General features: G+C 44.1%; 4 protein-coding genes across 5 annotated transcripts; 2 read left to right on the forward strand and 2 right to left on the reverse strand.

Annotated features, from left to right (window-relative positions):
• Positions 1-10,323: 10,323 nt before the first annotated feature.
• On the reverse strand, positions 10,324-30,329 carry toporsa (topoisomerase I binding, arginine/serine-rich a). 2 transcript variants are annotated; one of them, XM_068030624.1, is made up of 2 exons: positions 26,700-29,972; positions 10,324-17,908 (listed from the first exon to the last, which is right to left on the reverse strand). In XM_068030624.1, the coding sequence occupies exons 1-2, from the start codon at positions 26,700-26,702 to the stop codon at positions 14,783-14,785; spliced, it is 3,129 nt and encodes a 1,042-aa protein (XP_067886725.1). In that variant the 5' UTR covers positions 26,703-29,972; the 3' UTR covers positions 10,324-14,782. The 2 variants fall into 2 exon arrangements, with proteins under 2 accessions (XP_067886725.1, XP_067886726.1); XM_068030625.1 differs by lacking the exon at positions 26,700-29,972 and adding an exon at positions 29,989-30,329 and having other exon boundaries at positions 10,325-17,908.
• On the forward strand, positions 30,327-33,365 carry LOC137369427 (small integral membrane protein 27-like). Its single transcript, XM_068030628.1, has 2 exons — positions 30,327-30,621; positions 32,615-33,365. Exons 1-2 carry the CDS (start codon positions 30,577-30,579, stop codon positions 32,732-32,734), a joined length of 165 nt encoding a protein of 54 aa, XP_067886729.1. The 5' UTR covers positions 30,327-30,576; the 3' UTR covers positions 32,735-33,365.
• Positions 33,366-35,860: 2,495 nt separating this feature from the next.
• Positions 35,861-46,402, reverse strand: ndufb6 (NADH:ubiquinone oxidoreductase subunit B). Its single transcript, XM_068030629.1, has 4 exons — positions 46,058-46,402; positions 43,329-43,421; positions 38,225-38,269; positions 35,861-36,056 (listed from the first exon to the last, which is right to left on the reverse strand). Exons 1-4 carry the CDS (start codon positions 46,238-46,240, stop codon positions 35,985-35,987), a joined length of 393 nt encoding a protein of 130 aa, XP_067886730.1. The 5' UTR covers positions 46,241-46,402; the 3' UTR covers positions 35,861-35,984.
• Positions 46,403-135,328: 88,926 nt separating this feature from the next.
• Positions 135,329-135,952, forward strand: LOC137368754 (transmembrane protein 215-like). Its single transcript, XM_068028945.1, has one exon. It carries the CDS (start codon positions 135,329-135,331, stop codon positions 135,950-135,952), a length of 624 nt encoding a protein of 207 aa, XP_067885046.1.
• Positions 135,953-143,418: the final 7,466 nt, after the last annotated feature.

Below are 143,418 nucleotides of genomic sequence, written 5' to 3' on the forward strand. Positions count from 1 at the left end.
ACTGGTTACAAGACTTAATGCAACCATGAACAACCTTCAAAAAGAAAACCCAGCCTACCAGATGTCAGCTGGAGACCCTTGTGAAAAGACTAGACACGGACAATGTCAGAAAATACTATATGCCAAATGAGGAATATTAATTAATCGGTTAGAAACTTACATTAGACTTTTAATAGAGAAAATCCTAGAGTTAACTTTAAAATAAAACTGGCAGCCAAGATGGCCACCGCACTTTGTATCTGAAACACTTTTGCACATTCCAAAGCTCAGAGGTCTGAGAAGCCCTGGACCCAGAACAATGGCTTGCTCACAGTAAGTGAATTACTGAGGATTTCTTCATTAGCACAACAGTCAAGGCAATCCTGACACATTGACTTTGAAAGAGCAAACCCCTCAGAGTGTAAATACTGCTCATTGACCACTGCAAGATAAAGAATTCTAATTCGTCAGATGATAAGTAGTGCCTCGATGGATCTTGCCTGCCTTGAGATTGGAATTCAAATGATACTGGATGATTCAGGCAGCGCATGTGAAATGCCAGAAATGTATTATTTAAACCGCTCACACTATGCGATTTCCTATAGAAGTGCAGAGATCAAATACTTTTCTAAGTTTAACTCAAATCATGTCTGGATGGGTGGTAACGGGTGTGACAAACCCATTCACGATAACATTGGTCAGGTATGATGGCACAAGGGAAAACACTGAGAAAGGAACTTCCTTTTTATCGCAAAGTTATCTTCCAACGCTAGATATACCTTTTATAAAGATAATTGAGTTCCCAATGACACTGCGATCCAGGACACACCTGAATTTTCTGGTATCACTTTATTCACTTTACCCCTGGTGTAAGGACGTGGCTGGGATACAATCAAAAATAAACTACAAACAATATTAGTTTATGCCAACAGAACCTTACCAGTTCAGAATCGAGCAGAAACGATCAAATCTTACCTCTCTCCTGACTCTCATCTGGGGAAAGGTTTGATAACACTTCCTCTCAATATACCAATCTGATGTTTATAGAGCAGTTGTACTTTTGAATCAATCTTTTGTGGATTTTATCAAATCAAGTGACTCTTCCCAACGTCACAAAAAACATTCTCCATTGATGCACAGGTGCTCAGTCCAACAGCGTTCTCTGCTGCTAGCAGAATCTGTCCTCATGTTGGATCAATGGAACAGAGATCAAGATCACAGCCTTAAGATGATTGGGATTTTATGATGTTTCAGAAATTGCTTATAATTAGTGGTCTTTGAACTATCCACAAAGAACTCCTCTCCATGGATGAGAGCATTGGAATAAACAGCCTTATGACAGTATTCATACGTCCCTTTTAAGACTCCAGTCTAATCAAGTTCTTGGTCATGGTATAGAGATTCTTTCCTCAATGATCTCTGACTTTATAGAATTAGAGAAAAAGCCCTTGCTAAACTCACATCTCATGCCATGCTTCACAATATTAGTTCCTTTCCCACCGAGAGAACCCATACTCGGTGATCCTGTTTTGTTAGCTGAAATGGAGACTGAATATCCTTTTACAGTCCCATTGATAAAACGGCGCAGTGGTTAGCACCGCAGCCTCACAGCTCCAGGGACCCGGGTTCGATTCTGGGTACTGCCTGTGAGGAGTTTGCAAGTTCTCCCTGTGTCTGCGTGGGTTTTCTCCGGGTGCTCTGGTTTCCTTCCACAAGCCAAAAGACTTGCAGGTTGCTAGGTAAATTGGCCATTATAAATTGTCACTAGTATAGGTAGGTGGTAGGGAAATATAGGGACAGGTGGGGATGTTTGGTAGGAATATGGGATTAGTGTAGGATTAGTATAAATGGGTGGTTGATGTTCGGCACAGACTCGGTGGGCCGAAGGGCCTGTTTCAGTGCTGTATCTCTAATCTAAATGGAAATCTAGTACAACGAGTGGAAGACAGTGGCGTAGTGGTAAAGTCCCTGAGCTAGTAATCCAGAAGGCCAGGCTAATGTCCTGGGGACATGGGTTCAAATCCCACCATGGTAGATGGCGGAAATTAAATTCAATTAAGTAATAAAAATTTGGAATTGAAAGCTAGTCTCAGTAATGGTGCCATGAAGCAATCATCAATTGGCATAAAAACCCATCTGGTTCACTCATGTCCTTTAGGGAAGGAAATCTGGCACCCTTACCTGATCTGGCCTACATGTGACTCCAATTCACAGCAATGTGGTTGACTTGTAACTGCCCACTAAAAATGGCCTAGCAAACCATCCAGTTGTCAAGGGCAATAGGGATTGGCAACAAATGCCAGCGGGGCCCACATCCAATGAAAGAATAAAAACAAGATTCTTAATTTAAGCCTCATTAAAGACCTCAAGGTCATTTAGGGCCCTGGTAACAGTTTGACATCCAAATGGCCAACCCACACTTACAGCCTAATTCCATTTTCAATTGTACCTCCATGATATATGATTCCCCTCATGTGGAGGAATGAAATGACTAGGGGTTCCTTATCCGTCATAAATGGGAGAAATTTAAGCAATGTAGCCAAGGTTCGGATAAGACAAACTGCACTGTCACCAATTAGATCGGATTACTGGTGACATTTCTCTTTGGGGAATGGTTCCTATGCAGTCATTACGGCCTCTCGGTGTTCCAACTGTGGTCTGGACATAGGCACCTGGTTGATAACACCCTCTAGAGATATCATCTGTTATGGCACTCTCCAATATATTAAATCTTCTAGATCTAGAAATTCCTACACCCCTCGTACTATTTATACACCAATAAACTTAGCAAACTTAGTACAGTTCTTAGCCAGTTACAGGGCAAGGAACTGATTCTTACCTTTACCAATTACTCAGTTGGCAATACTGTTAGAAGGGCCAAAACACTTGCTGTTGCAAATTAAATTCAATAATATTTGGCAAGTTCCAGATTGGTTTCAGACTATAGGTCAAGGTATTAGAGGCAATACAAGGCTTAGATTCTGTTACTAAATCTATTGAATGGATCATTGATACTGTCTCAGGAGCATCTGGAGGTACACTTGGTATTGTCTTATACCATCCAGGACAAAGCAGCCCGCTTGATTGGCACCCCATCCACAAACATTCACTCCCTCCACCACCAATGCACAGTGGCAGCAGTGTGTACCATCTACAAGATGCACCGCAGCAACGCACCAAGACTCCTTAGACAGCACCTTCCAAACCCACGACCTCTACCAACGAGAAGGACAAGGGCAGCAAATGCATGGGAACACCACCACCTGCAAGTTCCCCTCCAAGTCACGCACCGTCCTGACTTGGAACTATATCGCCGTTCCTTCACTGTCGCTGGATCAAAATCCTGGAACTCCCTTCCTAACAGCACTGTGGGTGTACCTACCTCAAATGGATTGCAGCGGTTCAAGAAGGCAGCTCCACCACCACCTTCTCAAGGGCAATTAGGGTTGGGAAATAAATGCTGGCTTAGCCAGCGATGCCCACATCCCATGAATGAATAAAAATCATTCCAGTACTCACTGTGATTGGCATCGTGATCACCATTTTGGTTATTAAATAATAATTTCTGTGCAACAGTGAAATGCAGTGTGATTATCTTTTGCAGATTTTTCTTTTGATGAAATAGATTTCTTCAGATTTAAGAATGCCATTTAATCAGAGTACCGAACAACCTGGTTGTAAGCCTAACAACGAACGTTCAAAACTCATCTTCTGCCACCACAGTTCACCCGAATCCTCCACCACATTGACAAGATTCAACTGTCGATTGCTGATCTTCATGGATTTTCATCAATGACTTGTCAGCATACAACCACTTAACACACACAATCAAGATGCAAGTTAAATTGGAGAAGTAAATTCTTTGCTGGGATTGGAGAGAATGCATTAGGGAATACATCCAAATGAGAAGCGAAGGAAACAGAACACATATTGCTCCGTGGAGAGTCGCATGGACTCGATGGGCCGAATGGCCTCCTTCTCTGCCGTAAAACACAATCTTGGCTCAGTGTGTCAAGCTTCAGTCAGCTCAGACACTGAGACTTCACAATGGCTCACCTACCTCAAACTACGAAATTTATTCCTACCTATCATTGTTTAGAAATCTGCCTGCTTTGCAATGAGGATAAAGATTGGCCTTGGGATGATTTAGATGAGCAGTACAGTAGCGCATGCTTAGACTATTGTAAATCTCGTGGTATTGAAATTATTCATTGAACTGTTGAGACCTCACCTGATAAATATTGGCACTCTGTTGAATGTCATGCTGGTGGACATCACTTAATTAAGATCACCTATCCTTGCTGCGTGCTCTCACGTTGGTCAAGAGGGAGGTGTGAAGGAATCAGTCCATAAGATGTTATTAGGGTTAAAAGTTATTTTCCAATGAATTAGGGATTAAAAAATTAAAAAGCAGAGCTTCATCTGCTTGGAAGGGTAGAAGGGGCTCATAAACATACCAGGACATGTTCAAGGACACCAACATTCTATGGCATGTTAACTTTACCCCTAATACAAAGGCAGTTTCTTAAAAAAAAAACTTGCTCCTGGAAAACAGAAACATATTCACTTCAGCAAAGCACAGATCATACAAATCTTATAAATAATCATTGTAACTTACCACAACCTAATAAAGGATGACTATTTTCTACGGATGTATCTAAATCACCTGCCAATAGAATTATATTAAAACACTTGCGTAGCTAGGAAGTTACCACAGTTGTAATTTCTGCATCCTGCTAGCCTTAAGGATACTGACCACCATCTGTGCGCGCAGCTTCCTGCTCGCTTAGCTTTTTTCTTAGAAATTAAATAATGCGGATTTCAACTAGAAATTTACAGTTATACATTCTTATTTGGGAAATAGAAGGGGACGAACCTACTTGCAAGAAAGGTAACACCCCCATACATAAAAAAACTAGTTATGCAGCTTAGGGACAGCATAAATATTGGAACCACATAGTGCATCTTTAGAATTGTTGCATTCATTTCAGCTTTTCTCATGGTAAAACTACAGCTGCCGTGGTGAGGCGATGATAGTTCTCCCTTTAAATGGGACAGAGGTATCTTACTAAACTCTCTAGCTTTCTACTCAGGGATTTAAGGTAAATGTTACTTTAAATATTAATGGATATCTTAAGTATTTTACTGCAACAATTAAAACTTGGATTCTCTACCAGAAATAAGATTATGCTTTTCTTTTTTTAGAACTATTAACTTTGTGATTGTTTTCCCTTTCAGGTGTGAACTGCATATCCGGTTCTTTAATAAACTTTTATGTAATTTATAAAATATATTATCTCATATGGTCTTCTGTATTTCAAACTCAAGAACCCATCTCTGTACCCTCCTCAGTGGGGAGGTACATTATTGAGGAGATATGCTCAGACCCTTATTGTATCCAGGTTGTTATAATCCAGCTAACACTTGTTAAAAAGGGTATCTGGAAGAGGACAATATCCTCAGCTGGTTCCTTTCCTTCAGGGAGAGTTAGATCAGTTCTTCAGAACCATTCAAGTGCCTGTGACCTAAAGTGAGAGTGATTATCTGGCGAGTATGCCTGATCCAGGATGGACCCAAAAAGGGGCTATGATTACAATCCGCTTCACTGTTATTTGCCCTAAAAGCCATAGCACTCATTTTCAGCTTATGGATCAACAATTTTCCAATTCTGCCCCATCTATTATACTTCCCGCAGCAAGCATACCTCATAGACCCCAATCTAAATTTTATCCTGGGGGTGGAAGGGTGGGGGGAGGTGATGGGGAGTGGCTCCCATTTTAATTTTATTTCTCTCAAAATGAGGAAATTTAGTAAAGCAGAATGCAGAAACCTGGCAATGACCATCTCAAACAAGAGAAAATCTAACCATCTCCCCATGATGTTCAATGGCATTATCATCACTGAATGCCCCACAATCAACATCCTGGGGGTTACCATTGACCAGAAACAGAACTGGACTAGGCACATAAATACTGTGGCTACAAGAGCAGGTCAAAGGCTGGGAATTCTGTGGCGAGTAACTCATCTCCTGCCTCCCCAAATGCCTGTCCACCATCTACAAGGCACAAGATGGAATACTCTCCACTTGCCTGGATGAGTGCAGCTCCAACAATACTCACGAAGCTCGACACCATCCAGGACAAAGCAACCCACTTGATTGTTACCCCATCCACCACCTTCAACATTCACTCCCTTCACCACCGACGCACACTGGCAGCAGTGTGTACCATCTACAAGATGCACTGCAGCAACTCATCAAAGATCCATCGACGGCACCTTCCAACCCGCGACCTCTACCACCTAGAAGGGCAGCAGATGCACGAAAACACCACCACCTGCAAGTTCCCCTCCTCCTCGAACCAAAAAAAAAGGACTATGGTGTGTTGATAAGGTAAGCTTTTTATTTTATTTCTTCTGTATCGTGTGATTGGTAAAAATTTACTTTCTTCTTTTACTTTTTTGACTTCTCTATTAATTGGTTATTTGAAAAAGACCACAGCAGAGAAGAATCAAAGTATTTAGCTCATACATTTATATAAATTAATAAAGTAATTAACTAAGTAGAGATGGCTGGGCAGGTGATGTGCTGTAGCTGTATGATGTGGGAGCTGGCTGATCCCATTGTGAACGGCAGGGACCACATCTGCGGGAAGTGCACCCAACTCCAGCTCCTCGAGAATCGCGTTAGGGAACTGGAGCTGGATGAACTCTGGATCATTCGGGAGGCGGAGGGGATTATTGAGAGGAGTTATAGGGAGGTAGTCACACCTCAGGTAAAAGAAGTAGGTAGATGGGTTACCATCAGGGGAAGGAGAGGGAACCAGCAGGCAGTGCAGGGATCCCCTGTGGCCGTTTCCCTCAACAACAGGTATACTGTTTTGGATACTGTTGGGGGGGGGGGGGGGGGGGACGACTTACCAGGGGTAAGCAATGGGGTACAGGTCTCTGGCACAGAGTCTGTCCCTGTTGCTCAGAAGGGAAGGGGGAAGAGGAGCAGAGCATTAGTCATTGGGGACTCCATAGTTAGGGGAACAGATAGGAGGTTCTGTGGGAACGAGAGAGACTCACGGCTGGTGTGTTGCCTCCCAGGTGCCAGGGTACGTGATGTCTCGAATCGTGTTTTTGGGATCCTTAAGGGGGAGGGGGAGCAGCCCCAAGTCGTGGTCCACATAGGCACCAATGACATAGGTAGGAAGAGAGATGGGGATTTAAGGCAGAACTTCAGGGAGCTAGGGTGGAAGCTGAGAGCGAGAACAAACAGAGTTGTTATCTCTGGGTTGTTGCCCGTGCCACGTGCTAGCGAAGCGAGGAATAGGGAGAGAGAGGATGGCTGCAGGGATGGTGTAGGAGGGAGCGTTTTGGTTTCCTGGATAATTGGGGCTCTTTCTGGGGTAGGTGGGACCTCTACAAACAAGAACAGAGAAGAGGGTAAAAGAGGTGGGGGGGGGGGGTGTGGTGTGGCATTGTCAATCAAGGAGAGCATTACGGCGGCAGAAAGGACGTTTGAGGACTCGTCTATTGAGGTAGTATGGGCCGAGGTTAGAAACAGGAGAGGAGAGGTCACCCTGTTGGGAGTTTTCTATAGACCTCCGAATAGTTCCAGAGATGTAGAGGAAAGGATAGCGAAGATGATTCTCGACAGGAGCGAGAGTAACAGGGTAGTTGTTATGGGGGACTTTAACTTTCCAAATATTGACTGGAAATACTATAGTTCAAGTACTTTAGATGGGTCAGTTTTTGTCCAGTGTGTGCAGGAGGGTTTTCTGACACAGTATGTAGACAGGCCAACCAGGGGCGATGCCACATTGGATTTGGTACTGGGTAATGAACCCGGCCAGGTGTTAGATTTAGATGTAGGTGAGCACTTTGGTGATAGTGATCACAATTCGGTTAGGTTTACCTTAGCGATGGGCAGGGACAGGTATATACCGCAGGGCAAGAATTATAGCTGGGGGAAAGGAAATTATGATGCGATTAGGCAAGATTTAGGATGCATAGGATGGGGAAGGAAACTGCAGGGGATGGGCACAATCGAAATGTGGAGCTTATTCAGGGAGCAGCTACTGCGTGTCCTTGATAAGTATGTACCTGTCAGGCAGGGAGGAAGTTGTCGAGCGAGGGAGCCATGGTTTACTAAAGAAGTTGAAGCGCTTGTCAAGAGGAAGAGGGCGGCTTATGTTAGGATGAGACGTGAAGGCTCAGTTAGGGCGCTTGAGAGTTACAAGCTAGCCAGGAAGGATCTAAAGGGAGAGCTAAGAAGAGCAAGGAGAGGACACGAGAAGTCATTGGCGGATAGGATCAAGGAAAACCCTAAGGCTTTCTATAGGTATATCAGGAATAAAAGAATGACTAGAGTTAGATTAGGGCCAATCAAGGATAGTAGTGGGAAGTTGTGTGTGGAATCAAAGGAGATGGGGGAAGCGTTAAATGAATATTTTTCGTCAGTATTTACAGTAGAGAATGAAAATGTTGTCGAGGAGAATACTGAGATACAGACGACTAGGCTAGATGGGATTGAGGTTCACAAGGAGGAGGTGTTAGCAATTTTGGAAAGTGTGAAAATAGATAAGTCCCCTGGGCCAGATGGGATTTATCCTAGGATTCTCTGGGAAGCCAGGGAGGAGATTGCAGAGCCTTTGACCTTGATCTTTATGTCGTCATTGTCAACAGGAATAGTGCCGGAAGACTGGAGGATAGCAAATGTTGTCCCCTTGTTCAAGAAGGGGAGTAGAGACAGCCCTGGTAATTATAGACCTGTGAGCCTTACTTCGGTTGTGGGTAAAATGTTGGAAAAGGTTATAAGAGATAGGATTTATAACCATCTTGAAAAGAATAAGTTCATTAGAGATAGTCAGCACGGTTTTGTGAAGGGTAGGTCGTGTCTCACAAACCTTATTGAGTTTTTTGAAAAGGTGACCAAACAGGTGGATGAGGGCAAAGCCGTGGATGTGGTGTATATGGATTTCAGTAAGGCGTTTGATAAGGTTCCCCACGGTAGGCTATTGCAGAAAATACGGAAGTATGGGATTGAAGGTGATTTAGTGCTTTGGATCAGAAATTGGCTGGCTGAAAGAAGACAGAGGGTGGTGGTTGATGGCAAATGTTCATCCTGGAGTTTAGTTACTAGTGGTGTACCGCAAGGATCTGTTTTGGGGCCAGTGCTGTTTGTCATTTTTATAAATGATCTGGATGAGGGTGTAGAAGGGTGGGTTAGTAAATTTGCGGATGACACAAAGGTCGATGGAGTTGTGGATAGTGTCGAAGGGTGTTGTAGGGTACAGAGGGACATAGATAGGCTGCAGAGCTGGGCTGAGAGATGGCAAATGGAGTTTAATGCGGAAAAGTGTGAGGTGATTCACTTTGGAAGGAGTAACAGGAATGCAGAGTACTGGGCTAATGGGAAGATTCTTGGTAGTGTAGATGAGCAGAGAGATCTTGGTGTCCAGGTACATAAATCCCTGAAAGTTGCCACCCAGGTTAATAGGGCTGTTAAGAAGGCATATGGTGTGTTAGCTTTTATTAGTAGGGGGATCGAGTTTCGGAGCCACGAGGTCATGCTGCAGCTGTACAAAACTCTGGTGCGGCCGCACCTGGAGTATTGCGTGCAGTTCTGGTCACCGCATTATAGGAAGGATGTGGAAGCTTTGGAAAGGGTGCAGAGATTTGCTAGGATGTTGCCTGGTATGGAGGGAAGGTCTTACGAGGAAAGGCTGAGGGACTTGAGGTTGTTTTCGTTGGAGAGGAGGAGAGGTGACTTAATAGAGACATATAAGATAATCAGAGGGTTAGATAGGGTGGATAGTGAGAGTCTTTTTCCTCGGATGGTGATGGCAAACACGAGGGGACATAGCTTTAAGTTGAGGGGTGATAGATATAGGACAGATGTCAGAGGTAGTTTCTTTACTCAGAGAGTAGTAGGGGCGTGGAACGCCCTGCCTGCAACAGTAGTAGACTCGCCAACTTTAAGGGCATTTAAGTGGTCATTGGATAGACATATGGATGAAAATGGAATAGTGTAGGTCAGATGGTTTCACAGGTCGGCGCAACATCGAGGGCCGAAGGGCCTGTACTGCGCTGCAATGTTCTATGTTCTATAAGCCATACATCATCCTGACTTGTAATTATATCGTTCTTCCTTCACTGTCGCGGGGTCAAAGTCCTGGAACTGCCTTCCTTACAGCACTCTGGGTGTACCTGCACACCAAGGACTGCAGCAGTTCAAAAAGGCAGCTCACCACCACCTTCTCAAGGGCAATTAGGGGTGGGCAATAAATGCTCACCCTTGCCAGCGATGCCCCACATCCCACGAACGAATAAAAAAAAAAGGAATATCTGGGCAAACTTACATGGGAAAGTCAAAAGACCTGCATTTCAATAGCACCTGTTACTAAAGTGCCTGTGTGTTTTGTTAAATATATTTTTTGAGGATTTATTTTTGAAAGATTGAAGAAATATTAAACTTTGGGGTTTTAAAAGGGGGTCATGTAAAGGCCACTTTACTTTGAAAAACAGTCTCTGGAAATGTTTTTTGAAAGGGGCACTGAGTGGTCTTGTTAGGAAAAACAAGCCTTTCTGGGAAACCACCTGACTTCCAGCTCAATAAACAACAGAGAACTTTGGATACGTGGAGAAGTTGTTTACAAAGAAATGTCAGGCAAACCCCCCACCTGCCAAGACTGAGGCACACATTATTTCGCCACATGAACAAAAACTTAACATTGCAAGTCCTGACTGGACAGACATTTGCATAGTACCAGACAATGTTGAAACAATGGGGACCCCAGCAGTTGCTTCCCCAATACACAATAGTGTCAAACCAGTTCTAGTCACATGACTAGCTGGCTGGAGTTTTGAATTTGAACTTCCTTGGCATTTATTGCAAAAGGAATAGAGCATGAAAGTAGGAAAGTGTTGCTCCAACTTTACAAGGTATTAGTGAGACCACACCTGGTGTATTGCGTACAGTTTTGGTCCCCTTACTTAAGAGATGTAGTTGCACTGGAAGCAGTTCAGAGGAGGTTCACTAGATTGATTCCAGAGATGAGGGGTTTGTGTTATGAAGACAGATTGAGCAATTTAGGCCTTTACTCTCCAGAGTTTAGGAGGAGAGGAGATCTAATTGAGGTATATAAGATGATTAAGGGGATTGACAAAGTAGACATAGAGAGGATGTTTCCTCTTGTGCAATCTAGAACAAGAGGTCATAGTTTTAGGATAAGGGGTAGCAGATTTAAAACAGAAATAAGGAGAAATTACTTCTCTCAAAGGGTCGTGAGTCTGTGGAATTCACTACCCCAGAGTGCAGTGGATGCTGGGGCAATTGAGTAAATTTGAAGAGATAGACAGATTTTTAATTAGTAATGGGTTGAAGGGTTATGGAGAACGGACAGGAAAGTAGAGTTCCGGCAGAGATGAGATCAGCCATGATCATATTGAATGGCGGAGCAGGCTCGAGGGGCTGAATTGCCTACTCCTGCTCCTACTAGTTCTTTTGTTATGTTCTTATTTGAACTCAGAAAGCCGTGTGCTCATGGACTGAGAACAGCTCTTCTCCTGTCTGCCCTCATCTCGCTCTCACCAGCTTTGGAAACCACTGAAGACACGTAATCTCAAAGAGAGAAAAGGTCGCCTACGTGAACAAGGTTTAAAAAGGAACACTGGGCCCAAATGAAACGCAAGACCATATCTTCAATCAAGGACTACAGTGAGCTCGAAGCACAGTAACAAGAGATTGCCTCAAACTGTTGTACTTATCTTTTCTGTCCCTATTTGCATGTGTGTATTGCGTGTGCATGCTAGCGTGGGCGTATCGTATTTCTGTAGGCATTAACCATATTAGAGTTTAAAGTTTAATAAATTTCATCTTTCTTCTTTAAACCATAGAAAGCCTGTTTGTGCTCATTTCCTTGCCTTATAATTGGAAAGTTGTGAACAAAGATTCACAAAGGGGAGCTTAAAACAGCATGTTTAAAATTAAACCCTGTTACAATAAGATCAGGTGAAGATATTAACACACCTCAGACACCTTTCTCATCTGGTTGTAGCGGAAGTGACAGATTAAGGTCAAAATGTTGACTTGCTGTTGTTAATTTCGCTTTTGAATTGTTCTGAGTTGTGGTTCAACTGTATAAAAAGGGAGAACACCTCCAAGAGAGAACTTCCAAGGAATTTCCAAGGAAGGAGAGATGACCACAATCCAGCTCAGCTTTCCAGCACCTCCTTAAAGGACCCTGAGAAATCCACTGTGTCAACTCATCTCGTCTCCTGTCTTTGAAGAAAAGCCTGCCAAATTAATTCTCAACGCTGCCTGAAGAGAACTGTTCTCAAAGATCCCAGTGACATGTCTACGTGTACTCGGAGGCCAGATTGTCTGCCACTTTTGGAACACATTTCTCACCTGCTGTTTCTTCCAGAATGAGCAGTAATAGAGCTCTAAAAACAAAAATCCCTTTATTTTTCCAGTTAACTGGTGTATGTGTAGGTGAGTGTGAAGGGCCAAAGTAAAAAGGGAACTTTAATATTTCAATCTGTGTGTTTATGCTTTACTTCATTACTGGTTAAGACTTGTTTTATTAATAAAATGATAATTTTGTTGTTTATTAAAGAAACCTGGTTGTTGTGTATTGTTCTAGGATAAAAACAGAGGCTATGAATGACCGCATTGGTAAGTGGGAAAAGATTTAAATATATGTTGTGATTGTGGAGAAGTGGAACTAGAATAAACAGTGCACTCCTCCCGCCTCAGTTGTAACACACCCTACATGACCTCAGATGTCCCAAAGCACTTCACAGCCAAAGTATAGCCATTGTTGTAATGTAGGGGGGCATGCAGGTAATCACTTACAAGTAGGATGAATCTTTCGATAAAATTCCAGCCTGTCCACCTTTAACTAAATTGCTGGTGGGTTAATCTAACAGCCCATTTATAACATTTCACAACACCCTCTCACAAATCTCTCAAAAGCAACAATACATTTCCAACTAATGACAGGACATCATGTACACACTATATTATGTCATGCAGGCCCCCACCCGCCAAGAATGAGGCACATTAATTTAGCCACATGGACATTAAACTTCAAATTGCTGCTGGGAAAAGAGGGCCTATTACAAGGAATTGCCAGGCCCCTAGCCAGAAACACATTTTTTGCATACTAGCAGACAGTGTTGGAACAAAGGAACTGGTCCCTGCTCCCAATACACAGAATGGATGTGGTCAGACCAGTTTAGTCAAATGACTAACTGGCTGTTGGAGAGTTTTGAACTGAGAGTTTTAAATTGGAGAAAACAGCGTTTGAAGACAGAAGGCAGTTTTGCTCCTGGGAGAACATCACTCTCCTGTCTGCTCCCATCTCTTTCTCACCAGCTTCGGAATCCACTGAAGACACATGAACCCCAAGAGAGGAAAGTCTCCTACAGTGAACAAGGTTTAAGAAGAATACTGGGTCCTAAAGAAAAGCAAGATCTACCCACAATCAAGGATTCTACAGTGAGCTCGAAGAACCGTTACAACCTCTTCAGATATTGCCTCAAATCTCTCCACTTTATTTTTCTTCTGCTCTTTTCTGTCTCTATTTGCATGTGTGTATCGCATATGCATGCTAGCGTGGGCGTGTCGTGTACCCATAGGCATCAACTGAATTAGAGTTTGTTTAATTTTTAATAAATTTCACTTTTCTTCTTTAAACCTAAGAAAGCCTGTTTGTGCTCATTTCTTTGCCTCATAATTGGAAAGCGGTGAACAAGGATTCACCAAGGGGGAGCTCAAAACACGGTGTGTTTAAAATTAAACCCTGCTACAGTAAGACCAAGTGAAGGCTGAAAGGGACCCCTAGACACCTTTCTCACCTGGTCATAACAATTAGGTTTTTAAAAACTGCCCTTTACCTGCAAGAGATTGAATCAACAGATATATTGACCTGGAAATAGAAAAGGTTAAAATTCCCTGAAGCCCTCCTCTTAACATTACAGGAAACCTTTCTAGTTTGCTGGAAGTGTTAATCAGGGTGACAGAAAGCAAGTGGAAATCATTACTCTGCAAAATCTGCAGAAACCAACTCCTGAGGGTAAGGAACAAAACTGCTACCCACGTTGATTTGTCATCGCTGCTGAAGCCTAAATGTTTTCATCCAATACTGCCAACAAGGGAGCCTGAAAAGTATTTCATTTCACAAGGAAACAGCTCTCAATGTGACTAGAACAAGTTTATCCAGAAAAATTGAATGGGTCATCAAAATCTATTCTTGTAAAATTATTTAAAAAAACATTTTATTGCCAATCCAACGGCCAGTTTTGATTGTTCTATATATTTGGCAATTATTTTAGAACATTCAAGTATGACTATTTACAGACGTTTAAGTGGCTTTAATCTCTCCAAGTCGTCCCGTCTGCATATTGTGAATGTTGACAGCAGTTAAAATGCAAGTTTTTGTGGTGTACTTTTGGCAATGATAAAATCAGATGAAAAGAAACCTGTAACATCTTTAAATAGATAAACCCACACAACTTCTCGTCTGACCTTAATACGCCATATTTATAAAATTTCCAATGGACAGATTAGGCATAGGAATCTATACCTTCTTGTTATTGTTAAGCAGCATCTGCACGCAAAATTTATCTGTACAGTGTTACCAGTCTTGTCACATGAATGTTCTTTTAAAACAAATCTGTACATATGATGCCAGCTGCTGACCACACTTAGTAATCTTCTCGGTGCTACTGTACGAATCTAATAAAAATTCCCTAGGCGAGTGGGGAGGTGGTGGTGGGGCGGCAGGTGAACAGAAGCAATTTCCAATTGTTTTCATGCATTTTCGGTTGGATGATGAAATATGTTGGCCCCGTTAATTAACCTCATTGGGATTTTCAATATCAAAGGCGGCCTGTCTGAAGAGTTTTTCGGAAGGGCTGTACTTGGCGAAGAGCAGTGTTGTCCGTGGTCTTGCTCTTCCCCCTTGAAATTCTGATGACCGTCAGCATCAGTCACTGGATTTACATCATCTTTGTCAAAGCGAGTCTGTTCGTTTGGATTTGGAGGACTAGGATCAAAATCTGCAGACAGTTCGCACACGTCCAAGGACTCTGAGCTTGTGTGCCTGAAGAAAATATTCGGTGCTGCATTGGGAAGATCCCGAGCTGCCCTGTTCTCAAGAACACATTTCTCAAGTTCCAAATTGTTATCTTTAAGGTTAGTGGTTGTTCCTACAGTGCTGTTGTCATCTTCCATGGTTGTAACAATCACATCACTATCACTTTCAATGGTTATGACAAGGGGTGAATGACATTCAGTATCGGCCTGTTCGCTGCTCTTTTCCCTTTTCCGTTTCTTTTTATGTTTCTTCTTTCTCTTGTGGTGCCTACTTGCCTCTGTTACCTTTCCCTCGTACACTATTTCCACACTTGAACTTCTTTTCTTCTCCTTGTGCTTTTTCAACTTTGGTTCACTATCTAACGTACTCTCAAGTAATACAGAGTCACTTTTCGAGTTACTGCTACACTGTGAAAGAGGGCCAGGAGAACTACCCTCCTGTCTGGACAACATGTGAATTTCTGATGACAAATTAGTTAGCTGCAAACATGCACTTTTGCTCTCTTTGCTGGATGAACTTTCCAAATAATGAGTTTTATATTTTCGTTTGCCCCCAGGTTTCTCTTGCCTGACTTTGTCAGTCCTACCAGTAGTTCTAGACCTGGTACTGGATGGGCTTCTTGATTGATAACTTCTGTATTGGTAATAGACATCATCCCTATGGCTACTTGGGCTTCTGAAACTTGTACTTTCAGAACTAGATCGAATTCTATAATCTGAACACGGTGACCCTCTCCTGTGGTGAGTTCTGGTTCTAGGTGCAGCATCATGGCCATCGCTCGGTCTACTGTGGTAACTATATCTTTCCCATTGATACGAGAAACCCCTGTTTCTTTCCTGGTATTCTCTCATGTATCTGTATGTCCTCTCCCTACTTCTAGACCTCCTTCTGTCTCTCACAGTAGCATAGCCTCTGCTCCAAGAACGCGACCTCGCTCTATGTCTGTAAACAACACTGTCACTGTTCTGTGACCTCGTCCGACTTCTGGTGAATGACGCTCTCTCTCTGTTCCTTGATCTCCTTCTGTCTCGGGTTTGATGGGCACGGGTCTCTCTGCTGCCTGATCTGGCCTTCTCTCTTGAAGAAGATTTGTCTCTACCGGTTCTTCCACTCCGGTCTTTAGTTCGATGTTCACCTCTGCTGTAAGTCACCATGCTTCTATCCCTGCTGCTTGATTGCTCATGTCTCCTAAGATCACGCTTGTCTCTACTTTGTGATCGAATTCTGGATCTACCTTTTGAATAGCCTTGAACTCTGCTTGATGTCCTTTCCCTGTGCCTGCTTGGATGTAACGTGCTGCTCCCAGAATGAGAACTTTTTTTATGACCGTGGTGCTTCTCTCTTTTTGATTTATTACTCTTTTTCTGTTTCTTTCTTTTCAAACAGTCCCTAGACACAGACGATCTAGTTGACGATGACCGAGTTGACGAAGACAAACTGCTGGTGCTGTGGAATTGTATTCGCACAGGCTGTTCAACAACCTCGGTGCTTGTGGCCTGCACAGAAACATCAGAGTCTGAACTCAGCTCAATAAGCTCAGGAGTTCTTTCAGCTAAAGGCTTCACATAACCGACTATTAAGCAATCATCGCCTGGACGGGTTGAGCCCTCTTCCTTCGTGCCAGGATCGGTCTTTATTGACGCCGCAAGTATCGAGGATCCAGTCTGTGGTGGTGTCTCTTCAGAAACAACTGAGATTTCACCAGGTGAGGAATTAATCGGTTCCACGGTCTCTGTGACTGAGTAAGAAGGGCCAGGCGTTTCATCGTCCCATCTTGCCTGACTTAGGCCAACAGCTGACTCTGAAGGATTGGGAGTCGGTCTGTCTTCTTCCTGAATGTTAGCGGCGTCAGGCGAGATTGTGATTACAGATAAATCAGAGTCACTTTCTTCCTCGTAGGATGGAGCTGGACAGTCATAGTTGGCCCTCTGGTCATACGATTCCATGTTAAATGGCGCCCGCGCAAAGCTTATAAACTCGTGTAAGAAATGGTCTGTGCGGCTGAGCAGAAAGGGCCGGAGTTCTTCCTGAAAAGCCTCACCTTCCATGTCATATCGAACAATATTAGACATGATGATGTGCTGCACAATATTGACGACAGAACCATGGGAGCCAAACAAGACGCAGAGTTCACGTTTCAACCACGGTATTAACCGGTGAAGACAGGCTGCATTGCGGCGGAAGAATTCAGCAGAAACATCGCGGTACCGACCCCCATCCTGGACGTTCCTGACCCGCAAGCCCGACCGGTACAACTCCCGTCTAAAATTAATCATCTCTTGCTCTTGGACCTGGCGCGTAGATCTGCCCTCGGACTGTGCTCTCCTCCGGGCGCCCAGTCGCAGCATCATCCGACGCAAGTTGTGTCCCTGATGTATCCGGGGCTGCCGCCCAAGCCCTTCAAACACCACTCCGTTGTCAGGCAATTCAGGAATAACTGTGGACCTCCGTGGCTGATGGGTCATCCGACGTTCCCGGGTCAGTGTCGTCCGGTACCTAAACCTCTGCCCGCCCGGACTAGCAAACGAGCCGTTCTCTGTCGCCTTTAGTACATATTCCTGAAAATCATTTTCCGTCCGCACGCTGTGGAAGATGGAGCTAAAAGGCTGTTTGCACAGGGGGCATTCAGCTTTGTTTCGAGACCATTCCTGAATGCAGCGAAAGCAAAATTTATGAAAACAGCGATCAATGTAAGACATGTTGTTAAATCTGTCTAAACAGATGGGGCATTTTGCATCTGGCGATGCTTCAGCCCGGACTCCATGTGGAATTTTGCTGGTTTCAGGCTCTGGTGAAAATTGTTTCTCTGCGTTCAAATCTTCTGTAGCAGACGCCATAATCTGAAAACAAAACATAAAAATCCCAATGAAGTACTTCTTGATCCCACACAAAAACAAAAAGCTGAGAAAAGATGCTTATTTTTGCCTGTAAAATCCAGTGAAGTATAGTACAGTCAGGCTGGAAGTCAGGTCCCAGGCCTCTGCCACTCTATAGCCAGGAGGCTCATGAGTGGCCTGGAGTGACTTACTTCCCAGTTTAGCCTCCCCTAGGGAGTATTTGAAACCAAAGTACATTTGAGATAACAAGCTTAGTTTGTTAGGAACTACAGGTGCAGGCACAAGCACAACCAGTTCGTGCCACCTCGTATCTTTTAAAAAAAAACAGAACAAGGATCTGGCTTAAATTATATTGCCAGAATACAACATATTACTGTACTTTATAGGTGGTATTTTGATGATGCATCCTGCCTCTGCTTTGTACAGCGACTGCATGGCACCACCTGGATAAGCATTTCTCAAATGTACCATTGCAAAATACCTCTATCTGCAGCACAGGATAGTTAAGGAGTAAATCCATGTAATAAAAAGGATCTAGAGGCACTGGAGAAGGTGCAAAAAAGATTTATAAAGATGATACCAGAACTGTGAAGTTATACACATCAGTCAGGGTCTCTTTTCTCTAGAAGGGAGTTCAAAACCAGGGACCATAAATATAAGATAGTCACTAATAAATCCAATAGGGAATTCAGGAGAAACTTCTTTCCAAGAGAGTGGTGACGATGTGAAACTTGCCACTGGGATTGGTTGAGGAGACTAGCATAGATACATTTAAGGGAAAAACAGAGATAAACATGAGGGAGAAAGAAATATTAGAATATGCAGATAAGATGAAATAAAGGTGAAAGGAGGCTTGTGTGGAGCATAAAAACCAGCATTGACCAGGTGGGCCAAATGGCCTGTTTCTGCACTGCAAAGTCTATATAATTCTGTGCAAGATATGAGATTTGAAATAATCTAGGGTTAGAAAGTTTGATCCAAAAACAGACCTTTAGAAATAGGAAAAGATCAGTTTTATTATAGAAGTTTGTGTTACTTTATTGCCCATATTTTTATATTGTGTATCTGATGGCATGTGTCTGTCCTGTACATTCTATGTAACCCATATGCTCTGTACATTACAGACCAAATAATTACCCAGTCAAACCTAAAAATTTTCACAGACAGATCAGCTTCATAGCTGGCTCTCCATCCCATAGTACAAAGTTCTCAACAACTATATAACTTATAGCTGAAGCTGAGAACAGGATTCGAAGTTTTATGCGTGTTGTTTGATAGGATTCACAGCTTTGGGAGGTACTAAGGGCAGCAGGTGCATGGGAACACCACCTGTGAGCTCCCCTCCAAATCACTCGCCTTTCCAACTTGGGAAATATGTCGCTGTTCTTTCAGCATTGCTGGCTCAGAATTCTGAACTCCCTACCTAACAGCACTGTGGGTCGACCTTCGCTACACAGACTGCTGCAGTTCAAGAAGGTGGCTCACCACCACCTCCTCAAGAGCAATGAAGGATGGGAAATAAATGCTGACCTTGCCAGCGACACTTACATCCCGAGAAATCAGTTAAAAGACCAAGTACGGACAGCAATGCTTTGACATCTGGGTTGCCATTATGGATTGAAATGATGGTGATTTTAATTTCACACAGGAAGTAAAACTGCAGTGCCAATTTCAATCCATTCCAGGCCATTTGGAATATGCAACCAATATCATAAATGTAAAAATTTACACAAACCATTATTGACACACAGGACAACATACAAATCGGAAAATGTTCTAAATTCATTTTCTTTAAATAAACAAATCTAATTAACGTAAAAACTCAGAAAGACCGTATGTTCCAGTTTGGCTGCAACAGCCAGCAGCAAACTAAACCAGTAGCATTTTCAGTCTCCCCCTCACCAAAAGATTCACATTTTTCAAAGCAATTGAGCTCACCTCGTTCTCACATCCAAGTTTTCTCAAACTTAATGAACTGCGGAAGAGCTGTCCCATTACCTTGCCAGGGTCAGCAATGTTAATGTGGATTGGTAAAGGAAACTGCAGATAGACTCAGGTATAGTGGTTATGTGTGTAGGTAGAACTAAACCTCCTCCCAGTTGGGAAGGCGAGTGGGATGTGTGTGGTGCCTCTGGTTTGTTCTCTTCCAGCTCCCCCTCTCCACAGGCTCGTGATTTGGATTGGTAGAGGAAACTGCAACTACGCAGCACCATTCAATCCAAGTCTAAATTTCAATATCACAGGTAGCATGTATGTAGTAAAGGCCAAAAAATGAACTTGCAGAGAGGGGGACTGGAAGAGAAAAAACCAGAGTCAACAGACACATCCCACTCGCCTTCCTAACCAGGAGGAGGTTTAGTCCTACCTCCACACATATAACCACTATATGTTAGGCTAATTGCCAAGAAGCAAGATAAAGAATGTGAATGAGTTGCCTGGATTCTCTCTCCCCACGCCCTTTCCCATCAGCTTTCTATACCACAAGAATGTCCAACAATGAATGATAAACTCAGTGCCTGGATACTATTTTGTGCCAAGGTCTGTCCACTGGATTTAAAATTTGGGTCTTCTGAGAGTCCAACTTTTATGATGTTACAAGGATTGTAATTGCATTTATATAGCACCCAGAACATCTAAATGTGTTTTCACTCCCAAGGTTTGCTTTTGGTGTAGAAATCATAATTTGCTATTGCCTTGGGCATCCTCCAACTTTCTAATACTTTATAAACTTCAATAATTTATAAAAGTCTCAACAGAAAACTATTGTTTTTATCCATTTACCTGGAGAGTGTTGAGAATATGGAACTCACTACCAAAGGGACTGGTTAATGCCATAGATGCATTTAAGGGAAGCTGGATAAACACAAAACAGAAAGGAATAGAAGGATATGGTGACAGGATGAGATGAAGTAGAGTTGGAGGCTCGTGTGGGGCAAAAACAACAGCTTTCAGCAGTTGGGCCAAATCTCCTGTTTCTGTGCTCAATCCTCTTATCCACCCCATCATGTGGGATATTGTAGCTGAGGCCAAAACCAGCTGGTTGCCATGTTTTTATTCTTTTCTAATCACTATTATGAGTGAGTTTCAATAACCACTGTCCTTACAACAGCACAGGAGAGGATCAGCTAAGATGGAAGCATTGTAGGATGGCCAAGGAACAGTGATTAACAGAAACAATGCAGGGATGTGTAACAAACGCAAAACGATTTACTGAAATTGAAATCCAGAAACGTATCTAAAAATCCTTCTAACATAAAGCACCTAGCGTGCATCCAGTTTTCAATGCATTACCATTACCATGCTGGGACTTTCCTCTCGAACAACTGTTGACTGTATACAGACTCATCTGGAATACAAACATGCTATACCATGGGTTTGTTCAGAAGTTTTGAACTAGTAAGCTAGAGCAAAACAGTACAGCAACTGGAAGTGTAAGAACTCAACTACAGAAATATTTTACAGTGGACAGATCAAACCTTCCAAGCCTAGCAGACCTTCTGATGAGAGTTTCATTTCAACCTGAGACGCCATCCAATCTGTTGATTAATAAATTGAGTATTTTCCCAGCTTCATGCATTTTTACCTAATGCAGTTTAAAAGAAGTTTAAAGTTTGTGATCGATAACTTAATCGGTGAAAGAATCGCAGAGGCCTTTTTCTGACATGGACTATTTCTTCATGGCAACCATTCTTTTCTGGATACAATGCCTGAATAAAAAGTCAAGAGGTTTGGGGTTTGGTTCTCCTCTTTCTCAGAACTGTTACGCGATTATAAAGTGCCACATAAGAGGCTTGTCAGCAAAGTTAAAGCCTATGGAATAAAAGGGACAATGGCAGCATGGATGCAAAGTTTGCTCAGTGACAGGAAATGGAGTAGTGGTGAATGGTGGTTTTTCGGACTGGAGAAAGGTATATAGTGGGGTTCCCCAGAGATCGGTATTAAGACCACAGCATTTCTTGATACATATTAATGACCCAGACTTGGTTCTGCAGGGCACAATTTCAAAATTTGCAGATAACAAAACTTGGAAGTATTGTGAACTGTGATGAGGATAGCGATATACTTCTGGAGATCATAGACAGGCTGGTGGAATGGGCAGACACATGACAAATGAAATTTAATGCAGAGAACTGTGAAGTGATACATTTTGGTAGGAAGAAAAAGAAAAGGCAATATAAAATAAAGGATACATTTCTAAAGGGGGTGCAGTAGAGGTACCCTGGGGTATATGTGCATAAATCATTGACAGTGGTAGAACAGGTTGAGAAAGGCATTAATAAGGCATGCAGGATCCTGTGCTTTATAAATAGAGGCATACAGTACAAAAGCAACAAAGTTATGGTGAACACTGGTTCAGCCTCAACTGGAGAATTGTGTTCAATTCTGGGCACCGGACTTCCAGAAGGATGTGAAGGTTTTAGACAGGGTGCAGAAAAGATTTAGAAGAACAAAGTGATTACTGACAACGCAGCCAGCAGCTTACATCATCCGACTGCGGCAATCTGCACACATTGGTTCCTACCCTCTGTGCATGCGCTGCATTCCGCAGTGCCAGGACTGGTTGGCGCATGTACAGATGACATCATCGCGTAATGCGGGCAGATGGGGTTGGCGCATGTGCAGATGAGGTCATCGCAACGCAGGCAGATGGTGGGGGGATCCGGGCCGGAGAGAACAGGGGTGGGGGGAGTGGGGGTCTGGGGAACGGGGAGAGAGCAAGAGTGGGGGGAAGAGGGGGTCTGGTGAGCGGGTAGAGAGCAGGTGCGGGGACAGCACGGCCGAAGAACTTGCTGGTGGCGAATGCGCTCTCCTCCTTCCCCCCGCCACCCGCCCCGCCCACTTGCTCACCCCCCGCCCGCTGGCTCACCGCCCGCTTGCCACAACCCCAACCGCTGGCTCACCCGCCTGCCAGCCCACTCCCCCACCCCCAGGCCCGCTCGCCTCCCCCAACCCCCTCCCTGGCCCGCTCGCTCCCCCCCTCTCCCCGGCCTGCTCGCTCCTTCCCCTCCGGCCATTGTGTGCTGCCATGTGTTTAGGTTGCCATCGTGTGATTATTTGAGCAGCACCATCTTTAATCCTGGCAGCTGCCTGAAATCGCAGACTGTGACGTTTTAGTGGCACAGGCTGCATTTGCGCATGTGCCATTGCAACGCTACCTAGTGGTGGTGGTGGTGTCAGCAAACGCAGCCTTATAAGAATGGCTCCAGGGTCGAGGGACTTCAGTTACGTGGATAGACTGGAGAAGCTGGGGCTGTTCTTAGAGAAGAGAAGGCTCAGAGAGGATTTGATAGAGGTGTAAAAAACCAAAGGCAACATAAGGAAAAACTTTTTTTTACACGAGTAGTTAGGATCTGGGATGCACTACCTGAGTGCATGGTGGAGACAAGTTCAACCATGACTTTCAAAAGGGAATTGGCTAATTATTAGAAAATAAAAAAATTGCAGGGCTACTGGAAAAAGATTTGCTCTTGTAGAGTGCCGGCACGGACACGGCGGGCCAAATGGCCTCCTTCTGTGCAGTAACTGTTCCACGATTATATGAATAACTGCCAAGACACACTGTTCCTTGAAATTGAACACTCGACACACAAGAGTATCTTCCCCGCAAACAACCCTAGATTGTCTTGCTCTATGTGGGAAAGAACTGGCCGATAAGGAACTGAACCCCACTGATGCATAGTGTAGCATTCACGCGATCAAAATATCTTAAAAAGGAAATCCCTTGTGACTTATTCATTGCGACAGACCTGCCATCTGTATTCACTCCATTAGTACGTGGAAGATTGAAGCTGTTTCTGTTACAGACATGTGGGTACTGATGTCTATTAATACTTTTTCACCTTCTGAAAGCTCCCAAGTCAGGCACAATACTATTAGATGCAGAATACAGTTCTCTCTACTCTGCCTAAAATTGGACCTCACATTATGTGTGGCACTGCCTTTTATCTGCACCAGCCATCCTTGCAGCCTCTCTCAGCGAGATTGCCCATCTGGAGGAAGCAGGTTCACTAGACATTTGGCTTGAAACTTGCCCAAACACATTTCCACAAGACTTTTATAGGTAGCAGAGAGGTCACTGTCATCTCACCAGTATGGACTGAAAGGACAGTTTGTTCACACACTGCACTAGGCCATTATTAATACTTCACTGTGAACATCGAGGCCCATTATCTTCACAAATCCCTAAAAAGTGGTTTTTCAGCTAAAAGAGAGAGCAGAAGAGCTGGTGTGTATTTTAACACTCATGGATTTGCCAATGGAAATTTTTTCATGTAGCTGCAATTCTGTCATAATAGTTTACCGACATGTATTGAAGGCAGTGAGATTTTTATTTTCTCATGAATAAAATCTTGGCTTCCCTTCAAAAACCTGTGTGTGAGGTAGAATACACCACCAACCTTCCTTTCGTACAAGGGCTTTCTGTCACTCTAAGAACACAATGCTGCCCAAACACAAATACCCAATCATCTTTGCTCATGGGTATAAAACCGTAATTTGCAGGGTTGACAAAAATTGCTTTAACATTAGAAAGATCTGTTGGAGCAGAAGATGAAGATGAATCTACAGAATAGATGCAAAATATAAATATTCTAAGGGAATCCAAACATATTACAGAAGGATTGTGGCCTGTCCCAAACCACTATACAGTATTAGCACAAAACCTTGAAAACAAGCAAATCACACTGACTGGTCCAACATTATTTGACATATATGCAAATATACATTTAAAAAAATCACTTTATATATTGTTTAAAAGTATTCTAAGCAGCACTTCCCTGCAAAAGAACACTTTTATTAACTTAGATAGCACATCAAAGAATAGGGAGGTCACTTATTTGGAAGGTGCAAGTCTAGGTGGGATAGAGGAACAAAGGGATCTTGGAGTACAAATACACCAATCACTAAAAGTCACACCACAGTTTAGCAAGGCCATAAAAAAACCAAACCAAGCACTACAGTTTATTTCCAGAGGGATAGAATTGAAAAGTAGGGAAGTTATGCTAAACCTTGGTTAGATCACAGAGTACTATATGCAGTTCTGGTCACCATATTATAAAAAGGATATAGAAGTGCTGGAGAGGGTGCAGTGAAGATTTTAAAGGATGATACCACAAATGCAAGGATGCCCATATCAGGAAAGAATGAACAGGGTGGGTCTATATTCTCCTGAAAAAGGCTACAAGGAACAACCTAACAGGTCTTTAAAATTATGAAAGGTTTTGATAAGAGTGGATACAGAGAGAATGTACTTGTAGGGAAGAGCAGAACTGGAGGCCATCACTATAGTCACCAAGAAATTCAATAGGAAATTCAGAAGAAACTTCTCTACCCAAAGAGGGTGAGAATGTGGAACTCACTACTACAGTGGGTGGTTGAAGCGAATAGTATAGATGCATTTAAGGGGAGGCTAGACAAGCATATGTGAGAGAAGAGAATAGAGGCTAACAGATTTAGATGAGGAAAGATGGGAGAGGGTTTGAGGAGGTTAGGCCCCAACTAGAGTATTGCATCCAGTTCTGGTCACCACACTTTAGGAACGATGTGAGGGTCCTTGAGAAGCTGCAGAGATTTACCAGAATGATTCCAAGGATGGGGGATTTTAGTTACAAGCTTAGGTTGGAAAAACTGGGGTTGTTCTCCTTAGAACAAAGGAGATCGAGGGAAGATTTAATAGAAGTGTACAAGATTATGACAGACTTAGATAAGTTAGACAAGGAAAAGCTGTTCCCATTAAATAATGGTACAAGGATTAGGGGACATAGATTGAAGGTTTTGGGCAAAAGACGCAGGGGGAATGAGGAAGAAATGTTTTACACAACAGGTGGTAATGACCTGGAACTCACTGCCCACAAGGGTGGTGGAAGCGGAGACAATTAATGACTTCAAAAGGAAATTGATGGCCACATGAAGGAAATAGACTTGCAGGGCTACGAGGATCAAGCGAAGGTGTGGGACAGACTGAATAGCTCCATGGAGAGCTGGCGTGGCCTCGATGGGCCGAATGGTCTCCTTCTGTGCCATAAATGACTCTTATAAACGTCGGCATGGACTGGTTGGGCCAACTGGTCTGTTTCTTTGCCGAATATCCTATGCAATCAGAATTAATCATACCATATCCAATAACTTCAGGCCTCAGCTGGATTACAAGGACTTGGCGTTTACCATAAAGATAAAAGCGAACAATTTAGATTGCTAACAATTTGAACACTGGCTTTAGACAGATGAACCATCAAAAAAAATTCTATTTGGAAATCTAGGTCATTGGAGCATCTGAAACCAAATCTTTTTAGACATTCGGATGAGGTGTTAAACTGAGAACATCTGCCCTCTTAGGTGGACATAACAGATCCCATGGCCACTATTTCAAAGATGAGGGGATTTCTCTCTGGTGTCCCGGGGCAATATTTATCCCTCAACTGACATTGCTGTTTGTAGAATCTTGCAATGTACAAATTGCCTGCCGCATTTCCTACATTACAACAGTGACTACGCTTCAAAAATACTTCATTGGCTGCGAAGAGTGTTGGGACATGCTGAGGTTGTGAAAGGCGCTATATAAATGCTATCCTTTCTTTAGCCATCTATTTGTAAAAAATCCCCAAATCATTTAATACAACAGCCAAAACTATGACTTAACAGCAATGAAGAACTTTGCTGCATACTGCCTCGTGAAACTATCAAAGTAATTAAGACTTTCATGCCTTAGCTGGTCCAGACAGTGACATTAAGAGATCAGAAGAGCAACAGTCAAGATTAAAGTTCAAATACAGTTCCGTCTATTCTAAGACCTCACCATGAAACTCTGAGAAGCTGTAGATATGAGCTGCAGGTGTCTGGGGTAGATATTATCACAGTGCTGAGCAGTATTTCTCCTCTGGTAATAGCTTGGGGTCAAGTTTTGTAATGTCTCTCCATTCCTGATGGAAGCTGCTGTAATTGTTCAGACACTGAGCTCCCAAACTATGTATTCATTAAACCTGTTAACATCTCACATGGAAGAATCAGGAAATTGGTGCCACTTGCTTTGCTGAAAGCCATTAACTGCGAATCAACAGCAGTAAAGGACTTCCTCTGAAGTTTTGTTTTAGCTTGTCTCTGAACTCTCATCCCACTAAACTACATATAACCAATACTTTTTAATTGAACTTATTAAAGCGAAACAATGCTAATTCAGTGTTCAAGCTAAATAGTTGTTTTTATATGGTACCTTATCATGTCATTAAAATATCTCAAGCCCTTATATACAATTAATTACTTTTGGAGTAGACCAACTTACATAGGCAAACATGAGAGCTATTCTGTTTTTGGGTGGTATTTATATTGGGAAGAGTGTTGTCATGACACCTAGCTCTTCAGGACACTCACTAATCCAGCATCTTGAACACTGAGCTACTCGGTTACGTTAATGGTAGTTCTTAAAGACAGCTGGCAGAGCCTGGGAAACCCACTACTTCCTGGGTTGATTACTGAACACCACAGTGTGTTGCTGTAATAAAGCTACTCAAGCACTAGTAATAGCTTTATTACTACATTAACACAAGAAAAGGTTTCACATAAAAGATGCAAACGCTTTTCCTTTATTTCTGTGTTATCACCTCTTCGCTATTTTTTTCTTTTATATATTAACTTCAATTTCATCTATTCCAATCCTTTGTTTCCCCCAAATTAAAGTATCTTATTTGTCTCTTTACTTCCCTGGTTAGGTTAAAAAATGCTGGCTGAAAACAGCTTTAAAAATCCGCTAAGAGTATAATTTTCTGTAGAAAAAGGGAAAGAGTTTTAAACAGAAATGCTCCCCTAAACTTTCCACTCCCATAAGCATCATCTTATTATCGACCACATAAAATAGCCTAATAAAATTGTTATCGATGGAGGCTGAACATTGGAAAAACCAGGAATTCAAATGGGTTCTTGTGTATGTAGGATAATTCGAGATAGCCTATCACTATTCATCCAATCAACACCCCTTGTAATTTCAACCTCTCTTAAATCTCCTGTTTTTTTTCTTCAGTGTAAATAGTTCCAGTATCTCATGTAGATTCCCATCTCTGTCATCATCCTAGTGCATTGTTAGTGCACTAGCCACATGTGGCAAATGAGTCCAGATTGCATTTATCAATAATGCATGTGATCTCAATACTTAAATTCACGTGGTGTATGCCTATGCACTTTAACCTTTTTGAGTGTTTGTTGGTAAAATACTAACAGGTAGAGTGTACGAATGTATTTTGGTTGCGTGAGTGCTTTACTTCCTTGGTTACTAGATGCTGGCAGATCCATGTTAAGTAAATACAGCCATGAAGTAAAAGTAGTTGTTTTCTATGTATCTAAGGAGTTTTCTAATAAAATTGATGGATGTGGCTAAAATGGTTTCACTGTAGCAATACCCAGTAAGTAATTTCTGTTGGACAACACAGCCATAATGAATTTTTGCAACACATTAATGATGGTTTTAATATTCTTTCAATATGGGGACAAGGGCGAAACGGCACACAGCACACAAATTGTGGCCTAACCACTGCCATATACAAATTTATCAGTCTTGTAATCTATGGCTCTATTTATAAAATCCAAAATGCTGTTAACTGTTTGCATAGCTTTATTTACTTACACTGGAACTTTCAGGGAATTACATATTTGAAGTCCTGGGTCTTGTTCATCCACACCCTATATTTGTGTCATTAGTTAATTTCTAAATGGTATTTAAATCATCTATATTTAATCAAGAACAAAAGTGAACACAGCATTGACATATGGGTACACCCCCCACCATTGCTCCTCTCATCTTGTGATTCATATTAGCCTAACTCGTTGCTGCTTACCAATCACCCTTCTAACCTTGCTTCCACACCTCTTATATATGAATAAACTGACAAGTGATATATACGCATTGAATCAAAGCACAGAAAGCCATTTGGCCCACCCTGCCTGTCCCAGTTCTTTGAAACAGATGTCCAGTTAGTTGCACTTCTCTGCTCTTTCTTCAGAGCTCCAAAATTTTTCTCTCTTCAAATATTTATCCAATTCCCCTTTAAAAGTTACGACTGCATCTGTCTCTACCACACTTTCAGGTAGTGCATTCCAGATCACAACTAATTGCTGCATAAAAAAATATCATCTCATTTTACCAGTTACCTTAATTCTACGTCCTCTGGTTACTGACCCTGCCATTCTCCCTATTTACTCAATCAAACCCCCATAGAATTTGGAAAATTTCTATTAAATCTTCCCTTAAGCTTCTCTGCTCTGAGAACAATGGCAAATTCACTTCACATAACTGAAGTCCCTCATTCCAGGTACAATTCCAGCAAATCTCCAGTGCAATCTCTTCAAGGCTTCTGACATTTTTCCTATGGTTTGGTGTTCAGAATTGAACACAATACCCCAGCTGAGGTTTAACCAGCATTAAAGGTTGAGCATAACTTCCTTGTTTTTGCTCTCTATAACTATTTAAAAAGTTCGGGATCCCCTATGCATTTCTTTTTAAAAAGCCACATCAACTTGCCTTGCCACCTTCAAAATGTTCTAAATGTGCACACATAGATCAACTCATTGTCATTACAATCATTGCAACCAGACCCCGGTTGATAACATATGAACAGGAAGATCTATTCAGCTTCTCAAGCCTGTTCCACCATTAAGTGAGAACAAGGCTGTATCTTGACTCCATCCACTTGCCTTGGCTCCATATCCCTTTATACCCTTATCTAACAAAAACCTATTAATCTCAGATTTAAAAGAATGAATTGAGCTGGCACCTATGCTTTTTGTGGGAGAGTGTTTCATACTCCTACTACCCTTTGTTTGAACTGCTTCCTAACTTCTCTCCTGAATGGCCTGGCTGATTTTAAGGTTGAGTTGGACTCTCCCAACCAGCAGGAGGGAAACATCTAAAACCCCGAATACCAATGACATGTTTTAGTTTGAAAATCCTAGCCCCTTTGTTGCTGCATTGTCGCCTCGTAACTACACAAATTGTTCCAGCCGGCAATCATTCTTACTGACTCCTGCCAGGCCGGGACATGTAGGCCTTTGTCAGCTTCCAACTGCACAAAATCCTCTTCCCCTGGCCCGTCTCTTACCTGCAACAGCCACTCACTACCCGATCTTCCACTTCACTCGAATTACAATTATTTTAATTGTGTTTTTTTTTCTTTAACTACTATAGCATCCCACCCTCTCCTCCTCGATCCGGTCGCGAACATTTGCTCCCGTTATTCCCGCTCAGGCCCCAGCCGGGACAGGCCTCTCCCTATGAGGGGGTTACACCATCACACAAACGCGATGAGTGACGGCGTCGCACTGGCCACCGGGACGCTGGAGGACCAGGGCGCCCCGCGCGCTGGCGGCCGGGATTTCGGAGGACCAATGGCTCCTCACTCCCTCCTCGGCTGGCCCTCAGAGGACCAACCATTGCAGGACTAACGCTCCACGCACTGGCCGCCGGGACATTGGAGGACCAACGACCTCCCTCACGACGCTCGGAGGACCAACGCTCTCTGCGCTGGCTGCCGGGACGCTTGAGGACTCCGAGAGGATGCACAAAGTGCCGGTCAGGACCAACCGCTGGGATTAGACGAGGGCATTTTAGATCTCCTCGATCTTTTTATTTGGAAGTGTAGTTTCCCACTGGTGGCTGGTTGTCCTGGTGAAGAGAGCCCAGGGCCGTCATGATGCCTGTTAGTAAGCGAGCGCTGGATTGGATTTATTCCATTGTGAGTATTCGGAGTGAACAGTAGGGGGAGCATTGTTGCCAACTCTGGTTGGACATAGTCCTGGAGATGAGTCTTTAATTCTTGGAGACTCCAGGGACTAGAAAGTTGGTAGCTTTACCAGGAATTGTGGTGTTGACTGGAATATGTTGTTCATTTTGCATCTCTCTGCTTTATTCTGCACAACCTGTATTAAATTTCACTATGCCATTGCTCTGTTCACTTTGTCTAGCTCAGTATAATTTCGGAGCTGTATTCCCTAAAGCTTAGTTTAACCGGCTGAACATTTTGCTGGCTTTGTATTGGGTTTGAGTCCAGGTACACTTAGGAAGAGCAGTGAGTTCAACACAAATCATTTGGGCCACCCACCCATATGTGACTCCTCTAACAAGTATTCCTCATTTTCTACCCTTCCACCAGTTGCTTAATCATGCCCAAAATGTACCTAGCAGCCACATAGCTTTGAACAAAGCTTATACATCATTTAAAAATGCAGTATAGCTCTATTAAAATCCATGGGCCTGCATTGGGGAATAATGCCAAAAGAATAACTTGTGGTCTCTTAGCACCATCCACTAGACTTCATGTAATAAAAACAGAAAATGCTGGAAATACCATGCAGGTCAGGCAGCATCTGTGTAGAGAGAAACAGAGTTAACATAGGAAATAGGAACAGGAGTAAATCATATGGCCTGTCGAGCCTGCTCCACCATTCAATATGATTATGGCTGATCTTGGGCTTCAACATCACTTTCCTGCCCGCTCCCCATATCCATTGATTCTTTGAGAGACCAGAAATCTGTCTATGCCAGCCTTAAATATACTGAACAATGGAGCATCCACTACCCTCTGGGGTAGAGAATTCCAAAGATTCACAACCCTTTGAGTGAATAAATTTCTCATCTCAATCCTAAATGATCGTCCCTTTATCCTGAGAATGTGCCCGTGTTTTAGATTCGCCAGCGAGGCAAAACAACCTCTCTGTCTACCCTATCAAGCCCCTTCAGAATCTGTTTCAATGACATCACCTCTCATTCTTCTAAACTCCAGAGAATATAGACTCAATTTACTCAGCCTCTCATCATAGGACAACCCAATCCTAGGAACCAATCTAGTAAACGTTCACTGTACTGCCTCCAATGCAAGTATATCTTTCCTTAAATATGGAAACCAAAACTGCACACAGTATTCCAAGTGTGGTCTGACCAAAGCCCTGTACAATTATAGCAAGACTTCTTGTATTCCAATCCCCTTGCAATAAAGGCCAACATACCATTTGCCTTCCTAATTGCTTGCTGTACCTGCATGCTAACTTTGTGTTCCTTGTACTAGTGTACCCAAGTATCTCTGAACATCAACATTTAAAGTTTCACGCCTTTTAAAAATATTCTGCTTTTCTATTTTTACGACCAGTGAATAACCTCACACGTCCCCACATTCTCCTCCATCTGCTACCTTGTTGCCCACTCACTTAACCTGTCAATAACTCTTTGCAGCCTCTCTCTGCCCTCCTTATAGCATGCATTTCCACCCACTTTTGTACCATCAGCAAATTTAGATAACTTACTCTGTCTCTCCATCTAAGTCATTAATATAGATTGTAAATAGCTGAGGCCCAGCACTGATCCTTGCGGCACTCCACTAGTCACAGCCTGCCAACTTAAAAATGTCCCATTTATGGCTACTTTTTTCTTCCTGTCCATTAACCAATCTATCCATGCTAACATATTACTCCCAACTCCATGAGCCCTTGTCTTGCGTATTAACCTTTTATGTGGCACCTTATTAAATACCTTTTGGAAATCCTACATCTACTTGTTTCCCATTATCTACCCTACTGATGTTTCAGGTTGATTACCTTTCATTTGAACTGCGCAGACTTTAACGTTAACGCTTTCCCTCACCACAGATGCTGTCTGACATGCTGAGTGCTTTCCAGCATCCACAGTATTTTGCTTTTTCATTTAGTGTAATGTGTATCTCTCATCTTGTACAGATACTCCTGATCATCGTCTTACTCTCTTGGGGATTTGTTATTTATGCTGCCAGGATTACAGGTATTCAGCAGCTGCAGAAGAAATTTCCAAACTCATTTGCAAAGTTACAAATTCATTAAGATTCTGCCAATGCGAGGGCACCAGTGATCGTAACAGACGAAGCAACACACAGCTGAGGAAATTGTATCATTCTAAGCTGCACACAAGTATAGATCTGTTGTAAGCAGTGCAAACATAACTAGATTCATGTGCAAAGAAATGACTGTGCAAGATTGCAAATGGGTGTTTATTATATTTCCCTTTTTAATTACTTCTAATCATAAAATGTCACCTAAATTTTGATGTATATTTTGATAATGAAGCTTTATTACCAAAGAATTGTACGTCCTGATATTTGTATATTTTTCCATATGTAAACATCATTGAAGTTTAAAATATTTTGTTTTGTTGCATGGATTTGAATGAAACAATTAAGTTAAAATAGAGTGATAAAGATTTGAAGCTTCGAACGGATCGGTTGAGGTGAATAGAATAGATGCATTTAAGGGAAAGCTAGATAAGCATATGGGGGGGGGGGAAGGAATAGAGGGATATGCTGATAGAGATGAAAAAGTATGGAAAAAGGCATGAGTGGAGCATAAACACTGACGTGGACTGATTGGCCCGTTTCTCTGCTATTGTAATATTATAATATGTCATTCTATGTAAAATATCTTGCACAGAAAATTAAAAAGAACACTTGGCTACTCATATTGGCTTCTTGGATGGATCATGCTGTATTTTTACAATCTGGAGTCGACTTTTCAATAGTCATCAAGTTTACAATTTCGTGAATGGTACTCAGACAATATACAGACGCAATTTCCCTATTTGGGGGAGTCCAAAACTAGGGGCCATAAATATAGTTTAGTTTAGAGATACAGCACTGAAACAGGCCCTTCGGCCCACCGAGTCTGTACCGACCATCAACCACCCATTTATACTAATCCTACACTAATCCCATATTCCTACCACATCCCCACCTGTCCCTATATTTCCCTACCACCTACCTATACTAGGGGCAATTTACAATGGCCAATTAACCTATCAACCTGCAAGTCTTTGGCATGTGGGAGGAAACCCACGCAGACACGGAGAACTTGCAAACTCCACACAGGCACTACCCAGAATTGAACCCGGGTCGCCGGAACCGTGAGGCTGCGGTGCTAACCATTGCGCCGCCCTAGAATAATCACTAGTAAATCCAATTCAGGAGAAATGTCTGTACCCGGAGAGTAGTGAGAATGTGGAACTGGTTACAAGGAATGGTTGAGACAAATAGCATAGATATACTTAAAGGGGAGGGTAGACAAACACAAGGGTTATGATGATCGTGTTCAGTGAAGAGCAGGAGGATGCTCATGTCAAGCATAATCACAAGTAGAGCAGTTGTGCTGAATGGTCTGTTTCTGTGCTGTAGACTCAATGTAAGGAATCTGCAGTTACGGGAGCATAATTCCATCAAAGCAGTCGCAGTAAGCTAACTGCTACCCTGACACTTCCATGTTGTCTCTTTATGTGTGGCGTTCCTTCATTCATTACCCTTATGGCGCCAGAGGCTAAAGTGGAATTTGAATGTTGGAGGTGGAGGCTCTGCAAAAGTCAGTCCCCAACTCCTGATCCTACATTCTCAGAATCTCTGAAGAAACTTTCTTGCACTTGTCTGCTGGGCTCCATTATGGTTTAGGATGTGGCTACGTCATGGGCCCTCCTCCTGTTGGTTATCTTGCTGTTCACCACCCACTCGATTGGATGCAGCAGGAATACACAGCATTGACCTGAAATATCGGTTGAGGTTTGGTTGGCATGTCCACTGTCTGCTGCTGTTGGTGTTCAGTGTGCAGGTAGCCTTCCAAGTTATAGCTGGAGATCCTCCCAGCATGCTGTTTTATAGTTCGCATTGAACCATCAGTAGCCTGCAATGGCTTCTCTTCCTGTTACTGCACCATTAACTCTGGTGTCCACCGAAGATCTTATTTCTCATCTGCATGTGCCCTTGGCAACATCATCCGAAAACACTACCAGTTTTCACATACGCTGACCTCACCACCAACTGTCTTGACTCCTCCACTGTGGCTAAATTATCAGACTGCTTATCTGGCATCCAGTACCGGATGAGCAGAAATTTCCTCCAGTTAAAAATGGGAAGGCTGGAGCCATTGTTTTCAGTCCCTGCAACAAAATACGCTCCCTAGCTACTGATTTCATCCCTCTTCCTGGCAACAGTCTGAGGCTGAACCAGACTGTTCACAATCTTGCTGTCCATATTTGACTCCTAGATGAACCTTTCACCACATATCCACACCATCATCAAGACTGTCTATTTCCACCTCTGTAACATTGCCTAACTCCGCCTCTGCCTCAGGTCATCTGCTGCTGAAACCCTCATGCATGTCTTTGTTATGTCTAAACTTGATCATTCCAACACATTCCTGGCTGGCCTCCCACATTCTACCTTCTGTAAACTTTACGTCATTCCAAAAACTGCAGCCTGTTTCCTTATTTGCGCCAATTCCCGTTTTCCAATCATCCCTGTGCTCGCTGACCTACAGTGGCTCTCAGTTAAGCAATGCCTCGATTTTAAAATTCCCATCCTTGTTTGTAAGTGCCTCCATGGCTTCGTCCCTCCCTCTCTCTGTAATCTCCTGCAGCCCTAGAACTATCTGAAATATCTGCATTCATCTAATTCTGGCCTTCTGAATGTTGGTGAAGCAATTAAAGTAGTGAAATGTCCCAAGGTGCTTCACAGGAGTATTATCAAACAAAATTTGACACTGAGCCACATAAGGAGATATTAGGACAGGTGACCAAAAGCTTGGTCAAAGAGGTAGGTTTTAAGGAGCATCTTAAAGGAGGAAAGAGAGGTAGACAGGCAAAGAGGTTTAGGGAGGGAATTCCAGAGCGTAGGCCCCAGGCAGGTCCACCAATTGTGGAACAATGAAAATTGGGGATGCTCAAGAGACCAGAACTGAAGGAGCAGGTATCTCAGAGGGTCGTAGGGCTGAAGGAAGTTAGGGAGGGGAAAGGTCATGGAGGAAATTTAAAACACTGATAAACTTAAAAATCGAGGCATTGTTGGAGCCAATGTGGGTCAGGTGAGCACAGGGTTGTTGGGTGAACAGGACTTGATACCAGTTAGGACACAGCGGGGTGGTGGGGTGACAGAGTTTAATAAATTGTGTATAAATAATAAGCAGCCTTCTGCATCCTGGTAAATCAGAATTTAATGATAAACAGTCTTTCAAAAGAAGCAACTATGTCTGTGCCTTCCCTCTGAAGTTATTGTACAGCCATTGGTGCTAGACATCCACAATTGCTTTTGTCCTCTGATCAGTGGTGTCCATGATGTTCATCCTCCTGCAATGGTGGAATAACGTCTCCCGTCTCCAAAAGTGCGTCACCCTGAAGGAACAAACCAAATACATCAGATGTGTGATAAGCTCAATAGATTCTTGTGCAATTTGGAAGCCCAGAGCATGGTATTCTTTATTATAAAATTCCTTGTTTCTGTCTTAACTATTGAACCAATTTTCTTCCTCAGTAATTGTTTCAAGTCTTGAGTTTTTGTGCCAAATGATTATTTTCCATTTCCAATTCTCAGCAACCATATCATGCAAAAACCTTTCTCCCTCGTTTCAAACTCTCAAATCTCATTTTACCACAAAAAACTACATTGTTAACATTCCAGCAAAAAAGATTTTCCAACACAGTTTCTCATCCATGCTACTATATACTCTTCTGAAATGTACTGGATTCAAAAAAGCATCAAAATGTAGAGATTACTGCCAGTATTTTGTCATGGTGTTTCTCCCAATTTCCTGCGATTCCTTCGGTTTAGGCCCCAGAGTCAAAGCATTGACAGCTGTTTCCAGTGTTCTCACCAACTTTGCAATATAGGAGTCTGTGAAGAAATGCAGCAAGACCTGGACAATATCCAGTCTTGGGCTGATAAGTGGCAAGTAACATTAATGCCACACAAATGCCAGGCAATGACTAGCTCAAACAAGAGAGAATCTAACCAACTCCCCTTGACATTCAATGGCATTACCATCGCTGAATCCCCCACTATCAACATCATGGGGGGGGGGGGGGTCACCATTGACCAGAAACTGAACTGGAGTAGCCATATAAATACCATGGCTACAAGAGCAGGTCAGAGGCTTGGAATCCTGTGGCGAGTAACTCACCTCCTGACTCCCCAAAGCCTGTCCACCATCTACAAGGCACAAGTTAGGAGTGTGATGGAATACTCTCCACTTGCCTGGATGGGTGCAGCTCCAACAACACTCAAGAAGCTCAACACAATCCAGGACAAAGCAGCCCGCTTGATTGGCACCCCATCCACAAACATTCACTCCCTCCACCACCGACACACAGTGGCAGCAGTGTGTACCATCTATAAGATGCACTGTAGTAGCACACCAAGGCTCCTTCGACGGCACCTTCTAAACCCACAACTTCTAGAAGGACAAGAGCAGCAAATGCATGGGAACACCAGCACCTGCAAGTTCCCCTCCAAGCCACACACCATCCTGACTTAGAACTATATCACCGTTCCTTTACTGTTGTTGGGTCAAAATCCTGGAACTCCCTTCCTAACAGCACTGTTGGAGTACCTACACCCCAAGGACTGGAGCAGTCAAGAAGGCAGCTCACCATCACTTTCTCAAGAGCAATTAGGGATGGGAAATAAATGTTAGCCTAGCCAGTGACACCCATATCCCATGAATGAATAAAAAAAGGCAGGTGGTTGAGGAACCCCTGAGGAAATTCTACCCCACCCTTCCTTTCACAAACGACACAATGCACCCCACTGAATATACTGGGCATGGAAACACACCCTCCCCTAAATACTTAATGATTTCTGCTTATCCACTGATTCCCTAGAGGCACCCTCTAGGCCAGTGCACATACACTGCACCCCCTCCATAAGACAGTTCCTGGGGCCCACTGAGCAGCAGGAGGCTCCCAATGCACTTGCAAAGAAACAGGCTTCTTTCTTTGTATGCAAACACCAGTGCAACCATCAGTCAAGACTTTCCTAGCCACTTCTTGGAACACCCCATTATCTTTGTGTTTGTTTTGAAATGTACGTTTTAGAAGGATAGTTGAAGACATGGCATCAAGGTACAGCATGTACACCACTGCAAGAGGGACTGTTCAGCTCAGGCACTGCATGTTTTTCGCAATTCTTTGTGCAGTGACAAAATGCCACCTGTCTCTGCTATAGTTAAACCTTGACTGGAGAGGAATTTTCAAGAATACTTTTCCTTATTAGCTCTGGAGTTTTTTGTCTCCCCCAGGAGATTATATGGCTGTGCAGTTGAAGGGAGGGAAATCACAAGTTTGGGTTTTCATTTGATAAATAAAAATCCATTATGGAATTGTATGTTGAGGTTTGATTCCACAATGCCAGCATTTCCTGTTTTCTTTTCAGATTTCCATCATGCTCAGTTTTTCTGTTTGATAAAACTCCCCTCGCCATTGTATTACATTGAAGATACATATTTCAGATTAATGCATACGGCGCATCTAAAATTTAATTAATGTGATCCCAGAATGTAACTTACCGGGAAAACCTTTGGTTTCACAGTGACAATGCCATATGGTTTAGTCTGTGGAACAGAAACCAAAGATTAAAGAATTGAAAAGCTCTTGCTAGATTTTTTGTTTATCTATGAGGCCCCTATGTGCAAATATTGAATACAATCAACAACAACTTGCATTTATATAGCTCCTTTAATGTAGTAAAATGTCCCAAGGCACTTAACAGGAGTGATTATCAAACATAATTTCACACCGAGCCATACAAGGAGATAATAGGACAGCAACCAAAAGCATGCTCAAAGAGATAGGTTTTAAGAAGTACCTTAACAGAGAGAGAGGGGAAGAGGTTTAGTGAGGAAATTCAAGAGCTTAGGGTCAAGACAGCTGAAGGCACAGCCGCCAATGGTGCCTCAATTAAAATCAGGGATCCACAAGAGGGGAGAATTGGAGGAATGCAGAAGGATGGAGGAATTAACAGATATAGAGAGGGGCAAAGCCATGGAGGGTTTTGAAAACACTACAGACTTTGATCCTGAAACACATCCCATCTGTCCTCAAGTCATGGGGCTTCAAATTTACTTGTCCTATACCTTTCCTTCCCATTGCGAATTTACTTGTATTAATCCAACCCCCAAAGTAGATAGTTACCGCAATGTAACGACCACCACCCTATTGCCTCCATCCCCTAATCCTAAGTCAGCACTTATACTGTGAAGGAATATAGGTATAATAGGCTTGATTAAGTAGAATTTGTAAACAGTTAGTGTATTATGCCGTTAGAGTTAAAGATTGAATAAATGGTTAGTTTTCAGAGCTCACTGAAGTTCCACTTTAAGATGGTAGAGTTCAACATTTCAAAATTTCTGTTAGAATAGAATCTCTGTTCCATGGGCTTGGGAGATAAACACAAACATTGAAATATCCTGTGTGACCTCAGTAAGTGGCAGCAATAAAACTTAATTGGTTTATGGGGTTGTCGTTCAGACAGGTCGGCTCCGGAGGTTGCTTTGGGTACCATGGAAAGGATAATTAACAATAAATGGAATGTACTCACAGGAACGAGAGAGTCAGGTAAACACAATTCTGAACATTTTGACCAGATAAAAGCTCACAAACTGCAAATTCCAGTAAAACATTAAATTACAAATATAGATTTCAAAAGGGAACACAGAAAGTCATGACACCTTAGAAATAGTATAAAAATACAAGGTTCTGCAGTAGATACTTAGGAGTGTTGGATATCAAACAACACTTCTCATCCCATGCCTTATTCGGGGTTTTAAGGTACATGTTTACTTTAAATTTTGATGGATATTCTAAGATAATTTTGCTGTAACATTAGCAAGGTTAAACTTTTGGATTCTATGTTAGAAATAAGAATATGTGTTACATCTCTCAATAATGTTTGATATTGTGATATACTTATCCACTTAAGAAGTTTATTGCATGTTAAGTTCTTTAATAAATATATAAAAGTTAATAAATTGTCTCATGTAGTATTCAGTATACAACTACAAGAACCCGCTCTCTGCGTCTCTTTAAGTGGAGAGATATGTATTGAAGAGAGTTTCCCAGACCCTTATAATATTTGGGATATTGATGACTTATCCATAAAAATATTAAAAGTTGGCTATCCGAAAGATGGTAAAATTCTCTGCTGGTTTCCTTTCTTTGAGGGAAAGCTAGTGCAATGCTTTGGACTCAAATAAGAGTCTGATAATTTGTCTGGTTTGAACTTAATTAAAGGAAATTCATGGGGATGTGCTCCTGATTTGGTTTAGTCCCTACAAGGGGTTAAAGTCATAAATCTCTTCAATCACTTCAGAATAGTTACAGCAGAAGAGGAGGCCATTTGGCCTGTCACGTCTGTGCTGAATCTCTACAAGAGCCAACATACCAGTCCCATGCACCTGCCATTTACCCGAGGATATTTCCAAAGTCAGTATAGATTTGGCACTGTGTAATTTTAAATGAGTCCCATTGCATGCTCTACCTAAGATGTGCTTGTGACTATCTTCTAGTTTCCTCTCAATTGGCTGTATCTGTGCTACCACAGCCGACCTGATGGAATTCCCTCTTTCACCAACTCAGAAGTTGGACATGAATCATAGGAAGTTAACATGCAGGTACAGCAAGCAATTAGGAAGGCAAATGGTATGTTTTTGTCACAAAGGGATTGGAGTATAAAAGTAAAGAAGTCTTGCTATAATTATACAGGCCTGGAGTACTGTGTGCATTTTTGGTCTCCTTACCTAAGGAAGGACCTACTTGCCTGAGAGGGAGTGCAATGAAGGTTCAATAGACTGGTTCATGGAGTTCAGAAGAACGAGAGGTGATTTAATTGAATAAAATCCTTAAGTAGCTTGACAGGGTAGATGCTGAGAAAGTGTTTCCCCTGACTGGGTAATCGAAAACACAGGATCACAGTTTCAGAATACGGGGGCTGTCATTTACGACTGAGAGGAGGAGAAATTTCTTCACTTAATCGGTTGTGAATCTTTGGAATTCTCTACCCCAGAGAGCTGTGGATGCTCAGTCGTTGAGCATATTCAAGACAGAGGTTGATAGATTTTTGGGTACTAAGGGAATAAGGGATATGGGGATAGTGTGGGAAGGTGGAGTTGAGTTAAGATCAGCCATGATCTTGTAGAATGGTGGAACAGGCTCAAAGGGCCAAATGGCCTACTCCAGCTCCTATTTCTTATGTTATTACGTCCTTTCCAAGGCTCTGTTCATCTCTCACTCCGTTCTTTCATATCAAATGATCTTCCTTTGATCGAATTTATCCACTCCTTTGCTGAAGATTACGATTCTACATTTCACACCCTCACTGTACACCATGTTCAATCCACCGAAATATTGCAGCAATTAAAACATTGATTCTTCAAAGATACTCTCCAGGACCGGCTTTGATCGCCGGAGGAGAGGGTCAGGGAGGAACTTTACAGAGTATTTTTTCCTCTGCTTTTTTTTGCCTCTCACAGGAGATTATGTGGCTGTGTGGGATTGGGAGGGAGGTGGGGAGAACAGTTTAGTCATGATGCTTCGGCCATCATAATGTATGGGGCAGGCTTGATGGGCCAGCTAGGCTTTTCCTGCCCAGCAATTCTGTGTGCTCGTATACACATTTCTTACTTTTAATAGCTCCACCTTTAATCCTTTACCTATCGAAATTCCTAACCTCACAGTGTCCTCTGATCTCAAATTCTCCAGCGTTTGAGACACCAATCCAGGCTGACACTCCAGTGTAAACACTGAGGGAATTCAGCATTGCCTGTTTCAGTAGTTCAGGGGAAAGTTAAAGATCCCATGGCTATATTCAAAAAGCAAGGAAGTGTGGTGACTTTAAATGAACATTGCATTGCCTCATAATTTCCAAAGACCTAAAACTGTGGAATTTCTTACTCTCCTTAGCACTTTTTTCCTCCTACAGCAACTAAACTAATCACCATGGCTTAATTTTCCTCATCTTTCTAATCTTGGTTTCATCGTGGCTCAGTTGGTAGCACTTTCACCTGAGTGTGAAGGCTATGGGTTCAAGTCTCATTCTAGGAACTTAGCACAAAATCTAGGCTGACGCGCCAACAGCAACTTGTATTTATATCGCGCCTTTAAAGTAGTAAAACATTCCAAAGCTCTTTACAGGAGTGTTATCAAACAAAATTTGACACCCAGCCACATGAGAAGATATTAGCGCAGATGACCAAATGCTTGGTCAAGGAGGTAGGTTTTAAGGAGCATCTTAAAGAACAATAGATAGGCAGCGAGGTTTAGGGAGTGAATCCCAGAACTTAAGTCCTTGGCAGCTGAAGGCATGGCCACTAATGGTGCAGCAATTAAAATCGGGGATGTGCAAGAGGCCAGAATTGGAGCAGCACAGGGATCTCGAAGACTTGTGGGGCTGGAGGAGGTTACAGAGTTGGGGAGCACTGAGGCCATGGAGCAATTGGAAAGCAAGGATGAGAATTTTAAAATCGTGGTATTGCATGGAACTTGATGCAAGGATAGAGGCAGTGAGGTTTTGGATGAGCTCAAGTTTATGGAGGGTGGAAGATGGGAGGACAACCAGGTGTTGGTATAGTAAAGTCTAGAGGTAACAAAGACATGGATGAGTGTTTCAGCAGTAGATCAGCTGAGGCAGAGGTGGGCGATGTCATGGAGGTGGAAAATAGGAAGTCTAGGTGATGGCATGCATATGTGGTCGGAAGCTCATCTCTGTGTTAATTATGACACCAAGATTGCGAACAGTCGAGTTCAGCCTTAGACAGTTGCCAGGGAGAAGGATGGAGCCGGTGGCTAGGGCACAGAATTTGTGTGTGGGACTGAAGACATTGACTCTGGTCTTCCCAATGTTTAATTGAGGAAAATATCTGCTCACCTAGTACTGGATGTCGAACAGGCAGTGTAGCAAATCAGGGACAGTGGAGGGGGTTGAGAAAGGTGATGGTGAGATAGAGCTGGGTGTCATCAATGGAAACTGACTTCGTGTTTTTGGATAATGTTACCAAGGGGCAGAACGTAGGTGATAAACAGGAGGGGGCCCAGGATAAACTCTTGGGCCACCAGAGGTGATGGTGCGAGAGTAGGAAAAGATGCCATTGCTGGCGATTCTGTGGCTATGACTGGCTAGATAAGAATGGAACGAGACAAGTACAGTCCCACCAAGCCAGACGACGGAGCAGACGTTGGAGGAGGATGGTGTGGTCAGCCATATCAAAGGCTGCAGGACAAGTCGAGAAGAACGAAGAGGGATAGTTTATCAGTACTGAGGGAGTGCTATTGGAGGTGCCATCTTTCGAATGAGACGTTAAACCGAAATCCCCCCCCACCATCTGCCCTCTAAGATGGAAATATAAGACCCATGGTACTATTTTGATGATAAGCAGGGCAGTTTTGCTCAGTGACCTGGCCAATATTTACCCCTCAACCAACACCTATATCAGAGCATCTGTTCATTATCACACTTGTGGAAATTGGCTGCTGTGTTTTTTACATTACAACAGTGACTACACTTAAAAGGTACTTAGTTGACTGTAAAGCGCTTTGGGATATGCTAAAAGACGCTATAAAAATGCCATTTCTTTCTTTAGTCCTTCATCTAGATTGCCAATAATTGCCAGTACTCACTGCAACATGGTACTTCACGTAGTAATGGACAATCCAGGCAGGAATCAGCAACCGAGTAAAAGTCCACCAACCTGCATTGCATGTCTTGTAGGTCTGGAATATATCAAAAAATGAAAATATCTACATCAAAGACTTGACAGGAATTGAAACATTTAGAAAGATATCAATCAAAACGGTTTAGGAAGACGTCATGCAGTGAACCTAGATTAGAACACTCGAAATAACCGTCTGATCAATTTCACAATCAAATCTATTGTATACTTTTCTTCCTTAAGCTCACAATGCGAAATTGTTGTGGGTGAATTATCCTGATGGGTTACGCAGAAAGAATGGTTTATATTTACTCTGGCAAATGCTTAACGGAAATTTAAACAGAAGACGTTTGAAATACTCAGCAGGTCAGACAGCATCTGCTGAATATTTGCAGAATTATCTGCTTATATTTCAGATTGTCAGCATCAGCAGGATTTTGGCTTTTGTCTAAAGTCAATACATGTGTTTTATCCTGGTAATTCAGCCATTTATGGAGCCCCAGAACTGCGTAACCAGCAAGTCTTCTAGCTCATCCAGTGGAAGCAGGCTCAACAGTAACATCCAAAAGGGATCTGGCTATAAACGTGAAAGGTAAAAATGTGCAGGACTATGGGGAAAGAGCAGGGAGAGGAGTGGGACTAATTGGATAGCTTGCACAGGCACAATGGGCTGAATATCTCTTTCTCTGTTATATGATTCTATGTTTCCACCACTTCTCTGACTTCTATTGACATCTGTTACCTTTCAATTTCTACTGACTGCAAGCTCTGACGCTTCCACTAGTTCCTCTCAATTAGCAGAAACAAACAGCAGTCTGAGGCCATAAGGCTGCACTCTTTTAAAACATTTAACTCTCTTACTCCACGTCTTAGATGTGAACAGCAAGTGCAAATGCAGATCATTGCTCAGATTCTGGTAATGCCACACTTAGTAGTGTAGTTATTACATTTTCAACTTTTTAAAAAAATCATACCGAAGTGACAAGTGACCAAAGCATCTCTGGATGAGAAAAGGGAGAAAAAGAGTCCTACCAGGAAATTAGCAGCTGTGGACATTGGTGGAAACTGCATTGAGCTAAGCTGTTATACCCTCTATGGCAGGACTGCCTGTCGATACTCACTATACACTCTTAAATAAAGAACAGAAGAACTAGGAGCAAGAGTAGGCAATTCAGCCCCTCTAGCCTGCTCCGCCATTCAATACGATCATGGCTAATCTCATCTCGGCCTCAACTCCTGCCAGTTCTGCGTAACCTTCAACCCTTTACTAATTAAAAATCTGTCTATCTCCTCCTTAAATAAAGACCACTGCAAGGACTGTATCCCAGTGAGGGAATCAATATCTTCAAGAAAGCATGAGAGGGAAAAAGTTTGGTGGGGGAGAAAAATAAGAGAGCAGTCAGTAGCTGGTGAGCAGGCAACAAAATACATGCTCATACTGAGCAGGAAATAGCCCTGATTTGGGAATGTTAAACAACAGTACATAAACCCATTAAAATATATAAAACTAGACTTGCCTGAAAACATTATTCTTGCTGACCACAGATAATGTTTAAGTGAATGTTTCCACTAATTTGGATATATTTCAAATTGCTAATTCTCACAGATCTTGTTTGGATTTATGAGGCCACAGGACAAACTGCAGAGTAGAAAACTTACATGCAAGTAGATCTGAATTGCTCGGCTTCTTAACATAAAGCACAATTACATTTAAAATAGGCAAGTTCTGTTCTACATCTTTCTGTGCAAAGAGGTCAAAAACCAGGGAGCATGGATTTAAAATAATTGGCAGAAGGATTAGAGGGGAGATAAGGAAACAGAGAGTGGTAGGGACCTGGAACTCACTGCTTGAAAGGGTGGTAGAATCAGAAACTCTCACATTTAGAAAGTACTTAGATGTCTTCTTGAAGAGCTGTGGCCTGCCGGATTATAGAGCAAGTGCAGGAAGGTGGGATTGGGCTGGATAGCTCATGGTTGACCAGCATGGATAGACATGATGGGCCAAATGGCCTCCCTCTGTCATAAATTTTCTATGAATCTATAAGTGTTTAAATTTGCAGAGAATGTTAGGAGCGACATTCAATGATCGAGAGAGATGGGGTGCAGACCCACTTTGAATACTTGGCCATCCATCTGGGCCAAGAACAAGATTAAACATATAGGACTCAGTTCTGATGAAGGGTCACTGACCTGAAACGTTAACTCTGTTTCTCTCCCCACAAATGCTGCAAGACCTGCTGAGTATTTCCAGCATTTCTTGTTTTTATTTCAGATTTCCAGCATCTGCAGTATTTTGCTTTTATATTAGGACTCAGTGAGCTTTACCCCAACTACACATGGAGCAGCGACACAATCAATAGGAAGCAACAGTGTAATCCGTAAAAGGTCACAATCGATGGGATTAGACTGGGTGGCTCATGTTTTGGCCGGTGCAGGCACAATGGGCCAAGTGGCCTCTTTCTGTGCCATAAACTTTCTATGATTCAATGATTTTCTGATTCCGTATGGTCACCATCTACAAGGTCATCATTCATGTGAGGTCACAATCAAGTCACAAGGTGCATGAGGTCAGCATCTGAGGTCACAGTTCACGTGGCATTGCAAAGTTGGATGCCTGTCAATCACTGCTGATTGACAGCTCAATGTCTCTCAGGGAGATTCCCCCTCCCCCAGCAGTGTTTTCAACCGGACACTCACATAAACCCGCCAGAGGCTCCGCGGCTGCAGGAACCCCTCCCAGAATCGAGCCACGGGCCCTTTGCCGTCAGAAGGGAGGACGGGTTCGCGCGGGCTCAGCTCCTGGTCCTTCAGCCATCGGCGGCGCAAATTCACCAGCTGCTGGAACCGTGCCTTCTCCTCTGGCGTGTAACCCAGGGGCATCTCGGCAACCTGGCTCAGCGAGAGCGGAACAGTAACCAGGCCCCGGTCACTCGTACATCGGCACCAGCGCGACACTGCCCGTCCGGGTTACCGCACGACGCACAGTGATGGCGTCAAAGCGTTTCCCAGCACCTCACATGCCGCCCCTTGCCGGCCGGGAGGAGGAAATCCGCACCGCTCCCCCTGCCGGCCGGGAGGAGGAAATCCGCACCGCTCCCCCTGCCGGCCGGGAGGAGGAACAATGCACCGTTCCCCTGCCGGCGGGGATAAGGAACAATGCACCGCACCCCCTGCGGGCAGGGAGGAGGAACAATGCACCGCACCCCCTGCCGGCCGGGAGGAGGAAATCCGCACCGCACCCCCTGCCGGCCGGGAGGAGGAAATCCGCACCGCACCCCCTGCGGGCAGGGAGGAGGAAATCCGCACCGCACCGCTCCCCCTGCCGGCCGGGAGGAGGAAATCCGCACCGCACCCCCTGCCGGCAGGGAGGAGGAACAATGCACCGCACCCCCTGCTGGCCGGGAGGAAGACATTGCACTGCGCCCCCTGCCGGCCGGGAAAAGGGACATCGCACAGCTTCCCAGCTACTCCCCCTAACTTACGTGTGCCATAAAACCCCCTTGGGAAATTCAGTTGCCTTCTGTTATGAGCTCACAGTTCTGGTGTCTATTGAGTCTTTATTGAAACTGACTGTAATGGCTGCCCCCAGTCAGAGTACCTCATGGTAGAGGTCACATGACTACAGCAAGCCAGGAGGCACATTGGTACAGTATTACATTTCTATCCCAAACATCCTGTTACTACAAAATTTTTTTTGCATGCATTATAATTGAAACTGTGAGTTACCCAAGTTACCCATGATGCATATAACTGTTCTCATGCATTAGCAGTTGGTTATTCTTGTCAGTCTTTGCACATGCATTGCACACATAGTCTTTACATTGTGCCACTCTCAATGGTGCATGTGTGCATTGTCATTGGTTGCTCATCTGGTTGATTTTCCTTCTCTGGTAAGTGTCGATCCCATGTCACTTGTTACCACGGTAACTGCTGTTGTTCCATTTCCGTTGTTGGGTTGCTGTGGACCTCTGGGGCTGATGGTTGTTCTGTGCTCTCTGCAGTTGATGAATTCTCATCTTCCTGATTGGTCCTGATTGGTCATGAAGGAACAGCTTCTCCAGTTGTGCATATGTGCCTGCGGTTGTGATGGTATCTCTGGTCCTTCATTTCCACCACATACGATCGAGTTGACAACTGCTCTATGCAGGTCGCAAGTTGTCACTTGGGCTGACTCTTGTTGAGTATGATGAAGGTTTGTACCCTGACTGGCTCTACAATGCTCAATTTTGGCAATGGTTCAGCAGTTTTGTCAAAATAAAATTTGGCTTTCTGCCATTTCACCTTGATTTTTGTCTGCCCGCTCTGCGGAATCCGAGCACTTCTTCCCCACAGCCTCTACCTTGGGCACCTGAGCAGACGACTGCCATATCTTCCTGGGCACCTGAGCAGGCGACTGCCAGATCTTCCTCTTCATCGCCGCCTGTATGACTTGCGTCACCTTGCAACTGACAAATGCATTCTCGTTCCAGTGCTGGTGCCCGCTCCTGTAGGTCATCTCCTGGGTTTTCTCTTTTTTCACGTTGAGGGTTACCAGTCCAAGCTTTAGACTTGCTTCTGTTGAGATGAGTGGCTTTTGTCTGCGTCTATGATTTGGAACTCCAGATCTTCATTCTTGTCATTGCAATGGGCTCTCAGAGTAACTTGTCCTCTTGGCACTAGTCTGGTGCCATCATATAGCCTCAACCTTACTTTTGAGGGCTTCATTTTTGGATCGCCATGTTGAGCCACTTTGCACAGGTCTGTGAAGGTCATGATATTGCATGACGCACCGGTGTCTATCTGGCACTTTACATTGACTTGATATTCTCCTTCTGCAGTCATCATTCCAACTGTGTTATGACAATTGCTCAAGTCAAAGCCCCAAGCAAAATATACGATTCTGATTGTAGTGGGAGAAATGCACCGGTGATTCAGTCCTGTCCCTCCACAGATCGCCTAACATATCATTTTAAACTTTCCAAATTAAAGAAAGACCCAGCTAAATTGTACCATCTATTAACCTCATAAATGAAGCTAACCAAACCAGGTGTCTTTAGATCAACAAAGTAACTGTTTAATTAGAAAAACTAAATTCTTAAACACTACTAAGATATAAACAACATTTAAAATAGAAAAAATAGTATCCTTGCAGATTTACGCTCCTGCCAAAGTGAAATCTTCCAATATGGAATAGTTCAAGGTTGCTTGAAGTCCTCACAGCGTCCAATGGAGAGAAAAAAAGGTTCTTTAACAGTAGAACAGTCCGCAGTCTAGTTCAGCCGTTGAATTAATGCTCTTCTTTTCCAGCGATGAATTTCAACAATTACAGTTCAGTAGTTAAAGGAATTGGTTATTTTCTTTTAAGAAATTAATCTGGCTTGACATCAGAATTCTGAGAGTATAATAAATTGGGTTTAAATAGACCAAGAGAGAACTCTCGTTTCCTTCAGTATATGCTGGTCCAGCTGTCTGTCTGTGTATCTGTCAAAAGCCAGTTTTTTTAGTTAGTTTCAAATGTCAATTGGTAACAATGTATCTCGTGTCCTTGGTCCTGAGTGGCTGTATCCTGGGGCAACCAAAATGCACTCTTTGAATCACAGTCTCTGAGTAGCTGTATCCTGGGGCAACGAGAATGCATTCTTTGACTCAGTCTCTGGAGTTTGTTGCCTTAAAGCAGTAGTGCCCCTTTTCCAGCCGTAAAGGCACACCGCATTCTTCCTAGAAAAAAAACTACAGGATCATAACAACTGTCACAAACCATTTATCACCTATCGACCTGACTGAACCAACCTGTTGTATGGTGTATAGTGATTCATCAGAATCTTCAGCTGACATCTCTCCAGTCGCCATCTGTACCTGCTTGTTGTGCTTTCTTCTAACCAAACACTTGTGTACAGAATGATTCAGCTTCTTGCAATGAGAACACTGCTCTCCCCACGCTAGACATGCCTTCCTTTCCTGTGCGTGATGTCCTCCACAGTATTTGCATCCTGCCCTTTGTCTGTGATCCTTCTGCACTTTCAGCCTGGAATGTCTATTAGCATAATGCAAGGCCTGGTCTGTTCTGCCATGAATATGCTCTAGCTGCTGATTTACAACCTCAACGCTTCTGCACACGTCGATCGCTTTCCTGAGAGTCAGTTTCTCCTCTCTCACTGCAGGATCTCTTACGCCTGATACAATCCTGTCTTTAATTAGATCATCTTTTAGTTGCACAAATTCACAGGATTCTGCGAACATATTGATCAATGGACTGTTTTTCACCTGGGGCCCTAATATTGAACACATACCGTTCATAGGTTACATTCATTTGGGGTTCAAAGTGTGCCTTCAAGGCTTTCAAAATTACTGCTGTCCATTTTGTTGTTCTTCTGAGAGATTTAGGGTGGAATAAACATTGTAACAGTCTCTCCCCAACAGTGATAAAAGTGTGCTTACTCGCAGCTGCTCTGATTTGTTAATGAAATCAGTCACAATTTTGTAATTTTGCCATTGTGAGTGGAAAACCTGCCAGTTCTGTTTCATATCACCTTTCATTTCTATCAGCGCAGGCAGAGGAAAGCTTTCAGCCATTGTCTTACCCTGTGCTTTCAGCTGTTTCTTTGTTCCTTTTCTGTGGCTTTTAGCAGCTTTTAGCACCTCTGACCATTCCTGTGGACTTTGTTCTGTAGCTGTGCTTCTAACCAGCTCTTCAACACTCACCTCAGCTCCACTTCTGACACCATGTTAGGAGCTCACAGGACACCAGTCTGGTGCATATTGAGTCTTTATTGAAACTGACTAATGGCTGCCCCCAGTCAGAATACCTCATGGTAGAGGTCACATGACTACGGCAAGCCAGGAGGCACATTGGTACAGTATTGCATTTCTATCCCAAACACCCTCCATGTGTTCTTTGCACCAGTATATTTATTTACAGGGAGTTGCCTAGAAAAAATTAATTACAAAATGCAAGCCAGACACCAAAAAGTTCTTATCCCCCTCTCCCAGTGTGCAGAATTACAACGTGTGTCGTCTGGCATCATCTAGCTTTCATGGTTTTAGAGTCTTATTTGTTCTTTTTCCCTTTGCATCTAAAAACATTTTTAGCAATGCTGTAATAAAATTTGTCTAATAACAAATTATTGCCTATACTTCTGGATGGAGTTGCTGTGATGTTCTTGGGACTGGAGCGAGGTTTAACCGAGTTCAGTAAGAAATATGACGCAAAGACTGAGACAGCATGTTGCTGAAACAATGGAGTCTTCTTTATTCTGTTTTAGTTTCACTTTTTGAGCTCCCTCCGCTGGCTCATGTGTGCATGGTAGCCTCAAGTGAACATTATGTAAAATGTAATTCTCAAAACACTATAGTTGCCAAGTTTAGATGAACATATTCCTAGAGGTTTCATCACATGACCTCTCACCTCCAACCACCCCGCCCAGACATGCTCCTGCCATTGGTCATGACATTCGCAGCGAACCCCCTTCCTAGCCAATTGGAAAGCAAAGAGACCCAAGAGAACTGGCATTGCTACTTCTGGAAACTTTAACGTGACCTGTTCCTACAAGTCTTTTTGATACTCCATGAATTCCATCCCTATTATTCCTTGATTTGTCAGATGATGAAGAGTTGGGTTAGAAACACTGATAGCTGCCCCCTGAGGAAGGATTCTCTATTGTCCTGACAGTCTTATCTAAGTAACTCTTCAGTACAATTTTAAAAGGGGTGCAGGGATGGAGAGAGCTGGGGTTTACATACACAACTCTTTAAAGTTGGCAGATAAAGTTGACGAAGCTGTTAAAAAAAACATACAGGATCCTTGGCTTATATAATGGAGGCATATAGTAGCACAAAGGTAAAAAAGTTATGCTAAACTTTAATAAATCACTGGTTAGGGCTTAGCTGGAGTATTGTGTCTGATTCTGGGCACCACACTATAGGAAGGATGTTAAAGCCTTGAAGAAGGTAGCGAGGAGACTTAATAATATATTACCAGGGATGAAGGACTTCAGTTATGTGGAAAGTTTGGAGAAGCTGGGATTGTTCACCCCAAGAACAGCGAAGATGAAGGGGAGATTTGATAGAGGTGTTCAAAAGCATGAAGGCTTTTGATAGAGTAAATAAGGAGAAACTCTTTTTACTGGCAGGAGTGTGGGTAACAAGAGAACACAGATTTAAGGTAATTGCTGAAAGACCCAGAAGAGAAAGGGGAGCATTTTGTTTTAGACAGTGAGTTGTTATAACTAGAGAGAGAGAGAAAGTGGGAGACAGGACAAAATGGAAGATAAACACAATGTCCATGAGTCTCCGCTCAATTGCGCTAAATTTATTTGGCATAATTCTCCCGATATCAGTGTAACCGACGTAAACCCAAGGGCAAATTGCATACAGCACAACTTGAGTTTCCGTGATCTTTTGCACTAGCTTTAAAAACATTGTGCGAGAAGCAGGCCCCGCCCACAAGACTGACAAGCCCCCAAGGTGAATTAATAAAAAGAAAGACTTCCATTTATATAGCACCTTTCACAACCACCAGACATCTCAAAGCACTTTACAGCCAATGAAGTACTTTTTGAAGTCTAGTCACTGTTGTAATGCAGGAAATGCAGCAGCCAGTATCGGTACAGCAAACTCCCACAAACAGCAATGTAACAATGAACAGATAATCTGTTTTTGTGATGTTGGTTGAGGGATAAATATTGGCCCAGGATACCAGGGAAACTCCCCTTCTCTTCTTTGAAATAGTGCCATGGGATCTTTTACATCCACCCCAGTAAGCAGATGCGGCCTCAGTTCAACATCTTATCCAAAAGGCAGCACCTCCAACAGTGCAGCACTCCCTCAGTACTGCACTGGAATGTCAGCCTTGATTTTTGTGCTGAATTCCTAGAGTGGGACTTAAACCCAGAACCATGGGGGACCCAGAGCAAGAATGTTACCTACTGAGCCACAGCTGTCACTACTAATCACCATTTGGAGCTTCAACAATAACAATAACTTATATTTATACAGCGACTTTAACATCATAAAACGCCCCAAACACTTAGGATAATTATAAAAGAAAAGTATGACACCAAGTCACAAAAGAAGATATTAGATCAGATGACCAAAAGCTTGGTCAAAGAGGTAGGTTTTAAGGAGTGTCTTATAGGAGGAGAGTGAGGTGGAGAGGTGGAGAGATTTAGGGGGTGTATTCCTGAGCTTGGGGCCTATTCAACTGAAGGTACAGCCAACAATGTGGAGTGATTAAAATCGGGGATGCACAAGAGGCCAGGATTAGAGCAGCATGGGTTGTGGGGCTGGAGGGGATTACAGAAATAGGGATGGGTGAGGACATGAAGGGATTTGACAACAAGAATGAGAATTTTAAAATCAAGGCATTGCTTGACTGGGAGCCAATGTAGGTCAGAGAGGACAGGGGTGATAGGGGAACGGGACTTGGGCAGCAGAGGTTTGGATGACCTCAGGTTTATGGAGCGTAGAATGTGGGAGGCCAGCCAGAGGTGCATTGGAATAGTCAAGTCTAGAGGTAACGAAAGCATGAATGAGGTTTCAGCAGCAGATGAGCTGAGATGGGGCGAAGTAGGACAATTGTACAGAGGTGGAAATAGGTGGTCTTAGTGATGGCACAAATATGAGGTTGGAAGCTCATCTTGGGGTCAAATATGACACCAAGGTTGCGAACGGTCTGGTTCAGCCTCATATAGTTCACAGGGAGAGGGATGGAGTCGGTAGCTAGGGATAAGTCTTTGGAGCAGGGACTGTAAACAATGGCTTCAGTCTTCTCAATATTTAATTGGAGGAAATTTTCTGCTCATACAGTATTGGATGTTGTCACATCTCAGAATGAAGAATCACAATTGAAGTCACAAATTTACCTTTAACAAAGATTTAACAAATTTTATTAAAGACTTCTGTTCACTGCAGCAGGATACGCCTATCAGACCTTACAACAACCCCATGTCAGATGTTTTCCCCAAAACACAGTTACTTTCAGTTTCTCTTCCAAGTACTGTATTGTCTCTAATACTCAAGCCCACACATACAATCATGACATTCCTCCCTTATCAGACTAAAACGTGTCCATCATTTTCCTGCTTGGTGTATGTAGCTTTAATTCCATCTCTTACCAAACATACTGTAATAAATTTTGTAACCAAACTTAACAAATCATTATTTTCCTAACTCACTGAGTAAATGAATTTCTTCAATTACATTTGCTTTCAGGGGCAGTGTTTGGCGTACACTCTTTTTGTTTTAAACATAATCACAGCACAAAATCTTCATATCGCTTTGGTGGTCTCCTCTTGCACCATGGTCTTCCTGTTGTCTCAGGAACTCTGGTCACTGCGTCAGGATTAGGAAATGTTGTTGGCCCCTCTGGAACCGATGTTTTTCCCTCTGGATAACAAGCTGTCTGCCTGCCAGCAGCATCACTGGCTTGGACATCTGAATTACTGAATGTCAGCTTCGGCTCAGCTCCTACATCTGGTTCATCTGCTGTTGTGTCTTTGTCACCATTACACTTTTTGTCGCATGAAGAATTTCTGCCATACAATACTGGCGACTGCACAGTCACACTGTTTCCCTTCTTGGCAACAACAGTGTACGGCTTGGATAATATGATGTATCCATCTTACTCAGACTCTCCCGTCTCAGCAATACTTCATCAGCTGGCATCACATCAGACTGTCTAACTCTCCTTCTGTGATCTGCATAAAACTTTGCAGCACCCTTTTTCTCAACATCATGATCTGGAACCTCCTGAACAACTCGAATGTTGCTCAGCTCTCATATCTTGGTGCGTATTTTGCGACCAAATAACAACTTAGCAGGGCTCTTTCCCATCGTAGTGTGTGTAGTTGCTCTATACATATGACAACAACACCACCTTCCAGGTTTACCTTCTGCCTGAACAATTCTCATCCGTTTCTCTAAGGATTGATTTTGCCTTTCCATTTCTCCATTTGCCTGTGGCCATTTAGGGGTTACTCTGTGATAGTGAATGCCTGTGACTTGCAGGTAATTTGCAAAGGTCTGTGAAGTGAATTGTGGCCTATTGTCTGAATACAAAGTGACTGAAAGTTACTGGTAGACCATGCCTTGCAAATATTTCAGTCAATGCAAACAATGTTTTGTCTGCTGTTGTAGACTTCATTACCACATACTCATAATAACGGCTGTAATAGTCAATCACCACTAGTATGGACTCTCCTGATGGACATAGGCCTAAGGAGTTGACTGCTACATCCTCTCATGCCCAGCTGCTAACAGTGTACTGCATTCTCCTTCTGGTGGATTGGCTCTACCGACAAGTTGACATCCATGACATGTTTTGACAAACTTCTCCACATTTTTCTCCATTCCTGGCCACCATACTTTGGTTCGTAAGTTTTGCTTAGTACCAACCACGCCCAAGTGACCCTCATGAGCTAGCATCACCAGTCTCGGCCTAAGCTTTTGTGGCACTATAAGTCTGTTGCCTCTGAGAACACACTTCCCAACTGTGCACAGTTCATCTTGAATAACAATGTATGCTCTGAATGGGCAATTCTCCCAATTTCCAGCTTGGATTCTCTGTCTGATGTAATTCAATTCTAGATCTTTGTCTGATTCTCTTTCAATCTCACTAGTTGTCATTGCTCTGGGTGTAACATGAACGGCCACAAACTGCACGAATGATTCAGTTTCCTTCTCTAGTGAAGATCTGTGTGTTTGTCCTTCAACTGGTTCTATGATGTCTTGGTCAACCAGTTCCTTGATCTTTGCCTCAACTTTCCCTCTCAGACCAAAAGATGTTCTGCATACAGGCTGAGCTACAGGCTTCACGCTCTCGTCAATTGTTAATCTCTCTTGGTGGTTGTGCAACTTCCCAATTCCTTGAAACTCTGGTCCAAACTCCTCTCGAAGCTCTGCACAGAATTCCACAGAATTCACTTTCAATCCAATGTGTAGCACCCCCAAAGCTTGACCAATTTCTCTACACAGAAGAGGCTCACCATCCTCCTCAATCACTACGAATTCTGCCTTCACACTCGGATCCCCAGCTCTCACACTCGTAGTGGAGCATCCAACAGTTTCTAGTGGGATTTTAGGTGTGTAAGGATAAAGCTTTTTGACACATTTTTGAGATGTGCAGTTGATTCTCTTTGTCCTTAGTTCCTCCCACAGTGCTCTGCTGATGACATTACTTGCCTGAATCTACAGTAATACTCACTTCAACACCCCCCAACAATCACTGGAACTTTCTCATGGTTGCTCCCGTTGACAGAAAACATGTATCCACAATTGCTATTTTGTCCTCACTCACTGCATCTTCTTCAACTCATCCCACAGTTGTACTTCTTCCATCTCTCTTTCCTTCACATGGTTTGCCAGGCTTGCCACTCTGTTCAGTTGTGCTTCTGTACTTTTTGACAAAATGGTCTCTGCCCCGACATTTTCTGCATGGCCTTCCATAGTGCCTCAAGTTACCACATCTGAAACACTCTCTCTCAGATTTGCTGTTTACATTTACGTGTACCTGGATTCTGTTGTGCCACTTGACTAACCTAAGATTATGTCATGTTGATGGCTGAAATGGGACCATGTTTCATACTGTGAACTTGTCCATCCATTGCTTCCAATGCAGCCGCTATTTTCAAAGTGTCATCCAACGTTAAGTCACTTCCTCTTTCCAGCAGCCTGTGCCTCAACCTATCCAACTTGCAATATTAGATCACCTGATCCATTATCTGTTTATTCAGATCCATTGCAACAAAATTGCATCCATCCGACACCTGCCTCAAATGAGTAACAAACTGGGCTACTGGTTCCCCTTCTTTCTGTATCATTTGATGGAAAACATGTGTTTGGAATGTGGCATCTGGCGTCACCGCATAATGGTCCTTCAAAACTTGCACTGCTCGTTCATAATCCACCTTTTCTCCCACGTCAGGCAAAGTCTTGAAAATCTCCCTCAATGACGCACCCGCATTGAACAGCAATAAGGCCCGTCGCTGTGCTTTCGGCACCTCCGTCGTCCCATCCAAAAACAAACCATGACTGTCAGCATATGCTTCAAACTCCTCCAGTCTCACTTTCCATTTTACACTGACGGGCCTGGCAACACCTGTCGGATCAAACGGCTCAATTCCCCGGACTGCAGACATATCAGCTCCAGCAAATACCATGACGCAATCCGAAGTATCTCTGAATTTACCTCTATTATTTGTCGATATAACCTCGTTGCCAATGTCACATCTTGGGCTGATGAATCACAACTGATGTCACAGATTTAACTTTAACAAAGATTTAACAAGCTTTATTAAAGACTACCGTTCACTACAGCAGCATATACATATCTGACCTTACAACAACCCCCAGATCAGGTGTTTCCCCAAAACACTGAGTTACTTTCAATTTCACTTCCAAGCACCACATAGTCTCTAATACTCAAGCCCACACATACAATCATGACAGATGTCGGATAAGCAGTTTGATAATTTAGCAACAGTGGAGGAATTGAGAGAAGTGGTAGTGAGGTAGAGCTGGGTGTCTTTAGTGTACATGTGAAAACTAACGCCTGTGCTTTCAGATGATGTTGCTGATGGGCAGCATGTAGATGAGAAAAAGGAGGGGGCCTAAGATAGATCCTTGGGGACACCAGAGGTAACTGTGAGGGAGCAGGCAGAGAAGCCACTGCAAGTGATACTCTGGCTAAGATTAGATAGATAAGAATAGAACCAGGTGAGAGCAGTCCCACCCAGCTGGATGACAGTGGAGAGGACGTTGGAGGAGGATGGCGTAGTCAATTGTGTCAAAGGCTGCAGACAGATCGAGAAGGTTGAGGAGGCAAAGTTTATCTTTGTCACAGTCACATTGGATGTCATTTGTGACTTTGATAAGAGTTGTTTCAGTACTGTGGGAGGGGCGGAAATCTGATTGGAGGGATTCAAACATGGAGTTCCTGCTTGTGCTAATTGTGCTTGTTTGCAAGACTTCGACGAGACTTTAAAAATTAAGCTAGAACATATGGGTGCAAGGACACGAACAGGTTTCTTTTGAAAGGTTTTGAATGACTTTTTAAGAATATTTAGTTCAGAACCCACTACTATATGGGTTACTCACAATGGACTGGATTTTAAGAGCCATGAGATTGGTGGAGGGGGTGGGAGGGGAGATGCTGACGGCCCCAGCTATTTAAATGAGTCGCCGCGCTTGAGATCATGGCGAGCTCAAAAGATGGCGGCCCGCCAGTGCGGGCAGAAGAAGAACCGCGGTGACCTCAAGCGCATCGGCTCATTTAAACAGCCGGGACAGCCCGTCCCCCCAAACTCGTGGAGGAGGCGGGCTGTCCATCCCCGGCAATGGCGTCAGCTGCCTGTGCACAGGCGCTGGTGCCATTTTTAAAGGTCAGCCAGCCCTGCTGCCTAATTTAAAGTTTTAAAGACATACCCCCCACAAATAAATAAATACATTTCATGGCTGATCATCCAACTCATTAACCTGTTCCGGCTTTCGCCCCATACCCTTTGATCCCTTTAGACCCAAGAGCGATATCTAACTCCTTTTTGAAAACATTCAATGCTTTCTGTGGTAGTGAATTCCACAGGCTCACCACTCTCTGGGTGAAGAAATTTCTCCTCATCTCAGTCCTGAAAGGTTTACCCCGTATCCTTAGACTATGACCCGTGGTTCTGGACTCCCCCACCATCGGGAACATCCTTCCTGCATCTACCCTGTCAAGTCCTGTTAGAATCTTATAGGTTTCGATGAGATCCCCCCTCATTCTTCTGAACTCCAGCAAACATAATCCTAACTGACTCAATCTCTCCTCATACGTCAGTCCCGCCATCCCAGGAATCAGTCTGGTAAACCTTCGCTGCACTCCCTCTATAGCAAGAACATCCTTCCTCAGATAAGGAGACCAAAACTGCACACAATATTCCAGGTGTGGCCTCACCAAGGCTCTGTATAATTGCAGCAAGACATCCCTGCTACTGTACTCGAATCCTCTCACTATGAAGGCCAACATACCATTTGCCTTTTTTACCGCCTGTTGCACCTGCATGCTTACTTTCAGCGACTGGTGTATGAGAACACCCAGGTCTCGCTGCATATTCCCCTCTCTCAGTTTATAGCCGTTCAGATAATAATCTGCCTTCCTGTTTTTGCTACCAAAGTGGATAACCTCACATTTATCCACATTATACTGCATCTGCATTAGCCCACTCACTCAACTTGTCCAAATCACCCTGAAGGCTCTCTGCATCCTCTTCACAACTCACCCTCCCACCCAGTTTTGTGTTATCTGAAAATTTGGAGATATTACATTTAGTTTCCTCATCTAAATCATTAATATATATTGTGAATAGCTGGGGTCCAAGCACCAATCCCTGCGTTACCCCACTAGTCAACACCTGCCATTCAGAAAAAGACCCATTTATTCCTACTCTTTGTTTCCTGTCCGCCAAGCAATTTTCTGTCCATCGCAATACACTACTCCCAATCCCATGCGCTTTAATTTTACATGCTAATCTCTTATGTGGAACTTTGTCGACAGCCTTCTGAAAGTCCAAATAAACCACATCCACTGGCTCCCCCTCATCAACCCTACTAGTTACATCCTCAAAGAAATCTAGTAGATATGTCAAGCATGATTTCCCTTTCGTAAATCCATGCTGACTCTGTCCGAATCTACTACTGTTCTCCAAGTGTTCTGCTATAAAATCTTTGATAATGGACTCTAGAATTTTCCCCACTACCAACATCAGACTGACTGGTCTATAATTCCCTGCTTTCTCTCTACCTCCCTTTTCAAATAGTGGGGTTACCCTCCAATCTGTAGGAACTGTTCCAGAGTCTATAGAATCTTGGAAGATGACCACCAATGCATCCACTATTTCTCGGACCACTTCCTTAAGTACTCTGGGATGCATATCATCAGGCCCTGGGGATTTATCAGCCTTCAATCTCATCAATTTCCCCAACACCATTTTTCTACTAATACTGATTTCTTTCAGTTCCTCTCTCTCACTAAGCCCTATGTTCCCCAACATTTCTGGTATGATATTTGTGTCCTTCTTTGTGAAGACAGAATCAAAGTATGCATTTCGTTGGTCAGCCATTTCTTTATTGCCCATAATAAATTCCCCTGTTTCTGACTGTAAGGGACCTACATTTGTCTTCACCAATCTTTTTCTCTTCACATACCTATAGAAACTTTTACAGTCAGTTTTTATGTTCCCTGTAAGCTTGCTCTCGTACTCTATTTTCCCCTTCTTAATCAATCCCTTGGTCCTCCTTTGCTGAATTCTAAACTGCTCCCAATCCTCAGGTCTGTTGTTTTTCCTGGCAAATTTATCTGCCTCTTCCTTGGATCTAATGCTATCTCTAATTTCCCTTGTACGCCATGGTTTGGCTACTTTTCCCATTTTACTTGTGCTGCCAGCCCTCATTCAAGGAATGCAAGACAAAGAAAAAAAGAAGAAACAAAACAATGCTCCAAACCTAACTTCACAGAGTAATTGTAAAGGAGAAAATGTACTTTTCTTGTCGTCAACAGAAGATATTGAACAGTGGCCACAAGATGATGCTATAGAGCCATCCCTACAACAATCACTAAAAATGACGAGAAGATTATATGAAATAACATTGAATTTTACAGCACAGAAACAGACTATTCAGCCCGATTGGTCTGTGCTGATGTTTATGCACCACATGAACCTCCACCCACCCTACTTCATCTCACCCTATTAGCATATCTTTCTATTCCTTTCTCCTTCATGTATTTATCCAGCTTCTTTATATAGAGAGGAATTATCCAGAAGCTGTACCTTTTTGAATAACTATCCTCCTGCAGGGTAATGTGATTGAAAGATTAAGAATTACAATGCTTGTTACCTAGAAACATAGAAAATAGGAGCAGGAGTAGGGCATTTGGCCCCTTGAGCCTGCTCCACCATTCATTATGATCATGGCTGATCCTCCAACTCAGTAACCTGTTCCCGCTTTCTCCCCATATCCTTTGATCCCTTTAAACCCAAGAGCAATAACTAACTCCTTCTTGAAAACATACAATGTTTTGGCCTCAACTGCTTTATGTGGTAGCAAATTCCACGGGTTCACCACTCTCTGGGTGAAGAAATTTCTCCTCATCTCAGTCCTGAAAGGTTTACCCCGTATCCTTAGACTATGACCACAGGTTCTGGACTCCCCCACCATCGGGAACATCCTTCCTGCATCTACCCTGTCAAGTCCTGTTAGAATTTTATAGGTTTCTATGAGATCCCCCCTCACTCTTCTGAACTCCAACGAGTATAATCCTAACTGACTCAATCTCTCCTCATACGTCAGTCCCGCCATCCCAGGAATCAGTCTGGTAAACCTTCGCTGCACTCCCTCTATAGCAAGAACATCCTTCCTCAGATAAGGAGACCAAAACTGCACACAATATTCCAGGTGTGGCCTCACCAAGGCCCTGTATAATTGCAGCAAGACATCCCTGCTCCTGTACTCGAATCCTCTCACTATGAAGGCCAACATACCATTTGCCTTTTTTACCACCTGTTGGACCTGCATGCTTACCTTCAGTGACTGGTGTATGAGAACACCCAGATCTCATTGCATATTCCCCTCTCTCAGTTTATAGCTGTTCAGATAATAATCTGCCTTCCTGTTTTTGCTACCAAAGTGGATAACCTCACATTTATCCACATTATACTGCATCTGCCATGCATTAGCCCACTCACTCAACTTATCCAAATCACACTGAAGCCTCTCTGCATCCTCCTCACAACTCACCCTCCCACCCAGTTTTGTTTCATCCACAAATTTGGAGATATTGCATTTAGTTCCCTCATCTAAATCATGAATATATACTGTGAATAGCTGGGATCCTAGCACTGATCCTTTCGGTACCCCACTAGTCACTGCCTGCCATTTGGACAAAGACCCATTTATCCCTACACTTTGTTTCCTGTCTGCCAACCAATTTTCTATCCATTGCAATACACTACCCCCAATCCCATGTGCTTTAATTTTACATGCTAATCTCTTATGTGGGACTTTGTCGACAGCCTTCTGAAAGTCCAAATAAACCACATCCACTGGCTCCCCCTCATCAACTCTACTAGTTACATCCTCAAAGAATTCTAGTAGATTTGTCAAGCATGATTTCCCTTTCGTAAATCCATGCTGACTCTGGCCGATTCTACCACTGTTCTCTAAGTGTTCTGCTATAAAATCTTGGATAATGGACTCTAGAATTTTCCCCACTACCAACGTCGGGCTGACTGGTCTATAATTCCCTGCTTTTCTCTCTCCCTCCCTTTTTTCTTTACCTCCCTGCAACCTATTACTGAATTAAATATATTTTTCACACTACACTAAAGAAAGATGGGTTTAAGGGAGACAAATAAAGAGACAGAACAAGTTAAAAAAATTAATCTTTATTTCAATTCTCCAACAATAATTAAATTCTGAAGGAATGAGACACCACACTTATAAAATTAAATTTTCAGGGCTAGTAAATTAAGACTTTCATGCTGTTAAAGTTTCACTTGCTCCTGAATGCACCAGGCCTATTTTTCTCTGGTGTGTTTAGTGAGTAACTACTGGGTAAATACAGCAACTTCACAGCCTTCAAAACCAAGTTTATTGGCAAGATTCTGTTATAGCAGTCTAGAGGAACAGGGCAACTCATACCACAACCTCCGGACTTCCATGTTTAACTGTGCATGTGCGGACTCTGGAAGTTGCTGTCTGATTTACCCCATAATAGTAGTGAGCGCCGATAGCCTCACCATTTTTCTTTTCGCAAAATCTAGGCCGTTATGTTGGTTGAGGGATAAATATTGGCCACAGCACTGGGTGAACATCCCTGCTGTTAGTGGCCGCGGGACCTTTTACAGCCACCTGAAATGGCAGAAGATGCCTCGGTTTAATGTCCCCTCTGAAAGATGGCACCTCTGATATTGCAGCATTCCCTCTCTACTGCATTGGAGTGTCAGCCTAGATTTTGTACTCAAGTCCCTGGAGTGAGACTACCGAGTCACGACTAACCCCTAACCCCTAACATAGTCAGGGTTGTGTAAGCAGGCAGAAGTAGCCCAGTGAAAGATTGTATCCAATGTGTGTTACAACAACAACACCAAACACCTGCATTTATCTAGCTCCTTTAACATAGTAAAACATCCCAAAGCTCTTTGCAGGAGTGAGTATCAAAGAAAATTTGACACTGAGCCACGTAAGGTGATATTAGGACGGGTGACCAAAGCTTCGTCAAAGAGGTAGGTTTTAAGGAGCGTTTTAAAGGAGGAAGAAGAGGTAGCAAAATGGAAAGATTTAGGGATGGAATTCCAGAGCTTTGGGCCCGGCAACTGAAGGCATGGCTGCCAATGGTGGGAGAGATTAATATCGGGGATGCACAAGAGGCCAGAATTAGCTGAGTCCAGAGATCTCAGAGGGGCGTGGGGCTGGAGGTGTTTGCAGAGATAGGGAGGGATGAGGCCTCTGGTTATTGATCCATTCAATAGAGGGAATAATTTTTCTCCATCAATGCTATCAAAACCTCTCATCATATTGAAAACCTGTTATTCTTATTTCTATTGTCACAAAAATGTGCTTTATGACGACTGATGATTTTTAATCCACTGGCTAGAAACCTGAATTGAATTTTTTTTAAGAAAACAGATAAAAGGTGACTCAATGCTGGCAGCTAAAGATGGCTACCCCAATTTGCATCACTGTACTTTCCACATTCCAATGCACTGAGTTGGAGACAGCATGTCTGCACAGAGCCATCAAGGACAATGATCTGGAGAATCTGAGTGAACCACCTATCCTGTTCCCATTAGCAAGGCGTCGAGGCTATTACCTGAATAATCAACTGGTAGAGATGAACCACTCAAATCTAATCAATTGAACAATGGGACCCAAACTATGAAAAGGGCATTAAGTTGCAAGAGGGAATACAGACGAGTAACCACCATGCTTGAATCACTGTTTGACAGTCATGTGACAGGCCCACCCTTTGTGTGTTTAAGCTGCTGTTTTCTCTGCAGTAGAGAGACAAGCAGCTAGACACAGATGAGAGAAGACCCGAGTGGGGGTCCCTTCTCCCTTTCTCTAGTCAGAATTTTTCCTTTGGAGGACGGGAGCCGTCCGCCGACCAAAAAGTCAGTGGTGCTCCCGCCCCCGCCGAGCTTGGTGATCCAGTCTGGATTTTATGGTCCCCAGGCCCTTAATTGGGCTTAGGAGGGACTTACACCTCATTGAGGCAGGAAGTCCTGCCTAATGGAGCTGCTGGTCAATCAGCGGGCCGGCAGCTCTTAGTAACAGCAGTGCCACTGGGAGTGGTGACCACTGCTGGGACTGCAACCCAGCTTCAGCAGGAAGAGGAAGGATGAATAGAAAGTGCGTTTTTGGTACCTCGTGAGGGGTGATCGGTTGGGCCCCGGTGAGGCAAGGGGAAGGGTAGATTGTGGGGGCAAGGGGCATGCTGGGTATTGGGGGTGGTTGGGGCATCGGGGACGGCCCTCTGTCGGGCACAGTGTGCCCGATCAGGAGGGTCCCCCCAAGCCCATCAGAAAGCTGCCTGCTTTTGTCAGGCAGCTTTTCTCAGGCCTGGGCCACCCAACTGACCAAGGGTAAAATCCTTGTGGCGGCGGGTGGAGGCCCTTAAGTGGCCGTTAATTGGCCACTTAAGGGCCTTGATTGGTCGAGGGTGGGTGGGCCATTTCCCACCGCAACCACCCCGCATAGAATGGTGGCAGAGGCGGGTCAGGAGGGCTCCCCGAGTCTCCTACTGGATTTTACACCGCCCCACCCCTCCCACCACCAGCCAGCTCTTTGGGGGGGCTGCAAAATTCCAGCCCCTCTCTCCAATCCACCTTGCAAGTTTCTACCCCTGTTTGCTGACTGTGGCTATACATGGATGCCCCTGCTGCAGACAGAGACTCCTTGAAAAAAATCAGCCACATTGTTGTCTCCAGGAGAACCACTGAATCAGTTGTCCACATCTTCAAATCAGAAGCCTCAGGACCACCAAAGGAAAGTCACACAACCACTGAATTCAGTCTGAAGCCAGCTGAGTCACCAACCTCCACTGACTGTATACCCCTTTAATTTCTCTGGACTCTAATTTGACCAATCTATCCTTCCCCACTCAGTAATCTATTTGTGTGTTTGTATGTGTGTGAACTTCGAGTGTGTGTGTGTGTGTGAAAGTCAGCACGTGTTTTATTATTTTACTTAGATCGGTTTAAGTACAATAAAGCTAACCTCTTTCTCTGTTAAACTCAAGAAAGCCTGTCTGATTGGTTTTTATGGCTTGTAAACAGTTAAACACTCAGTGAATTGGCAAGTATATCCACTTCAAAAAGAAATAAACCTGTTGTGGTCAAATAAGGAGGGAAAAGAGGGGAGCCCTTTAACTCCTCCTCACCTGATCGTAACACTATATTGCTTTCAACTCCCTTTTTCACTAGATTCCTTTGTCTGCTATTGCTGAAATAAATAAAGATGTTCATGCCTGCGGGTTATTAGTTATGCTAATCATATGGGTGTCCGTGGGAGAACAACAATACTGAGTTTTGCTTGGGCATATCATTTGCATTTAAAAATTTTCTGGTAGATAAACAGAGCAAAAATTTGCATATCAGGTATCATTCATTCAGGCCCCTCCTGTTTCACCTCCCTTTTTATCTGCAATACTCTGAGCAACAACTGATAGTATTTCCAAAGCATTTAATCAGTTACTGAAACAACACAGGCAGGTTTCTTAAACTCATAAATGTGGGGGCCAAACGAACAAGAGGAGGCCATTCAGCCCCTCGAGCCAGTTCTGTCATTCAATTAAATCATGGTTGACCAAGTCTTAACTCCAACTACCTGCCTTGATTCTATACACTTGCCTAACAGGATTAACTTCACACCCTGTGCAATTCTAGTAGGTTATGAAATTACAAGTATTTCCCAAATGCATGCAGCTGTACTTTCTAACCTGGGGACCGTTCCCACACAGAGACATTTGAACCCCTATAGGAGTGGTTATCAAACAAAATTTGACACTGAGCCATATATGGAGATATTCGGACAAGTGACCAAAAGCTTGGTCAAGGAGGTAGATTTTAAGGAATGTCTTAAAGGAGGAAAGAGAGGAATACAGGCAGAGAGGTTTAGAGAGGGATTTTTAGAGTTTAGGACTAAAAACAAAAATGCTGGAAATACTCAGCAGGTCCGGCAGCATCTGTGTAGAGAGAAGCAGAGTTAACGTTTCAGGTCAGTGACCGCTCATCAAAACTAGCAAAGGTTAGACATGTAATAGGTTTTAAGCAAATAAAGCAGGAGTGGGGCAAAAGATAACAAAAGTGAAGGTGTTTTTTTTTTAAGAGATACAGCACTGAAACAGGCCCTTTGGCCCACCGAGTCTGTGCCGACCAAGAACCACCCATTTATACTAATCCTACATTAATCCCATATTTCTACCACCTACCTACACTAGGGGCAATTTACAATGGCCAATTTACTTATCACCTGCAAGTCTTTGGCGGTGGGAGGAAACCGGAGCACCCGGCGAAAACCCACGCGGTCACAGGGAGAACTTGCAAACTCCGCACAGGCAGTACCCAGAATTGAACCCGGGTCTCTGGAGCTGTGAGGCTGTGGTGCTGATAGAACAGAGGGTCACAGAGAATAACTGAACAGAAGGTCATGGAGCAAAGGCAAAGGGTACGTTAATGGTGTGGTGAAAGACAAAGCGTTAGAGCAGAGAGGGTATTAAATGACAGAATAATGAACTGCCCTGGCCCAAAGCACAAACATGAAAAAAGACAGTGGGCAGGCACATGGTAAAAAAAAAATGAATGTTGAAACAAACTAAAATAAAAGAAAAAGAAAAAGAAAAAATATTTTAAAAAAAATAAAAATAAAAGAGGAGGGCCAGTCATGCTCTGAAATTATTGAATTCAATGTTCAGTCCGGCAGGCTGTAACGTGCCTAATCGGTAAATGAGGTGCTATTCCTCGAGCTTGCGTTGATGTTCACTGGAACACTGCAGCAAGCCCAGGACAGAGATGTGAGCATGAGAGCAGGGGGTGGGTGTTGTTGAAATGGCAAGTGACAGGAATCTCAGGGTCATGTTTTCAGACTGAGCAGAGGTGTTCCGCAAAGCGGTCACCCAATCTGCGCTTGGTCTCCCCAATGCTCTCATATGTCTTCCTTTTTCCTCAACCGAGGATTCCTTCCCACTGTGGTTGGCAGGGCCCTCAACCATATCCGGTCCATTTCCCGTACCTCTACCCTCACCCCTTCCCCTCCCTCCTGGAACCGCAACAGGGTTCCCCTTGACCTCATTTTCCACTCCACCAGCCTCCATATCCAAAGGATCATCCTCCGCCATTTCCGCGTCCAGCGTGATGCCACTACCATCTTCCCTTCCCCTCCCCAATCAGCATTCCGACAGGATCATTCCCTCCCCGACACCCTGGTCCACTCCTCCATTACCCCCGACACCTCCTTCCCTTCCCACGGCACCTTCCTATGCAATCGCAGGAGGTGTAATACCTGCCCCTTTACCTCCTCTCTCCTCACTATCCAAGGCCTCAAATACTCCTTTCAGGTGAAGCAGCGATTTACTTGTACTTCTTTCAATTTAGTATACTGTATTCGCTGCTCACAATGCAGTCTCCTCTACACAGGAGAGACCAAATGCAGATTGGGTGACCGCTTTGCAGAACACCTTCGCTCAGTCCAAAAACATGTCACTTGCCATTTCAACATCCTCCCTGCCACCCCCCCCCCCAGCCCCCCCCCACCCCCCCCCAATCTCAAGCCCACATCTCTGTCCTGGGCTTGCTGCAGTGTTCCAGTGAACATCAACGCAAACTCGAGGAACAGCATCTCATTTACTGATTAGGCATGCTACAGCCTACCAGACTGAACATTGAGTTCAATAATTTCAGAGCATGACTGGCCCCCCTTTTTTTTTATCTTTATTTTATTTTAGTTTGTTTCAACATTCATTTTTTTACCATGTGCCTGCCCACCGTTTATTTTTCATGTTTGTGCTTTAGGCCAGGGCTGTTCATTATTCTGTCATTTAACACCCTCTCTGCACTAACGCTTTGTCTTTCACCACACCATTAACACACCCTTTACCTTTGCTCCATGACCTTCTGTTCAGTTATTCTCTGTGACCCTATGTCCTATCAACACCTTCCCTTTTGTTATTTTTTGCCCCACTCCTGCTTTATTTGCTTAAAACCTATTACATTTCTATTTCTAACCTTTGTCAATTCTGATGAAAGGTCACTGACCTGAAACATTAACTCTGCTTCTCTCTCCACAGATGCTGCCAGACCTGCTGCGTATTTCCAGCAGTTTTTGTTTTTATTTCAGATTTCCAGCATCTGTAGTATTTTGCTTTTATTCTAGAGTTTCGGACCTCAGCAGCTGAAGGCAAGGCCAGAATGGTGGAGTGATTAAAATCAGGCATGATCAAGAGGCCAGAATTGGAGGAGCGCAGATATCTTGGAGGGTTGTAAGCTGGAGATAGGGAGGGGAGAGCCCATGGAGAGATTTGAAAACAAGAATGAGAATTTTAAAATTGAGGCGTTGCTTAACCGGGAGCCAATGTAGGTCAGCGAGGATCGGTGGGTGGGGGTGATAGGGGAATGGGACTTGGTGCGAGTTAGGACACAGGTAGCAGAGTTTTGGATGACCTCAATTCTATGAAGGGTGGACAAAACAATGGAGAAAAATAAGACAAAACTGAAGCCTTATTCATGGGACTAAATGACATTGGTAATTTTTACCAGTAATTAAATTTTCAGGGAATTTAAGAACTAAATAAAGAAGCAGACGATTGGATAGAAATTGGACCTCATCGTCCCGGTATTCCTGGTGGGAAACAATGAGAAGGAGAACCAATTTCACATCCCAAAGACTCCTGAAATACGTCTGACCCAATATGGGTCAACTTTCAGGAGGCTGCCTGAAACAGACATTACGGCTGGGATTTTATTGGTCCTGCAGCATTCCCGACAGCGGAACTGGAAGTTGGTGTATGTTCCGTTTCTGCCAGATTTCCCGTTTCCCACGCAATTTCGTGTGTAAATTAAGCATGCAGCGATAAGCATGGCGGACACATGGGATTCGCTGGCGGGGAAAGCCTTTCATTGGTGGAGCCCACTGTCACTGGGCCAAGAATCATGCTCGCCACAGATATAAAGCATTCCGTGCTTGCAGCCTCAAGGTTCAGAGGCCTTCCTTTCATGTTAGTCTCTGCATCGGAGCCTGAAAGCAAGATTGAAATCAATTCAAAATATTTTTGCCTCCCTTCATTTTTCTAATGCAACACCAACTTTGCAGCATCTACTTTATCTCTGCAGCCACACTGAAGAAGATGTCAGCCAGCAGGCAGCATCCCAACCCTGGTTCAGTGATGCCTCCCCGCAGGTTCTCCTCCAGGCCGTCAGGGAAAGGCAGGAGGTCCTCTTCCTTGTAGATGGAGTGCAAAGACCCTCCCTCCTGACCAAGGCAGCCTGGATGGAGGTCATAGAGGAGGTCAAGGTGGCCTGATGGAGGTTGTAGAGGAGGTCTCAACCCGTGGGGTGTCGCGCAGAATCCGGGTACAGTGTCGCAATCGCATCAATGACTTGCTCAGATGGCCAAGGGTAAGTGGTGTTGGCAAAGCTGCTCCACTTTTTGTCACTCTGGCTCCATCTCTTTAAGACAGAGGGCAAACGAGGCATGCATTGGATTGTGTGAACAGCCTTGGTGCCATACACGGAATGATTTTGCACAAAGTTCATGATTGTCATTGTTGATGTGCTTGGATGTGTCATGCGAAAGCCAGTCCTGAGTGATTGATGTCAACGCAGGTTTATAATGGCTGTGATTCTTAACAAAAGAATTCTGCCTCCTACAGGACAACACAATCAGCTCAAGCGAGCCAGGACAGGAGGAGGTGTACCAGATATAAGAGTGTTGACACCGGCTGAAGAGGAAGCTGCCCAAATAGTAAGAGTGGAGGAAGGCAGGGCAATATCAGATGGCAAGGCAGGATCGTCCAGGTGTAAGGATGAAGTGTCATCTTCAGTCCTGCAGCCATGCATGCACACCCACTAAAAGTGCTCGAACTCATGTTCAGCTGATGCTTAATGTGCCTCTGTTTGTGTTTTTTTTTATTCGTTCATGGGATGTGAGCGTCACTGGCCAGGCCAGCAGTTATTGCCCATCCCTAGTAGTTTGATACAACTGAGTGGCTTGCTAGGCCATTTCAGAGGGTATTTAAGAGTCAACCACATTGCTGTGGGTCTGGAGTCACATGTAGGCCAGAGCAGATAAGGGCAGCAGATTTCCTTCCCGAGAGGACATTAGTGAACCAGATGGGTTTTTACAACAATCAATAATGGTTTCATGGTCACCATTACTTACCTGAGCCCTTACATACCTGAAGACCAGAGCGGCGGCAGGTGGACCTGGGAGCTGGGAGGAATCGCAGCCTGAGTGGGACCTGAAAAAGGAGAGAGTGGGGCTTGAGGCCCTTACTTACCTGGAGACCGGAGCGGTGGCGGGCAGACCTGGAAGGAATCGCATCCTGAGCAGGACCTGAAAAGGAGAGAGTGGGGCTCGAGACCCTTACTTACCTGTAGACCGGAGTGGCGGCGGCTCTGTCTGTGTCTCTGCGCGCTGAGATTCAAAAGAGGAAAAAAAGACTTACAGTGACATCACAGAAAATCTGTAACCTGATTGGTTGGGTAAGTAACAGCTGTTAGTGCCTGTAAATAGCTTAAAAAATAAGGGGAAAGTTCTCTTTTTTTGAAAAAAAAACCTCAAAACCTAATGCATAAGTGATAAGGTTAGTATTACTAAAGTGTGTTTTTTTTAATTAGTGTAATTTATTAAGGACTTTAGATTGTAGTGGGTAGGGTTTGGAGTAGAACAAGGCCCCTAAGGTAAGTAGTATTTTTTAAATTAAAGGGAGTAACTAAGTAATCCAAAGGTATGTCATGGCAGGAGAGCTCAGCCCCGTGATATGCTCCTCCTGTGCTATGTGGGAAATCAGGGACGCTTCCAGTGTCCCTGACGACCATGGGTGCAGGACGTATATCCATCTGCAGCTACTGGCCACCCGCATTACGAGTTGGAGCTGCGGGTGGATTCACTGTGGAGCATCCGCGATGCTGAGATCATCGTGGATAGCACGTTTAGCGAGGTGGTCACACTGCAGGCAAATGTTGAAAAGGCAGAAAGGGAATGGGTGACCACCAGGCAGAGTAGAGGAAGGCAGGTAGTCTAAAAGGACAAGTCTAAAAGCATTATGTTTTAATGTGTGGAGCATTCGCAATAAGGTAGATGAATTAACAGCGCAAATAGATATAAATGGTTTTGATATAATAGCAATTACGAGACATGGCTGCAAGGTGACCAAGGATGGGTACTGAACATCCAGGGGTATTCAGTATTTAGGAAAGACAGGCAAAAAGGGAAAGGAGGTGGGGTAGCGTTGTTAGTAAAGGAGAAAATCAATGCAATAGTGTAGAAGGATATTGGCTCGGAAAATCATGATGTGGAATCTGTATGGGTGGAGCTAAGAAATACCAAGGGGCAGAAAACATTGGTGGGGGTTGTATATAGGCCCCCAAACAGTAGTGGGGATGTAAGGGATGGCATTAAGACTGTAAGACTAAGACTAAGACTAAGAGGAAGAGCAGGCAGGAAGATGTTGCGGAGAACAGCGGGACTGGTGGTCTGAAGTGTATTTGTTTCAATGCAAGAAGTATAACAGGTAAGGCAAATGAACTTAGAGCTTGGATTAGTACTTGGAAAAATGATGTTGTTGCTATTACAGAGACTTGGTTGAGGGAAGGGCAGGATTGGCAGCTAAATGTTCCAGGATTTAGAAGCTTCAGGCGGGATAGAGGGGGATGTAAAAGGGGCGGGGGAGTTGCATTACTGGTTAAGGAGAATATCACAGCTGTACTGTGGGAGGACACCTCGGAGGGGTCATGCAGCGAGGCAATATGGGTGGAGCTCAGGAATAGGAAGGGTGCAGTCACAATGTTGGGGGTTTAATACAGGCCTCCCAACAGCCAGCGGGAGGTAGAGGAGCAGCTATGTAGACAGATTTTGGAAAGATGTAAAGGTAACAGGGTAGTAGTGGTGGGTGATTTTAACTTCCTCTATATTGACTGGGATTCACTTAGTGCTTGCGGCTTGGATGGGGCAGAATTTGTAAGGAGCATCCAGGAGGGCTTCTTGAAACAATACGTAGATAGTCCAACTAGGGATGGGGCCGTACTGGACCTGGTATTGGGGAATGAGCCCGGCCAGGTGGTCGAAGTTTCAGTAGGGGAGCATTTCGGGAACAGTGACCATAATTCGATAAGTTTTAAGGTACTAGTGGATAAGGATAAGAGTAGTCCTCGGGTGAAGGTGCTAAATTGAGGGAAGGCTAATTATAACAATATTAGGCAGAACTGAAGAATTTAGATTGGGGACGTCTGTTGGAGGGTAAATCAACACCTGACATGTGGGAGTCTTTCAAATGTCAGTTGATTAGCATCCAGGACCAGCATGTTCCTGTGAGGAAGAAGGATAAGTTTGGCAAATTCCGGGAACCTTGGATAATGCGGGATATTGTGAGCCTCGTCAAAAAGAAAAAGGAAGCATTCGTAAGGGCTGGAAGGCTAGGAACAGACGAATCCCTTGAGGAATATAAAGACAGTAGGAAGGAACTTAAGCAAGGAGTCAGGAGGGCTAAAAGGGGTTATGAGAAGTCATTGGCAAAAAGGATTAAGGAAAATCCCAAGGCTTTTTATACGTATATAAAGAGCAAGAGGGTAACCAGGGAAAGGGTTGGCCCACTCAAGGACAGAGATGGGAATCTATGTGTGGAGCCAGAGGAAATGGGCGAGGTACTAAATGAGTACTTTGCATCAGTATTCACCAAGGAGAAGAACTTGATGGATGATGAGCCTAGGGAAGGGAGTGTAGATAGTCTCAGTCATCTCATTATCAAAAAGGAGGTGTTGGGTGTCTTGCAAAGCATTAAGGTAGATAAGTCCCCAGGGCCTGATGGGATCTACCCCAGAATACTGAGGGAGGCAAGGGAAGAAATTGCTGGGGCCTTGACAGAAATCTTTGCATCCTCATTGGCTACAGGTGAGGTCCCAGAGGACTGGAGAATAGCCAATGTTGTTCCTTTGATTAAGAAGGGTAGCAAGGATAATCCAGGAAATTATAGGCCGGTGAGCCTTACGTCAGTGGTAGGGAAATTATTAGAGAGGATTCTTAGGGACAGGACTTACTCCCATTTGGAAACAAATAGACTTATTAGCGAGAGGCAGCATGGTTTTGTGAAGGGGAGGTCGTGCCTCACTAATTTGATTGAGTTTTTTGAGGAAGTGACAAAGATGATTGATGAAGGAAGGGCAGTGGATGTTGTCTATATGGACTTCAGTAAAGCCTTTGACAAGGTCCCTCATGGCAGACTGATACAAAAGGTGAAGTCACATGGGATCAGAGGGGAGCTGGCAAGCTGGATACAGAACTGGCTCGGTCATAGAAGACCGATGGAAGCAGTGGAAGGGTGCTTTTCTGAACGGAGGGATGTGACTAGTGGTGTTCCGCAGGGATCAGTGCTGGGACCTTTGCTGTTTGTAGTATATATAAATGATTTGGAGGAAAATGTAGCTGGTCTGATTCGTAAGTTTGCGGACGACACAAAGGTTGGTGGAGTTGCGGACAGTGATGAGTATTGTTAGAAGATACAGCCGGACAAATGTGAGGTAATGCATTTTGGAAGGTCTAATGCAGGTGGGAAGTATACAGTAAATGGCAGAACCCTTAGGAGTATTGACAGGCAGAGAGATCTGGGCGTACAGGTCCACAGGTCACTGAAAGTGGCAACGCAGGTGGATAAGGTAGTCAAGAAGGCATACGGCATGCTTGCCTTCATCGGTCGGGGCATAGAGTATCAAAATAGGCAAGTCATGCTGCAGCTGTACAGAACTTTAGTTTGGCCACACTTAGAATATTGCGTGCAATTCTGGTTGCCACACTACCAGAAGGACGTGGAGGCTTTGGAGAGGGTACAGAAGAGGTTTACCAGGATGTTGCCTGGTCTGGAGGGCATTAGCTATGAGGAGAGGTTGGATAAACTCGGATTGTTTTCACTGGAACGACGGAGGTGGAGGGGTGACATGATAGAGATTTACAAAGTTATAAGCGGCATGGACAGAGTGGATAGTCAGAAGCTTTTTCCCAGGGTGGAAGAGTCAGTTACTAGGGGACATGGGTTTAAGGTGAGAGGGGCAAAGTTTAGAGGGGATGTGCGAGGCAAGTTCTTTACATAGAGGGTGGTGAGTGCCTGGAACTTGTTGCCGGGGGAGGTGGTGGAAGCAGGTACCATAGAGACGTTTAAGAGGCATCTTGACAAATACATGAATAGGATGGGAATAGAGGGATATGGACCCCGGAAGTGCAGAAGGTTTTAGTTTAGGCAGGCATCAAGATTGGCGCAGACTTGGAGGGCCGAATGGCCTGTTCCTGTGCTGTACTGTTCTTTGTTCTTTGTTCTATTAAACAGGAAATTAGAGATGCATGCAATAAGGGTACAACTGTAATCATGGTTGACTTTAACCAACATATAGATTGGTTAAACCAAATTAGCAATAATACTGTGGAGGAGGATTTCCTGGAGTGTGAATGTGACTCTTTTTTAGACCAATACATTGAGGAATCAACTAGAGAACAGGCTATCCTAGACTGGGTATTGTGCAATGAAAAACGATTAATTAACAATCTTGTTGTGCGGGGTCCCTCAGGGAAGAGCAACCATAACATGCTAGAATTCTTCATTAAGATGGAGAGGGAAGTAGCTGAATCCAAAACTAGGATCCTGAATCTAAATAAAGGAAGCTACGAAGGTATGAGGCATAAGTTAGCTATGGTAGATTGGGGAACTTTCCTAAAGGGTTGACGGTGGATAGGCAATGGATAATATTTAAAGAACGTGTGCAGGAATTACAACAATTATTCATTCTTGTCTGATGCAAAAATAAAACCGGAAATGTGGCTCAACCGCGGCTTACAAAAGAAATTTGGGATAGTATTAGACCAAAGAGAAGGCATATAAAATTGCCTGAAAAACCGCAAGTCTGAGGATTGGGAGCAGTTTAGAATTCAGCAAAGGAGGACAAAGAGGTTGATTAAGCGGGAGAAAATAGAGTATGAGAGTAAACTTGCGGGGAACATAAAAACTAACTGTAAAAGCTTCTATAAATATGTGAAGAGAAAAAAATTAGTGAAGACAAACGTAGGTCCCTTACAGTCAGAAACGAGGAAAATTATAATGGGGAACAAAAAAATGGCAGAACAATTAAACACATATTTTGGATCTGTCTTCACAAAGGGAGACACAAATAACCTCCCAGAAATGTTAGGGAACCAAAGCTCTAATGAGAGGGAGGAACTGAAGGAAATCAGTATTAGTAAAAAAAAGTGCTACGGAAATTAATGGGCTTAAAGGCTGACAAATCCCCAGGACCTGATAATCTACATCCCAGAGTACTAAAGGAAGCCTCCCTGGAACTAGTGGATGCATTGGTGGTCATCTTCCAAAATTCTAGCGACTCTGGAGCAGTTCCTACAGATTGGAGGGTGGCAAATGTAACACCACTATTTAAAAAAGGAGGGAGAGAAAAAACAGGGAATTACAGACCAGTTAGTCTTACATTAGTTGTGGGGAAAATGCTAGAGTCTAGTATAAAGAATGTGATAGCAGTACACCTAGAAAGCATAAACGGGATTGGGCAAACTCAGCATGGGTTTACGAAAGGGAGGTCGTGCTTAACAAATCTACTGGAGTTTATTGAGGATGTAACTCGTAGAATAGATAAGGGAGAACCAGTGGATGTGGTGTATTTGGATTTTCAGAAGGCTTTTGATAAGGTCCCACAGAAGAGGTTAGTGTGCAAAATTAAAGCACATGGGATTGGGGGTAATATACTGGCATGGATTGAGAATTGGTTGACAGACAGGAAACAGAGAGTAAGAATAAACGGGTCTTTTTCCGGGTGGCAGGCAGTGACTAGTGGGGTACCGCAGGGATCAGTGCTTGGGCCCCAGCTGTTCACAATATATATTAATGACTTGGGTGAGGGAACTAAATGCAACATTTCCAAGTTTGCAGACAACACGAAGCTGGGTGGGTGTGTGAGCTGTGAGGAGGATGCAAAGAGGCTCCAATGAGATTTGGACAAGTTGGGTGAGTGGGCAAATGCATGGCAGATGCAGTATAATGTGGATAAATGTGAGGTTATCCACTTTGGTTGTAAAAACAGAAAGGCAGATTATTATCTGAACGGTGATAGATTGTGAAAGGGGGAAGTGCAACGAGACCTGGGCGTCCTTGTACACCAGTCGCTGAAAGCAAGCATTCAGATGCAACAAACAATTAGGAAGGCGAATGGTATGTTGGCCTTCATTACAATAGGATTTGAGTACAGGAGCAAGGATGTGCAGTTGTACAGGGCCTTGGTGAGACCACATCTGGAGTATTGTGTGCAGTTTTGGTCTCCTTACCTGAGGAAGAATGCTCTTGCCTTGGAGGGAGTGCAAAGAAGATTTAATAGGCTGATTCCTGGGATGGCAGGATTGACGTATGAGGAGAGATTGGGTCAACTAGGCCTATATTCACTAGAGTTTAGAAGAATGAGAGGGGATCTCATAGAAACCTGTAAAATTCTAACAGGACGAGACAAGCTAGATGCAGGGAGGATGTTCCCGATGGCTGGGGAGTCCAGAACCAGTGGTCACAGTCTCAGGATATGGGGAAAGCCATTTAGAACCGAGAGGAGCAGAAATTTCTTCACTCAGAGGGTGGTGAACCTGTGGAATTCTCTACCGCAGAAGGCAGTGGAGGCCAAATCATTAAATATATTCAAGAAGAAGATAGATATATTTATATTATATTACATTATATAAATATATTTATTATATAGATATATTAATGCCAAAGGGATCAAGGGATATGGGGAGAAAGCAGGAACAGGGTACTGAATTAGACAATCAGCCATGATCTTTTTTGAATGGCGCAGCAGGTCCGAAGGGCCGAATGGCCTACTCCTGCTCCTATTTTCTATGTTTCTTTTAGACTAGCTTTTCATTCCAGATTTATTAATTGAATTCAAATTTCACCATCTGCTATGGTGGGATTCGAACCCATGGCCCCAGGGCATTAGCCTGGGCCTCTGGATTACTAGTCCAGTGACATTACCTCTCAGTAGCTCCACTGCAGGTGTCTGTTACTCCACGAGGCCCAAAGCTCCTCCTCTGGGGAGGGGGAGGAAGCCAATGCCCCAGAGGGTGCACCGTCACCTGCCTCTTCTTCCACCTCCGCCAGTGCTGATACATCCACACGGTCCACGGGGGGGGCTTTAAGATTAGAATCTGGGTCACAAGCTGGTGTACATGACACAGACACGTCCCAGCAACTGAGGGAGCATGTGCCAGCCAGGTCCCCTGACATCCGGAGGACTGCTGGGGACCAGGCCCCTGCTCAGCCCCACGTTTATGATGATCCTCTGTTTGTTGCTATGAGAAGTCTGCTGGATGTGCAGCAAAGCCATGTAGAAAATATGTCGGAGCTGCCTGAGGACACGCGTGGGTTTATGCGTGCCTTGGAGGAGCCATGCAAGCCATGACATCTGCCATGTCCCAGGCATTTGAGCATATAGCTCCCTCAGCTCCGTGGTGAGTCTGGTTGAGCACTCGAGTCATATGCGATCTGACCTGCACTCCATCACTTTTGCCATGTTCTCTATGAAGCAGAGCCTAAGCGAGAGAGGGTCGAGGAAATTTCATGTCCCTCCAGGTGCCCCTTCCACTCAGGGAGACAGGCAGGAGCCATCGTGAACACAGACAGAGGACAAGCGCATGCCAGATGCCTGGGGTCCTTCTCTCAGGACACCCCCAGAGTAAGCCGTGTTTCATCCTCTCCCCCAACATTGACCCCCTTAACTCCAGCAGGGGAGCACATGGGGGATACTCAAGCACCATTTCTGTAGACCCCCAGTAGGATGGAGCCATCAAGGAATCGTTCCTCCAGAAGACGCCTGTCACAGTCATCCACAGCAACGAGGCAGCGCACTGAGCAGACTGTCTCCACCTCAGCTGCTAATGTCAGGGCAGCACCTCGACATAGTGGAGAATAAAGGAAATTGAAAAGTTTTGAGAACAAAGATGGAATGGGTATGGACATATTGTGCAACTAGTAAATCATTTTCAGTACATCTTTATTTAATTTAACATTTGATTCACTCATAAATCTTTTGTTTGGTTTCAGATGAAAACAAAGATGTTCATTGGAGACCTATGGCAGGAACACATTGATATTTGCAAAGCATCTCAGAAAATGTCCAGTGTCCATTTCTCAGTGAAACTTCAGCCTCACTATTCAATGATGCCTGTTTTCCTATTGATGATTATTTACTTTTTCCAATACTGTCATGCTTTACTTTTGTGTTTTCTGCTGTCATAACTGAATGCTGCTTGCAGTGGTGTGTAGTCGCATTCATCGTAGCCCATAGATGATTTCAAATGTCAATCACATTAAAGTGCAGCAACGTTTCCTTAAGATTGCAGAGATGAATAAGACTTCAGGCGAAAGTGAATTTCTATGGGGAATTGTTATGTTTCTCCTCCCAACATTTCTTGATGATGTGACTTATTGTTGGCTGAAACGTGCATAAATGAGGTTCTCCCTGATGTCCCTTGCATGTCTCCCCTTGGCCCTCATATCGATGACAGCATTGTTATTATTGTTGTCCTCCTCCTCACCCTCTTCATAGTCATCCTCATCTGAGGAGGACTGGTGTTCCTCTTGTTCCCCTGCCTGCAAAATGTTGCCGTGTCTAATTGCGTGGTGCGTGCTGAAGTACCCCTCCAGACCGGTCAAGGCAGCGGAATTGCATTTTCAGCATGCCGATGGTGTGTTCAATGATGGCTCTGATAGATGTGTGAGCAACACTGTACCTCTCTTCAGCAGCACATTGGGAATGACGTACTGGTATCATCAACCATGTACAAAGGAAGTAATCCTTGTCACCCAGAATCCAGCCATTCACTTTGGCTGGTTCCTCAAAAATTGCTGGCAGCTGTGAGTTCCTCAAACTGTATGAGTCATGACAGCTCCTGGGAAACCTGTCCAAACATGCATGATTCTTCTCCTGTGGTTGCAATCCAGTTGCACGTACAAAGATTAGAAGCCTTTGTGATTCACAAATACAGCAGGCTGGTCCCAGGGAGCTCCAATGGCCACATGAGTACAGTCGATCACCTCTTGCACTCTTGGGAACCCAGCGATGGCAGCTGGCTGTCCTCATCTACAGGTAAGTAGATGAAATCATTGGCATGTCGACAAAAGGCTTTGGTCACCTCTTTGATGCACCTGTGGGTCGCTGACGGCGAGATGCCACGTATGTCGCCCGTGGATCCCTGGAAGGATCCGCTAGCAAAAACATTGAGCGCAGCAGTCACCTTGAAGGCAACTGGCATGGGATTCCCACCGGAAGCCAAGCGACTGTAGGTCATGCTGCAGGATCCTACAAATTTCTGTGTCCATTTCATGTGACATTCTTAGGCGTCTCTGACATTTGTAAGTAATTTGTCCCCATCCTGAGGATGCGATGATGTGCCAGTGTCCGTCTTTGATAAGGCCGTTCCTGGATGACTTCTTTTGGAGCATCCTCACCTTCCTGTTCTGCCTGTTGCTGGCACTCAGGCATCATGAGTTGAGGAAAAAGAGCCTTCCTTAGTCTCTCTCTTTGCTCTTCTTCCTGTGGTACTAGACAAATTGGGTGTATGAGATTCATGTCACTGGGGTTTCTCTGAGCAATAAATAAGCAGGGTATGTCAATTCAGCCCGCTGTTGCTAGCAAGCTGAAACATTGAGGCATTGAACTTCTGCCTTATATCTGCCTTCAAAATTCAGCCAGGTAGAAGACACACCCACTGTCATTTGTGTCTTCCCACTCTCCTTGCAATCCTTGAGTGTCCGGTGGTTTCCATTATCTTTGGAAGATGGTGCGTGTGGAATTCAGGGCAAGTCTCCCCACTTTCCAACCTCCTCCTGCAACCTTCCAGCTTGAGCCCATTACCCTTGACCCACCTAATGTTACTGTTACCCTTCCCTCTGTTACCATTGAGCCTCCCCCCGTTACCGTACACAGTTTAATCATCAGCGTATTCATGTCATCCATCCCTCCTGTTCCTACTCCCGTTACTATTGGCATGCTGACTCTTATCCTTGAACCTCCTCACATCAAACAGACCATTGGTACCGAGTCTTGTTCCACTCCATATGGAGCTGTCGAATACCCACCCATCATTAGTCTTGACCTTCCCCCCTATAAAATCCCTTTGCCCCATTGACTGTGACTGTTCCCTCTGCTAGCCAGTACCCTCAATTTTCCCCACAGCTCCCTAATGTTGACAGCACTCATCCCTCCCTTTAGACCATTGCCAAATATCTTCACACTGGACTGCTATAATCCACCCACCACCCCCGCAGCTGACAACATGCATCTTCACCATCAACAGCAACCATTCAACATCCTGCACGTTCCACTCCGCCCTGCCCTGCTGATCAACTGTTCACCTGATCAACCCCACCCTTTCCTCCTCGATTACCCTCCCCTGCTCCTCCATGCACCCGATCCCCCACCCTTCCCCTCCCGAGTACGCTCCTCTGCTCCTCCATGTAGCCCCTGACCATGCCTTCATCGCCATCCGCTGAGATGATTCACCCTTGCTGGTGCTGAGCCTGGAGGCAAACATCCATTGCAATGCTGGCGTTAGTTTTGTGGAGTTAAAGAGAGAAGAGCACAGACCTGAGACTCAACTGCATAAATCTGACTGCTGCATGCCATGGTAAAACAACTGTGAACTGGGTGGCATTGGAATATTTTTCACCGTTCACTTAATCTGGAAGGTAGGACTGAATTGTAACTATACGTTGTTGGGTAATGAGTATTCATGTTATTTAAATAAATGCAAAGCTGCAATCCGCCATCGTGCCGGGGGAGCCCTGGAATACTGCTAAATGGCTGCCCACTTAATTCCTCTAAAATATCCTGCTGTCGGGAATCTGAAAAACAACTCCCACCTAATTATATCACCCCGCACACCACCAAATCCGCTCTTGCACAGCCCACAAAATTCCACCTTAAGTCTCCTTATGTATCTTAGTGAGCGGCTTGATGTCTGCTTTAAGACCCGTTCATGAAATTGGGCTGTTCTGAGTGGAACAGGGCCTGAGCCTGCCTAGGCTTTTTCTCATTGAAACATACAAGATTCTGAAAGGGCTTGACAGGGTAGGCACTGAGAGATTGTTTCCCCTGGCTGGGAATCTAGAATATGGGGGGCACAGTCTCAGGATAAGGGGCTGACCATTTAGGACTGAGCTGAGGAGAAATTTCTTCACTCAGAGGGTTGTGAATCTTCGGAATTCTCTACCCCAGAGGGTTGTGGATACTCCATCATTGAGTATATTTGAGTCTGAGATTGATAGATTTTCGGTATCTCAGGGAATCAAGGGTATATGGGAATATCATTCTTTGAGACAGGCACTACAGAAGAGATTTTGAAATCCTATTCATATTACATGTAATACATATTGTGTTGTATTTCCTTATATCCTGATTAAAGCCTGCTGAAATTGCCCTTTGGAACTCACAGTAAGTGAAGTCTCAGCTGCTGCTGACTTTTTAATGGATCAGACATTGAATCAGGTGAATTATCAGCTGTATAATGACTTGTCTGTGTCCAAGTACAATCTAACTTTTGGATCCAATCTTGATTTCTTTTGTTCCTGCTTCCTTAGTTCTGCTTCCCCCCGCCACTGCCCCCACCCTCCCACCCACTGCCCCCAGCCCAGCACCCTTTACTTCTACTATTTGTATTGAGGGCTGATATTTGCAACATGTTCATAACCTTACGCAAGCACATTTCTTTCATCTTGATCAAAATATAGAAGGCTATTTTCTGCTGTGTTGAGATGTGTTGATATATAGTACAAGATGTAGTACTGGATACCACCAAGCTTCAGAAAAGTTAAAGAAAGAAAAGACTTGCATTTATATAGCACCTTGCACAATCTCAGGGCGTCCCAAAGCACTCTAAAGGCACAATGAAGTACTTTTGCAGCATCGTGAGGGAGTGCTGCATTGTTGGAGGTGCCACCTTTCAGATGAGACATTAAACTGAGGCTCCATCTGCTCTCTCAGGTGGACGTAAAAGATCCCACGGCACTATTTTGAAGAAGAGCAGGGTGTTTTTCCCGATGTCCTGGCCAATATTTATTCCTCAGCCAACATCACAAAAACAGATGATCTGGTCACTATCACATTGCTGTTTGTGGGAGCTTGCTGTGTGCAAACTTCCTACATTACAACACTTCAGAAGTATTGCATTGGCTGCAAAGCACTTTGGGATGTCCTGAATAAGTGAAAGGGGCTACATAAATGTGAGTCATTTCTTTCTTTCCTATGGCCCTTAATATGTCATGTGAACTATGTGTACACAATGCTCCTGCTCTGTGGTTTGTAACTGAAGGACTGCTTCATTCCTCCTTAAGCTTGTTAAAGGCTTGGTTCTCTCAGTGTCCATTTGGAAACTCCACCTCTGAAATTGTTTGATCTCAACTGTCGAGGTTAAGCGAGGGATTCTTCTGGTCTCCTGGTGTAATCTTGGAGAAAGGGCGCAAATGGCCTTCTGTGCATTTCTTTTCACTGAGTTCTCACCCAAAACACCATGGGAAATAGATGGGGTTACGTTATAGATCAGCCATGATCTCACTGAATGGTGGGGCAGGCACGAGGGGCTGAACGGCCTCCTCCTGCTCCCATGTTCTTACGAAATTGATTGCAGCCCCCTGGAAATTTAATCTTCGTATCTAGGCTGAGTGATACTATAATTTTCTCCTTGTTGAGGTTGCACCATTCTTTTATTTTAACAGATGTTATTCTTCTTCCAACCAGCTTGAGGGGTAGCTGGAGTCACTGCGGAACATCAGGGAGCAGGAGTTACCTGGATCGTACTTTCCAGGATGTGGTCACCCCACAGGCAGTAAGAGTTCAGGATACTAGGTGGGTGGTCATCTGTAAGAGTAGGAAGAGGCCGGAGGTGCAGGAGTCTTCACGGTCTGTGCCACTCTCAAACAGGTACTCAGCATTGGAGACTGCTGGGAGTGATGACACCCTGTAGGACTGCAGTCCCAACCATGGCACCAATGGACAAGGGACTGTACAGGAGGGAGCAGCAAAGTGTAGAAATGCAGTTGTTATAGGAGATTCCATAGTCAGGGAGGACAATCAGGGATTTCAGTAACCGTCATCGTGAATCCCGCATGGTATGTTGCCTCCCTGGTGCCAGGGTAAAGGACATCATGAAGAGGGTGCAGGATATTCTGTCGGGGGAAGGGGGTGAGCCAGAAGTTGTCTTACACATTGGTACCAACAACATAGCAAGGGCAGGTATTGAGGTCCAACGGTCAGACTTTCAGAAGCTAGGGAGGAAGTTAAAGAGTAGGAACTCGAAGGTGCAACCACTCTCTTTTGAATAGGTGCCTTCTACTGCAGAACTGGTCCCAATGCCACGGGCAAGTGAGAGTAGACATAGGAAGATAGGGAAGGATCAATGCATGGCCTGAAGCATGCTGCAGGAGGGAGGGCTTCAGATTCTTATGGCATTGGGACTAGTTCTGGGACAGAAGGCACCTATTCAAAAGAGTCAGGTTGCACTTCAACATGACTGGGACCACTGTCTTTGCAGGGTGGTTCACTCATGTGATTGGGGAGGGTTTAAACTAAATTGGCAGGGGGATGGGCACCAGCACATAGAAGTAGAAAAGAGGAATAAGGTGCATAATGTGAGAGTGTTGGACAGTACTAGAGAAGGAAGTAGTTCCATATTAGATTGCAGCAGACTGAGAAGGGCCATAAGTAATACAAAGACAGGATTACAATGCATGTATGCACACACACTAAGTGTGGTGAATAAAGTTGGTGAGCTACAAGCACAAGTAGTATGGAAATATGATGTAGTGGCAATAATGGAAACGTGGCAAAAATGGTGACGACTGGGCGCTTTATGTACAAGGATAGAAAGTGTTCAGAAAAGATAGAGAAGGATAAAAGGAGGTGAGGTGGTAGTACTGAATAGAGAAGATATTGTAGTGTTGGAAAGTGGGGATATCCTTGAGGGGGCAAGTACAGCATCCATTTGGTTAGAGTTGAGAAGCAAAAAGGGTGTGATAACATTGCTAGGGGTATTCTATAGGCCTCCAAATAGTGAGAGAGATAGAGAAGCAAATCTGCAGGGAATTCACAGAGATGTGTAAGAGCTATAGTGTGGTGTTCTTGGGGGACTTTAATTATCCAAATATCGATTGGGATAACGTTAGATATGTTCCTTGATCAGTATGTTATGTGAGATAATGTTCCCTGATCAGTATGTTCTCGGCCCAACTAGAAAGGAGGCATTGCTGGATCGGCTGCTGGGAAATGAGGTGGGCCAAATGGACCACGTGTCTGTAGGGGAGAACTTGGGTAAGCGTGATCACCGTATCATAAAGTTTAGACTCATAATACCAAACTTGAAGGAATGGCAAACAGTGAGGATGATATGAATTGCCTGCATCAGGACATTGATAGGCTAGCAGAATGAGCAGAGAGGTGCCAGCTGGAATTTAATACTGACAAGTGTGAAGTGATGCATTTTGGCAAAAGAGATAGAGAGAGGCAATATAGACTTAATGGTGCAGTTCTAAAGAGTGTGCAGGAATAGAGGGATCTGGGGGTGCATGTGCATTGATCTTTGAAGGTGGCAGGACATATTGAGAGTGTGATTAGCAAAGCATATGGGTTCTTGGGCTTCACAAATAGAAGCATAGAGTAGAAAGGCAGGAAAGTTACGCTGATCCTTTATAAAGCTCTGGTTAGGACCCAACTAGAGTATTGTATTCAGTTCTGGTCACCACACTTTAGGAAGGATGTGAGGGTCCTTGAGAAGGCACAAAAGAGATCTACTAGAATGGCTCTAGAGATGGGGGATTTAGTTACAAGGTTAGGTTGGAAAAGCTGGTGTTGTTCTCCCTGCAGCAAAGGAGATTGAGGGGAGATTTGATAGTGTTGTACAAGATTATGACAGATTTAGATAAATTTGACAAGGAAAAACTATTCTCATTAACTGATGGTACAAGAACTAAGGGACACAGATTGAAGGTTTTGGGTAAGAGATGCAGGGGGAATGTGAGGAGAAATGTGATGGAAGCAGAGACCATCAATTACTTCAAAGGGAAATTGGATGGGCACTTGAGGAAATAAACTTGCAGGTCTACGGGGATTGATCGGGGGAGTAGGACTGACTGGGTGGCTCCATGGAGAGCTGGCAAGGACTCGATGGGCCAAATGGCCTCCTTCTATGCCGTAAATGACTCTATGTCTCTATGACCTTTCACGGTGGCCTACTGCAGAATGCCGAGAGGTTAATCACCTGCCAAACTTCACTTATACTACTTCTGAAATTGCTACCATACGATGTGTGAAAGAATGGCCCAGGAAGATTGTCCTCTGAGGGAGAACCTCCAGACAACAGCAAACCCGAGTGTGGAACTCAATGGCCCATGATATTTAAGGAGTGGTGGGGAGAGAATGGGGGAGTGCGGTACAGCGGGAACAGCAAGGTCGTGGGCACGAGATTAATGGCTGGACCATTTTATAATACTTTTCACACCTTGTCAAATTGTCATAGTAAAATGTAGTCAGGCGTTTCGCAGAAGTGTTATCAAACAAATTTTGACACTGAGCCACATAAGGAAATGATAGGACAGTGATTAAAAATTTGGTAAAGAGGTAGGTTTTAAGGAGCATCCTAAAGGAGGAGAGAGAGGTGGAGAGGCGGTGAGGTTTATGGAGAGAATTCCAGAGCTTAGGATCTAGGCATCTGAAGGCATGCCGCCAATGGTGGAGTGATTAAAATTGGGGATGCGCAAGAGGCCAGAATTGGAGAGTGCTGAGATTTTGGCAGATTGCAGGAGGTTACAGAGATAGGGAGGGGGTTATGCCATGGAGGGATTTGAACATAAGGATGAGAATTTTAAGTTTGAGTAAATAAAATGGGACTGTCCCATGCATCCATGGTAAGTTTTTAGGAGTGTCTTAAAGGAGGAGAGAGAGGCAGAGAGGTTTCGGGAAGGAATTCCAGAGCTGAGGGCCATCAATGCTGAGTGGCAATTTTCACATAAAAGACATCCATCTAGTCATCATGGAAAACAGAACCAACAGACCAAACAACACACCTCTTCACCAAAAAAGCTGTAATTGGGGATTTCGTTTGAGAAACACATAATTATTTACCTCAACCATGACTAGTGCTTAGAAAATAGAACCGCAAATTCAATGTAACAATTCACCACGCTCTCTATTCTGAAAAGCCTGCATGATATAGTTCTTACATTTTACTTCAATTTACAGTATTAGCAACAAAAGAAATCCTTGTTCATTATGCTGCAAGGGGATATATAATTACTGAGATCTTAGCTCATCTCCTTACATACCATTGAGTGCATACTCTCCATAATAATAGGCCTCACCTGTAACTAAAGCTTCTATTAATGGATCTCCATTGCAGTGACTTGGAATTGGAATTAAATAGTCCTTTCATATGCCTGCCAGATTTATAATTAACCAGGAGCGCTGGAGACAGGTTCATGATGATTCAAATTTTGATGTAAAATAGCTTTTCATCGACCCCAACAGTTAGTCATCTAGTTGAATTATGCTGGAAATTATTCATTGCATTCGACAGGATTCTCTCATTTGTCCTAATCAGGAGTGCTATAATGATCCCCTCTCGTCTCCTCCTCATCAGCATAAACAGTTCACAGACACACCAACCCCACCATCTCATAATTCATGAGACAAACTCTTAAAAATCAAGAGATTTGTTGTAAAAATCAAGATTTGCTTTTTTTCCCCCAAACATGAACCAATTGAGATCGACAGGTGGTTTATAACCCTCATTAGTGGCTTATTTGATTTCTAACAGGTCAGAGCCCTTTAGAAAAATGATATTACTGCATCTGATGATGCTTTACAATATCTTTTTATAAAATACTACCTGATATCTGGGTATGATCATAGCAATCCAATTTTGTTCCACTCCCTGCACTTTCTCCATGGCCTTGCATCTTTCTCTTTTTCAAGTATGTAAGTTACGCAGGAACTAATTCCTCTCTCCTCAGTCACTATTGACACAAAGAGTGAGTGATTGTTCTGCACACAACATTGAGACACCTTGGAGAAGGAGCAATGCCCAGGGTGCAAACCAGACCCAGGGTTGGATAGAGTAGGAGCCCAAATAAATCTCAGGTGTTGGTGAGTTTGGATATTTAAAGCCTGTAGTTTTCAAGGAATGAGAGAATGGAGGAGGGGAGAGGAGCCGTCAGTTTGAAGGTCAAAGAATGCTACAAAAGCAAAATACTGCGGATGCTGGAAATCTGAAACAAAAACAGAAAATGATGGAAATACTCAGCAGGTCAGGCAGAATCTGTGCAGAGAAAGACAGAGTTAACTTCTCAGGTCGATGACCTTTCATCAGAACTGGCAAAGGTTAGAAACGTAATAGGTTTTGAGCAAGTGAAAGGAGGGGGAATGGGAAGAACAAAAGGTGGAGGGCAGGAGACATTAATTGACAAAAAGTTTCATGGTACAAAGCCAAGTAAAGAAACAACAGATGTGTCTGAATGAGGTTCTGATGGAAGGATGGCAGCTGTCTGAACAGAAAGGAAAGGGATGAGGAAAGAAACGGGGGGCGGGGGGGAAGAAACAAACCAGCAAAAAAAGAGAAAAAAAGGCGGCAGAGGTTATGATCTAAAATTATTGAACTCAGTGTTGAGTCCGGAAGGCTGTAAAGTGCCCAGTTGAAAGATGAGGTACTGTTCCTCGAGCTTGTATTGAGCTTTATTGGAACACTGTAGCAGGCCAAGGACAGAAAGGTCAGAGTGCGAGCAAGGTGGAGAATTAAAATGACAAGCGACAGGAAGCTTGTGGTCATACTTGCGGACTGAACGGAGGTGCTCTGCAAAGCGGTCACCCAGTCAGCATTTCGTCTCCCCAGTGTAGAGGAGACCAGATTGCAAGCACCGAATACAGTATACTAAATTGAAAGAAGTACAAGTAAATCGCTGCTTCACCTGAAAGGAGTGTTTGGGGCCCTGGGCGGTGAGAAGGGAGGAGTCAAAACAGAAGGTATTGCATCTCCTGCACTTACACGGAAAGGTACCATGGGTAAGGGAGGGGGTGTTAGGGTGACTGAAGAGTGGACCAGCATGTCGCAGAGGGAACAGTACCTTCAGAATGCTGAAAGGGGAGGGAAAGATATGTTTGGTGGTGGTATCACGCTGGAGGTGGTGGAAATGGCGGACAATGACCCATTGAATACGGAGGCTGGAGGGGTGGTAGGGAAGGACAAGGGGAACCCTATCATGGTTCTGGAAGGGAGGGAAAAGGGTGAGAGCAGAAGTGCGTGAAATAGATCACACATGATTGAGGGCCCTGTCAATCATGGTGGAGGGATTCCACGGTTGAGGAAAAAGGAAGACATATCTGAAGCGCTAGTATGGAAGGTTGCATCATTCGAATATATGTGACAGAGACCGAGAAACTGGGAGAATGGAATCGAGTTCTTGCAGGAAGCAGGGTGTGAGGAAGTGTAGTCTAGGTAGCTGTGCGAGTCCATGGGCTTATAGTGAATATTGGTTGATAGCCTATCTTCAGAAATGGAGACAGAGACGTCAACGAAGGGAAGGGAAGAGTCGGAGATAGACCATGTGGAAGTGAGAGAAGGGTGGAAATTGAAAAATAGTCAATGAAATTTTCCAGTTCGGGGTGAGACAAAGAAACGTCACCGATACAGGGGAGGATGAGGGAGGGGACCTGTGTAGGACTGGAACAAGGAATGTTCCACATATCCCACAAAAAGGCAGGCATAGCTAGGACCCATGCGGGTCCCCATAGCAACACCTTTTATTGGGAGGCAGTGAGTGGAGTTGAAGGAGAATTTGTTCAATGTGAAAACAAGTTCAGCCAGGCAGAGGAGGGTGGTGGTGGAGGGTAACTGGTTGGGCCTCCATTCTAGGAAGAAGCGGAGAGCTGTCAGACCATCCTGGTGGGGGATGGAGGTCTAGAGGGTTTGGACATCCATGGTGAATAGGAGACGGAGAGGGTCAGAAAACTGAAAACTGTTGAAGTGGCAGAAAGCATCAGAAGAGTCACGGATGTAGATGGGAAGAAACTGGAGAAGGGGGAAATAGAGTTGAGATAGGAAGAAATCAGTTCAGTGGAGCAGGAACAGGCTGAAACAATGGGTCTACCAGGGATGTCTTGTTTGTGGATTTTGGGGAAGAGGTAGAAGCAGGCTGTACATGGTTGCAGAATAATGAGGTTGGGGGCTGTGGAGGGAAGTTCTTCAGAGGAGTTGAGGTCAGTGATAATCCTGGGTCAAAGAATATTGTTGCTCTGCACTGGTTGTGATAAGATGCTAAGGCCCAGCTTTCTGACAGCTGGACAGAGGAATGTGAGGACCTAACTCTCAGAGTGATAGTCAACACCCGTGCATCTCCCAGAGTGAGCATGACTCTGTCTGGCATCTCTGGGAACTTCAGTAAGAGTTTCAGGCTGTCACACAAAGACACAATGAGTAACAAGAGAAGATGGAAATCCCTGTGAGAGGCAGTTTCACTCAAGTTTCAGGCTCGACAAAGCAACATGTTTCGGCAGGCCCTAATTTTGGTTTCCTCTGCAGTCAGCTCTCTGGTGTGTCACCTGTGGCTCAGTGGGTAGCACTCTTGTCTTTGAGTCTGAAGGTTGTGGGGTTAAGCTCTGCTCCAACTCTTGAATGCAAAAATCCAGGCTGACACTCCAGTGCAGTACTGAGGGGGTGCTGCATTGTTGGAGGTGCCATCTTTTGGAAGAGATGTTAAACCGTGGCCCTGTCTGCACTCTCAGGTGGATGGTATTGTTTCAAAAAAGTTCTCCTCAGTGTCCTGACCAATATTTATCCCTCAACCAACGTTACAAAACAGATTACCTGGTCATTATCACATTGCTGTTTGTGAGAGCTTGCTGTGCACAAATTGGCTGCGGTGTTTCCTACATTACAACAGTAACTGCACTTCAAAAATACGTCATTGGCTGTAAAGTTCTTTGGGATGCCCTGCGGTTGTGAAAGGCGCTACATCATGCAAGTCTTTCTTTGGAGCTTGGGTGCGGCTGATTGGATGTACACGCACAGAGGAACTGCTAAAAGTCCTGAATTTTCAAAGCCCTCTCGTGAGATGGCAGGTGAGGCTGAATCTGACTAAGAAATCGCCCCTTGTAATCTCGCAAGAAGGCTTTGAAAATTCAGGAACAGACCCTCAGTCCCCACCTTCAGTTGAATGAGCCATAGTTGATTGAAAGTTGCATGTGATGAAATTACACATCATCCATCACAGCATAAAGCTGGTGAAAGCTCAGGATGGCACTGAATTAAATACTTAGCTTCCTATTGGTCATTTTATGTTCTATTTCCATTTCTTACGCAGGTAGTAAGGCAAAGACAAATCTTTATAAAAGGTAGCTTAGAGACTCTCTTACATATAAGGCAGTCCAAGATCTAAAGTCAACGCAGAACATATTAATGTACTAAAGTTTATATTGATGATTTTCTGCACGAGAATATTATTGCCCGGAGGGTTTCCTAATCTTCCGCAACTTTGGCAGAAGATCAGCACAATCCCCATAGAAACAGCACGTATGGCTGTTCATGTCATTTCTCTGGGATTTCCACCAATATCCTGGTGGGAGATCAGAGAGCCTCACAAACATTCCACCCTGATCCTGTTTGTTTCAACTTTTTTACAATGTATATAAATGACTTAGATGAAGGGACCAAAGGTATGGTTGCTAAGTTTGTTGATGACACAAAGATAGGTAGGAAAGTAACTTGTGAAGAGGACATAAGGGGGCTACAAAGGGATATAGATAGGTTAAGAGAGTGGGCAAAGACCTGGCAAATGGAATATAATGTGGGAAAGTGGGAAATTGTCCACTTTGGCAAGAAGAATAAAAAAGAAGCATATTATCTAAATGGTGAAAGATTGCAGAGTTCTGAGATGCAGAGGGATCTGGGTGTCCTAGTGCATAGAGAGATACAGCACTGAAACAGGCCCTTCGGCCCACCGAGTCTGTGCCGACCAACAACCACCCATTTACACTAATCCTACATTAATCCCGTATTCCTTACCACATCCCCACCTTCCCTCAATTCTCCTACCACCTACCTACACTAGGGGCAATTTAGAATGGCCAATTTACCTATCAACCTGCAAGTCTTTGGCTGTGGGAGGAAACCGGAGCACCCGGCGGAAACCCACAGGGAGAACTTGCAAACTCCGCACAGGCAGTACCCAGAACTGAACCCGGGTCGCTGGAGCTGTGAGGCTGCAGTGCTAACCACTGCGCCACCCCTATACTAATATATACTAATTGTATACTAATTCAACAGAACAAATTTTCGGTTTTAGGGTACTTTTTGACATGTTATCACTTTCCTGCAGAGTGCACTAAAAGCAGAAAGTATTGAGTTAATGAAGGCAGCTTCAAGCAGCATTTACTTACACCCAATACATTCTGATGCCATAGTTTACACAATTCAAAGTTTATTTTTCATGAATGTTGCAGAATTTAAAGATTATTATGCACTAATATTGCATAATTCAAGGGTTAATATGAACAAATGTTGCACAATTCAAGGTTTATTTTGGATGGATTTTGCATAATTCCACATAGGTACATAATCCTTCCAACTATATTTGAAGGCAGTCTCATATCAAAGAATAGCAAACCAGAATTGTAAGAGTAGTAAGCCCTGTCAGCCAAGACATCTGACAAATTAATATAAAATACAATTGAATCATCACAAAAGGTTAGTATGCAGGTACAGCACATAATTAGGAAAGCTAATAGAATGTTATCGTTTATCGCGAGCGGAATTGAATACAAAAGTAGGGAGGTTATGCTTCAGCTATACAGGGCATTGGTGAGACCACATCTGGAGTACTGTGTACAGTACTGGTCTCCTTATTTAAGGAAGGATGTAAATGCATTGGAGGCAGCACAGAGAAGGTTTACTAGACTAATACCTGAAATGGGCAGACTGTCTTATGAGGAAAGATTGGACAAGCTAGACTTGTATCCGCTGGAATTTAGAAGAGTAAGAGGTGACTTGATTGAAACATATAAGATCCTGAGGGGTCTTCACAGGGTGGATGTGGAAAGGATGTTTCCCCTTGCAGGAGAATCTAGAACTCGGGGTCACTGTTTAAAAATAAGGGATCGGGATCTCCCATTTAAGACTGAGATGAGGAGAAATCTTTTCTCTCAGAGGGCTGTGAGTCTTTAGAATTATTTTCCTCAAAAAGTGGTGGAAGCAGAGTCTTTGAATATTTTTAAGGTAGAGATAGATAGATCCTTGATAAGCAAGGGGGTGGAAGGAAATGTGGAGTAATCAGTTCAGCCATGAACTTATTGAATGGCAGAGTAGGCTCAAAGGGCCGAGTGGCCTTCTCCTGCTCCTAATTCGTATGTTCATATGTACGTATGTTCGGATGTTCGGATGTACTGAAGCAGTCCATGCCCACCTGCAGCAAGACCTGGATAACATTCAGGCTTGGGCTGATAAGTGGCAAGTAACATTCGTGCCACACAAGTGTCAGGCAATAACCATCTCTAACAAGAGAAAATCTGACCATCTCCCCTTGACATTCAATGGCATTACTATCACTGAATACCCCACTATCAACATCCTGGGGCTTACCATTGACCAGAAACTTAACTGGACCAGCCATATAAATACAGTCGCTAGAAGAGCAGGCCAGAGGCTGGGAATTCTGCAGCAAATAACTCACCTCCTGACTCCCCAAAACCTTCTACAAGGCACAAGTTAGGAATGTGATGGAATACTCCCCATTTTCCTAGATGAATGCAGCTCGAACAACACACAAGAAGCTCGACACCAGGACATCCAGGACAAAGCAACTGGCTTGATCAGCACTCCATCCAACACCTCAAACATTCACTCCCTCCACCACCAGTACACAGTGACATAAGTGTGTACCATCTATAGGATTCACTGCAGCAACTCACCAAGGGTCCCTAGACAGCACCTTCCAAACTTGTGACCTCTACCACCAAGAAGGACAAGGGCAGCAGACACATGGGAAATTACCACCTGCAAGTTCCCCTCCAAGTCACCCAACATCCTGACTTGGAAATATATCACCGTCGCTGGGTTGAAATCCTGGAACTCCCTCCCCACATGAATTGCAGCCATTCAAAAAGGTGGCTGACTACCACTTTCTCAAGGACAATCAGGGATGGGTAATAAATGTTGGCCTTGCCAGCGATGCTCACATCCCAAGAGCGCATAAAACAAAATCATGAACTATGGTAAGTGCTCTTCAAAGCCTGCCTGCTAATCAGCTTCAATTGAAATATCATACAGCATCAGCCAATTCGGCTGAACAGGATACATCATTCAGAATTCTTCAGGCATTTCCTAAACAGTCACTGTTATAAAGGGAAGGCAGGTAACACATATGCCAAAGCACATAAAACATTGGGGGAACAGTAATGAGATGATTCTTACCTTGGAGGTCAGAAGGTTGTGGGTTTAAGTCTCACGCCAGAGACTTTGAGCACAAACTCCAGGCTGATACTCCCCAGTGCATTGCTGAGGGACTGCTGCACTGTCAGAGGTGCCGTCTTTCAGATGAGACAATCTGCCTTCTCAGGTAGACATAAAAGGTTCTGTGGCACTATTTTGAAGAAAAGCAGGTGAGTTCTCCCTGGCGTCCTGGGCCAATATTTATCCCTCAACCAACATCACTAAAATGATGTTAATGTTTCAGGTCTGTGACCTTTTTATTTCAGATTTCCAGCACCTGCAGTATTTTGCTTTTATATCACTAAAATGGTCATTACCAGATTGCTGTTTGTGGGAGTTTGCTGTGCACAAAATTGGCTGCTGCAATTCCTGTATTGCAACTGTGACCGTGCTTCAAAATTGGCTGTAAAGCACTTTGGGACATCCTGAGGCCATGAAAGGCCCTCTCTAAATGGAAGCCTTTCCTTCTTTATAATGCTGCAGACAGAATTTCATTGGCACTCTTAGGAATCAGTATTCACACATGTATTTCGACACTTCAGAAGATTATTTGCTGCGTTGCAATGTGATGCTACATTCCAAGCTGCATCAACTATTACTCTCAGATCCGTTGTTGCTGACTCACCTTATTTAATGTTCTACCTTTCATTTTGTAATCGTTGTGGCTATTTTTAGTACCGGTATGTATTGCCTTACACGCTCAAGATTAAATATCATTTGCGACTCATCTGACCAGTTGCTAATGCTGCAGTTATACTGCTGATATCATTCCTGGATTAGTATCTGTGGAGTGTGATGTTAAGCTGGCAGACCCAGCACTGTCTGTACCTCATACAGAAAATAGTGAGAAGAATCCCTACATGGCTGGATGTATGAGCAGAGCTCTGCTCCTGAATGGTTCATTCTGATCATCAGGAGTGAAACGGTTCCTTTGAAAACATTTGCAACATAGAATTACAGCACAGTAACAGGCTATTCGGCCCAACTGGTCTAAGTAAATATTCACACGAGCCTTCTCCCACCTTACCTCTTCTCACCCTATCAGCATATCCTTTCATTTTCCTTTCTCCCTCATGTAGATGCCTAGCCTCCTCTTAAATGCTTCTGTACTATTCATCTCAACCATTCCATGTGGTAGTAAGTTCAACATTCTCATCACTCTCTGGGTAAAGGAGTGTCTCCTGAATTCTCTATTGGATTTATTAGTGACTACCCTATATTCGGGGGCGGGGGGGTGGGGGGTGGTCAGTTAGCTCAGTTGGCTAGAGTGTTTAGTTTAGTTTAGAGATACAGCACTGAAACAGGCCCTTCGGCCCACCGAGTCTGTGCCGACCATCAACCACCCCTTTATACTAATCCTACACTAATCCCATATTCCTACCACATCCCCACCTGTCCCTATATTTCCCTACCACCTACCTATACTAGGGGCAATTTATAATGGCCAATTAACCTATCAACCTGCAAGTCTTTGGCATGTGGGAGGAAACCGGAGAACCCGGAGGAAACCCACGCAGACACAGGGAGAACTTGCAAACTCCACACAGGCAGTACCCAGAATTGAACCCGGGTCGCTGGAGCTGCGAGGCTGCGGTGCTAACCACTGCGCCACTGTGCCGCCCCGAGTGTGATGCAGAAAGATGCTAACAGCACAGGTTGAATTCCTTTACTGGTAGCATGGAGGCCTGCCTCCTTGCCTTGCCCCATGCTTGAGCAGTGATGACCCTCAAGCAATACATTACCAACTGTGTGTGTGTCTCTCTCACAGAGAGAGATGCCTATGGCTAGAACAACAGTCCTATATTTGTGGCCCCTAGTTTTGGACTGCCCCACAAGTGGAATCATCTCTATGTCTATCTTATCAAACACCTTTGTAATCTTAAAGGTCACCTTAGGTCACCTCGCAGCCATCACTGATCTCGAGAAAAGAGTCCTAGCCTGTTCAATTAAGAGTAACACCCAAAAATGTAACACAATTTTGTCCAACAGAACTCATAACAAAGAGAGTTTAAAGGTACTGAAGTAACCAGTTATGGGCCTTCAGCAGGCCTCAGAGCTCGACAATGTGAGGTACCCACACCTGATGTGCCACAGTGCTTTAGGTGCAGCAGACCAGATTATTGACTAATAGTTTCAGGACGTGCATCCAGGTACATCATGTCTACAACACAGAAACTAGCCATTCAGCCTATCTGGTCTCTGCTGGTATGTATGCTCAGCTGTGGCTCAGTTGGTAGCACTCTCACCTCTGAAGGTTGTGGGTTCAAGTCCCACTCCAAGACTTAATCATCAAAATCTAGACTGATACTCTAGTGCAGTACTGACAGAGTGCTGCACTGTCAGAGGTGCTGTCTTTCAGATGGGTTCTAAAATGAGGCCCAGTCTGCCTGCTCAGATGGATGTAAGAGATGCCATGGTGCTATTCCACAGAACAGCAGGGATCTTATTCCTGGAGTTCTGGCCAATTTTTATCACTCAATCAACATCACTAAAACAGATTATCCGGTCACTATCACATTGCTGTTTGTGGGATCTTACTGGATGCAAATTGGCTACCACATTTCCGACATTACAACAGTCACTCTGCTCCAAAAGTACCCCATTGGGTGTAAAGTGTTTTGAGATGGCGGAGGGAACTTTATGCTCTCCCCCGTGGCGGGTTTGGAGGCAGGGAGAGCATAAAATCAGATGGGATGCTGATGGGGTGGGGGTTCTAACCACCGTCCATCCTCTGTCAAAATTCAGTCCAGGGCAGGAAAGCCTGTGTATGGCCTACCCGCCTCACCACCAATTGAGGCTCTTAACTGGGCAATTAGTCTGCCAATTAAGGGCTTCTTCCTGCCTCAGCTGCAATTAGCTGTGCGGTGGGTCACCCTGTCGCCGCACGGGAAGCATGGCATGAAAAGCCATGCGGGCTGCTTCCCGGCTCTGGAGAGGTGAGGGGGCCCTCGTCAAAAGGCACTTAGTGCCTGAACAAGGGATCTGGCATTGGGAAGCGGGAGGCCCGCTGAGGGCCAACCCCCGCCCTTGCTGCCAACCCCCGTGACCCCCACCTCGCGAGACCCCTCCCACCCTGACCTACCTGAGACAAAAACAAGAAATGCTGGAATCACTCAGCAGGTCTGGCAGCATCTGTGGAAAGAGAAGCAGAGTTAAAGTTTCGGGTCAGTGACCCTTCTTCGGAACTGACAAATATTAGAAAAGTCACAGATTATAAACAAGTGAGGTGGGGGTGGGGCAAGAGATAACAAAGGAGAAGGTGCAGATTGGACCAGGCCACATAGCTGACCAAAAGGTCACGGAGCAAAGGCAAACAATATGTTGACGGTGTGTTGAAAGACAAAGCATTAGTACAGATTAGGTGTGAATACACTGAATATTGAACAGCAGCAAGTGCAAACCTGAAGAAAAACAACCTGAAAAAAACAGTGGGTAAGCAAACTGAACAAACTAAGATGAAATGAAATAAATGCAAAAAAAATTGTAAAAAATGTAAAAAGGAATGTAAAAAAAAGGAAGAAAAAATAACTAAAAATGAAAGTAAAATGGGGGGCTGTCATGCTCTGAAATTATTGAACTCAATGTTCAGTCCGGCAGGCTGTAGTGTGCCTAATCGGTAGATGAGATGCTGTTCCTCGAGCTTGCGTTGATGTTCACTGGAACACTGCAGCAATCCCAGGACAGAGATGTGAGCATGAGTGCAGGGGGGAGTGTTGAAATGGCAAGCAACCGGAAGCTCAGGGTCCTGCTTGCGGACTGAGCGGAGATGTTCCGCAAAGCGGTCACCCAATCTGCGCTTGGTCTCCCCAATGTAGAGGAGACCACACAGTGAGCAGCGAATACAGTATACTACATTGAAAGAGGTACAAGTAAATCGCTGCTTCACCTGAAAGGAGTGTTTGGGGCCTGGGATAGTGAGGAGAGAGGAGGTAAATGGGCAGGTATTACACCTCCTGCGATTGCAGGGGAAGGTGCCCTGGGATGGGGACGAGGTGGTGGGGGTAATGGAGGAGTGGACCAGGGTGTCGCGGAGGGAATGAATTCTTCGGAATGCTGACAGGGGAAGGGAGGGGACGATGCGACTGGTAGTGGCATCACGCTGGAGGTGGCGAAAATGGCCTACCTGAGGCCTGGCTCCAGCGATGCTCCTCGGCCTCCGATATAGTCACCTCCAGCAGCAGCCACCGCCTCTACTGGGCTGGCAGCTCTCCAAGGGTGGGACATCCAGTGACGGGGTCCTAGGGTCCTAAATCCTATGGAAGGCCCACCGCTGTCCACTTAAGTGCTTGATTGACACTAAATTCAGCAGGACTTCTGGAAAAGAGGCGATGCAGGGATCTCGGCATCGGTTTCTCCAGGCATTGAGACCCCCTGCCACCAGGATAAAATTCCCCCCATCCTGTGAAAAGCGCTAAATGAATGCAAGTCTTTCTTTCTCCAGTTGAGCCTCTTCCCACCCCTCTTCATCTCTACCCTAAAAGCATATCTTTCTATTCCTTTCTCTCTCATGTTCTTATCTAGCTTCCCCTTAAATGCATCTATACTATTCACCTCAAGAACTCTCTGTGGTAGTGAGTTCCATATTCTCATCACTCTCTGGGTAAAGAAGTTTCTCCTGAATACCCTATTGGATTTATAAGTCACCATGTTACATTTCTGGCCTTTAGTTTTGGAAACATTTTCTCCATTCTCTCTGTCATCCTTTCATTATCTTAAAGACCTCTATCAGGTCACCCCTCAGTGTTCCCTTTTCTAGAGAAAACAGCCCTGACCTGATCAGCCTACCATTGGAAAGTAAGTGTATAAATTTGCAATGAGTTCCTGGGGGCCATTTGGTGATGTTTAAAATGTGGCTTTGCACCCAGAATAAATTTCAAAAGATATGTATTAGATGTCGTCTCAAATGTCATGCTCAGGGGTTAGGCCACCAAACTCATTCCTAAGTAATACTGACACTTCTGCATACTTGCAGGTTGATAGGTAAATTGGCCATTGTAAATTGCCCCTAGTGTAGGTAGGTGGTAGGAGAATGGTGGGGATGTGGTAGGGAATATGGGATTAATGTAGGATTAATATAAATGGGTGGTTGTTGGTCGGCACAGACTCGGTGGGCCAAAGGGCCTGTTTCAGTGCTGTATTTCTCTATGACAAGGGGACAACGTTTCTATAACCAAACCTACATTGTATGACCTGGGAGTATATGTGCGTTGAGCTTTGAAGGTGGCAGGATATATTGAGAGAGTGGTTAGCAAAGCATCTGGAATCTTGGGCTTCATAAACAGAGGCATTGGGCTGGATTTTAAGGAGCCCTCAATGTCGGGATCTATGGCAGGTGGAGGGGGGGGGGGGACCTGAATATGGCTCCAGATGAGGTCTGCCGCGGACCTGGAAGCCAGCAGGACATGGCCTGATCCTCCTGGCGGTAGCGAGGCACCGTGGTGGCCCCCACGTGCCCTTCCCCCAACGCCACTCGGCAACAGTACCACAATCAGTATATGCAAAGTAATAAAATTATTAGAGTTACATGTATTTATCCTTAATCTTCGTGGCCCGCCATGATCTCAGCCTGGCGGCCGGCACTCCTGCGCCTTCAGATCCCTGTCTGGGTAAACGAGGCGCAACACTGGTGGGGAGGGGAAAGGAGGTAATTTTATCAGTGCGGGGGTGGGGGGCACAGGGTCAAATGATCCTCATGGGTGTAGGGGATGGTGGGAAGGGTTGCAGTTTAAACTTTGCGCAGTTTGCGGGGGAAGGTCAGATGTTAAAGGCAGTATGGATGTCCTGCAAGTCTTGGTAGATCCATTCCTTTTTTCTAAACATCCAGTTTCCTCACACAACTTGCTATAACCTGAAATCTTAGGTATTTTGCTCTCCTGGCTGACCTGCCACTTTGCACCTTCTATAAACTTGAACTCATTCAAAACTCTGCTGCCTGTATTCTAACTTACACCAAGTTCCATTCACCCATCGCCCCTATGCTTGCTGACCTACATTGTCCAGCAAGTCCCAATTTTAAAATTCTCATTCTTATTTTCAAATTCCTCCATGGCCTCACCCCTCCCTATGTCTGTAACCTCCTCCACCTCTAACACCTTCTGGGATCTCTGTGTTCCTCCAAATCTGGCCTCTTGAGCATCCCTGATTTTCATTTCCTCCATCATTGGCAGCCATGCCTTCAGTTGGCTGGGCCCTAAGCTCTGGAATTCCCTCCTTCATCCTCTCCGCCTCTCTATCTTTCTTTCCAGCTATAAGACACTCCTAAGCTACCTCTTTGACCACATTTTTTGTCATCTGTCCTAAAATCTCCTACTGCGGCTCGGTGTCAAATTTTGTTTGATAACACGCCTGTGAAGCGCCTTGGGACGTTTTACTACTTTAAAGGCACTATACAAATGCACGTTGTTGTTGATTACTTTTAAGATCACTTAAACATATTCTGAATTGCAGTGATCCACTACCATTCTCAGCAGGAAATCAAAGGTCAGAGAATCATAGAAACTTTAAGGCACAGAAAGAGGCCACTTGGTCCATCGTGTCTGTGCTGGTCGAAAAACAATCCACCTATTCTAATCCCACCTTCCAGCATTTGGTCAATAGCCCTGCAGATTACGGCGCTTGAGATGCGTATCTAGCCACCTTTTGAATGAGTTGAGTGTCTCTGCCTCAATTACCTTTTCAGGCAGTGAGTTCCAGACCCCCAACACCCTCTAGGTTAAAAGGTTTTTCCTCATCTCCCCTCTAATTTTTCTATCAATCACTTTAAATCTATGCCCCCTCATCACTTGTCTCTCTTCTAAGGTTTTTAGACCCCTCACCTTCACTCTATCCAGGCCCCTCAAAATTTTGTACATTTCAGTCAGATCTCCCCTCAGCTTTCCCCATTCCAAGGAGAACAACCCCAGTCCATCCATTCTTTCCTCATAGCTGCATTTTTCCAGTCCTGGCAACATCCTAGTAAATCTCCTCTGTACCCTGTCGAGTGCAATTACATCCTTTCTGTAATGAGGTGACCAGAACTGCACACAGTACTCAAGTTGTGGCCTAACCAATGATTTATACAGTTCCAGCATAACCTCCCTGCTCTTATATTCTATACCTTGGCTAATAATGAAAAGGATTCCATATGCCTTCTTAACCACCTTACTGACCTGTCCTGCTACCTTCAGGGATCTGTGGACATTCACTGCAAAGTCCCTCACTTCCTCTACATCTCTCAGTATTTTCCCATTAATCGTGTATTCCTTTGCCATGTTTGACCTCCCCAAATGCATCACTTCTCCAGGTTGAATTCCATTTGCCACTTTTCTACCCATCTGACCAGACCATCAATATCTTCCTGCAGCCTACAGCTATCCTCTTTGCTATCAACCACACGGCCAATCTTTGTGTCGTCTGCAAACTTCTTGATAATGCCCCCTACATTTATGTCCAAATTGTTAAAAGCCTTGCTAAAGTCCATGTAGACCACATCAACTGCACTACCCTCATCTATCTTCCTTGTTACGACTTCAAAAAATTCGATCAAGTTGGTCAAATAAGGTCTTCCCGTAACAACCCCATGCTGACTATCCTTGATTAACCTGTGCCTTTCTAAGTGACAGTTTATCCTGTGTCTCAGAATAGATTCCAATAATTTGTCCACTACTGAGGTTAGACTGACTGGCCTGTAATTATTCAGTCTATCCCTCGCTTCCCTTTTTAAACAGAGGTACAACGTTAGCAGTTCTCCAATCCTCCAGCACCACACCTGTATCCAATGAGGACTGGAAAATGATGGTCAGACCTTCTGCTATTTCCTCTCTTCCTTCTTTTAACAGCCTAGGGTACATTTCATCTGGGTCTGGTGATTTATCAACTTTCAAGGATGCTCATCCCATTCACACTTCCTCTCTCCCTATGTTTATCACATCCAATACTTCACACTCCTCCTCAACTACAATATCTGCATCGTTCCCCTCTTTTGTGAAGACAGACGTAAAGTATTCATTAAGAACAATACCAACACCTACTATGTCCTTTGTTATCCTCTTACTCTTAATGTATTGATAGAACATCTTTGGATTCACCTTGATTTTGCTTGCCAATATTCTTCCATGCCCTCTCTTTGCTTTCCTAATTTCCTTTTTGATTTTACCCCTCCACTTTCTATACTCCTCTCGGCTTTCTGTAGTATTGAGTTCTCGGTGTCGGACATAAGCTTTCCTTTACTGCCTTCTCTTACCCTGGAAGCTCCTTGACATCCATGGGGCTCTAGATTTGGCTGTCCCATCCTTTTTCTTTGTGGGAACATGTTTACTCTGAACCCCTTGAATCTCCCCTTTGAATGCCTCCCACTGCTCTGACACTGATTTACCTTCAAGTAGCTGTTTCCAGTCCACTTATGCTAAATCACTCCTCAGTTTAGTAAAATTGGCCTTGCCCCAATTGAGAACGCTAACTCCTGTTCTATCTCTGTCCTTTTTCATAATTATGTTAAAACTGACTGAATTATGATCACTACCACCAAAATGCTCTCCCACTGCCACTCCTTCCACCTGCTCACTTTCATTTCCTAAAACTAAGACTAAAACTGCACCCTCTCTTGTTGGACTTGCTACATACTGGGCAAAAAAGTTCTCCTGAATGCACCTCAAGAATTCTGCTCCCTCTATTCCTTTCACACTAAAACTATCCCCAGTTAATATTGGGGTAGTTAAAATCCCCTATTATTACTGCCCTATTGTTCTTGCACTTCTCAGAGATTTGCTTACATATTTGCTCTTCTATGTCCCTCTGACTGTTTGGGGGTTTATAGTACACTCCCAGCAGTGTGATTGCCCCTGTTTTGTTCCTTAGCTCAATCCATATGGCCTCATTTGATGAACCTTCCAACATATCATCCCTCCTCACAGCTATAATAGTTTCGTTGACCAAAATTGCTACTCCCCCTCCTTTCTTATCCCCTTCCCTATCACCCTATACCCAGGAACTTTGAGCTGCCATTCCTAAGCCATTCCTAAGTTTCTGTAATAGCTATGATATCATACTGTCACATGTCTATCTGTGTCCTCAGCTCATCTGTTTTATTTTCTATACTCCTTGCATTGAAATAGATACCCTTGAGCACTGCCAAACTCTTTTTTATTGTCTAACCTTTGTTTCCTCTGTCTTCCAGACTCACCCATTAATTTTCTGCCTTCCATTTTTATTTCTGAATTTGTCCCAACTGAGTCTACCCTCAGGTCCCCATCACCCTGCCAAACTAGTTTAAACCCTCCCCAACAGCACTAGCAAAACGTCCCGTAAGAAATTCAGTCCAGGCTCTGTTCAGTGCAACCCGTCCAGCCTGTACAGGTCCCATCAACCCCAGAGCTGGTCCCAATGTCCCAGGAATCTAAAGCCCTCCCTCCTGCACCATCTTTCCAGTTCATCTGTCTTATCCTTCTATTTCTATACTCCAGATCAAGGGTTCTACTTCCGGTTGTTATGGTGGTCAAGTGTCTTGATTTCATTTGGCCTGCCATCAGATGGTTCACATTCTCAACAGCATAAACTAACATTGTTGACACATTATCAGCATGAGAAATAGGGAATGCATAGACTTTTTTGATAAGCCATTGCCTTATTTCAAAGGTCAACTAAGAATGCACATTCCATACTTAGCACATTATAAAAAGAAAGACCTGCATTTCTATAGTGCCTTTCATGATCTCAGGACATCCCAAAGCACTTTACAACCATTGACGTGTATTCGCTGTTGTAATGTAAGAAACACGGCAGCCAATTTGCGCATAGCAAGCTCCCACAAACAGCAATATAATAATGACCAGATCAGTTTCACAATCACCGAATTGTTACAGTGCCATTCGGCCCATTGATCTGCATCAGCTCTCCAAATAAGCAATTCTCCTAATGCCATTCCCCCACTTTCACCCCCTAACCCTGCACGTTCTTCCTTTTCAGATAACAGTCTAATTCCCTTTTGAATGCCTCGATTAAACCTCCATCACACTTTCAGGCAGTGCATTCCAGATCCTAACCACTCGCTGCGTGAAAAGGTTTTTCCTCATGCCGCTTTTGCTTCTTTTGCCAATGAATTTAACTCTGTGCCCTCTTGTTCTCAATCCTTTCACGAGTGGGAACAGCTTTTCCCTATTCACTCTGTCTAGACCCCTCATGATTTTAAATACAACTTTCTTTTTTAGTGATGTTAATTGAGGGATAAATATTGGCCAGGACACTGGAGAGAACCACCCTGCTCTTCTTTGAAATAGTGCTGCAGTATCCTTTATGAGGGAGCAGATGCGGCTTCTGTTTAACATCTTATTCACAAGGCAGCATCGCTAGCAGTGCAGCACTCACCTGGGAATGTCAGCCTAAGTTTTTGCACTCAGGTCTCTGGAGTGGGGTTTGAACCCACAGTCTTCTAACTCAGGGGCAAGAGTGCTACCCACTTGTGAGGCAGAACCAAGCTGATTTGACAAGGCTGGATAACCAGTCTTCCCTCTCCTCCTTTATTTCTTTCTCTTGATTGTTGCACTTACTTTCAGAGGGGCATTAACTCTAACTCTCTATGTGTGAATCCCATGGGAATGGGTAGAACTCCAGTTTTACACCCCATCAATTATTATTCCCCACTGACTTCAATGGGGAATAAAATTGGGATGGGGTGTAGCATGAGCATTGCACCCAATCCTATCAGTTTCCCGACAAATCTCCCCCTTCAGTATCTGAATTGCTAACCTGTCTGATCCTTTTCCGCTGTGCTCAATTACCTTCCTATTTCACACATTTTCAATACTGGTAATTTGTGAGACTACAGAGCGTATGAGATGAGGAAGGTCCAAATTCACTAATGCATTACAAAAGCCTAATAGTATTAAATGCAGCAGCTTTGAGAAGTCCTTTGTAGTCTCAAAGTACAATCAGACCACGTTGTGATGTGTGTTATTGGAAACGACTTTGCCTTTTCAAACAAAACTATTTTTACACCCTTCTCACATTCAAAACAACTGACAAAATTTTTATCTCATTACTAGATACTTGTGACACTGACGCAATAAATACACTTTTCTAAATATAAAATGACCTGGAGGGACAGCAAGTATCATTCAGTGCAGTCCAGTCTCCTGGTCGTCACTTTGTACTGAGCTTAGCAAAACTTCGAGCTGTAATTCTTGATGGGGTTTGAATACTATTCCTGGTTCAAAAATCATTTCTCTAAGACACAAAAACCCAACAGGAAAGATGATTCAATTGTGGCTAACAAAAGAAGTTAAAGATTGCATTAGATCAAAGGAAATGACTTATAAGGTTGCCAGAAAATGTGGTAAGCCTGAGGATTGGGAGCAATTTAGAATCCAGCAAAGGATGACCAAGAAACTGATAAAGAAAGGGAAAAGAGAATATGAATGCAAGCTCGCGAGAAACATAAAGGAGGACTGTAAAAGCTTCTTTAGGTATGTGAAAAGGAAAAGATTAGCAAGGACAAATGTGGGTCCATTACAGGCAAAGACAGGAAAATTTATAACGGAGAATAGGGACATTGCAAAGAAACGAAACAATTACTTTGTGTCTGTCTTCATGGAGGAAGATACAGAAAATCTCCCAGAAATACTAGGGAACCAAGGGATTTGTGAAAATGAGGAACTGAAAGAAATAAGTTTTTAAAAATGTTTTATTCGTTCATGGGACATGGGCGTTGCTGACAAGGCCAGCATTTATTGCCCATTTCAAATTGCCCTTGAGAAGGTGGTGGTGAGCTGCCTTCTTGAACCAGTGCAGTCCATGTGGGGTAGGTACACCCACAGTGCTGTTAAAAAGGGAGTTCCAGGGTTTTGATCCAGTGACGGTGAAGGAACGGATATAGTTCCAAGTCAGGATGGTGTAAGGCTTGGAGGGGAACTTTTAGGTGGTGGTGTTCCCATGCATCTGCTGCCCTTGTCCTTCTAGGTGGTAGAAGTCACGGGTTTGGAAGGTGCTGTCTAAGGAGCCTTGGTGCATTGCTGCAGTGCATCTTGTAGTTGGTACACACTGCTGCCACTGTGCGCTGGTGGTGGAGGGAGTGAATGTTTGTCGATGGGGTGCCAGTCAAGCGGGCTGCTCTGTCCTGGATGGTGTCGAGCTTCCTGAATGTTGTTGGAGCTGCGCCCATCCAGGCAAGTGGAGAGTATTCCATCACACTCCTGACTTATGCCTTGTAGATGGTGGACAGGCTTTGGGGAGTCAAGAGGTGAGTTACTCACCATAGGAGTCCTAGCCACTGACCTGCGCTTGTCGCCACAATATTTATATGGCTACTCCAGTTCAGTTTCATGCCAATGGTAACCCCCAGGATGTTGATAGTGGGGGTTCCACCACAGCAGAAGGTGGAATTTGAATTCAATTCAATTAATAAAAATCTGGAATTAAAAGCTAGTCTAATGATGGCCATGAAACTATTGTCGATTCTTGTAAAAACTCATCTGGTTCACTAATGTCTTTTAGGGAAGGAAATCTGCTATCTTTACCTGGTCTGGCCTACATGTGCCTCCAGACCTACAGCAATGTGGTTGACTCTTACATGCCCCCTGAAATGGCCTAGCAAGCCACTCATTTGTATCTAACTGCTATCAAGTCAATAAGGAATGAAACCAGACAGACCAACCAGCATCGACCTAGGCACCGGAAACGACAATGGCAAACCCAGTCCTGTCGATCCTGCAAAGTCCTCCTTACTAACATCTGGGGGCTTGTGCCAAAATTAGGAGAGCTGTCCCACAGACTAGTCAAGCAACAGCCTGACATAGTCATACTCACGGAATCATACCTGACAGACAATGTCCCAGACACTGTCTTCACCATCCCCAGGTATGTCCTGTCCCATGCAGGACAGACCCAGGAGAGGTGGCAGCACAGTCGTATACAGTTGGGAGGGAGTTACCCTGGGAGTCCTCAACATTGACTCCAGACCCCATGAAGTCTCATGACATCAGGTCAAACTTGGGCAAGGAAACCTCCTGCTGATTACCACCTACCGCTCCCCCCACCCCCCACCTCAGCTGTTGAATCAGTACTCCTCCATGTTGAACACCACTTGGATGAAGCACTGAGGGTGGCAAGGGCGCAGAATGTAATCTGGGTGGGGGGGTTCAATGTTCATCACCAAGAGTGGCTCGGTAGCACCATTACTGACCGAGCTGCCAATTCCTAAAGGATATAACTACTAGACTGGGTATGAGGTACGTGGTGAGGGAACCAACAAGTGGGAAAAACATACTTGACCTCGTCCTCACCAATCTGCCTGCCGCAGGTGCATCTGTCCATGACAGTATTGGTAGGAGTGAACAACGCACAATCCTTGAGGAGACAAAGTCCCGTCTTCACATTGAAGATACCCTCCGTCGTCTTGTGTGGCATGACCACCATGCTAAATGTGATAGATTTAGAACAGATCTAGCAATGCAAAATTGGGCATCCATGAGGCGCTGTGGGCCAACAGCAGCAGCAGTAGAATTAGTATTAATAAACACAAGAACACAAGAAATAGGAGCAGAAGTAGACCATATGGCCCATCAAGCCTGCTCTGCCATTCAATATGATGATGGCTGATCTTGGGCTCCAATTCCACTTTCCTGCCCGCTCCCCATATCCCTTGATTCCCTGTGAGACCAAAAATCTATCGATCGCAGCCTTAAATATATTCAATGATGAAGCATCCACAACTCTCTGCGGTAGACAATTCCAAAGATTCACAATGCTTTGAGTGAAGTAATTTCTCCTCATCTCAGTCCTGAATGATTGACCCCTTATCCTGAGACTGTGTCCCCATGTTCTAGATTCCCTGATCAGTGGGAACAATCTCTCAGCTTCTACCCTATCGAGCCCTTTCAGAATCTTGTATATCTCAATTAGAACGCCTCTCATTCTTCTAAACTCCAGAGAATATAGGCCCAATTTACTCAGTCTCTCATCATAGGACAACCCCTTCATCCCAGGGACCAATTTAGTAAATCTTCGCTGCACTGCCTCCGGTGCAAGTATATCTTTTCTTAAATGTACTCTCGACTGTACACAGTATTCCAGGTGCGGTCTCAACAAAGCCCTGTACAATTTTAGTAAGACTTCTTTATTCCTGTGCTCCAATCCCCTTGCAATAAAGGTCAACATGCCATTTGCCTTCCTAATAGCCTGCTGCACCCGCATGTTAACTTTGTGCATTCCTTGTACGAGTACCCCCAAGTCTCTCTGAACATCTACACCTACCAGTTTCACACCTTTTAAAAAATATTCAACTTTTCTATTTTTACGACCAAAGTGAACAACTTCATACTTCCCTACATTATACTCCATTTGCCATCTTGTTGCCCACTCACTTATCCTCTCTACATCCTCCCAGCAGCTTACCTTTCCACCAAGCTTTGTATCATCAGCAAACTTAGATACATTACTCACTGTCTCTTCATCCTAGTCATTAATATAGAGTGTAAATAGCTGAGGCCCCAGCACTGATCCTTGTGGCACCCCACTATTCACTGCCTGCCAACTTGAAAATGCACCATTTATGCCCACTCTCTGCTTCCTGTCTGTTAACCAATCCTCTATCCATGCTAATATATTACTCCAACACCACAAGCCCTTATCTTGCCTATTAATCTTTCATGTGGCACCTTATCGAATGCCTTTTGAAAATCCAGGTATACTACATCTACTGGTTCCCCTTTATCTACCCTACTAGTTACATCTTCAAAAAACTCTAATTAATTTGTCAAACAGGATCTCCTTTTAGTAAAACCATGCTGATGTGTTTTAATCATACTATGCTTTTCCAAGTGCAATGTTAAGACTTCCTTAATAATAGTTTCCAGCATCTTCCCAGCAACTGATGTTAGGCTAACTGACCTGTAGTTCCCAGTTTTCTCTCTACCTCCTTTCTTGAAAAGTGGTGTAACATTTGCCAACTTCCAATCTGACGGGACCATTCCTGAATCTAAGGAATTCTGGAAAATCATAGCCAGTGCATCAACTATCTCTGCAGCTATCTCTTTTAGAACCCTAGGATGTAGGCCATCTGGTCCCGGGGATTTGTCAGATTTAGTCCCTCAAGTTTCTCCAATACCTTTTCTCGACTGATATCAATATCCTTAATTTCCTCACTCTTTTTAGCCCCTAGGTTACTGCCTATTTCTGGTATGGAACTTGTGTCTTCTATTGTGAAGACAGATACAAAATATTTGTTCAATGCCTCTGCCATTTCCTCATTCCCTAGGATGATTTCTCCTGTCTCTGCCTCGAAGGGACCAATGTCTACTTTAGCTACTCTCTTCCTTTTTATGTACTTATAAAAAGCTCTTACAATCTGTTTTTATATTGCTATCTAGTTTACTCTCATTCTATTTTTTCCCTTTTTATCAACTTTTTGGTGGCCCTTTGTTGGTTTCTAAAACACTCCCAATCCTCAGAATTGCTACTATTTTTTGCAACATTGTAAGCCTCTTCTTTTAGTCTAATACTCTCCTTAACTTCCTGAGGGAGCCACGGATGGGTCTTTCTTGATGAGTTTTTGTTTTTGAATGGAATGTACTTTTGTTGAACCCTTTGAATCTTTTCCTTAAATGTTTCCCACTGTTCATTTACTACCATATCTTCCAGTCTATTTACCTAATTAACCTTAACCAGTTCTCCCCTCATACCTTCGTAATTGTTTTTTTTTAGTTTAAGATTCTTGTTTGTGATTGAAATATGTCACTTTCAAAATTAATATGAAATTCAATGATATTATGATCATTATTTTCCGGTGGATCTTTTACTATGACATTGCTTATTAACACTACTTCATTACACAATATGAGATCTAAGATAGCTTTACCTCTCATTGGTTCAACAACGTCTTGCTCCACGAAACTGTCACAAAAACATTCTACAAATTTATCTTCTAGACCACTGTTGCCAATTTGATTGTCCCAGTCTATATGCAGATTAAAGTCCCCCACAATTAATGCATCATTTTTTTTACATGCTCCAATAATTTCCCATTTAATGTTCTGTCCAATAATATAATTACTGTTAGGGGGCCTGTAAACTACTCCCACCAGTGTTTTCTGACTCCTGCTATTCCTAATTTCCACCCAAACTGATTCTACTTCATGATCTTCTGAGACAAGATCCCTTCTTATTAATGTCCTTATGCCATTCCTTACTATAAGGGCTACACCTCCTCCTTTGCCATTCTGTCTGTCTTCCGAAATATTATTTACCCTGGAATATTCATTTTCCAACGATGATCTCCTTGTAACCATGTCTCGGTAATGGCAATTTGATCTACATCATTTACCTCTATTAGTGCCACCAGTTCATCTATCTTATTACAGATGCTTTGTGCATTCAGATAAAGGAACTTTAATTTCATTTTTTTACCTCTATTCCCTGCAATTACCTTATTTGCCAATGTACAATTTTTGTTAAACTCTCTGTCCCTTCCTGTCCCATTCTGTTGGGAGTTACCCACATCACTATCCTGCTCCGATGCCCTGACCTCTCTCTTTGGATTTCTAAATTTCCCTTTACCCAAACCCTCCCCCACTCTGTTAGTTTAAAGCCCTGTCCACAGCCTTAGTTATGCAATTGGCCAGGACACTGGTTCCAGCCCGGTTCAAGGAAGCCCATCCCAACGGAATAGCTCCTTCTTCCCTGAGTACTGATGCCAGTGCCCCAAGAATCGAAACCCCTTCTTCCCACACCACTCTTTTATCCACGCCTTTAGTTCTCTCATCTACTTGACCCTGTGCCAATTTGCACGTGGCTCAGGTAACAATCCGGAAATGATTACCTTTGATGTTTTGCGTTATAGTTTGGGCCCTAACTCCTCAAATTCTCCAAGCAGAACATCATTTCTGGTTCTACCTATGTCATTGATTTCCACATTGACCACGACAACTAGATCCTCCAGCTCCCACTCCAAGTTCCTCTCCAGCTGTGAGGAGATGTCCTTAAGCCTGGTACCAGGCAGGCAACACAGCTGTCTGAGCTCCCAGTCGCGGCTACAGAAAATAACATCTATCCCCCTGACTATACTGTCTCCTATCACTACCACATTCCTCTTCACTCCCTCCATTGGAATGACATCTTTCACCATGGTGCCATGGTCAGTCTGCTCATCCACCTTGCAGTCTTTCTCTTCATCCATACAGGTAGCAAGGACCATACCTGTTGGACAAGGTCAGAGGCTGAGGTTCCTCCATCACTACATGCTGATTCCCCCTACCTGCCACACTCACAGTCACACCCTCCTGTCCCTGACCATTGACCATCTCTAATGGGCTCCCTACTCTAAGGGGTGTGACTGCCTCTTGTAACAAAGTGTCCAGGTACCTCTCCCCTCCCTGATGCTCTGCAATGTCTGCAACTCAGTCTCCACTCAGCAATTCTGAGCTGAAATTGTGCAAGCTGTAGACACTCACTGTAGACATGGTTGTCCAGGATTGCAGTGCATTCCACAGATTCCCACATGCTGCAATTGCAGCACCACCAGCCCTGCCATCTCTGTACAACCTCATTTTTTAATTAGTCAATTAGTTAATAATTCAAGCTGAAGTAATGGAAAGTTGCACTCACCTACCTTGGAGTCAAAGGAAGAAGACTCACCAACTGCTGGAGGCTGAAAAAGATAGGAAAAAGAGCCACTCTTTCCCCCTCTGCACCAAAAGGTAGTATTCGAAAAATTAACTGGATTGATGGTTGATAAATCTCCTGGACCAGGTGAGCTACATCCCAGAGTGTTGAAGGAGGTGGTTGTACAGATCGTGGATGCATTGCTAGTTATCTCTCAAAATTCTTAGATTCTGGAAAGGATCCTGCAGACTGGAAAGTAGCAAATGTAATCCCACTATTTAAGAAAGGGGGAGAGAGAAAACGGGGAACTACAAACCTGTTAGTTTGATGTCAGTAGTAGGGAAAATGTTAGAATCTATTATAAAGGATGTGATAAGTAGACATTTAGAAAATAATTATATGATTGGGCAGAGTCAACTTGGATTTTTTTGTGGACGTTACTTGTAGCATAAAGGAGAACCAGTGGATATGGTGTATTTGGATTTTCAGAAGGCTTTTGATAAGGTCCCACACAGGAGGTTAGTAAACAAAATTAGAGCACATATGATTGGGGGTATTATACTAGTATGGATTCCAGATTTACTGATGCCACAAAACCAGGTGAGAATGTAAGTTGTGAGGAGGATGCAAGGAGGCTTCAAGGGGACTTGGACAGGCTAAGTGAATGGGCAAGAACATGGCAGATGGAATATAATGTGAATAAGTGTGAAGTTATCCACTTTGGTAGAAAAAACAGAAAGACAGAGTATTTCTTAAATGCTGAGAGGTTGGGAAGTTTTGATGTCCAAAGGGACTTGGGTGTCCTTGTTCATGAGTTACTAAAAGCTAGCATGCAGGTGCAGTAAGCAGTTAGGAAGGCAAATGGTGTGTTGACCTTCATCACAAGGGGTTTTGAGTACAGGAGTAAAAAAGTCCTGCTGCAATTGCATAGAGCCTTGGTGAGACCGCACCTGAAGTATTGTGTACAGTTTTGGTCTCCTCATCTAAGGAATAATATACTTGCCATAGAGGGAGTGCAATGGAGGTTCACCAGACTAATCCCTGGGATGGCGGGATTGTCTTGAGGAGAGATTGAGGAAACTGGGCCTGTATTCTCAAGAATGAGAGGTGATCTCATTGAAACTTACAAAATTCTTACAGGGCATGACAGGGTGGATGTAGATAGGATGTTTCCCCTGGCTGGTGAGTTTAGAACCAGGGGACATAGTCTCAGAATAAGGGGTAGGCCATTTAAGACTGAGATGAGGAGGAATTTCTTCACTCAGAGGGTGGTGAATCTTTGGAATTCTCTAGCACAGAAGGCTGTGGAAGCTCTATCATTGAGCATGTTCAGGACAGAAATCAGTAGATAGCTGGATACTAATGACATCCTGGATATGGGGATAGTACGGGAAAGTGGCATTGAGACTGAATGGTCTACTCCTGCTCCTATGTTCCTATGTTTCTAAGACATGTCCACAACAACCTGCAGGCTTTTAAGATTTATGTTGTTAGGGAATGGATGTTCTTATAAAGTTATGAGTAATTCTTTAAGATAATAGGCTTCTGTAGGAATTAAGCCTACAATAATAGCTATTATTGTTAACCATTACACATATACAATGATAACATCAACAACTTATATTTATATTGCACCTTTAACATAATAAAATATCATAAAGCAAAATTTGACACCTAACCACATAAGGTGATACTAGGGCAGGGTGACCAAAAGCCTGGTCAAAGAGGTAGGTTTTATGTAGCATCTTAAAGGAAGAAAGAGAGGTAGAGAGGCGGAAAGGTTTAGGGAGGGAACTCCAGAGCTTAGGGCCTTGACAGCTAAAGGCATGGCCACCAATGGTAGAGCAATTAAAATCAGGGATGCTTAAGAGGCCAGAATTAGATGAGTGCAGCGATCTCGTAGGGTTGCGGGGCTGGAGGAGATTACAGAGGTATGGGCAGGGCCAGGTCATGGAGAAATTTGAAAACAAGGATGAGAATTTTTAAATCGTGATGTTACTTAACTGGGAGCCAATGTAATTTAGTGAGCACAGGGATGATAAGGGAATGGGAGTTGGTATGAGTTAGGACATGGGCAGCAGAGTTTTGGATATTCTCAACGACTGAGTGTCCGCAGCTCTTTAGGGTAGAGAATTCCAAAGATTCACAACCCCTTGAGTGAAATTTTTCATCAGTCCTAAATGGGTAACCCCTTTTCATCTGACAAAGGAAATCTTTTTTTGGCTCTTCTGAACTCTCTTCAGCTAAAACTTTGTTTTTGTCTATCATTGTGATCCTGCAGTTGGCAGGAAAAAAGACAGAAGCGCAAGGGGAGAGCCAACTGTGTAACAGCCCAGAAATTTTTTTTTTCTGCAGCACCTGTGGAAGAGTCTGTCACTCTAGAATTGGCCTTTATAGCCACTCCAGGCGCTGATCCACAAACCACTGACCACCTCCAGGCGCTTACCCATTGTCTCCCGAGATAAGGAGGCCAAAGAAAGAAAGAAAGAAAGAGTGCTGAAAACAAAACTGACATTTCCAGCCTTCCAACACAAGCTCACTAAACATGCACAAGCCAGAAAATAATATGAAATGAATATTAACCCATTTCTTTCCATGTCCAGCAGTATAACTTCCATCTGTCACTCTCCCCTTTTGACACTCCACGACAGGAGCTGTTCTCAGTGGCACTGCCCTGAGGTTGTGAAAGGTGTGATATAAATGCAAGTCTTTCTTTCTTTGATCTAAGGTAATCCAATTAAATACATTTTTGATTAGACGAAAATGTAGTGATGGGATGATAATCACTCAAATTAGATTAGATTGAACCGTAATTGGTTCTCATGCTTTTGATGCAAAAACAATCATAAGCATTATGCTTTGTGCATGGAATTTCATGGCACTTGTCTGCAAATTATTTCTTGATAAAGTTACATCAGTGGAGTCATAATCATTTATCCTGTACACTGCACGTGGAGTACTGTGCTCAGTTCTGGTCTACATATTATATAAAGGATATGGAGACACTGGAGAAAAGCTTTACAACGATGGTACCAGAACTGAGTTATTATAACTATCAGGAAAAATTGAACAGGCTGGTGCTCTTTTCTCTAAAGTAGAGAAAGCTGAGTGATGATCTAGAGGTGGAGGGATTTGATATGGTAGATGTAGAGAAGGTGTTTCCAGTTGTGGGTGTCACCAGTACAAGATAGTCACCAATAAATCCAATAGGGAATTGAGGAGAAATTTCTTTGCCCGGAGAGTGGTGAGAATGTGGAACTCACTACCACATGGAGTAGTTGAGGGAAAATAGATAAATTTAAGGGGAAGCCAGATAAACACATGACAGCACTGTGGGTGTACCTACTCCACATGGACTGCAGTGGTTCAAGAAGGCAGCTCACCACCACCTTCTCAAGGGCAATTAGGGATGGGTAATAAATGCTGGCCTAGCCAGCGATGCCCACATCTCATGAACAGATAAAAAAAAATATGCTGATAGGGCGAGATGAAGTCGAGTGGGAGGAGGTCTTGTGGAGCATAAATGCCAGCATAGATCAATTAAGAACATTAAGTCAAATGGCCTGTTTCAGTGCTGTAAACTCTATATAATTGTATGTATGGACCTCACCATGCACGAAGCACCAAGTGAGCATTGACAGTTGGAATCTGCATTGCAAGCTGCTGCCAGCAACGAGAAAAATGGAAGCGGAGAACTGTCCCTTGGCCATGTGACACTGAAATGCCACAGATCACAAATAATATGATTCGAGGAATGATTTAAAGGCTGTGACTACAATCATGAATCTCGTGGTCTATGATGTCATTTGAGTATCCTGATAGAATTACTGTCTTGTAATCATTCCTGTGAAATCTTTATTCTATACGGGATAATAAGGCAATTTGATCCAAGACAGTTTTCCAGAAATTATGATACATGCAACCTCTACTGTTAGAAATTAAAGCCTATTGCCAGGGGCACCTATGGTATTTTGTCAGCTATGGCTCAGTAGATAGCACTCTTGTTCCTGAGTCAGAAGGTCACGGGTTCAAGTCCCACTCCAGAGACTTAAGTACAAAATCTAGGCTCATGCTGCCAGTTTAGTACTGAGGGAGTGCTGTGTTGTCAGAGGTGCCATCTATCAGATGAACCATTATAGATCGGTTGAGTGAGTGGGCAAAAATCTGGCAGATGGAGTATAATGTGGGAAAATGTAAAGTTGTTCACTTTGGCAGGAATAATAAAAAAGCAGGGTATTACATAACTGAAGAATGATTGCAGAATTCCAAGGTGTGGAGGGATCTCGGTGTTCTAGTGCATGAGTCACAAAATGTTAGTATGGAGGTACAGCAAGTAATAAAGAAGGCTAATGGAATGCTATCCTTTATTACAAGAGGAATTGAAAATAAAAGTAAGGATGTTATGCTTCAGTTATACAGGGCATTGGTGAGACCACATCTCGAATACTGTGTGCAGTTTTGGTCTCCTTATTTAAGGAAAGAGGTAAATGCGTTGGAGGTGGTTCAGAGGAGGTTTACTAGATTGATACCTGGAATGAGTGAGTTGTCTTATAAGGAACAGTTGGACAGACTGGGCTTGTTTTCACTGGAGTTTACAAGAGTGAGGGGAGACTTGATTGAAGTTTATAAGATCCTGAATGGTCTTGACATGGTGGATGTGGAAAGGATGTTTCCTCTTGTGGGGGAGTCCAGAACCAGGGGGCACTGTTTTAAAATTAGGAGTCACCCTTTCAGGACAGAGATTAGGAGAAATTTTTTCTCTCTGAGGGTTGTGCAACTTAGGAACTCTCTGCCTCAGTAGGTGGTGGAGGTGGGGTCATTGAATATTTTTAAGGTGGGGGTAGATGGATTCTTGTTAGGCAAGGGAATCAAAGGTTATCGGGGGTAGACGGGAGTATGGAATTCGAGACACAAACAGATCAGCCATGATCTTATTGAATGGCGGACAGGCTCGAGGGACTGAATGGCCTACTTCTGCTCCGAATTCGTATGTTCGTAAACCGAGGCCCTGTCTGCCTTCCCAGGTGGACATACAAAATCCCATGGTACTGTTTCGAAGAAATACAGGGGAGTTCTTCCTGGTGTCCTGGTCAATATTTATTCCTCAATAAACACAAAAACAGGTTATTGGGTCAAATATCTCACTGTTGTTTGTGGGATCTTGCTGTGTACAAATTGACTGCTGCGTTTCCGACATTACAACAGTGACTATACTGCCCAAGTACTTCATTGGCTGTGAAGCACTTTGAACAATAGAGAGTTCATAACAGTGTGTATATTGGATCAACTCTGAGCTACAGAATTATAGGCACTCCAGCACAGTAGTGGGCCATTCAGCCCATCAAGTCTACACAGTGCTTGTTCCATATCAGAGTTTACTACTGTGATCCAATATCTCTGTTGTTTCATGGTATCATTTTATATTTTATTCCTCCGTGTTTTTACCTTATTCCCTCTTAACTGTTGTGATTGGTGCAGCTTCATTAGCCAATTAAGGTAATGCTAAAAATATTATTCTTGAGATGTGGGCATTGCTGGAAAGACTGGAATTTACTGTCCATCCCAACTGCTACGACTGGGTGGCTTTCTAGGTCACTTCAGAGGGTAGTTAAGAATCAGCCATATTGAGTTTGGGACTGGAGTCATTTAGGCCAGACAGGGTTAAAGATGCAAACCAGGCCAGGAGCTAAAATGGTTTGCCTCCTCATAGTGCCTCACCACCCACAACTGCCTGCCCAATACATGCCCCGATTTAAAGTGGGATTGGGTATCCTATGGGAGCATAGTCTAAAAATCAGATCCAGATCTTTCTGGAGTGAAATTAGGAAATGCTTCTACACACAAAGGGTGGCAGAAGTTTGGAACTCTCTTCCACAAATGGCAGGTGCTGCTAGATCAATTGTTAATTTTAAATCTGAGATTGATAGATGTTTATTAACCAAAGGTATTAAGAGATATGGGGCAAATGACTGTAGATGGAGTTAGGTTGCAGATCAGCCTCATTGAATAGCAGGACAGGCTCGGGGGCTAAATGGTCTCCTCCTGTTCCTATGTTCCTATTAATGGGATAAAACATCCCAAGGCATTTCACAGGAGTGATAACCAGACAGAATTTGACACCAAGCCAGATAAGGAGTTATTTGGACCGATGATCAAAGACTTGGTCAAAGAGGTCTTTTTAAGGTGCATCTCAAAGGAGGAAAGCGAGGTAGAGAGGCAGAGAGGTTTAGGGAGGGAATTCCAGAGCTTAGGATCCAGGCAGCCGAAGGAATGGCAGCTACTGGTGGAAATGTGGAGAGAAATGACCAGTAGGCCTGGGAATAGTATGCAACATTTTTCCTTCACTGCCATTTTGTAAGCACTTCAAACAGGAATTGCCCTCGAACCAAACATGATCTTTGATGAGCACAGCAAAAATACTTTAATAGTCTTCATGCTTTTGATACAGATGGACAAACTTTCCTTTGTTACGAAATACCAAAAGTGCTCACCAATGACCTGATATAAATGTAATTTCTCCCCCTCCACACCCACTCCACAACACTTCCCCCCCCCCTCCCCCTGCTCCCCCCGGCAAGTCCCTCTCCTCTCATGTTAGAAACTAATGGCCTTGATAGCAACAGCCAGAGTAAAAAATAAACTGAAAGCTAAGCGCAGGAACCTTCTGTTCTGTGCGATGGCAGAGTTTCACAGCTGAACACTGGCACTTGTGCTTGGATTTACGATTTATGACTGGCATGCTGTATAATTTGATCCTTTCAGGAAGTATCACAGCACAACACTTAGACTGCATCGATTCTAATTAGACAAACAGGACAGCTGGAGCCACTCCATGTTTTTTTTTAATAGTCCTGCTTCAAGTATGTATAAATAGTAAATAAATATTGAATATTTTCCTTAAAGGGACATTGTTGACTCTTGACCAAATATATGTTTTTTTTGCTTTTTATTTGTTTAGGATTGCGAATTATAAAAATTGGAGTCCTTTGTGCTGTTAATTAAGCTAAATATTGCACTGAAAGTTTAAAGATTATGTGGTTAATATGCAGGTGCAATCCAGTAATGATTCACAAAATTAGTAGGACTTTTAAAATATTTTCTATGCAATCCCCAATCTGTGGGACTGAGAGAGTGCTGCACTGTTGGAAGTGTCGTCTTTCGGATCAGACATTAAACTGAGGCTCCGTCTGCTTCTCAGGTGGACGTAAAAGATCCGATGGCATTAATGTGAAGAATGTTAGGGAGTTTTCTCCAGTATCCTGGCCAATGTTTGTCTCTCAATCAACATCACTAAAATGATAGATTATCCGGTCATTATCACATTGCAATTTGTTGGAGCTTACTGTGCACAAATTGGCTGCTGTGTTTCCTACATTACAACAGTAAATACACTTCAAAAGTGCTCCATTGGCTGTAAAGTGTTTCAGGACAGCCTGTGGCTGTGAAAGGTGCTATATAAATTCATTCATTCTTTTCTCCATGTGCTGACCCCACCAGCAATACATGGGTGGTCTGGTAATGTCATACATGCACATTATTGGTGGTGACAGGGAAGAGGATCATAATTTGAGACACTTTGTATCTGAAGTCTATATTTATCTGAGTGGTCATGCCTGCGTACTGATATCAATAGATGAAAAATTGTTCAGATGCAGTGGCATTGTAAACAGATTCTTTCTCAAATGCATTTACGAGGTCATTGCACAATGTGGTCAGAACAGTTCCTTCCCAGTATAGAACTGAAACTCAACCAAAATGATGGAACCCTGCTAAGGATATGGAGACCGAGGAATCACAGAACAAGATTTAGCTTCTAAGTTCTCCTGATGGCTCAATGGATAAATGGACCTTCAAAATGAGCCATACAGGCAAGAAAGATTTCACATTCAATCCTTGATGACCTTAGCTGGTCTACTTAGAATGTACTAAGTCCCCATGATCCAGTCACTTTATCTTTGCCAATATACATTGGCTCCCTCTCCCTGCAAAATTGAAAATCCTCAGTTGGTGTTCTAATTCCTCCATTACCTCACACCTCACTACCTCTGTCACTCATACACCACCCATCAGACCTCTGACTCTGGTGTCCTGTGCATCAGCCCCATCGTTGGCGGCAAAACCTCTGGTTGTCTTGATACTTTTCTCCAGCTCTGCCACTTTATTTCTCTACCCTCCCCTCAAACCATTCTCAAAACTCTTTTCCACTTAACTTCATACACAGAATCACAGAATAATAATACAGTGCAGAAGAGGCCCTTCAGCCCATCGAGTCTGCACCGATGCATTAAAGACACCTGACCTAACTACCTAATCCCATTTGCCAGCACTTGGCCCATAGCCTTCAATGTTATGATGTGCCAAGTGCTCATCCAGGTACTTTTTAAAGGATGTGAGGCAACCCGCCTCTACCACCCTCCCAGGCAGGGCATTCCAGACCGTCGCCACCCTCTGGGTAAAAAAGTTCTTCCTCAAAACCCCCTTAAACCTCCCGCCCCTCACCTTAAACTTGTGACCCCTTGTCGCTGACCCTTCAACTAAGGGGAACAGCTGCTCCCTATCCACCCTGTCCATGCCCCTCATAATCTTGTACACCTCGATCAGGTCACCCCTCAGTATTCTCTGCTCCAGCGAAAACAAGCCAAGCCTATCCAACCTCTCTTCATAGCTTAAATGTTCCATCCCAGGCAACATCCTGGTGAATCGCCTCTGCACCCCCTCCAATGCAATCACATCCTTCCTATAATGTGGCGACCAGAATTGCACACAGTACTCCAGCTGTGGCCTTACCAAAGTTCTGTACAACTCCAACATGACCTCCCTGCTTTTGTAATCTATGCCACGATTGATAAAGGCAAGTGTCCCATATGCCTTTTTCACCACCCTATTAACCTGCCCTTCTGCCTTCAGAGATCTATGGACAAACACGCCAAGGTCCCTTTGTTCCTCGGAACTTCTCAGTGTCAGGCCATTCATTGAATACTTCAGTGTCACATTACTCCTTCCAAAGTGTATCACCTCACACTTTTCAGGGTTAAATTCCATCTGCCACTTTTCTGCCCATTTGACCATCCCGTCTATATCTTCCTGTAACCTAAGACGCTCCACCTCACTGTTAACCACTCGGCCAATCTTTGTGTCATCCGCGAACTTACTGATCCTACCCCCCACATAGTCATCTATGTTGTTTATATAAATGACAAACAATAGGGGACCCAGCACAGATCCCTGTGGTACACCACTGGACACTGGCTTCCAGTCACTAAAACAGCCGTCTGTCATCACTCTCTGTCTACTACAGCTAAGCCAATTTTGAATCCACCTTATTAAGTTACCTTGTATCCCATGTGCATTTGCTTTCTTGATAAGTCTCCCATGTGGGACCTTGTCCCATGTAAACTACATCAACTGCACTACCCTCATCTACACACCTGGTCACCTGCTCAAAACATTCAATCAAATTTGTTAGGCATGACCTCCCTCTGACAAAGCCATGCTGACTATTCCTAATCAAATTTTGCCTCTCCAAGTAGTGATAGATTCTCTCCTTCAGAATTTTCTCCAATAGTTTCCCTACCACTGACGTGAGACTCACTGGTCTGTAGTTCCCTGGCTTATCTCTACAACCTTTCTTGAATAGTGGGACCACATTAGCTGTTCTCCAGTCCTCTGGCACCTCCCCCGTGGCCAGAGAGGAATTAAAAATTAGGGTCAGAGCCCCTGCAATCTCCACCCTTGCCTCCCACAGCATCCTGGGACACAAATCGTTCGGACCTGGAGATTTGTCCACTTTTAAGCCTTCCAAAACCTCCAATACCTTGTTACTCCCTATGACAATTTGCTCAAGAACCTCACAGTCTCTCTCTCTAAGTTCCATATCTACATCCTCATTCTCTTGGGTGAAGACAGATGTGAAGTATTCGTTCAACACCCTACCAATGTCCTCAGGCTCCACCCACAAATTTCCCCCTTGGTCCCTAATGGGTCCTACTTTTTCCCTGGTTATCCTCTTCCCATTGATATACTTATAGAATATCATGGGATTTCCCCTGCACCTCTTCTAAACGTAACCCATCAGTCAGCAGCCATTGTTCTTCTTGTCATGTTCTCGGGTGCCGTTTTGAGTGTCAGCTATGGCTTAGTTGGTAGCATTCTTACTTCTGAATCAGAAGATTTATGAGTTCAAGTCCCACTCCAGCAATTGGAGCACAATATCTAGGTTGAGGCTATGCCGTGCTGTTGGAGGTGCTGTCCTTTGGATGAAAAGTTAAACTATCTACTCTCTCAGGTGGATGCAAAAGATCCCACAAGTACCACTGCAAAGAGGAGGGGAGTTCTCCCTGGTGGTCTGTTCAATATTTATCCCTTAGCCAACATTACAAAAGTAGATTATCTGGTCATTAACACACTGGTGTTTGCGGGAGCTTGCTGTGTGCAAATTGGCTGCTGTGCTTCCTGCATTACTACAGTGACTACACTTCAAAAAGTATTTCATTGGCTATATAGTACTTTGTGCTTTGTGAAAGGTACTATACAAATGCAGGGACTTTACCTTCTTTTAAAGGCACTATACAAACATAAGTTGGAGTTAATCAAAGCCTGGGCCTCCATAATTGGCCTTAGTTAAAAGGTGGGAAAAGAGTAAGAATGACTATTTCTGATCATTGTACAGTGACTGCTTTTAGGAAGTGTCTCTTTCTGGATGTGGATTGGATTAAGATTCGGAATGTTTGTCTAAAATACTTGCCGTCTGGATGCACATCTGAGGTACGATCTTTGAAGCAATAGAGCTGGAGGTTGGCAGAAGCCATGAGCTAGGGCCCAGGATCAGCCAATACCTTCTGGAGGTTTAACAGAGAAAGATTAGACAAGAAATGGTGATGGGAAGAGTGGAGCAATGGCAGTATTGTTCAGTGTGTACCTTCCTGTATGACGTACTTCAAGGTGAGATATGGAATAAGTCAAAGCTAACTGTGGAAAGTTAGACTGACAAGAACTCTTCCAGTTGAGAAACAGGTGCACCAAATCTATGATTGTTTACGATCTGACAGAGTTGCAGGTTAATAGATTAAGACGATGTGCTTTAATTTGAAATTGAACACTGAAGAGGCTATAGATATAGCTGTGACATTTGATACAAACTTCTGATCTAAATTGGATGGCTTATAAAATTTGCACTAGTACAGCACTTTTCATGACCTCAGGACACCCCAAAGTGCTTTACAGCCAATTAAGTATTTTTAAAGTGTAGTCACTGTTGAATTGTAGGAAACACAAATTTGCACACAGCAAGGTCCCACCGTATGATAATGACCATATAATCTATTTGAATGATGTTGTCTGAAGGATACATTTTGACCAGGATGCTGGGAAAAACACCCCTGCTCATCTTCAAAATAGTTTTGTGGAATACTTTTATAGCTACCTGAGAGGGAAGTTGGGGCCTCGGGTTTAACGTCTCATTTGAAAAAAGGCATGTCTGACAGTACCGCATTCCCCCAGTACTGAACTGGGAGCGTCATTCTGGATTATGGGCTCAAGTCTCTGGAGTGGGACCACAACCTTCTGACTCAAAGGCAAGAGTGCGACCCATCGATCCTCAGCTGACACAGCCCTACATTGAATTACATATAAACCCAGTAACTGCCCATCACCACCCATAACATATTTCCCGTTCACAGCAGCACAACATTAAACCTTTAAATAAACATAGCAATACAGTTTGTTACTGAACCTTTGCAGGGAAAAGGGGCCCCTCCTATAAAAGGTGAGTGAGGTGCGATAAAGCGTGAGAGAAGGAAAATAAGCTTGAAATGATATTGTCATGCTTCGGGCTCCATGAATGGTTCGAATGCAAATATTAATCATTACTCAAAACAAAGATGGCTGACCAATTAGCTGTCTTGCATATTTTTTCATTAACATGCAGAGGCACTTCAGTCCTGTCAGCCACTAAGTAATGATTCCATATGATTCTTTTATTTTGTTTTATTCATTCATGGCATGTAGGTGTCACTGGAAGGACCAGCATTTATTGCCCTTCCCAAATGCCCTGAAAAGGTGGTGGTGAGCCATCTTCTTGACAACTGAGTGGCTTGCTAGGCCATTTCAGAGAGTAGTCAAGAGTCAACCACATAGGCCAGACAAGGTAAGTATGATAAATGACATTAGTAAACTAGATGGTTTTGTAACCATCCAATAGTAACATGGGCTGGAATTTTTTGTTGGGCGGGTGGCCCCACCTATCAGCCGAAAAGTTAGAGGCGAACCCGCCTCCACTGGGCCTGGGGAGCCAGGCTGGGATTTTTTGGTCCGCTGGCCCTTAACTGGTCTTGGGCGGGACTTCCACCTCCTTGATGCAGGAAGTCCCGCCTAATGGAGCTTCCGACCAATCAGCGGGAAAGAACAGTGGAGTGGGACTAATTGCATAGCTCTTTTGGAGAGCTGGTACAGGCACGATGGACAGATTGGCCTTCTGTGTTGTGCAATTACATAATTTTATGCATAAATATGGTCATCTATCTCTTTGATGTTTGTGGGATCATACTGTGTGCAAATTTTCCTACAAATAACAGTGACTACACTTCTGAAGTAATTCATTGGCTCTGAAGCACTTTAGGATGTCTTGAGAATGTGAAAGGTGCTCTATCATTAGCAGCCGTGACTTCAGATGCAGAGGCCCTAATCTCTGGAATTCCCTTCCTAAATCTCTCCACCTGTTTCTCCTCCTTTAAAACACCCTTTAAAACCTACTTCTTTGACCAGGCTTTTGGTCATCTGTCCTAAAATCTCCTTATGTGCCTCAGTGTCAAATTTTGCTTGATAATCGCTCCTAAGAGGCACCTTGGGACATTTTGCTATGTCAAAGGAGCTATCCAAATGCAAATTGTTGTTGTTAGTGACTCTTGAGGGGAAAAAAGACTGACTAGGAAATGATTAGTACTAGCTAATGCAACTGGATCAGTCGTGATACTTTTGATGTCACTCCCTCCTACATCGACAACATGATGTCTGTTTAGCCCCATCCTGAAAACTTAGATGGAAGAAGGAAGAGGGACAATAAATTAGAAACTCTGAGGAATCTAACCAAGAATTAAAATTATGCTATACATAGAACTTGTTGACCACTTTTTGTCCTGCATTCATTGGGTACGTAACACTTTCTGGAAAAGCCCTGATAGGAAAGTTGACAGGAGGAGTACCCTCCAACTATTCTGATTTCAGGAACTGGAGGAATCCTATACATGCTCCATCATTTCTCATAGCAGCGCATGTGTTGTTAAAGCAAATGCTGCTGAAAGGGAACTCAGTTTACAGCTCTTATGGCAGCTGCTGGATAACTCAACACAGAAACCTACTCTGGTCTTTTCATCTCTCAACCAGTTGGACTTAACTGATCTTAACACATGACAGTGGGGATTGCAGGAGATCCCAATCAAAGGAAGTGAGATAGAGCTTTGGCACCAAAGAGCTATCCCAAAGGAATGTTAGACTCGAAGACTCTCCACTCTCTCGTTGACCACTTACCTTATCTCCACCAGTGAACGGATTATTTGTTTGCACTAACTGGTATGTGACTTTTATTTTTCTTTGTGAATTTTCTGTTAATAAATTGACTATCTTGCATTTTGAACTTAAGACTCTGATTTTAAAATAATGGTCAGTCCACTTTTCCACTACTTACCTCTACTCCTGGAGGCCCAGGTCAGTTCAATAAAGGTTCCTTCTGGCCTCACAAGCATACCATGGGCCTTTCCACCACCACCCCCCCACACCTCCCTCACCCCCGCCGATCCCCATTCTTGCCAAGGACTGTTTCTGTGTGACCTGACCATCTCCCCCCATGAACTTTGACCCCTGTCTGCCAACAGTGACATCATTCCCAGTGAGCCAGAACCAGAGGTCGAGGAGTTAAAATCTCCGAGGCCTCATGCTCGGGGGTTGGGTCGGGGAGGGCTGGATTATCGCTGCCCACTTCAACCCACCTCATCCCCAGTACCCTGATTCCCATTTTGAGTTAAAATCGAGGCTAGTAGAGGAAATCTGGAAATATTTCCCCCAAAAAGCTGTGAGGCGGGGTGTGGGGGGGGCGGGGTCAATTGAAAATTTCAAATCTGAGATGAACAGAATTATGTTAGGCAAAGTGTATTGAGGATTATAGAACCAAGGAAGGTAGGTGGAGTTAAGATACAAATCAACAATGATATAACTGAATGGGGGACCAGTGACCTACTCCTGTTCCTAAACAGAGCAGTTTGAAAGGAACACAACAGGGCTACTAACATTGGTTCTCTGTAAATAGTCACTTATTTATTTTGGTATTAATGTGACCTGTCTTTGAATTTTAGTGCAGTGAATTTTCCGGAGAGCTATTGACTTGCCTGGACCTCTTTAATTTTCTGAGCATGAAAATGAAATGTAAATGCCTTCTATTTAATATCAAAAGAGCCTGAAAATGACCAATGAAAATCATTCTTACAAAAATGCAGCACTGTCTGAAGCCCATAGCAAATCATTCTTACCTGCACCAATTTTGAAACCGAATTAAGGATCATCTTCACGTTTACGTTCTTCAATTTGTTCATCTACTAATTTGCCTGCATTGTGGCTAAAGTGTATTCTGGATGCAAAACTTTCCCATTAAAATTAATTTAATGTTCTACTTTTAACATTGATCATTTCAGCCAGCTGTAAATGTAACTTTGAAAGTACATTTGCATTTCCATTGAAAGGGAACCCATCTGCCTCAATACCAACCCTCCTAAGAGGGTTAGTAGGGGGGGGGGGGGGGGGAAGGTGGTGTGCGATGGTTAAAGACTTAAATATGGGGAGTGTGTCCGCAACCCATTGTGCATGCGTCTATGTTATGGTGGCAGATTTTGGAGAGTTCAGTGGGACACTTCATTAACATATTTAAATCGGGCTCCGGCAGTGCAATTGGGAGCCCAGTTTGAAATTCAGTGCTGCTGCATGACTTTCCTGGAGGTTAGGGAATCCCCAGCAGTAAAAGAGAGGTGGGAGATGCCAGCTCCACAAGGTCAGTGCCTTTTCTAGCACTACTTGTGGACCAAGTGGAGAAGGAGTGCTTGCCCTCAACCCACTTTAGGTCCCTTACAGAAGCCTTCAGGCTTCCCTGCGAATTGCAGCCTCTCTCCACCCCTCCCATGACCCCCCCCCCCACCCCCCACCCCCCACAATTGGCAGGGACCATCCCCAAGGTTCCTCAGTAGTGGCCTCCTGTTGCTTGTTTTCCTTCCTGCTCATTGTCCAGACTGTCCATTTAGCTGGCTACTGGGCAGGAAGGGGACCAGAAAAACAATTACATAAATATCTTATGAGAAGATCTTGAGAAGGAGCAGCCTAGAAATTCCCTCACTCTAACAATTGTGTAATCAGTATTATCTGGGATGCAGTGTGAGTCATTGAGGGGTATGTGGTCCTCATTCTATCCATGTTATTTTAAATGAATATTAACAGACCTGTTGCCAAGATGGAAAATAAGATCTACACCAATCTTCACCTTCTCCTTTGTTATCTCTTGCCCCACCCCACCTCCCTTGCTTATAACATGTGACATTTTTAATATTTGTCAGTTCCGAAGAAGGGTCACTGACCCGAAACGTTAACTCTGCTTCTCTTTCCACAGATGCTGCCAGACCTGCTGAATGGTTCCAGCATTTCTTGTTTTTATTGTGGAAAATAAGAAAGACTTGCACTTCTACAGCCCCTTTTGCTGCTTTAGTATGTCCCAAAGCTCTTTGCAGCCGATTAACTACTTTTGAAGTGTGGTCACTCTTGTAACATAGAAAATGCGGCAGCCAGTTTATGCACAGCAAGCTCCAACAAAGAGCAAATAATCAATTTTACTGCTGGGGATTGGAACTCAGTTCCACCTTTAGCATGTGTGAATGCAGTTCTAAATATATTTTTTTGGAATGAATCACAATTTTGCATTAGTGTGTACAACCGAACCAAACTACATCCAAACCCAGCCTGCCGTTTCTATTTAATCAGAGCACATATGGAGCAAACTGTCAAAGGAAGCTGTCGTCGTTATTGTGTAGCTACAGCATGCATGTGTTGTCAGTGAGAATCTTTCCCAATGGTGCAGCCTCACCCTTGTCAGCAATTCAATTATCACCAGACTGTTCAGATTACATTGTTGTCGCTAACCTGTCTCCATGAGCAGCCTAATTAGCAACTCAATTCAAAGGAGTAATGATCCATTATCCACATGATCAGCCGCACAGGCACTCTGATAATGAGCAAGCTAGTAGAGGAAAGGGAGTAAGTGGTCAAACATCGGAAACTACAATAGTTCGAGCAGCAGGCAGGATCTTTAAATATTCCTGCAGTTGTCAGCAATTAGTAAACAGTATCAGTCAAGGTACAGAGAGTGGCCTAGAACAGCATTGGAGCCCCGCCTGTTATATGCATGTAAAAATGGGCCCTGCTCGCCATATTGGAAAAGGCTCCTGCATAGGTGTCCAAGGACCATACCTGAAAAGGGGGTCAGGCACCTTTGTATATGCAAATGGGGGTCTAAGTGTAACACACTTACTTCTATCACACTTCTGAGTCACCCATCATCATATTCAAACTAATATAATTGTTCCCAAATGTAATAGCACTTTGTGAGTTGCCCAATTCCACTTGAGAGTCGACCGTCTAGTTTTGGTTGCTGATATATCTGTAAACAAAGGCGTAGAAAGAGAATCATAGAATAGTGCAGCAGAGAAGGAGGCCATTCATCCCATCAAGTCTGCGCCAGCTCTTTGGAAATGCAATCCAATTAGTCCCACTCCCCTCAGCTTTTTCCCCATATCCCAGCAATTTGTTCCCCCCTTCAAATATTTATCCAATTCCCTTTTGAAATCATTCATAGAAAGAAACATAGAAACATAGAAAAATAGGAGCAGGAGTAGGCCATTCGGCCCTTCGAGCCTACTCCGCCATTCAATATGATCATGGCTGATCATCCGAACCCAGTAACCAGTCCCGCTTTCTCCCCATATCCCTTGATCCCATTAGCCCTAAGAACTATATCTAACTCTTTCTTGAATATATTTAATGATTTGACCTCAACTGCTTTCCGTGGTAGAGAATTCCACAGATTCACCACTCTCTGGGTGAAGAAATCTCTCCTCATCTCAGTCCTAAATGGCTTACCCCTTATCCTTAGACTGTGACCCCTGGTCCTGGACTCCCCTGCCATCGGGAACATCCTTCCTGCATCTAGTCTGTCCAGTCCTGTTAGAATTTTGTAGGTTTCTGTGAGACACCCTCTCATTCTCTAAACTCTAGCGAATACAAGCCTAATCAACCCAATCTCTCTTCATACATCAGTCCTGCCATCCCAAGAATCAGTCTGGTGAACCTTCGCTGCGCTCCCTCCATAGCAAGAACATCCTTCCTCAGATAAGGAGACCTTTAGCATTCCCTTTAGCATTATGAAGATGTCGAGAATAACCTTTGTAGAGGATTGCCAGGGTAGGACTAAAGCATGAGTGTGTGTGTCAGTTCACTCTTGGCAAACACACTTCATGTATTAAGTGCTGACATAAAGTGACTACATTCATTACCTATAGCTGCGAAGGTATCCGCAGCTGCCGTGAATGTGACAAATTCCTTCCAGGCACCCGTGAGTGATCACAGCTGAATTCCCTCTCGTCCTGCTCTGGAATCACTGAGGCACAATTTCCAAATGTATTCACTTTACAAAATACAACGAGCCACAGGCTTGCCACAATGAAACAGTTGAACTGCACGACAGGCTTTCCATGAATGTTACAAATCAGTGACTGGACCCAGGTGAGGAGCGGATGTCGCCACAATACTAAAGAATACTACAAGCAGAAGAGCCGTTGTTTCCTGAACATTTAAAAGAAAATGTTTAAATTCATTCTCAGAATGTGGGTGTCACTAGCAAGGCCAGTATTTATTGCCCATCCCTAATTCTCCTTGAACCGCTGCTGTCTGTGTGGGGTAGGTTCAGCAATGATGAAGGAATGGTGATATATCTCCAAGTCGGGATGATGTGTGACTTGGAGGGGAACTTGTAGGTGGTGGTGTTCCCGTGCGTCTGCTGCCCTTGTTTTTCTAGGTGGCAGAGGTTGCGGCTTTGGAAGGTGCTGTTGAAGGAACCTTGGTGAGTTGATGCAGTGCATCTTGTATATGGTGCACACTGCTGCCACTGTGCTGTGGTGGTGGAGGGAGTGAATGTTTGAGGAGGTGAGAGGGCTGCCTATCAAGCAGGCTGCTTTGTTCAAAATTTGATTCTCCAGATGCCTGGGAATTTCCCTGGTTTAATTAAATCCCACGTTCCTTGGCTGTCTAGTGGAATGTGTGTTTAAATTCTCCAGTGAATTGGTAAACTAACAGTGTGTGTCATTGTGTTAGGTTATTGATTTGGTTCTTCCATTGTTGGTCATGGTGCACATAACGTTAATGGTTATTCCTCCAAGGTGCAGGAATACATTCCAGACACTTGATCACAGGATATAGGCTGACACTCCCAGTGCAGTACTAAATAGGGTGGAGGTGCCATCTTTCAGCTAAGACGTTAAGCCAGGTCCCATCTGCTGTTTCAGGTGGGCGTAAAAGATTCCATGACCCTCTTTCAAAGAAGAGCAGGGGAGCTCTCTCTAGTGTCCTGGCCCATATTTATCCCTCAACCAACGTCACTAAAATAAGATACTGTCACTCTTTATTCCTCGTGACTTCTTTGCAGCCTTTGACATGGCTGAACCGCTCTCCAGCGCCTTGCAATGCCTCCCCTCTTGTCTAGTTCAGTTGGACTGGCCTCACTTGGTCCCACTCTGACCTCTCCAAATACAGCCACAACATCTCCAACAATGTCTACACTCGTTGCCCCCACATCATTCCTGTGAACCTATTCTTGGCCTCTTCCTCTTCCTCATCTACATGCTGCCCATAGGTGACATCATCCAAATCCATAGCGTTAGGGTGCACATATACGGTGATGATACCCAGTTCTACCTCGCCACCCCCACTCTCTACCCCTCCACTATCTCTGCGTTGTCAGACTTCTTGTCCAATATTGGGGAGATGGTGGTGCAGTGATATTGTGACTAACACCATTGGTGGCTGTACTTTCAGCCATCTAGGCACTAAACTATGCAATCCCAGCATTTCTACTTTTCCACCTCCCTCTCCTCCTTTAATATCCTCCTTAAAACTCACTCCCTTGATCAAGCTATTAGTCAACACTCCTAATATCTCCTTCTTTAGCTTAGTGTTGTGTTTGTTTAATTATGAAGTGCCAAAGGATGTTTTTCTATGTTAAAGATGCTATACAAATATAAGTTGCTGTCGTAGTTGTATATGCCTGCTGATCTTTCCAAACTAGTGGGTAAACCATGTTAAAGAACTGTGTAATACAGGCTAAAATATAAAGTATAATTTATTATACATAATAAAATTATTTAGAATAAATTAGTAGATAGAATCACAGAATAATACAGCACAGGAGACCATTAAAAAAAAAAAAAATAAATAAATAAAATAAAAAAAATTCTGCTCATTGAGTCTGCACTGGCTCTCTCAAAGAGCAATCCAGTTAGGCCCACTCACCTGCTCTTTCCTCATATCACTGCAAATTTTTCTCCTTCAAGTATTTATCCAATTCCCTTTTCAAAGCTACTATTGAATCTGTTTCCACATCCTTATCAGGCAGTGCATTCCAAATCCTAACCACTGGTTGCGTTTTTTAAAATCTCCCCTCTGGTTCTTTTGCCAAGTTTCTCATTATTCACTATATCTAACCCCTTCATAATTTTAAGCACCTCTATCAAATCTCCTCTTAGCCTACTCTGCTGTACGGAAAGCAACCCCAGCTTCTCCAACTCGCCACATAAGTGTAATCCCTCATCCCTGAAACCACTTCTGATTAAGTAAAACAAAAAGACTTGCATTTATATAGTGCTTTTCACAACCTCAGGATGTCCCAAAATGCTTTGCAGCCAACTAAGTACATTTGAAGTGCAGTCAATGTTGTAATGTAGGAAATGTGGCAGCCAATTTGTGCACAGTCAGCTCCCGCAAACAGCAATCCAATGACCAGATAATCTGTTTTTGTGATGTTGGTTGAGGGATAAATATTGGCCAGGACACTGGGGAGAACTCCCCTGCTCTTCTTCGAAATAGTGGCCATGGGATCTTTTATGTCCACCTGAGAAGGCAGAGAGGGCCTCAGTGAATCAAAGGATGGGTATCTAAAATAAAAACAAAAAATGCTGGAAATACTCAGCAGGTCTGGCAGCATTTGTGCAGAGAGAAACAGAGTTAACGTTTCAGGTCAGAACTGGCAGAGGCTAGAAATGTAAACGGTTTTAAGCAAGTAAAGCGGGGGGTGGGGCAAGAGATAACAAAAGAGGTGTTGATAGGACAAGGTCACAGAGAATAATTGACCAGAAGGTCATGGACGGTATGTTAATGGTGTGCTGAAAGACAAAGCGTTATACAGAGAGGGTGTCAATTGACAATAAAATGAACAGCCCTGGTCCCAAGCACAAACACGAAAAAATCAGTGGGTAGGCACAGTAGAAACAAACTAAACAACCAAAAATAAAATAAGCAAATAAAAAAAAATAAAATAAATAAAAAGGGGAGGCCTGTCATGCTAGAAATTATTGAACTCAATGTTCAGTCCGGCAGGCTGTAGTGTGCCTAATCGGTAAACGAGGCGCTGTTTCTCGAGCTTGCATTGATGTTTGCTGGAACACTGCCAGCAATCCCAGGACAGAGATGTGGGCATGAGAGGGGGCGGGGGGAGTGGTGGTGGTGTTGAAATGGCCAGCAACTGGAAGCTCGGGGTCCTGCTTACGGACTGAGTAGAGGTGTTCCACAAAGCGGTCACCCAATCCACGTTTGGTCTCCCCAATGAAGAGGAGGCCACATTGTGAGCAGTGAATACAGTATACTAAATTGAAAGAAGTGCAAGTAAATCGCTGCTTCACTTGAAAGGAGTGTTTGGGGCCTTGGAAACTGAGGAGAAATGAGGTAAATGGGCAGGTATTACACCTCCTGCCATTGCAGGGGAAGGGGCCGTGGGAAGGGGATGAGGTGGTGGGGGTAATGGAGGAGTGGACGAGGGCGATACGGAGGGAATGATCCCTTCGGACTGCTGACAGGGGAAGGGAGGGGAAGATGCATTTGGTAGTGGCATCACGCCGGATGTGGTGGAAATGGCGGAGGATGATTCTTTGGATGTGGAGGCTGGTGGGGTGGAAAATCAGGATACGGGGAACCCTGTCGCGGTTCCGAGAGGGAGGGGAAGGGGTGAGGGTAGCGTTGCGGGGAATGGGCTGAACATGGTTGAGGGCCCTGTCAACCACAGTGGGGGGAATCCTTGGTTGAGGAAAAAGGAAGACATATCAGAAGCACTGTCATGGAAGGTAGCATCATCAGAGACGGAGAAACTGGGAGAATGGAATGGAGTCCTTACAGGAGGCAGGGTGTGAAGAAGTGTAGTCGAGGTAGCTGTGGGAGTCAGTGGGCTTATAATGAATATTAGTAGACAACCCATCCCCAGAGATGGAGACGGAGAAGTCAAGGAAGGGAAGGGAAGTGTCAGAGATGGACCATGTAAAGGTGAGAGAAGGGTGGAAATTGGAAGCAAAGTTGCTAAAATTTTCTCGTTCCGGGCAGGAGCAGTATCTAAAGTAGTTTGTAAAGGGTCACAATGAAGATGTACAGGGCCACTGCAGTATGCACATTTGGACAGGGCTGTTACATGCATTGGGAAGCTCAGGATTTTAGGTGAAGACTTGCCTGTAGCAGCTTCATGTATGATTCTTCCTGGCTTTAAAGGTATTTCAGTGGAAATATCTTCAGCATCATTGACAACCATGAGATGAGGTGAGAGTGACTGCCCTTGACATCAAGGCAGCATTTGACCAAGTGTGGTGTCAAGAAGCCCTGGCAAAACTGGAGTCAATGGGAACTGGGGGAAAACTCTCTGCTACTTGAAGTCGTACCCAGAGCAAAGAAGATGGTTGTGGTTGTTGGAGGTCAATCATCTCAGTTCCAGGACCTCACTGCAGGAGTTTCTCAGAGTAGTGTCCTAGCCCAACCATCTTCAGCTGCTTCATCAATAACCTTCCCTCCATCATAAGGTCAAAAGTGGGGATGTTTGCTGATGATTGCACAATGTTCAGCACCATTCACAACCCCTCAGATACTGAAGCAGTCCATGTTCATATGCAGCAGGACCTGGACAACATCTAGGCTTGGGCTGATAAGTGGCAATTAACATTTGTGCCAGACAAGTGCGATGACCATCTCAAACAAAAGAGAATCTAACCATCTCCCCTTGATGTTCAACGGTATTACCATCACTGAATCCCTCACTATCAACATTGTGGGGGTCACCATTGTCTAGAAACTGAACTGGACCAGTCACGTAAATGCCGTGGCTACAAGAGCAAGTCAGAGGCTAGGCATTCTGTGGTGAGTAACTCACCTCCTATCTCCCCAATGCATGTCCACCATCTACAAGGCACAAGTCAGGAGTGTGATGGAATACTCTCCACTTGCCTGGATGGGTGCAGCTCAAACAACACTCAAGAAGCTCAACACCATCCAGGACAAAGCAGCCTGCTTGATTGGTTCCCCATCCACCACCTTCAACTTTCACTCCCTCCACCACTGACATACAGTGGCAGCAGTGTGTACCATCTAAAGATGCATTGCAGCAACTCACCAAAGCTCCTTTGACAGCACCTTCCAAGCCCGTGACCTCTACCACCTAGAAGACAAGGGCAGCAGGTGCATGAGAACACCACCACCTGCAAGTTCCCCTCCAAGTTACACACCATCCTGACTTGATATCACCGTTCCTTCACTGTCGCTGGGTCAAAATCCTGGAATTCCCTTCCTAACAGCACTGTTGGTGTACCTACACCACATGGACTGCAGCGGTTCACCACCACCTTCTCAAGGGAAATTAGGAATGGGTAACAAATACTGGCCTAGCCACCGATACCCACATCCCATGAATTAATTTTAAAAATCCTGCGCTGCCATCAGCTGTGATAGGGCTTCCTTCTCCACCTATTCCATGGTTTGGGCTCTCTGAATAGCAATGTTGTGCAGTGTGTAACAGGCAGAAGACAACTTGCACTGATATAGTGTCTCTACCATTCCAAGGGGCTTCAAAGGGTTGTTATTCAAACAATATTTGGCATCAAGCGACATAAAGAGATATTGGAACAGGTGACTAAAAGCTTGGTCAAAGAGGTTGCTTTTAAGGAGTGGCTTAAAGGAGGTAGAGAGGCAGAGAGGCAAGAGAATTCCAGAGCTTAGGGCCTTGGCAGCTGAAGGCACAGCCACCAATGGTGGAACAGTTAAAATCGGGGATGCACAAGAGGCCAAAATTGGAGGTGTGCAGAGATCTAGGAGGACTGTGGCATGCAGGAGGTTACAGAGATAGGGATGGGCGATGAAGTGCCTTGGGACATTTTTGACAAAGGTGCTATGTAAATGCAAGTTGTTGTTGTTGAATTCTTCCATTTCTCATCTCTCACCTCCTGCTGCACATTTTGGAAGAAAAAACACACACAATAATATTTGCAAGCTTCCACCAACTCCACATCGACTGCTTAGAAATGTCAAGAGCCCATCTCCCATGTGCTATATTTAGCAGCTGCAACCGACGCGGGCCGCTTGTCCCTGGGTGGGTTTTCATAACGGAAGTGTTTGGGATGTTAGTGAAGTTCCTTTGCCGAGATACTTAACTCGCATTCCTCAACCCTGGAGATGCCAGTTCCGAGTTGAGGAAGTACTTAAAAGGGAGGAGAAGCACTCAGTGCAGCTTGTGAGTTTGTTTTCTGCATTTGAAAAATTGCATAATCGCTTCCCACAAAGGAATCGTCTGTCACTCATTATTATTGCTAAAATCTTTCTATAGCAGTAAAACGGTACTTTGAGCATAACCCTATATGCCCCGTGTGTGTTTAACTAGTGAGTGCAGCGTTGATATTTGTTATACAAATATTTAACTAAAGTTCACTTTATAACTATTTCGTGTCCTTACCATTAACCTGGTCAAATACAGATGCATTTGTAACATAATCCAGGTACAGTTAAAATGCATGGAGTGAAAGAACAGCCTTTCAATCAGTATATAAACAGGCGGAGGTTATTACATAAACACTGGATATTAATGGTGACAGCGGGACGGGTGTAAATATCTCCATATATTGCCCAGTCCATCGAAGTTCATTTAAAGCTCTGGCAGTTAGCAGTCTCCAGCTGGGATAAGTACAGACTCTGCATGATATATAAAAGCAGTTCTGGATGTTTAAGCAAAGTTAAGTGTAAAAAGGATATCTGATTAAGGGGAATTGGATGATTCCCTCGGCTTTGCCACTACAGTTTCTCGCTGATGAACACACAGTTCTCTGATGCCCCAGTTCAGTAAGGCAAGGGTTTCTGATTACTCCGATGAGACCCTGTGACTGAAGAGCCAAGTGTGTTTGCTCAGTGTCACTGACCCACATCCAGATTATCAGACGGGATACCAAGACTGGCTGAAGCAAGACTCCAGAGGGTGTAATCTCTTATTAGGGAGGAGGAGGGGATTGGAAGGGGGAGACACGCCACAAAAGGACCATTTGTTTCACCAGCCTCAGTGTTGTTAATTGCCAAACCTGGTGCTTCACAATGAGAGCAGACAACATCAACCCTAGGACAGGGCTGGTGGTGGCTCTGGTTAGTGTCTTCCTGGTTTTTGGGTTTATGTTCACGGTGTCTGGAGTCAAAGGAGAGACTCTGGGGGATATCCCACTCATTGCCATCGGGCCTGCCATCTTCTTACCAGGACTGGCCGCCATCCTCCTGGCCAAGAAGACGGATGGATGTTCCAAATGGCCGGCCTGCTGTGGGCCCAACACCAAAGAGGACGCCAAGGACGAGCTCTTGGCTTCTCCAAGCGTCCAAGGGAGCTGGCAGGATGTGTCCAAGAACTCCACCAGGACTCAGACCCCCGAGGTCGAGGAGGGAGGGTTCGCCGTGGACTCTAAGAGCCTGATCAGGAAGAGCGACCAAGAAGCAGCCAGGAGATACCTGGAGTCTTATTACCCGTCCGGAGTTTTCAACTACTGCGTCTTCGAGCGGCTCTGCTCCAACCGGGATAGCGCCTTCTACACCAGTGTGTACTCCACCCGGGACAGTGTGGTCTACTGCCCCCGGGACAGTGTGCCCTACGGCAGATATTATTGTTGTTACCCCAGCCCGGGGGAAGCCCGACACGTTAGACTTTGCTGGGACTACGAGACAATAGTGTGAGCAGACTCGGAGGTATTGGGGAAAAAAATGGGCGCCCGGGGAGGGGAGAAACTAGAACCCGAGGTGCAACTGCCGCAGCCGAATAGCGACTCCTCTCAAGCAAGTTAGCTTTCATCTTTGGGTGCTTTTATCAAGAAAAGCAGACCTGGATTTTGGGTTGCAGCAATTAGATAAACACAGGCGTGTATTGTGGATTATATTACAGTTGGCACTAGGGTTTTAAGTGTTATTAAATATTAAGGTAACTGTAAAGTGCAAACCGTACGGTGGGCAAGTAGCTCTGATTACTTGACTAGACTCTTAACCTTTGCATTGTTTTCTGCAGATTTCATGGTCGTTTAATGCATCCTTTTATTCCCCAGCCGTGCCTATATCTTGGATTGGAACCTGCTTTGTACCAATACATGTGTACAGGCAACTGTGTCTGAAATGTGTTGAAGGGAGCGAGTTTTTTAAAAAATCCGCAGTAAAACCATAAAAAAAATCAGATGTTTTATTTATCTAATTGTCATTTTTTTTCTCCCTCTCTGTGGATTGTATGTTTATTGCGGGAACCCTGGAAGGGATGCAATTTGTGAATGGAAGGCTGTGTCTCGTTTTACTCGATTTTTCATTTAAAGGGACATTTAAGGTGGGAGGGGTGAATGGCTAAAATCCTTGTTTAGGCAGGGAAGGTCAGTGAACGCGCGTTTGTTACAAAGTTACACTCGGTGATGTACTTCGGTGTGATTTATATCACTCGTGTGTCTGTAGACACCTTTATTTTTAAAAGACTTAGTCCTTTAAACACAGATTTGCTATTGGGTGGAGGGTGTGAGGAGACTGTGTGATTACTTTAATAAAAGCAAAATACTGCGGATGCTGGAAATCTGAAACAAAAACAAGAAATGCTGGAATCACTCAGCAGGTCTGGCAGCATCTGTGGAAAGAGAAGCAGAGTTAACGTTTCGGGTCAGTGACCCTTCTTCGGAATGTGTGATTACTTCTTTGGCCTGCATTTTGCAGTGGTAATGACAGTCAAACTGGCAGTGTTTGCAGTCATTACTCCGCTGAAACTGACAGCAACTTTTGGAATCCGCACATATGTAGTTAAAATCGGAAATCCAGAAACTGCTGTAATTCTGCACTTCTCCATTGAGTGAGGTGTAACTGGGTTTTTGAACAGCGAGTTAAGTTCATTTTACAGCCAAACACTTTCACTGGCCCTGAAAGAATGATTATATATTTGTTGAATGTCAAATTTCTCCATTATGATTACAAATTCCTCATTTTTTAAATGATGAAACATTTTATGATATTTTAGCTTTTACATTAATCCCATCCCTATCTTTACTTCACTCTCTGTAAAATCTAAAATTAAAAGTGAAGGGATTCGGTTGTTTCTACCATAATAAAAACAAAAATGCTGGAAATAGCAGTTCTGGCAGCATTTATGACCCTTCATCGACCTGAAATGTTAACTTTGTTTCTCTCTTCACAGATGTTGCCAGACCTGCTGAGTATGTCCAGCAGTTTTTATTTCAGATTTCCAGCATCTGCAGCATTGTGCTTTTGCATCAGTTGTTTTTACTTCCTGGTTTGCTGTCTGTGAGAATACTTCAATGTGATTGGTTGCTTACTGTGCTTGATGATATCGCTGTTGTTGGATGCCTAGAGATCCCATTGACTTGGCACCAGATTCAAACTGCCATCAGGAAAGGAGCTATCTATACCACACAGATAACTAGATCTTTGTGGGCAGTTGACTCCGAGGTCAGTGGCGAGCATCAGTGCTTTGCTGCTGACCCCAAAATCCAGCCTCTCCACCTACATCTCCCCTTCTCCCTCCCAAATCTACTTCCTTCTGTATAGGTCCCAGGAAAAAAAAGCTCTCCCAATTCACTTATAACTGCACTTTCAAAATCCCAACTCCCTAGCCTCTGGCTCTCTGTTCAACATGACATGTCTGCAGCTACCGATTTGCTGAACCACACTGTCACCTCCACCTTTGATGCTCTAGTCCCCATTAAAATAATTACTCTCTCTCTCTCTCACCCTGGCTACTGTACGGCCCTCATCTCCACTCCCTTAAGTCCAAGGGATGCAGATTTGAATACAGATGATGGACAACTGGTTTAGTCATTCACCACCAGATCTGTTAGGACCACATAAAGCACTATCAGGTCCTACTCTCCTCTGCCAATACTGCTCACTATTCCAGGATCATCCTAGAATGCAAAGATAACCTGCGCTTCTTTTCTCTACTACAAGGGCGGCGCAGTGGTTAGCACCGCAGCCTCACAGCTCCAGCGACCCGGGTTCAATTCTGGGTACTGCCTGTGTGGAGTTTGCAAGTTCTCCCTGTGTCTGCGTGGGTTTTCTCCGGGTGCTCCGGTTTCCTCCCACAAGCCAAAAAACTTGCAGGTTGGTAGGTAAATTGGCCATTATAAATTGCCACTAGTATAGGTAGGTGGTAGGGAAATATAGGGACAGGTGGGGATGTGGTAGGAATATGGGATTAGTGTAGGATTAGTATAAATGGGTGGTTGATGGTCGGCACAGACTCGGTGGGCCGTAGGGCCTGTTTCAGTGCTGTATCTCTAAACTAAACTAAAAGCCATCTTCTTAAACCCCTCTGCCCTATCTCCTCCATCTGCACCTCCAACAACAAGCATGAGGACCATCCAATCAGCCACCTCTGCTGCTTCTCTCACTTCCAGTAGCCCACCAGGCCAAACTTCCTCTAAAGATCCCCGCTACCTGGCACTAAACCTCCATCTTTTGTTGGTTTCTCTCCTATATTCTATCATTCTGTTTCTGGTGCACTGCCTGCTCCCTTGACCCTAATCCTACTAAATTGTTGGCCACGCAACTTCCCGTCCTGGCTCCCATGTTATCTGATACAGTTAATGGTTCTCTGTCCTCAGGTACTGTCCACCTCCCCTTCAAATCTACTGTCATCACCCACTTCCCCAAAAAAACAGCCCTTGACCCCTCCATCCTTGCAAGCTACCATCCCATCTCCAGTCCCCCTTTCCTCTCCAAAGTCCTTGAAGGTGTTGTCGCCTCTCAAATCCATGCCCATCTTTCCTAGAACTCCATGTTTGAATCCTTCCAATCAGATTTCCTCTCCTGCTGCAGCACTAAATCAGTCCTTATCAAAATGACATGTGACTGTGACAAAAGTAAATCATCCCTCCTCGCCCTTCTTGACCTGTCTGCAGCCTTTGACATAGTTGATCACGAAATTCTGCTCCAATGACTCTCCACTGTCAGCCATCTAGTTGGGACTGCAATTGCCTGATTCCATTCTTATCTTTCCAGTCGCAGCCAAAAAATCACCTACAATGGCTTCTCTTCCTGCTCTTGCACCATTATGTCTGGTGCCCCCAAGGATCTGTTCATGGCTCCCTCCTATTTCTCATCCACATGCTTCCCCTCAGCAACATCATCCGAAAAGACAACATTCGTTTTCCCATGTACATTGACAACACCCAGCTTTAACTTACCACCACCTCGGTTGATCTCTCTACTGTCTCTAACCTGTCAGATGGCTGGTCTGATATCCAGTACTGGATGAGCAGAAATTTCCTCCAAACTGAATATTGGGAAGACTGAAGACATTATTGTCACAAACCTGGTTCCCTTGCTACCACCTCCATCTCCCTCCCGGGCAACTGTCTGAGGCTGAACCAGACTCTTTGCAACCTTGGTGTCATATTTGACCCTGAGGTGAACTTCTGACCACATATCCACGCCATCACTGAGATCACCTCTTTCCATCTCCGTAACATTGCCCGATTCCTCCCCTGCTCAGCTCATCTGCTGTTGAAACCCTCATCCATGCCTTTGTTACATCTAGACTTGACTATTCCAACACACTCCTGGCTGGCCTCCCCATTTCTAATCTCCGCAAACTTGAGGCCATTCAAAACTCCTGTCCTAACTAACACCAAGTCCTGTTCACCCATCTCCCCTCTGTTTGCTGACCTTTATTGGTACCCAGTTAAGCAACATCTCGATTTTATTATTCGCATCCTTGTTTTCAAATCTCTCGATGGTCTCGCTGCCCCCCCACCCCCATCTCTATGATCTCCTCCAACCTTGCGGCCCCTAAGACCTCAGTGCTCTGACAATTCTGGCCTCTTGAGCATTCCCAATTTTAATCGGTACAACATTGATGACTGTGGCTTCAGCCGCCTAGGCCAGAAGCTATGGAATTCCCTCCTTAACCTCTCTGTGCCTCTACCTCTCTTTACTCCTTTAAGATGCTCCTTAAAACCTACCTCTTTGACCAAGCTTTTGGACACCTGTCCTACTATCTCCTTATGTGGTTCGGTGTTAAAGTTTATTTGATAATGCTTGTAAAGCACCTTGGGACATTTTACTACATTAAAGGTGCTATATGAATGTAAGTTTTTGTTGTTATTATTCTGCTGGTGTCCTGGAATATTGCAGAAATGACATAAATCATGGCTCCAGAAGATAGCCTTGATCACAGAGGAGTCTGGTTGCACTAAATATTGATTGGAATATGGGCTCCCATAAGGTGAGGATATCATTATGTCGATTCACGGATTCACCCTGCACGACCATATTATGTGGCCAGATGGATCAGTGATTCAGCAGAAGGTGGAATTTGAATTCAATTAATAAATCTGCAATTAAAAGCTAGTCTAATGATGGCAATGAAACCATTGTCGATTGTTGTAAAAAACCTATCTGGTTCACTAATGTCCTTCAGGGAAGGAAATCTGCTGTCCTTACCTGGTCTGGCCTACATGTGATTCCAGACCCACAGCAATGTGGTTGACTCTTACATGCCCTCTGAAATGGCCTAGCAAGTCACTCAGTTGCACCCAACCGCTACAAAGTCAATAAGGAATAAAACCGGATGGACCACCTGGCATCGACCTGGGCACCGGAAACGACAACGGCAAACCCAGCCCTATCGACCCTGCAAAGTCCTCCTTACTAATATCTGGGAGCTTGTGCCAAAGGTGGGAGAGCTGTCCCACAGACTAGTCAAGCAACAGCCTGACATATTCATACTCACAGAATCATACCTTACAGACAATGTCCCAGACACTGCAATCACTATCCCTGGGTATGTCCTGTCCCACCAGCAGGACAGACCCACCAGGGCTGGTGGCACAGTGGTATACAGTAGGGAGGGAGTTGCCCTGGGAGTACTCAACATCAACTCCAGACCCCATGAAGTCTCATGGCATCAGGTCAAACATGGGCAAGGTAACCTCCTACTGATTACCACCTACCGCCCTCCCTCAGCTGATGACTCAGTACTCCTCCATGTTGAACACCACTTGGAGGAAGCACTGAGGGTGGCAAGAGCACAGAATGTACTCTGGGAGGGGGACTTCAATGTCCATCATCAAGAGTGGCTCTGTAGCACCACTATTGACCGAGCTGGCCAAGTCCTAAAGGACATAGCTGCTAGACTGGGTCTGCGGCAGGTGACGAGGGAATCAACAAGAAGGGAAAACATACCTGACCTTGTCCACACCAATCTGCCTGCCGCAGATGCATCTGTCCATGACAGTATTGGTAGGAGTGACCACCACACAGTCCTTGTGAAGACGAAGTCCCACATTCACATTGAGGATACCGTCCATTGTGTTGTGTGGCACTACCACCGTGCTAAATGAGAGAGATTTCGAACAGATCTAGCAATGCAAAACTGGGCATCCATGAGGCACTGTGGGCCAGCAGCAGAATTGTACTCAACCACAATCTATAACCTCATGGCCTGCTATATCCCCCACTCTACCATTACCATCAAGCTGGGAGACCAACCCTGGTTCAATGAAGAGTGCAGGAGGGCATGCCAGGAACAGCACCAGGCATACCACAAAATAAGGTGTAACCCTGGTGAAGCTGCAAGCTAGGACAACCTGCGTGCCAATCCATGTAAGGCACATGCGATACACAGAGCTAAACAATCCCATAACCAACGGATCAGATCTAAGCGCTGCAGTCCTGTCACATTCGGTCGTGAATGGTGGGGGACAATTAAACAACTAACTGGAGGAGGTGACTTCACAAATATCCCCATCCTCAGTGATGGGGGAGCCCAGCACATCAGTGCAAAAGATAAGGCTGAAGCATTTGCAACAATCTTCAGCCAGAAGTGCTGAATTGATGGTCCATCTCGGCCTCCTCCTGAAGTCCTCAGCATCACAGATGCCAGCCTTCAGCCAATTCAATTCACTCCGCATAATATCAAGAAACGACTGAAGGCACTGGATACTGCAAAGGCTATGGGCCCTGACAACATCCCGGCAATAGTACTGAAGACCTATGCTCCAGAAGCTGCTGCACCCCTAGCCAAGCTGTTCCAGTATAACTACAACACAGGCATCTATCTGGCAATGTGGAAAATTGCCCAGGTATGTCCTGTCCACAAATAGCAGGACAAGTCCAACCCGACCAATTACAGCCCCATCAGTCTACTCAATCATCAGTTAAATGATGGAAGGTGTCGTCAACAGTGCTATCAAGTGGCACTTGCTTAGCAATAACCTGCTCAGTGACACTTAGTTTGGGTTCCGTCATGGCCACTCAGCTCCTGACCTCATTACAGCCTTGGTTCAAACATGGACAAAAGAGCTGAACTCAAGAGATAAGGTGAGAGTGACTGCCCTTGATATCAAGGCAGCATTTGACCGAGTATGGCATCAAGATGCCCTAGCAAAACTGAAGTCAATGGGAATCAGGAAGAAAACTCTCCACTGGTTAGAGTCATACCTTGCGCAAAGGAAGATGGTTGTGGTTGTTGGAGGTCAATCACCTCAGCTCCAGAACATCACTGCAGGAGTTCCTCAGGGTAGTGTCCTAGGCCCAACCATCTTCAGCTGCTTCATCAATGACCATCCCTCAATCATAAGGTCAGAAGTGGGAATGTCTGCTGATGATTGCACAACGTTCAGCACCATTCGTGACTTCTCAGATACTGAAGCAGTCCGTGTAGAAATGCAGCAAGACCTGGACAATATCCAGGCTTGGGCAGATAAGTGGCAAGTAACATTCACGCCACACAAGTGCCAGGCAATGACCATCTCCAACAAGAGAGAATCTAATCATGTCCCCTTGACATTCAATGGCATTGCCATTGCTGAATCCCCCACTATCAACATTCTGGGGGTTACCATTGACCAGAAACTGAACTGGAGTAGCCATATAAATACCATGGCTACAAGAGCAGATCAGAGGCTAGGAATCCTGAGGCGAGTAACTCACCTCCTGACTCCCCAAAGCTTGTCCACCGCTTGGGGGCGGCACAGTGGCGCAGTGGTTAGCACCGCAGCCTCACAGCTCTAGGGACCTGGGTTTGATTCTGGGTACTGCCTGTGCGGAGTTTGCAAGTTCTCCCTGTGACCGCGTGGGTTTTCGTCGGGTGCTCCCGTTTCCTCCCAAAGCCAAAGACTTGCAGGTTGATAGGTAAATTGGCCATTGTAAATTGCCCCTAG

This window comes from Heterodontus francisci, chromosome 4 (genome assembly GCF_036365525.1).
Source record: "Heterodontus francisci isolate sHetFra1 chromosome 4, sHetFra1.hap1, whole genome shotgun sequence".
Taxonomy (NCBI): Eukaryota; Metazoa; Chordata; class Chondrichthyes; order Heterodontiformes; family Heterodontidae; genus Heterodontus; species Heterodontus francisci.

Bases quoted from the DNA above. Each gene is read 5' to 3' on its own strand.
- LOC137369427 (XM_068030628.1), top strand. From the start codon at position 30,577: ATGATGCCTGTTAGTAAGCGAGCGCTGGATTGGATTTATTCCATT. The intron at 30,622-32,614 runs GTGAGTATTCGG...CATCTTGTACAG, and splicing joins TGGATTGGATTTATTCCATT to ATACTCCTGATCATCGTCTT.
- ndufb6 (XM_068030629.1), bottom strand. From the start codon at position 46,240: ATGCCCCTGGGTTACACGCCAGAGGAGAAGGCACGGTTCCAGCAGCTG. The intron at 38,270-43,328 runs GTGAGTACTGGC...TCTGTTCCACAG, and splicing joins ACGTGAAGTACCATGTTGCA to ACTAAACCATATGGCATTGT. The intron at 36,057-38,224 runs GTAAGTTACATT...TTGTTCCTTCAG, and splicing joins TGAAACCAAAGGTTTTCCCG to GGTGACGCACTTTTGGAGAC.
- LOC137368754 (XM_068028945.1), top strand. From the start codon at position 135,329: ATGAGAGCAGACAACATCAACCCTAGGACAGGGCTGGTGGTGGCTCTG.